Below are 144,179 nucleotides of genomic sequence, written 5' to 3' on the forward strand. Positions count from 1 at the left end.
TAGACCTAGTAGATCTTGACACGGTTGATTTTGATGCAATTCTAGGGATGGATTGGCTACAGTTTTTCTATGTTGCCTTAGATTATACATCTAGATAAGTCACTTTCCATTTTCCTAATGAGTCAGTCATAGAATGGGAAGGATATTTTTTAGCACCTAAGGGGTTCATATCTTACCTTAGATCCCGTAAGCGATATCCAATGATTGTTTGCATTATATAGTCAGGTTCAAATATTCTACCATCGAGAGTTCCTCTCTTTAGTCGGTACATATAATTAATGAGTTTCTCAAAGTCTTTTATTATGACCTCCCTAGGATTCCCCTAGATAGGGAGATAGACTTGGAAATTGACATGTTACCTGAAACTTAGCGCATTTCCATTTTCTTGTATAGGATGGCTCCACTAGAGCTAAAGGAACTGGAAAAGTAGTTGAAAGACCTCTTTGATAAGGTTTCATCCGTCCTAGTGTCTCTTCCTGGGGTTCTCTTGTACTCTTCGTGTGAAAGAAAGATGGTTTCCTTTGTATTTACATAGATTACTGTCAATTGAATAAGATCACAGTGTAGAATAAGTATTCTCTTTCTAAAATTGATGATCTCTTTGACCAACTTCAAGGTGCTAGGAGTTTCTCTAAAGTAGACCTTTGTTTACATTATTATCAATTGAAAGTTAGGGAGGCTAGCATTCCCAAAATTTCATTTTGAACCCGATATGGTCGTTATAAATTTTTGGTTATGTCCTTTGAATTGACTAAAGCACCTATAGATTTCATGGATCTTATGAATAGGGTGTTCAAACAATTCTTAGACCTATTCATCATAGTTTTCATTGATGATCAGGTATGCTCCAAAAGTGAGGAGGATCATGCCAATCACCTCCGAATCATACTTCAAACTCTCAAGGACCAAGAGTTGTGTGCCACATTTTCCAAGTGTGAATTTTGGCTTAATTCTGTAACTTTTCTGGGGCATATTATTTCTAGTAAGGGGATTAAGTTTGATCCACAACAGATTAAGCCAGTGAAGAAATGGCCTAGACAAATGATGCCAACTGACATCAAGAGCTTCTTGGGTCTAGTAGGTTACTATTAGAGATTTGTTGAAAAATTTTTGTCTATAGTTGCTCCACTTACCAGGTTGACTCCGAAGAATGTAAAATTCTTATGGTCCAAGACTTGTCAAAGTTGTTTTGAGAGGTTAAAAAGAAAAGTTTACTATAACTATTTTGACACTTATCAATGAAAGGGTTCATTGTCTATTATGATACGTCCATAGTGTTAGCTTATGCTTCTGGGAAACTGAAGGTTCATGAGAAAAACTACCCCACTCATGATCTAGAATTGGCAGTTATGGTATTTTCACTGATCATTTGGCATAACTACCTATATGGGGAGCATGTCAACATTTTCACTGATCATAAGAGGTTGCAGTATGCATTCACACAGAAAGAGCTTAATCTTAGGAAAAGACGGTGGCATGAGTTGTTAAAGGATTATGATATGAGCCTATACTATCATCCAGGTAAAGCTAATGTTGTTGTTAATGCTTTTAGTAGGTTGTCAATGTGCATTCTTTCTTAAGTTGAGAAGGAAAATAGGCACCTAGTAATGGATATTCGTCGACTTTCTAATTTTAAGGTCCAACTCTTAGAATCCAAGATAGAGAAGTGATAGTTTATGAGGTGGCTAAGTATCCTTGTTTGCCAAAGTTAAGGAGAAGCAAGCTAATGACCCCATATTGATGCAAATTAGGAATAATATTGGCCAACAAAAGGTTTTGGCTTTTGAAATCAAAGAAGATGGTATATTGCAGTATCAAGGAAAGCTATGTGTTTCAGATATTAATAGTCTACGAGAGATAATAATGGCGGAGGCCCATATCTCCAGGTATGTCATTTATCCCTATTCCACTAAAATGTATCATCACCTAAATGAGATGTATTGGTGAAATAACATGAAGAGAGATGTCGTTAATTTTTTATTGCTAAATATTTAAATTGCCAGCAAGTTAAAGTTGAGCACTTGAGACTGGATGGTACCTCCCAAGTTATATATCTACTCATGTGGATGTGGGAAATGATTAACATGGATTTTGTTACCGATTTTCCGTGATCTCAAAACTAGTATAATTCCATTTGGGTCATTGTTGATAGAAGGACCAAGGTCGACCACTTTTTGCCTGTGAGGACTAATTACTTGGGAAAGGATTATGACAAATTATACATTTAAGAGATAATTTAATTGCATGAAGGCCTGGTGTATATTATATCCAACTAAGGAACACGATTTTCTTCTCAGTTTGGCAATCTTTTCAAAAAGGGTTGGACACTTAGGTTAACCTTAGCACCACTTTCAACCCTTAAATAGATGGGCAAGCAAAGCATGCCATTCATACGATAGAAGATATGCTAAGGTCCTGGGGTTGACTTTAAAGGTAGTTGGATAGATCATTTTCCACTTGTCGAGTTTGACCATAACAACAATTATTATTCTAGCATCCAAATATCTCCTTTTGAAGCTCTTATTGGTAGAAGGTCTAGGTCACTTATTAGTTGGTATGAGGTGGTTGAAACTCGATTGTATGAACTTGATCTTGTACATCAAGCAATGGAAAAAGTGAAGATTATTAGAGAGAGGCTTAAGACCGCCTAAAGTTGCCCCAAGTACTATGCCAATATGGACAAAGAGAGTTAGAGTTTGAGGTTAATGATTGGGTATTTCTAAAAGTCTCACCTATGAAAGGATTTATGAGGTTTGGGTAGAAGGGAAAGCTCAGTCCTCATTACATAGGTCCTTATCAGATTAAAAAGAGGATTAGTAGTATTATGTGTGAGTTAGATTTGCTCGCAGACTTGGCTTCAGTCCATCCCATCTTTCATATGTATATGCTTAGTAATTATGTTAGGGATAAGTCTTTAGTCATTCCTATATAGGATTTTGGAGAGAAAGACTCATTATCATATCAAGAGATGCCCATAGCAATTTTCAATAGGCAGGTTTAAAAGTTGAGAAGGAAGAAGATAGCTTCGATCAAAGTATTATGGAGAAATCAAAAGGTGGAAGAAGCTACTTAGGAATCGATATGTGATATGTGTGTTAGATATCCGTCATTATTCAAATCTTCAAGCGAAGCCATGGAAGGTACTAATCTTAATCTTAATCTTACTCTAATTTCATAATGAATTTCCATAAGATTAACTTATCCTAATCATTCGGGGAAAAATGATTATAAAAGGAGAATAATGTAATGGCCTGAGTGTTTTGACATGTAAATAGAGATAAAAGAGAGCCCACATGACCTTATATTGAGTATAAACCACTTTGGGATGGTTTCGAAAGTGTTGGGGCAATTTTAGATGAGACAAAAGCCATACGTCAAAAAAGATACCCTGCACGCTAGCCCTGCATAGCATGGGCCATCTTGGGAGGCCATTGAATTACCCACATGGAGGGACCCTTGCTGCGATGGGGATAGCTCACGATAGGGTTCACGACACAAGCATGTTGTCCTCCAATAGGGGTCATATCGCGAGGCTGCATCCTCACATTAGGGGCCTATCATGACCTAAACCAGGGCTTGATCATGACGGATATCTATGTCCAAGGAGGACCTAAGACCACCCCTTTTTCCTAGTCAAATAGAACACAATATACATATAGCAATAGAATTCCAAATATAAAACAAGATAGATAAGTATAACTTGAAAGAAGTCTAAGAATCCGATAACCAACCGCAAGTCCACAGTAATCGAAAAAGCCTCTAAATCATAACTAAATCAATTTAAGTTGGGACATGGCCTCGGCAAATAGCCAAAACTAAACCAAAGAGAAGTATATGACATAAGGAGGTTGAATCATGAATTAACGCCTTGTAAAGTATAGAAGCTCACCACTTCAATTTGACTCACGAGCTATCTCACGATCACCTAGTCACTGCATAGGATAAGTAGAAGTATTTTTGGTTCCTGCATCACAAGGGGATACAACATCTGGTGATGGTTAGTGGGATAGCACTAGCTGTAACTCAAGGAATAGGAATAAAATAATGCCAAGAAAAACCACAATAAAATTCACATGCACACAATGTACATACATAATATATATCATGTCGGGATAGGGAACAACGCTTAGAATGAAAGTAAAACATTATATTGGACTTCGTAGCTTAATCGGCATAGTAGTACCCACGGGTTATGCGGGCATAGTTCTCACCCCCTAGTCGGGACCTAGTATGTGTAACCACAAAAACTGGAGAATAATCATAATATCTATGTACGGGGGCCTCGAACCTCCCAATCATATACTAAAGGTGACTTAAGCACCCCGATCATGAAACATGAGGGATTTGAACCTCCCTATCATATAATATGGGGAAGTCAAACCACCTAATCCTTTAGACCCCTACATCGGCAAATGCGGTTTCTAGTATTAATCCCTTCGGGACCTCCACCTTTATGGCCTTGCTACACAATCCCCTTTTTAAGCCCAATTAAAGCATTTAGGACATAAACCATTCAAGTAGTCATTCATTACAATGTCGTAAAGTGGTATCGTCATACCGACTATATCTTGAAAGCGCATGTCATTTAGCCAAATCCAACCATCACAAAAGGAAATCTAACCCAATCAGCCAATGGGACTCCAAAATTCCATGTAGGAACTAAACTATTAGCCAATATGACTCTAATCTAGTTAGCCAATAGGAATCCGATGTTCCAAGTAGGAACTAACTCATCTAGTCAAAGGGACTCTAACCCAGTCAACCAATAGGACTCCAAAGTTTTCAAGTTAAAACCAATTTTACATTTCAATAACCTTTTATGTAATGCAAGGTTTCAAAAATAGTCCAACATGCATATTCTCATGTTCAAAGAAAGTTTCAAAAGGTTAGGTTGATGTTATACCAATTGCCATATCAAAATCATTAGATTGGGGGAATCCACGGCCCTCTATTCTAATTAACCATCCCTATGCACCCCAATTAGTTCAAAACTACCAAATCCATAGGAAAAGCAATTTGATCAAATATGTTCAAGAGCTCTCAACGCACATTCATAATCTATAATTAAATCATATGAATCATAATATAAATAAATGCTTTTAACAAAATAAGCTTTTGGGGAAGAGGTACATACCTTAGATACACAAGAATCTGGAAGCAATTTGGAACTTGGAACCCAAAATATGAACATATGATTAATCCTTAAACTTTTCTTGGGTTTGTTTTCGAGTAGAATTAGGGATTATTAATTGCATAAAACTTAAAGAAATAGGCTATATAATGCCTAAGGATTTTACATAGGTGAAAAGGCCCCAATACCCCTCAGCCTAAGTAAATTAAACAAAATTATATAAATTTTACATAGGGGTATGGCACAGACCTTATCGCGAAGGCTAACCTCCGTACCACAGATCTTATCGCAGAGGCTAACCTCCATGCCACAGACCTTAAAATAGAGATTATCCTTCATATCATAAACCATATCATAGAGATTATCCTTTGTGACACGGGGATATCGTAGAGGCATACTACCTCAAAACTCAAAAATTATCCCAAACCCCTTTTGAAAATTCCAAAACTCTATCGGGAATCTCTTTTAACATATCTAAACACAATTTAGGTCAAAATTGATGTTTTAAACATGGGAAGTCCAAAAATAATATGCCTAAAGTTTTGAGAGTGTTACATTACCCCCTCCCCTATATGCAAACAAAAATAAGATGTCTGCAAATATTAGGCACCTACTGTGTGGAATCATATCTGCAGCTAAGTAGGCTTATCACAAAGACAGTGGCCTTTACCTCATATTCCCATATTCCTAGATGAATAGAGAGACCTAAATATGGGAGAAAATTATCTACCATTTCCTGATTCAGGGAAAGCATATGATGGATGTGATGCATGTAGGGTATGCCTTATTTATGCTTTGATGTGTGATGATATATATCAATATAGGTGTGGTGAACCTTTCTTCTATAAAGAAGATACGCTACCATCAGGGGCACAGATATGGCTTTAGTGTTTTGGTGACTAGATTTCTAAGGAATCATAGAGTAGAGAAGGAGGAACTTCATTATAGGGCAGTGGTGGATACTTGCTTTGTGGAAGTGTTGAAGACTAAGGGACTAGATAGTACCCATGGGCCAGTGCTGACTATGCCCAACCGTTATGATCAAAATGATGAGATTACAACCCACATGTATGGGCTCCAGATTCTCTAGTTATGGGTCGGGAGTCAACCATCCACACATAAGAAAATTCGTGATCTAGAGCTGGATTACCCTCTTGGTCACCATGTCAGGACCTTGTTATGGATTGGACCAGAGTTTGTAGAGCCTATGGATGATGATGTTCTTACTGATAAGGAGCTGAGGATGTGAGATTCTGGCATCAAGTCAGATGAGGAGTATGAAGATGACATAGAATTTAGAGTAAAGGCCCTTGGTCCAGAGATCGATGATGACATAGATGATGCTTGATCAGGGAGTGATACACCACCTCCTTACTTAGTTTTGTTTTCAAGCACTGGGATAGTGCTTCATTTTATGTATAGAGTGGTAGTTCTCATTCCTCGTACTCTTATTTTCTTCTTTTATATTTTTGGATATTTTTATTTAGATATTGTTGTAGTTGCGATATGGATTCTGATTGGCATTCTAACACTCAGTCTGTACTAGTTAGTAATTATGATATTTTCTATTGGTAGTTCTCAGTGATATTTTTGCATAGTTCAGTACTTTTTGTTAAAAATTAGGAGTAAAATTTTTAATTTTTTCCCTTAAGGAAATAATGTTTGCCCTTAAAGGCAATGTTAATAACTCATCATAGTTAGATTTATTTCCTTATGATTGATGGATGATCACCGTCTTAAAGGGAGTTAGTCTTAGAAAATAAGGAAGTGAAAAGAATCCAACCACAACTCTAGGTCGAGATACTTTTTTTGGGGCAATGTTGTTACATGACAGGGAAAATACTTATTTTAAAAGAAAAGCATGTCAAATTTAAAAGAAGGATTCTAGTTTTAGACACCTATTCTCAATACTGGGACTTTTGATTTGTCGGCTTAATATAATTTGTACAATTACTAGATCAAGATTCTATAGGGATCCTGCTTGAGTCTAGCATACACCAAGTGTGAGTGAGATTTCCTAGTGATTCTACATGTATAGTGATGCCTAGAACTTTCCTAGTGTGTTAACAAAGCAAAATAAAAGAGTGTTGGATTTAGGAGATAATGTAGGTATTTTGTTGACAACTTAAGTGCTTTATTTGAAATGTAATTGATGTAAGGACTAGAAATTCAAGAAGGAAGAGAGTGAAATCAAAGGCCTTAAGTAATAACTATTGGGTTTGGAAATTAATATGTGTGATGGTTGGGAGTGTGAAAGAAAAAGAATGAAGAGTGTTCAAAATTTAATAAGATATGAATAGAAGATACTCCACCCATAATACATGTGAAAAAGCTTAAGAAGATAGGGCCAACACAAAAGAAAAGGGGAAGATAGTTGAGGGGAGAAATTGGTTGTTAATTGAGTGTTCTTAATGTTTATGTGATGTACTAAGATGCTTAGGGATATTAGAAACTATTTTCCCAAATAGTTCCTATCCATCCTTTATCTTACATTACAACTATTAAAGGCCTATTTGATCCTTAATACTAATGTTCAACTATTAGTGGAGTAGTACACTAAGTGCAAGCCTATGGTTCAGCATATATTATGTATGAATTCTTTAAGAGAGTGAGTGAATTTATTTTTGATATACCTATTTTAATTATATAGTGCAAGATTATGAGTGAATATGGGTAATTTTCTTATTGTAAGGGTGCATATGGATGATAATCAGGTGACCTATAGTATTACTGGTCGAACAACTTGCATAAGTTTTCTGAAAAGTTAGAAGTTCACTTTTGAGACTAGGATGTTTGAAAAGAGTAATACTATGATTTTTGCAATGAATTGACATGTTTTATCTAAAGAGTCATATATGGATTATATGTGCCCAACAAAAGTGTCTAGTCTAGATTATGGTGTGAATCCTAGTGGTGTATAGTGATTGCCTGAGATTGTTCAAGGATAAATAAGGTTTTAAGTATAGGGTGGTGATCTTAGGTGTAATCACACATCCAAGTGCTATGAATTATTAATAATATAACTTTTTTTATGAGCTAAAGCGTGTTATTCTTATTGAGTTTGTGCTATAATTGTATTCTTTACCTAATGGACTTAATTAGTTGATGCAGGGCTAAAATGTGATAAAAATGGACATAATTGAATGCATTAACATGAAGCAAATGATGAATAGATGCATTGAGAGTGATTTGCTGAGCATGAGGATACTGGGATTGGTCTAAAAACACATGAAACTAAAGATAGAAGCAAGGAAATAGGTAAAGAGCTGGAATGGAAAGAAACAATGAGCTCCATATTATGGACCTTAGTACGTGCGATAGGGTTTGTATCACGTTAATGGATTATTAAGTGATTACAATTTCCAGTAAGCCTCCATAATAGCCCCCATCATGAAGGCTAAATTAATTTGCATGCCATATTCTAGTGAGGGTTTGCGATAGCCCTATGGTACAGACCCTAGTCCCCACAATAAGCTCTGCAGCATGGTGAAGGTGAAATGATATTCATATCGAAAGGCTAACCATAAAGAGCATTTGTGGATTGTGCTTCAAAGATTGAGGGATGAGAAGTTGTAGGTAAAGTTCTCTAAGTGTGAGTTTTGGTTGGAGTCTGTCTCTTTTTTGGGTCATGTGGTGACTAAGGATAGTATTATGGTTGATCCAACCAAGATTACAATAATTCATGATTAGGATAGGCCTACTTCACACATCAGAATTTGGAGCTTTATTAGCTTGCCGAGTTACTATCGGTGTTTTGTTAAGGGTTTCTCATCTATTATAGCCATGTTGAGCAAGTTCACTCAGAAAAAGATTTTCTTTCAGTGGTCAGCGGTCTGATGCTCAAGGATTTGTTGACCTCATCTTTTATCTTGATCTTGTCCAAAGAGGGAGTGGGTTTTACCATATTTTATGATGCTTCGAGTGTTGGTTTTGGTGTTGTGTTGATATAAGAGGGTAAGGTAATTACGTATGCTTCTCATTAGTTGAAGCCCTATTAGAAGAATTACCCTATCCATGGTTTGGACTTTTACATAGTTGTTTTTGCTTTGAAGTTGTTGAGGCACTACTTGTATGGAGCCTATTATGAGATTTTTGCAGATCATCATAGCCTTCAGTATTTCTTCATCCTACAAGATCTTAATATGAGGCAGCGTCATTGGCTTAAGTTGTGTAAGGATTATAACTTGACTATTCTCTATTATCCAACCAAGGCTAATGTGGTTGTGAATGCCATAAGCCAAATATCAACTAACATGGGTAGCTTGGTGCATTCTTTGACTCAGGAGAGTCTGTTGGCCTTAGAGATTCAGTCCTTAGCTGACCAAATGGTTAGGCTTAATATTTCAACACCTGAGCATATTTTGGCATTCGTGAAGTCTAGGTCTTCTTTTATGAAGTAGATTCAAGCTTATCTGTTTGATGATATAAGATTGATCATTTTAGGATAAGGTGTGGAGTGGTTAGGCTAAGGAAGCCTCACTTGATTTAGATGGCATTTTGAGGATTGGAGGATGAGTTTGTGTATTAAGAGTAGGTGATTAGATTAGAATGGTTTTGGAGGAGGCTCATTGTTCTAGGTATTCTATTTATCTAGGTGTGACTAATATGTATCATGATTTGAGGTAGCATTATGGTGGGGGTGGTATGAGGAGAGATATAGCAAATTTAGTAGCTCGTTGCCTATGTTTCTACTTGGTGAAGGCCTAGCATTTAAGCTCGAGTGGTTTTCTTTAGAGGTTACCTATTCCCGAGTGGAAATGGGAATAGATCACTATAAACTTCTTGATTGGGTTGACTCATACTTATCATGATTCTGATAGTGTATGGGTCATCGTGGACCGATTAACCAAATCTGGTCATTTTATTCCAGATCAGTTTACTTTCAGTGCTGAGAGGTTAGCCTATATCTATATTTGTGAGATTGTGCATCTTCATGTTGTGCTAGTGTCTATCATCTCAGATCGAGGTTTAGTGTTCACATCTCACTTTTGGAAGACTTTTCAAGAGAAGTTAGGTATTCAGGTTGATCTTAGTACATCTTTCCACCCCTAAACTGATGGTCAGTCAGAGCGGACTATTCAGGTTTTAGAGGATATACTCTGTATTTGTGTGATGGATTTTGGTGGTCAATGGGATTAATATTTAGCCTTTGAGAAGTTGGCATATAATAATAGCTATGATTCTAGTATTGATATGGCCCCTTTTTAGGTTTTGTATAGTAGGCGATGTCTCTCTCCTATTGGTTGGTTTGAGGTTTTTGAGATAAGACCTTGAGTTATAGACTTCAGATCATTCAAGATAGGCTTTGAGCAACTCAGAGTAAGCAAAAGTGCTATGTAGACCATAGAGTTCCTTGAGATTTGGAGTTGGTAATTGAGTTTTCCTTTGAGTTTCACCCATGGAGTGTGTGATGAGGATCGAGAAGAGGGGAAATCTTAACCCCAGGTATTTTGTCCCATTTGAGATTCTTTGGACTATTGGTGATATGGCTTATGAGTTGGACTTTCCCCCTAATTTATTGTTATTCATTAAATTTTTCATGCTTCGGTGCTTTGCCTTTACATTCTGAATGAGTCTTATGTCATTTGTTGGGAGTCAGTTCAGTTATATGAGTGATTGTATTTTTTTGGGAAACCTGCCTCTATGCTATAGAAACTGTACGTAGTCAAAATAGGTACCAGCAGTCTAAAATACTAAGAGATGAACTTGCAGGATTTTTTCACCCTCTACTTATGCCCTCTACCTATGCCCAGGGTCAGGACCGCAGGTACTACCTGCGTCCAGGGGTAGAGCGCAGGTACTGACCTTAAGTCCATCCCGATAGCTGACAATGCTTCAGTAATTTGACCATAACTTTTCACCCCGATATTGGTTTGAGTCAAAATTGGTATCATTGGAAAGATAATTCAATTATCTATACTATAGAGAGGACTTACCAAAACCACTTTTCTCCTATTTTTTTCGAATTTTGATTCTAGGGTTTCCATATATCCCAATTAGACTCCTATAAGAGTTTTAAGTCCTATTATGTATAGGTAATTAAGTTTTCCTATTTTAATTAGGATTTAAAATCTAGGGTTTCTTGTAACCTATAAATACCCTTAGTATTTGTTTATTTTATGCATACTCTCACTGAGAAAAACATATTCACATATGGATTGATTGAGAAGGTCGCCCCTTTGGGGCCAAGTTCTCAACCATCTTGGTTTGTTCTTGGTTTTCTATTTAATTTAAATCTGTGATTTCTTCTTTTGTTATTGTGATATTTATCTTGTAAATTTATCTGTCGATTTCATGATTGATAGCATAACTATGAGCGGTTAATTCCCTTAGCTAGGGTTGTGGGAACTCTGGCAAAGGGATGAAGTAGGGAAAGTGTGATTATTGACCGGAAACCAATACGCATGGAATGCATTGCTTTATATTCATTATAATAGTTGTCTTATCAGTTGCAAATGATAGGATCCAGCCTAGATATTACTACTTGCTCGAACAAAGGGATAGTAACTAGGAAAAGATAAAGACAATAATAATTTGGGGATTTAATAGTCGATCCATTGCAGCACAATAATATATGCGAATGAAAATATCTTATAACATGAGACTTAAAAGGTGATTGTTAACTGGAACCAGGGTAAAGGTTAGTGATGTGACACTTTGAGACTCCATAGGTAAATGGTGAAACCTTCCTACTTGTCCAAAAGACTATAGGAGGTACATAACTTATCGGTTTTGCATGAAAGGTATTAAGTTGGTTTAACAACACACATAGACCTACTGGGTTGAGAATCCAAGGGTAACACTAGCCTACTGTTCGTCTTAGATTGTTTTCAACCAAGAGCAACCAATTCTTCTTCTTTTTCTATCCAACAAATCCCCACTTTTACTTTCCTGCACTACTAAAGTGGCATGAAAACACGATACTTTTGATGCTTAAAACCATGAATTTATTCATGAACTTAGGGTGTTTTGTTAGATATGATGCACTTTGGTGTGAATGCAGGTAAAACAGGTTTATAACATTAGTTGGACAAAAAGAGCAGAAAAATACCTAAAAAAGACCAACCCCACTCAGTATACGAGTCTGGTCTTAAGTCATAACCATTCGTTATGACTCGTATGGTGAATCATATGAGGAACAGAGCCAAAAGACAAATCAAGAAACCAAGTATGAAAAAGATACGACTCAAGTATCCCAGTCGTAAGCTAGGGTACGATTCATATACTGAAATCGTGAGTATAAAAAAATCCAAGACACTATTTAGGAATTGAAGTATCATAAGGATATGAGTCAGAAGTTTGAGTATGACTCATATAGAGAAGTCATATACAAACCAGTGATCAAGACCTGAAAAAACTAAAGTCCTAGGTGGATACGGATCAAGGACACGAGTCGTATACGTAGTTACAACTCGTAAGCCAAAGTTGTAACCTGAACTGAGAATTAAATACATGGAAGGATTAGATACTAAAATGGTTATGATAAGGCAGGGTACAACTCGTAAGCTGAGGATATGAGTGATGACCGACTCGTACTGATTGCTGACTTAACTTTACCTTTCCTATTTTTAATAGGATTTTCCTATTATTTTAAGATACTATAAATACCCTAGAGTTTATCTTTTTTTAGTTTACATGTTGTGACATCAATTTGCATGCAATTACTTATTACTACATTATTTCTGGATATTTTAAGGTTTTATTCAATTAAAGACTTTGGAGTTTATTCATCTTCTTCTTGTGTAATTGGATTTTATGTATTCTTCATTGATAATCATGATTTCTTGCACAAACATGAGCGTCTAATCTCCTCAACTAGGGTTGTGGGAACTCTGACAGATTAGCTACGTAGAGAACGTGTGAGATTTAATTGTTCTAGGGATTTTGTATGTATCTTAATTTTCCTTGATAATAATTAGCCTCAAGTAACTACAGATACTTGAGAGCATATATTCACATCCATTTGATAACCAAGAAGCTTGCGATTGGATAGTGAGGATTAAGGTAGTTGTATGATAATCAAGTATAACTTGGCCGGTAACAAGGGACAACAAGGTGACACTCTGAAATGATAACCAAGTCAACAACTAAAATTTATCTTCTAGATAATACCTAAATTTTAGGCTTTGTATATAGAACAATAGAATAATTAGGTTGAACACTAGAAATTTACATAGTTGAGAATCTACGGGGAACACATTCTTAGCGTTCATATTATATTGATTTAACTAAACAATACTCAAGAATTGGTTACCGTTTTCTACTGATAATGAAATTCGCCCATTTACATTCCTATACTGCTCATGGATTACGTCAAGGATAGTAACTATTCACATCTTCCCTGTGGGATCGACCCTAACCTTGTTGGGTTACTATATTTGGAATCAACAATATTGTACTTCTACTGGAGTTGTAGTTTTGGGCGATATCAAATTTAGGTATTGTTTTTGGGGATGACGGTTTGAACTGTTAATTGAATTAATGAATTTCATGTTTTTTTTTTAATTTTTTAGTTTTTATTTGGCCATACGTTGGTGTATGCCAAGCACTAGTAGTAAAGGAAGTCCCTTACTCTTTTTTTATCCAGAACCTGAGAGAATCCTTTAAACACCAAGAAGGGTGGCAGAATAAGTTCATGACAGGGTTCAAGATCCCTTACTTGTGCATCCAAACATGGAACTCCCACATGGTGTAATTGATCCATAATATATTGCATACTTACAGACACAACAACTATTAGAGCAAGAATGCAGAGAAGCCGAATAAGCTAGAGCTGCTGCAAAGGTAGGGGTAGCTCAGGAACATGGGCTATTTAGGCCTAGTCCGATTATTAATCATTGAGGTCAATAAGGTAGAGCTTCATTTATGCAGTCTTAAAAGTTGTTAGACCCATATGGGGATGAAGATGATGAATATTTAGGTTATGTTGAGCCTACAGAATCGAGAGACATTGTTCCTCTGACATTAACCCCTAATGTGAAGTTTGATATTACTAGTGCTATGATCTAATTATTGAATCTGAAGGTTGTATTTTCTGGTGCAACTAAGGATGATGCAAACATGTATTTTAAAAATTTTGTTAGGATCTGCAAAACTATAATATTCTACGAGTTAATCAGGAGGCATTGATATTGAGGTTGTTCCCATTTTCTTTGATTAGAGAGGTATCTTTATGTCTAGGAGAACTTTCTCGAGGATCTATCACTACTTGGAATGAGTAAAAGACATAATTTCTAAAAAAAATTTTCCTTCCTATACGAATGTTACTATTGAAGGACAAAATTTACAATTTTAGACTACTACCTGCAAAGTTCATGTATGAGGATGGTTTTAGTTCAAGAATAAGTTGAGCATAGTAACAAATAACAGAATCAAAGGATCTCACTTGTCTGAGTCATTCTATAGATCGTTGAATAAAAGTTCAAGAGCTATGATAGATACAATTTCAGGAGAAGCATTCATGCATCTTTATTGGGAAGCTACACAGGAAATGCTTGATGATATTGCAGTTACCAACAGAGGATGGCATACTCAAGATTCAAAATGTAGTGGTGGTACATATGCTATTGGGTCATTAAATACGTACGAGGTAGCTAATGACATGGTAGCTCAGGAAGTTACATAGCTACGTACAAATATCGAGTTGCTGACAAAACATTTTTTTTCAATGAGTGCTAAGAAAGTGAAAGTAGTTTCTACACAGGGGATGACATCTAAACTATTTGAAATTGAATCTGAAGAAGAGGCAAATTTCCTTGATCGTAGGTTGGTGGATTTCTAAGCTCAAGGGTAGGTGAATCAAGGTTGAAACTATTATAATAACAGATTTAGAGATAGAGATGGTGATTGGCAATGTAAGGATGACTATAAGGAGAAACGTAAAAAGTATATTCCACTAGAAAGTTGAGATACAAAGTCCAGAATGAAGACACTACTGGTAAAGTTGGTCAAAGGGAAAGAAAGTCAAAAAAACTACTTAAAGGATATTAAAGTCGATCTGTCAAGATTGAACAAAAAAATTGAGTCATATGCTACAGCAATCAAGCAGTTGGAGCAGCAATTTGGTCAGATGTCAGCCATAGTAAATCAAAGACAACTTGGCACTCTTCCAAGCAATACTGTGGTAAATCCTAGAAATAATAGTCAATTTTATTCCATTACCACTCAGAATGGTAAGGTTACTACAGATCCACCTGTACTTAAAGTTGATAAGTAGGAAAGTGAGGAGGAGCTAGTTGATATGGGGAGAAGCAGCAAGCAAAATAGAAAAAAAGATTCCAGAACCTGTTCTAAAACCCATTCCAAGACCATGTCCTCCCTATCCACTAAGACTAAAAAAGCAACAAAAAAAAGGTAAGTATCAGAAATTTTTATCTATGCTAAAAGAATTAACTGTCAACATACCGCTTATAGAGGTATTGGAGTAGATGCCAGGTTATGCAAAATTCATGAAGGATTTGATCACCAAGAAGAGGTCAGTTATCTATGAGCCAGTAGATAATATTAATTATTGCAGTGCTGTGGTTACTAGATCTCTAGAACAGAAGAAGAAAGACCCTAGCGATTTCACAATACCGTGTACAATTGGTTCTTTTAACTTTACTGGAGCACTATGTGATTTGGGGGCTAGAGTCAATCTCATGCCCTTGGCCCTATTTAATTATTTAGGGTTGGGAGCTCCCAAACCAACCTCTATGAGACTAGTTATGGCTGATAGAATAGTAAAAAAGTCTATTAGTATCCTTTATGATATTTTGGTAAAAGGGTCTTTTTTTATATTTTCTACTGATTTTGTTATATTGGACTCTGAGGTGGACTTTCAAGTCCCTATTATCTTAGGAAGACCATTTTTAGCTATAGATAGGATGTTGATTGATCTGGAGAAAGGCATTTGATACTGAGACTCAATGATGAACAAGTGATATTTAATGTATGCAAATATATTAAGCAACCTGATGAATTGAGAGTGGTATCTGCGATTGATGTGGATGATGAAGAGGTAGATTCATTCCATGATGTTGATGTAGTGAATTTATGGGATGATGGTTCTGATGTAGTTTTTCCTGTTGAAGAAAGATTAGGTATTGAGGCACTTGCAGCTGTGATCATGAGTTTTGATTCTGAAGGTATTGAGGAGTATGAGGATCTTGTAGGTTCTCTTCAAGGGAGTGGTTATAACTATGCACCAAATAAGTATGATTTACATTTGAAAAATAAAACTACTCCACAAGATCATTCGTCTATTAAAGAACCACCGGTTTTAGAGTTGAAAGCCCTCCTATCTCACTTGAAATATGTATTTTTCGGGGCCAACAACACCTTACCAGTTATTATTGCAGTTGATCTGAGATAGTCTAAAGTTGAAGCATTGTTGTCAGTATTGCAGAATTTCAAGAGGGGAATTGGATAGTCCATTGCAGATATTGGTATTCCACCTGGTTTGTGCACTCACAAAATTCAGCTTGAACCGGATTTTGGTCCATCTATTAAACACCAGCATCGACTTAATCCTCCTATACAGAAGTTAGTTAAGAAGGAAATTATCAAGTGGTTAGATGGTGGTGTGGTATTTCCCATTGCAGATAGTAAGTGGGTTAGCCCGGATTAATGTACTCTAAAAAAAGGTAGAATAACTGTCCTGCCTAATGAGAAGAATGAGCTAGTGCCTTTGAGACTAGTCACTAGACGGAGAGTATGCATGGATTATAGAAAGTTGAATGCTTGGACTCAGAAGGACCATTTTCTGATGTCGTTTATAGATCAGATGTTGGAAAAGTTAGCAGGCAGAGGATCGTATTTTTTTCTTAATGGGTACTCCGGTCATAATAAAAAACTATTGCACTTGAAGACTAAGAGAAGACCACCTTTACATGTCCTTATGGGACCTTTTCATCCAAACAAATGCCAATTGGGCTATGCAACACGCCATCCACATTACATAGATGTATGATGTTCATTTTTCAGATATAGTGGAAGAGACCATTGAAGTTTTTATGGATGACTCTTTGGTTATAGGAACTCTTTTGATAAATGTCTAAAACACTTGACAAAATCTCTACAACGATGTGAAGAATGAAGCTTGGTACTTAATTGGGAAAAGTGTTATTTCATGGTTAAATAAGGAATTGTACTTGGGCACAAGATTTCAAAGAGAGGCATAGAGGTTGATTGTGTAAAAGTGAAGGTGATTGAAAGATTACCTTATCAAGTTTCTGTAAAGGGAATTTGGAGTTTTCAAGGACATGCGGGTTCTTATAGATGATTTATCAAGGATTTCTTCAAGATTTCTAGTCCACTTTGTAAGCTTCTCAAGAAAGAAGTAAAGTTTGATTTTGATGAGGCATGTCAGAAGGCTTTTGAAAACTTAAAAGAGAAGTTGGTATCTCCTCCAATCATTATCTCTCCAGATAAAATTAGGTGTGATTCCAGTAGATTGGCCCTAGGAGTTGTACTAAGCCAAAAGAAAGAGAAGATTCTCCATCCCATCTACTATGCTAGTAAGGCACTAAGCCCTGCTCAAAATAACTATATCATGATGGAGCAAGAGTTATTAGCAGTAGTTTTAACTTTTGAAAATTTTAGATCTTACTTCATTGGGACAAAGGTGATTGTGCACACCAATCATCCAACATTGAGGTACTTTATGGCTAAAAAGGACTCAAAGCCAAGGCTTATTCGATAGGTGTTATTATTGTGAATTTGATTTCAAGGTAAAGGAAAAAAAGGCACAGAGAATCAAGTTGCAGATCATTTGTCTAGGTCAGAAGAGGAAGCTATGCAGAAGATTGCTAAGGGTTTGGAGATTGATGACAACTTTCAAGACAAGTAGATATTGGCAGCTTCCTAAGATTTGATTCCATAGTTTATAGACTTTTCAAATTACTTAGCAAGTGATCTAGTCCCAGAATATCTTTTATATCAGCAAGGAAAGAAGTTCATGCACGAGGTAATAAAATTATTTTTGGGATGAACCTTAACTATTTAAGATTTGTACAGATGGAATCATTTGCAGATGGATACCTGAGGTTGAGATGATGAGCATACTTGAGGCATGTCATTCATCACCAGTTGGGGGTCATCATGGAGGGGCTCGCACCACTCATAAAATCCTACAATGCGGATACTATTGGCCACTATATACAAAGATGCTCATGACTATGCCACTGCTTGTGATTAATGCCAACGAAAAGGTACTATTACTAGAAGACATGAACTACCTATGACCCCTATCTTAGAATTAAAAGTGTTTGATGTATGGGGCATTGATTTCATGGGACCTTCTATGAGTTCATGTGGCATGAAGTACATACTTGTAGTTGTTGACTATGTGTCGAAGTGGGTGGAAGCAATTGCACTTTCTAACAATGAAGCAAGGAGTGTCATAATATTTTTGAGAAAGAATATCTTTTCTCAATTTGGTATGCCATGTCCTATTATTAGTGATGAAGGCTCATACTTTTGCAATCATCTATTCAAGAGTCTACTTGCAAAATATAGAGTAAATCATAAGATTTCAACACCTTATCATACGCATACCAGTGGACAAGTTGAAGTATCCAACAGAGAAATCAAGTCAATACTAGCGAAAACTATGAATACCAATCGGAATGATCGAGAAAGAAAGTTAGATGATACATTATGGGCTTCCCGTACAGCTTATTAAAACCCTATAAGTGCTTCACCCAATCTTCTTGTGTATGGAAAATATTTCCATTTACCAATTGAGCTTGAGCATAAGGCACTATGGGCATTGAAGAAGCTGAATTTCTAGTGGAAGGATGCAGCCAAATCTAGGTTGAATGGCAGAAATGAGTTGGTCAAATTTTTGATCCGGGCATACAAAAGTTAAACACTTTACAAGGAAAAGATGAAGTTGTATCATGATTGAAAGATTGAGAAAAGATTATTTGAAAAAGGTGATAAGTGCTACTGTACAATTCTAGACATCATTTGTTTCTTGGAAAGCTAAAGTCTAGGTGGCATGGTCCATTCAATGTGACATGTGTGTATCCCTATGGTGCATTAGAAATAATGAAGGATGGCACAAATCTATTCAAGGTAAATGGACATAGAGTAAAACACTATATGGGAAATACAGAAGAATTGAAAAAAATAGCTGATATTGACCTTGATAAAGTTTGAGTAATAAAGGCAATTGTATTGTGTCGTGACATTAAATCAAGCACTGCATGGGAAGTAACCCATGGTTTGGTACTTATTTAATTTACAGGGTAATATGTTTGTTCAATGTGTAGGACAAAAAGAATGTATCTAAGATCCAGATAAGATAAAAGGGTATTATACGGACTCTTCATGAGTTATATCTATACGATACGACTAGTGAGTAGGAGTCGTAATGACCTCGGAGATGAATAAAAATCAAAAATTAAGTTTTGGAATCCATAAGACTCTCGATATAAGCGTAGCCTCTAGTTATGGATCGTGATCTAGAGTCATATCATTCTAGAACCCAGGTAAGCTTTCAGGCAATACGAGTCAAAGAAATAACCCGTAAGCCTGGGTACGAGTCATATACACCACTAGTACCCCGACTTACTAGGTCATATTTCAGGTTTGACCCAAGCTAGACCTATTGTTTAAAAAGGGAAATTAGACCCGATAGGCCACCTGAGAACCCTAACTCATACCCAAAATTCTCCACCCAAAATTTTGAACTTCAATATGTAAAATCAAGTTATTTCCAACTAAATCTAAGTACCAACAACTTTGAATCGGTCACTTGGTGTGAATTTTAACTCAAATTTCATGCCACCATGATCAAAAGTTGAAATCCTTTATTCTACGCTGACCAAGTAAGTTTTCAACTTATTTTTAAGGTATTACAAAGTAAATTGAGTAATATATGCTATGGTATTCATGGTTTAAGTACAATTTATGCATATCTTTGGGTAGATTGATAGCATAATTGAGATATTTGTGTTGAAACTTGACAATGGGGATGAACTAGGGTTTAGAAATGGGTTTTAGGTGTTTATATGTTGAAAATGCCAGAAATAGCTGAATAAAGTAGTGGGTAGATTAGGAATTTCATCAGAGTCAAACTTAGAAAGTTAGAATTCTATGTTGCAGTAGATACGGGACTCCTTACGACTTATACCCACCGTACGAGGGTCTTAATGAGACTTGTACCCACTGAAAACATGAAAATTTGACAAATTCAAAGTTCTGGAATGGATACGACTCATCCTGATACGGTATATCTAAACCTTACGATTCGTACATATATATTGTACCTACCTGGGAAGAAAATAAATTGAACAAAAGTTTCTGACCAGATTAGGAATATTGGTCAAGAGTCATAACCAGCCATACGACTAGTAAGGAGGAGTCATAAGCTGGCCAGTAAACAATGATCATGCATTATCTAGGTTACGACTTAGGTATATGAGTCGTACCCAGTGGGTACAACCAGTACCCACCACTCGTACCTAACTGGAACAAGGCACATTGAATTGTCATTTTGAATTTTGCTTTTCTTTTCTTTTCTTAGTTACTAACTTTAGTATATTTGCAGAAAAAATGCCTGTAAAGACTGTGTCTTTATCCAAAACTATGGCAAGGAAAGAAAATAAACAAAAGCCAGTAGAAAGTGAAGAAACCAGCATATCCGTAAGCTGGACTGAAAGCAGTAGACAAAAACATATTGAAACCACATCCAAGAAAGTTGAAAAAAGAGAAAAGTAGCAACTAAATCTAAGGGGAAGAATGTAGTTCCCTAAGATTCTGATACTCTACCACCTAAGGGTCCAAGATTAAAGAATGTAACTGTCTCCCCAATATAAATACCATAACCTAATGATGGTAATGTTCTAGTGGATTGTAGTGCGAATAGCTGCACATGGAGAGCATTCCATTTGGGTTGCAGGTTGTATAGGAAAGTCGCAGTAGATAAATAAGAGTACCCTCAACTTTGAGGGTAAGCTTAGTAGACTATAGCCCATCACAGGCTAAGTCCAACTACAGGGGTTGATGTACTAAACCCATTCTAGGCTGCGATGATAGCAGCTTTTACACTCAGGTATGATTTTGATATTGGTGAGTTCTTAGCCTGAGAATTGAGAGATAGGGTTGTTGTAGAGAAGAAGGCGTCGCTAGCATACCCTTACATGATCACATAGATATGTTTAGATACAGGGGTATTGGAGATCCCAAGTATCGATAACATGATAAAGTCTTGTCAAATGTTTAATAGCAGGCTTATTTATGATGTAGCTAACCCATTGGCTAGACCTATGAGGTAGGCAGTAGATGCTATGGCAGTAGCCTTCCTGCAAGATGATCCAACAGATATGGTTACGACTGTTGAGGTCGCTGAAGTATGTGTAAGGACTGAGACTGCACCCTTAGATGCAGCGGGTACGTCTAGTGCCCCACCGCCAATCCAGTCTGTACAACCTAGGCCATGAAAGATGCCTTCCATTGTGATAATGATTTCTCAGGTTGCATGGATAGAGGTAGTGAACCAGTTGGCTACACTCATAATAAAATTCAACAATATGGAAGGTGGAGTACAAAGTTTGATAAAACAGCAACTGAAGGTACATGATATGCACGTACAAGAGTGCCACAATACATTTGAGTCGACATCACTCAATAGTTAGGTAGTGGGAAAACGCCCAATGTTACTGATATCCAAGCTGAGATTGCTAAAATAAAGTTAATAGTTATTGAGTTGTCCAAGAGGCCAAATATTTTAGCAGTTCTAGTGGATTAACAGGTTGAGTAAACCGAGAAAGATAGAAGAAAAAAGAAGAGAAAGAATAAAGAAGATAAAGCAAAAAGAAAAATAATTAAGAGGGTAATGAAGAAGGCCAAAATTGATAGCATCCAAGATGAGCAGGGCCGAGAGACACGGGTACAAGAGATGAATAAGGGAGCTAGGAGTTTGAGTGCACCAGTTGCTTATGCTGAGGGGGTCGATATTGTAACCCCACTTATTGATGATTCTATCTCGGTTAGGATAGTTGCTGAGGGGAGTGGGACCAGACCTAAGGGCTCGCATGTTGATGTTGATGCTCCAGCGCCTTGAACGCCTAGGTATGATTTTTATCCCTACTCTTTTTATGCTTTTTGCACTGAGGACAGTGCAATGTTCTTAAGTTGGTGGTGGGGTACCAAAATTTTAGGAGCAGTTTGAAAATTTTCAGATTAGCTAAAACTAAAAGTCTGTTATGACTTGCAGGTTTGATGTAGGAAGCTGAGATAGGGAGTAGATCAATATGCCTATGGCAGCAGATGTTTATGATTTTAACTATGATTATTATGAATTCAGAAAATTTGGGTTGTATTTAAAGATTTTGATTTTGATTTCTTTTTGTGATTGATGAAACACTACTGATTGTTGTAGATTTTTGAATTGATCTTATGAAAAGTATTGCCAACTATGCTAAAGAGTTGAAAATATTGATCCCCCTTAAAAAATTTGCTTTACAAATTGCGTGAGTTATATATATGGTTGAGACTGTTATGTATCTGGTAATGGAATTACGATTAGGGATAGTACAAGTAGGGACAAAATAAGTGCAGAGTTAGATAACTAGCACTTAGTAACGTAGCCCTATGCAAGTGTGTTTAAGGATTACAGAGTTTCTGGTTGTGTTGGAATCTAGAACTTGCCCGGTTGCATTTACTAAGGTTTAGGATGGTTAGGTAGGATGTGATCTTAGGCCCTTTTTGTATTAGCCCACTTGAGCCTAAAATTCCTATACCAAACAATAATATCACTTTGATCCAAATATTTGAGCTTTAATATATAAATTTTTCTTGTTACACCTATCACCTTCCCATTTATCTTACAGTGAACCTAGTTCTCTTGTGGACACTGTGCACCTTAATTCAGGTAAATAATCTAAGTTGAGGGTGGCTATTATAGGGGTGCATGAGAGAAAAACATGTATGAAGAAAGGGGATATAATAAAAATAGTTGAATCATGGGCAGGTTTGATAAAGAGCAGGCTAAGAAAAGTGCAAAGTAGAGAAAAAGAAAAAAAAATAAGAAAAATAAGTACTAGAAAACCCAAGCTTGACCCAAATCGCCATGTGCTTAAAAAAAAGAGATACAAAGGAGAAAATAAATGAAAATGTTAAAATTTGTGGACCCTAAGAAAATCATAGTGTCCAGGAGGCTTAGTCACTAAAAAAAATCACAAAAGATATCCTACCAGCTCCTAACCTATGTTACAAGACAAATAAAGTCCTAGAGTGATCTTACCATGACTAATTGGCAGCTTAGGAAATAGCATAAGGTCAAACCTATGGTATTCCATTCACACCGGTGATACTTTCTCGTGTGACAGAGAGTTGTTCGTCATATCCCACAAATAGATGAGTTTATTATAACACCCCGCACTTTCAGGCCAAAGTTTGAACCGTCTTTTCTATGTGTATAGACCCGAACCCAATGATTCTTTGTTAATATATGTGTGATGATCAATTTTGTAGTGTGTGAATACCTTTGAATATGAAATGAGGTCACAAAAATACCCAAACTCAAATACGACTTGAAAACTCTTCTATCGATTAAGTTTTGATGAATGCCTAAACTTGGGTCAACTTCCATCGACCATAAATTTTTGTACGTATCTGATTAGGGGACCTACTATATATCAAATAAAAGTTCTTCGATTCTTCTTTCCAACACAACTAGTTTCACCTTAATCCAATATCAAAGTAACAAGTTATGCTTATTTTACTTTGAAGTTTCTGTCTACCAAAATGTGACGACAAGGCCGACAACCTATCAACTAGGTGATGGACCGTTAGCCATGGTCGTCTTCCTAGGAAGAATATTGTAAAATCCATCCCAAAAGTGACGGCCTAAGTGATGGCCTATCACCTGATTGATAGCCCATCAACCTTGGTCGTCAACTGATGAAGTTCTGTAATTTTTTTGGTATCCTCAGGGATATTTTGGTCTTTTCCTCACTCCAAAAACCTTTTCCAAAAGTTTAATTACACCATAAACGTTATTTACTCAACCATTATCAGTTTTAAACAAATCTCAATCCTCTCCACTCTCAAATATAAGATCAAACTAGGGTTTACTCTAAGAATAAGAAATCAAGAAAAATCAATCTTTAAGTCCAAGATTTCCAAGGAACAAATCAAGATTCGAGTTCTAAGTAATCTAAGGTATGTAAGGTTTTCCTAAACTACATGGTCATGGTTAAAAACATTTTTAATAATGATTGAATGTTGAGAAATCTTGTGTTCATGAAGGGTTTTGAATTACATTAAAAATCATGCATTTTGAATTCTTTCAAGGATGTAATGTTTTGGTCTTAAGGCCTTTCCCCTAAAATTGATTTGTACTCATATATAAGTATGTAATTAATTGAATTTGAAGAATGAATTAAGAGAATGAACATATAAATTCCCTCTCTTGCTATGTATCCCCATTATTCCCATACATTATGGCTTATTTCAATTTCATATTGAGAAGCATGATATAAGTGTGTTTACTATTATTTGAGACTTGTTTTTTGTTATGAATGAAAGAGAGTGAGTTTTATTATTTAGATAAATGTGAAGTGATGATGCTAAAGAGTTGCATGGTTTATCACAAAATACTTGACCACCAAATATTTGTTGAAATATTGAAAAGAGAGAGTCTTTGCACAACTTGACATATGTTTTGAAGTATGAATTCTATTGATCTATTTGAATGATATGGTGTTCCAAAATTTATGATTTGAATGAAGAGACTGTAACATGATATTTTATATCTTAGAGATATGACTTACAAGTCTTGATATGATGATACCAAATAAATGAATGCCATAACACAGTAAGATTTTTAGATTTTGAATTCAGAAAGATGCATGTTTAGAAAATGTTAAAAATGGGCTTAAAGAGAGTTAGATGGTTACTCAAAGAAAGTACAAGTTGAAAGACTCAATGCTAAAAATCATGGTTTGCCGACATGGGGTTATGGTACCATGCTATGTGGTCTTGGGTACCTTGATTTATGTCATCCCAATTTGGGACAATGGTTAGGAGCCATTCTTTATGGTCTTGTGCACTACCATGACATATTGATTTTGTTGGGGATCATGGCCCCATGTTGTGTGGTCTTGCGTGTCTCCTCTTATTGTGTAGTCTGTATATGTCTTAATTCTCCTTTATAATAATTACCCTCAAGTAGCTGCAGACACTTGAATATCCTATATTTAAATCCATTCGATAGCCAAGAAGCTTAAAATTGTGTAACAAGGATTAAGACAGTTGTACGATAACCAAGTATGACAAGGGCCGTAACAAACAACAGTAAGGCTACATTCTAAGATGATAACAACGTCAACAGGTAAAATTTATCTTCTATATAATACCTAACTTATAGGCTTTACATGCAAAATAAAATAATAATTAGGTTAAAAACGAGAAATTTACATAGTTAAGAAGCTAGGGGGAACACATTCTAGTGTTCATCTTATATTGATTCCAACTAAACAATACTCAAGAGTTGGTTATAATTTGTTACTGATAACAAAATCTCCCATTTACTTTCCTGTACTGCTCATGGATATTAAGGCTAGTAACTATTTATGTCTTCCCTAAGGGATTGATCTCAACCTTGTTGGGTTACTATATTTGCAATCGACCGTATTATACTTCTAGTGGAGGTGTAGTTTTGGGCAACATCAACTTCCTGGTAATTATAACAAGTTTGAGAAGTATTTTTGATGTATTCCCTTAGGATTTGACCTTAACTTAGTTGGGTTACTATATTTGACAACAACAGTTTCATCCTGTAATTGGATGTGTATTTGGAGCGTTATCAATCTCTATCCTAGGTAGAGATATTAGGCGATTACATTCTAGAGATATTCCAGTGGTTTAGGTCCAATGGAAGCATCGATTTGTAGATGAGTCTACTTGGGAGGTCGGGTCTAATATGTATAGTTCCTAGCCCCATCTCTTCGTTGGTTCTAGTATTTCTCTTGCTTTTAGTTCAAGGACAAAATAGAATTTTTGTAGTGGATGATATAATAACCTGACTTTTTGGTGATTTTTTTGAAATATTTATTTTTCTGTGATTTGATAATTTTACCCCTCCCTGTGGTTGCTTTGTGGTATTTCTATGATGTGGGGATGATTGACATATTTTCTGATGCATTTTGGCATGATTTATGCGAAATCATGATTTTTGGTGGCTTTGAGAACCTTATAGTTGACTTCGGTCAACATTTATTAATTTGTGCCTCCGATGAAAAAACAGACTACTTCAATAGATTTGAAACATTGATTTCAGGTTGGTAATAAGGTTGGTGTGATTTTATGACTTTTAAATTTTGTTTTTATCCTCAGTTAAGAAAGTTGCGAAATTGGGTTTTACGGATCAACTTTGTGAAAACAACATTTTTCCAAAAATCTGATATCTCCATTGTGTCTAAAGCGTTGAATTTGATAGGGTAGCATATTTTATTTGTAATCACGGTATTCTGGATGAATTTCGAGGGGTCCGTGGAGACTTGGACCCTATATATACCCATGTTTTTCCTTTTCCTCATTTTTGGGACTTGGAGCTTAGGTTTCATACTTTTGAGAATTTTTTTCATTTCTAAGCTTGGGTAAGCTTCTAAACACCTATTTCCACAACTTTACTCTAATTTTATCATCTAATTTTTGTTTTAATACGGATTAAAGTATAAAATTGGGAATTTTGGCTCGGAAGGCCTAATATTTGTATTTCTTCAATTCAAACCCCATTTTCAATTCATTTTCACTTGGGTAAGTTTCTAATATTATAGTTATTAGTTTTGTCTCAATTTCATCTTCTAAACAACTTCAAATTCTTGATTTCAAAAAGGATTTTTAGGGATTTTATTGGTAAAGCATAAACATGGTTTTTGTTCAATTTGGACCTTGTTTTAACTCATTTTCACTTGGATTTTTAGTTGTAGACTCCTAATAATACAGGAAACATGTTTTAAAGATAAAATTACAATTCGGCCATTCTCTTTTGAAAACTCATTTTGGGATTCATTTTGACCCCATCTTGGAAATAGGCAATATGGATATTGTTGGCTTTTGTTTTGATTCATAGATCTATATTTCTATATTTTAGTTGATTTATAGTCTATTCGGTAGGAGTAAGTCTTTGAGGGAAGGCTTGCAGACTAATTTTTGGCATTCGAGGTAGGTTATGACTTAACTTTCTTCAGACTGGATTGGATAGTAAATATTGATTCAAAATCATATTAAGGGTGGGTAAACTAATCATAAAAAAGTATTTTTTATTGTGTTGTGCCCATGTGGGGACTTATATAATGATGTTATTATGGTCTTGATATACTATTTGCTATGTATGACCAGGTGGGGTCCTATATGATATTGTTGGACTTTTGTACATGAAATTAGTTGTGTCTTGATTGATGAAAAATTATAATGTGGTATCAATGACGTATTTTTATATGTTTTATTCAGTTGACATACGGTTTATGTTGAAATTCACGGATAGTTGGAAACATTGAGCGGATTGTTGGCTCACTTGGTTGGTATATTGGTTGGACCTGAAAAAAATTATTCTTGTTGGTTATGAGCATTACATCCTTATGTCATATACATTTATGAAATATTGGTATCACCATGGAAATACTAGAAACACTGACTTTTTCTAATAGAAAATGTGACATCTTTAAAATCCTCTACCAAAGGATGTGCCATAGAGGAGATATGGATATAGATTGTATACAGGTTGAGGATATAGATTATATATGAGTTGAACAATCACCCATGGGTCCTACATTGGGAAGCTTTGGCTCCATAGATGTATACAGAAGTTGTGCGATATGTCGTGCATCACATCATCACTATCATCATTACCATCATCATCATTGACATCTTCATTAAATTTTTGTTACATTGTACCTTTATTTGTGTTGCATTATCTCTCTTGATGTATACTTGTCTATGAGTAATCCATTCCCTAGTACTTGTATGTGTGATATTAGTTTACTTGTATTCCTTCTTCATATTTGCTATGATCTATGTGAATATTATAGAACTGTTAGTGGAAATAGTGAGGACTACCGTTGTAGGACATTTTCTAATTGTAGGTGATGTGCCCTTAGTATGTATTTTTTGTGCTTTATTTTCTACTTTACTCAGTCGTCCTATGATATATATTGAGTATAAGTGGACTGTACTCACCCCTACTGTGCCCTTTCGGTGCAGATCCTATTTTGAGTGCACCTCACGATGGTTGATTTAGGATACATTTGGAGCTATTTGAGGTAGCGGTTGGATTCTTGCTTCCGAAGTTGACTACCTACCTTTCTTTATTTAAACTATGTCTTTATTTGTATTCAAATATAGAGTATTCCTATTTTGGATATCTTATGTATTTGATCTCAGTTATACTACTGATGTTCTTACACTGTGACACCAGTTCTTGGGATTAAGGTATGGTTGGTTATGTTTTTTGCGTTAGTATATGATGTGATTCATCTTCATTCTAGAAGACTTACTTGGGTTATTGCTATTATTTTTCTTTTGTATCAATTAGTGTGGTAGGTTTACTTGTTAATGTTCGCCGCGACAAGTGACATCATGACCCTTGAATTTTTGGGTCGTGACACACCCAATACATTATTATGTCCCTAAGAATGACTCCCTTTACTCAAATCACATTGTAAACATCCCTAAGGCAATAGAGAAGAGAATTACCAGGGGTTCAAGGTTCTTTAGCTTTAAGGATCAAATAAGTTGATTCCTTTGAATAAGAGGTATGTAGAAAGACCTTACTACTCATGGGAGTGAAAATCATATTTTTCCTATACTCTAAATTGTATATATATGTCTGATATAGGTTTTGAAATTGTTTGAAGAGCATGAATTATGAACCCCTTTTTATGATGAAAATTATGTATTTAACTAGTGTGGCATATTTATTGAATGATGAAAAAGTTGAGTTTTAAATGTTTCTTTTAGAAAGTTAGATATTGTTTATTTATATGGATTCAAAGGGTGTTTCTTATATTTTAAATGCTCTTGTTTTCTCAAGAAAATTGTATGAATTTGTGAATGAAAAGACCTCTTTTAAGGGTTACAAAGATGTCTTGAAGAAAGATATTTTACTTAATATTGCATAACAATTTCAAAGGAGAACTCTTATTTGATATTTGAATCATTTTGGTGGTCAATGATATGTTTTTGAATAAAGGTCTAAAGATAAGAGATGATATGATTTATATGACTTGAAAGTCTTGGTATGACAATACCGAATAAGAGAATGCCCTTAATGAGAAAGAGAAGGATTTTCAAGAATGGTGTATGTCTTTAAGAAACTAAAAATGGGATTAAAGAGAGCTAGATGGTTAATCTACAAGGCACGAGTTGAAAGACTCTTTGCCTGAAACCGTGCTTTACCGACAAGGGATTGATCTTGTCCTAAGATATGGATGATCATAGTATACTTGCTTTGTACTTTTTGGTATACTAATATGTAGAGACCCCGATCCATGCAGAAAACATGGATTGAGGGATTGGACGGCGAGCTAATGTTGGACCCATATAGTCCATCAAATATTAAGAATGTCGGGATACCATGTAGCTCAAAATTAAAGAGAAGAGTTGTGTCTATGTTCTTAAGAGATTGGTTTGAAGCCTTTAACTATGCTCATGTGTTTGGATTTCTATATTGTAAACTATTTTCCTACGCTCTTATCAATTTTATATAAAGTATATGTTGTTTTGGATTGTTCTACATGTCAATGCATTCCACGTATTAACCATCCTTGATAGTTACATCATCCAATAAGTTCGGTTCAGAGGCACATTTTCACGGTCCGATACAACACTCGAATTTAGTTAGACATCATCCAAAGTTGATGAGCCCTCTACCTTTTGAAATGTAGACTAGTTTAGGTGTTTTATTATTTTTTTTTATTTTAGGGTGTTGTTGTGGCCTTGCCCTAACTAAGACATTTTAATCATGATTAAAGGCTTTGTAGACTGGGTTTGATTGGTATCTTTGGTAATGGTGTTTATTCAAAGTTTGGGATTTCTTTTTTTATTTAGTTTTATAGACTTATTTGAATTTCATTATATTTCCACTCTTCTATGTAAGTTATGATTATGATAATATTCTATGGGGTCCTCTTGGGCCTATATTATTCGAAATGCCCATCGTGGCTAGGGCTTTGGATCGGGTCATAAAAAGCTTGGTATCAAAGCATGGTTTAGGGTCCCGGGGTGATGTCAAGTAGATTCCTTTTTATGGGCGTATAGAGAGCTACATTTATAAGACGGAGGCTATGAGGTATTTCAGAATGTTGCCCTTTCTGTGTAGTTGCAATGAATTCTTCTAACTCCAAACTTTCCCACGTTTTAGATCATACCTCCATTAAGATATAATGGTCAAAGAAATCTTGCTGGAACCTCCATCCCTACTAGGAAAATGATTAGGAGGTCTACCCTATCCATGGGATAAATATCTAGTATAGAGCCTGTACACCAACTTAATTGCTCCTCTTGGGTCCTACCAACCCAACTAGTCCTCCATAGGCTCCAAGGGCTGATATCAACTATACTTAGTCTCTATAGAGAGAGGTATCAAATATTTAGTTCCTCAGTCCATTCACATGCTTGCTAGGCTTGTGGCATCGTAGTCCCATCAGTCTAGTGTGTTGGTTCTGGCACTTGATTATCGAAAGTCACTTGGGTTGGTCAGGTAAAATTCTCAAAGTTGAGATTAAAGAATAAGTAAAATGTCAAAGATTGAATTCATGATGCTAAGCCCGCCGAATTTTATAGAGTTCCATGGTTGAGAAGGATCTTTAAGAGTTCATAGATAAAATGGAAAAGGTAATTAGAGTTATGTATGCTAGTGATATGGAGGGGGTGGAATTTGCAGCCCATTAGTTGAAAGAGGTGGCCTACTAATGGTATGATCAGTGGAATGAGTTAAGAGGTGAAAATGTTGAACCTATTGTATGGGAAGAGTAGTTTGATGCTTTCCTTGAGTTTTTTTTCCTCAGGAGTTGCGGAAGCTAAGGTCAAAGAGTTTGTAATTTCAAGAAAGGTAAAATAAGTGTCCAATAATATGTATTGAAGTTCACCCAGTTGTCTTGTTATGCTTCAAAGTTGGTGTCTAATATAAGGTCTCATATGAGGAAGTTTGCATCAAATCTTTCTAATGATTTGGTGCTGGAATGTAAGGGGGAAATGTTAAATAGAGACATGGGCATATCCATATTAGTGGTGTATATGAAACAAGTAGAGGATGAGAAGAAGAAACATACATATGTGTAAATAAAGTAGACTAAGAGGGTTAGGCCACTGGATTAGGATGCTAGTCAGCAATAGGGTGGAAATGGGGGAAAAATGGTCTAGGAAGAAATTTGGGGTAATGTTCAGTCGTTGGCTAGTGCACCTTCCTCTGGGCCTTCAAGTGATTAGTTATTTCAGCCTAGAAATTGGCCAAGGATTCAGGGTACTCAGTCTCAGGATCATGTGGCTCAGCCCTTTAAGCCACACCCTCACTGTGGAACATGTGGAAGGAATACCCAGGAAAATGCTACTTCGGGAGAAGATTGTCTGTTAACTAGAGGAACTTTTACGGGCAACAAGACCTAGTTAGTACTTTCTTTGCCCAGCTACTAAGGGGATATTTCTAGTATGGGCGAGGGTCACAATCGTCTATATGCCTTATCTACTCACCTAGACTCAGATACCTCACCAGCTATTGTTATAGGTACGTTACAAATTTTCTCACATGATTTTTTTGTGCTATTTGATCCCGGATCTACTCTGTCTTATGTGACCCCTTATATGGTAGTGAGTTTTGGTTTTGATCCAAAAAATATTTTTGAACCCTTCTCGGTTTCTACCCCTGTTGGTTATTTTCTTTTGCTAGAAGAGTTTATAGAAATTATGTGATGTCCATTTTCAAACGATATTCTATGGTAGACCTAGTAGATCTTGACATGGTAGATTTTGATGCAGTTCTAGGAATGGATTGCCTACACTTTTTCGATGTTGCCTTAGATTATAGATCTAGATAAGTTACCTTCCATTTTCCTAATGAGTCAGTTATAGAATGGGAAGGAGATTTTTTAGCACCTAACGGGTTCATATCTTACCTTAGATCTCGTAACCGATATCCAAGGATTGTTTGTATTATATAGTTAGGTTCAAAGATTCTACCATCAAGAGTTCCTCTCTTTAGTCGGTACCTATAATTAATGAGTTTCTCAAAGTTTTTTATTATGACCTCCCTAGGATTCCCCTGGATAGGGAGATAGACTTGGAAATTGACATGTTACCTAAAACTCAGTGCATTTCCATTTTCCTGTATAGGATGGCTCCACTAAAGCTAAAGGAACTGAAAAAGTAGTTGAAAGACCTCTTTGATAAGGTTTCATCCGTCCTAGGGTCTCTTCCTGGGGTTCTCTTGTACTCTTCATGTGAAAGAAAGATGGTTTCCTTTGTATTTACATAGATTACTGTCAATTGAATAATATTACAGTGTAGAATTAGTATCCTCTTCCTAAAATTGATGATCTCTTTGACCAGCTTCAAGGTGCTAGGATTCCTAATGTTGTTGTTGATGCTTTTAGCTGGTTGTCAATGGGCATTCTTTTTTAAGTTGAGAAGGAAAATAGGCACCTGGTAAAGGATATTCATCGACTTTCTAATTTTGAGGACCAACTCTTAGACTCTAAGATAGACGAGTGATAGTTTATGAGGTGGCTAAGTTATCCTTTTGTGCCAAAGTTAAGGAGAAGCAAGCTAATGACCCCATATTGATGTAAATTAGGAATAAATTGGCCAACAAAAGGTTTTGGCTTTTGAAATCAGAGAAGATGGTATATTACAGTATTAAGGAAAGTTGTGTGTTTCAAAAATTAATAGTCTGCGAGAGATAATAATGACGGAGGCCCATGTCTCCAGGTATGTCATTTATCCCCATTCCACTAAAATGTATCATGACCTAAATGTGGTGTATTGGTGAAATAACATAAAGAGGGATATTGCTAATTTTTTGTTGCTAAATATTTAAATTTCAAGCAAGTTAAAGTTGAGCACTTGAGGCCGGGTGGTACCTCCCAAGTTATAGCTCTACTCATGTGGAAGTGGGAAATGATTAACATGGATTTTGTTACCGGTCTTCCATGATCTCGAAACTAGTATGATTCGATATGGGTCATTGTTGATAAAAGGACCAAGTTCGACCACTTTTTGCCTGTGAGGACTAATTACTTGGGAAAGGATTATGAGAAATTATATCTTTAAGAGATAATTTAATTGCATAGAGGCTTGGTGGATATTATATCCAACAGAGGTACACAATTTTGTTCTCAGTTTTGCGATCTTTTCAGAAAGGGTTGGGCACTTAGGTTAATCTTAGCACTGCTTTCAACCCTTAAATAGATGGGCAAGCGAAGCATGCTATTCAGACTATAGAAGATATGCTAAGGTAATGGGGTTGACTTTAAAGGTAGTTGGGTAGATCATTTTCCACTTGTCGAGTTCGACCATAACAACAATTATTATTCTAGCATCCAAATAGCTCCTTTTGAAGCTCTTTATGGTAGAAGGTGTAGGTCACTGATTAGTTGGTATGAGGTGGTTGAAACTCAATTGTTCAAACTTGATCTTGTACATCAAGCACTGGAAAAAGTGAAGATTATTAGAGAGAGGCTTAAGACCACCTAAAGTTGCCCTAAGTACTATGCCAATGTGGACAGAGAGAGTTAGAGTTTGAGGTTAATGATTGGGTATTTCTAAAAGTCTCCCCTATGAAAGGATTCATGAGGTTTGGGAAGAAGAGAAAGCTCAGTCCTCATTACATAGATCATTATCAGATTAAAAGGAGGATTGGTAGTATTATGTGTGAGTTAGATTTGCTCGCGGACTTGGCTTCAGTCCATCCTGTGTTTCATATGTCTATGCTTAATAATTGTGTTAGGGATAATTCTTTTGTTATTCCTATAGAGGATATTGGAGAGAAAGACTCATTATCGTATGAAGAGATTCCCATAGCAATTTTGAATAGACAGGTTTAAAAGTTGAGAAACAAGGAGATTGCTTCGATCAAAGTATTATGGAGAAATCAAAAGGTGAAAGTAGCTACTTAGGAATCAAAAGATGATATCTGTGTTAGATATCCCTCATTATTCAAATCTTCAAGCGAAGCCATGGAAGGTACTAATCTTAATCTTAATCTTACTCTAATTTCATAATGAATTTCCATAAGTTTAACTTATCCCAAGTAATCATTCGGGGGAAAATGATCCTAAGAGGGGAATAGTGTAATGGCCTGAGTGTTTTGACACATAAATAAATCTAAAAGCGAGCCCACGTGACCCCTAGATCGAGTATAAACCACTTTGGGATGGGTTCGAAAGTGTTGGGGCAATTTTAGACGAGAAAAAAAGCCATACATCAAAAGAAAAACCCTGCATGCTAGCCCCATTATAACAAGGGCCGCCTTGGGAGGCCATTGAAGCACACATATGGAGGGACCCTTGCTGCAATAGGGATAGCTCACAATGGGTTTCACGTCGCAAGGATGTTGTCCTGCAATGGGGGTCATGTCAAGAGCCCGCATCCTCACAGTAGGGGTCTATCACGACCTGAACCAGGGCCTGGTCATGACAGATATCTATGTCCCATAAGGACCGAAGACCACCCCCTTTTCCTAGTCAAACAGAACACAATATACATATAGCAGTAGAATTCCAAATATAAAACTAGATAGATAAGTATGATTCAAAAGAAGTCTAAGAATCCAAAAACCAAACCCAAGTCCATAGTAATCCACAAAGTCCCTAAATCATAACTAAATCAATTTAAGTCGGTACATGCCCCCGACGAATAGCCAAATCTAAACCAAAGAGAAGTATATGACATAAGGAGACCGAATCATGAATTAAGTTCTTCTAAAGTATGGAAGCTCACCACTTTAATTTGATTCATGAGCTATCTCACGATCACCTAGTCACTGCGCAGGATAAGTAGAAGTATTTTTGGTTCCTGCATCACAAGGGGATACAACATCTGGTGACAGTTAGTGGGATGAGCACTAGCATATAACTTAGGGAATAGGGATAAAATTCTTTCTCGTAACCCATCAATATCGAGAACACACAATCTACTTAGGTACCTCAAGATACCATTACCACAAATATAGAAAGTAATGAATCACTGTTGGCCCATATTATCCATGATTTGCATCAAGACAGGATCCAAAACTTGTTTATCTTTCATTCTAAAGCCAAGAGATGAATTTACCACTTCTCAAACTATCACCCCTTTATCCTCAAAGTCCAAAAGATGGACTCCAAGATTATCCAACTGGTGAATATCTCTCACTAAATCTTGCTTCTCCTTATCCACATGAGATAAGCTCCCTATAGATAACCTATTAAGAGCATCAACAACCACGTTAGTTTTACCTAGATGATAATGAAGACTCATATCATAGTCCTTGAGCAACTCAAGCCATATCCTTTTATTGAGATGCAAATCCTTTTGGGTGAAAACATATTGCAAACTCTTATTGTCGGAGAAGATATTGATATGAAACCCGTACAAATAGTGATGCCAGATATTCAAAGAAAACACCACAACCAACAACTCCAAATCATGCGTCGGATAATTTTTCTCATGAACTTTCATCTGCATAGAAGCATGGGCCATAACCTTGCTATGTTGCATCAATACACAACCTAGTCCTACTTGAGATACATCAAAGTAAATAACAAACCCATTAGTATCCTCAGGCAGGGTCAAGATCAGAGCAAAATTAAACTTATTTTCAACTTCTCAAAACTTCCTTCACAGGAATTTGACCATAAAAACTTCACCTTTTTCTGAGTTAGCTTCGTCAACGGAGAAGCAATAGAAGATAAGCTCTCCACAAACCTCCTATAATATCCGATCAACCCCAAGAAGCTTTGAGTATCAATGAGAGTTGTGGGTCAAGGCTACTTCTTCACTGCCTTAACTTTTTGTGGATCTACCATGATCCGTTCATTAGAAACAACATGACCAAGAAAAGCCATTGCATTTAACCAGAACTCACATTTAGAAAACTTTGCAGACAATCGTTGATCCATATGGGCTTGTAATACTAAACGAAGGTGATCGACATGATCAGCTTCACTCTTAGATACACCAGAATATCACATATAAACACAATGATGAACTAATACAAGAACTGACAAAATACGCAATTTATAAGATCCATAAATGTCATCGGGGAATTAGTCAACCTAAAAGACATGACTAATAACTTAAAATGTCCATACCGAATACAAAATGTAGTCTTAGGGATATCTACCTCCCTAATCTTAAACTAATGATAACCAACCAAAGATTAATCTTAGAAAAACATTTAGTAACCTGGAGCTAGTCGAATAAATCATCAATTCTTAAAAGAGGGCATTTGTTCTTCATAGTCACCTCATTTAGCTGGTGATAATCAATACACAACCTAAGGGAACCATCATTTTTAAGCACAAATAGAATAGGAGCACCTCATAGAGAAACATTAGGGCAGATAAAACCATTATCAAGGAGATCTTTCAATTGACCTTTCAACTCCTTCAACTTAGCTAGAACCATTCTATAAGGAGGGATAGAGATGGGACGAGTGTCCGAGATGATATCAATCTCAAAATAAATTTCCCTATTAGGAGGGACACTCAAAAGATCATCATGGAAGACCTCAGGAAATTCATTAAACACACGAATAGTTTGTAATAACGAACCCTTCGAGTTAGAATCTTTAACCCTGAACAAATGATAAAGACACCCTTGGAAATTAAGTTACAGGATTTAAGATAAGATATGAACCTTTCCTTAGGCTCTAGGTAACTTCCTTCCCACTCAATAACTGGCTCATTTGGGTATTTAAAAATGACCTTATGATTTTGATAATCTAAAGAAGCATAGCATGAATGGAGCCAATTATCCCCAAGATAACATCAAAATTAACCATATCTAACCCTATCAAGTACCATGGACAGATACCATACAACCCCTATAGACTCTTTTCTAGACAGAATAGAGTTACCCACTGGGTAGAAACAGAGAAAGGATCCAAAATATACTCAGGACCAAAACCAAAATAAAAGGCCACATATGGGGCTAGATAAGAAAAGGTAGACCCTGGATCAAGAAAACAGTATCATCACGGGAGAAAAGATATAACGTACCAGTAATGACATCTAAAGATGCCATAGAGTCCTGAAGAAAAGCAAGATCTTAGAGATGGTTTCGACCAGTGCCAGAGCTAGAAGTAGCACCCTTTGGTGTCGAAGCCAACGAGGTTGATATAGGAACCTTATTAGCCTCAGTAGTAACATCATTGAAAGGATGGTTCCTCTAAAAGTGGCCTGGCTGGCCACATCTGAAATACTTAGTCCTCCCCTCATCATAAATCCCATGGTTCAACTATCAATTAACTCTACAAGAAAGATGGGATGGAACTGACTGGACCCCAATGGCATGAGACTGGGCACCTTTTACCTTAAACTTACTTTGCTCTGAAAGCACGATCACCAGATAACTTTGGGCAAGGAGCACTAGACATCGAATGGTAACCCCAATTGCCCAACTTCTTCTGAGACCATTTTTTACCATCTCTACCACACTATTGCTGACCTCCACCCTAATCTGAATATAGAATCTTCTTACTCTGCCTCTCCGCCATCTCTTCTTGCTTCTTATTTTCCTCTTTAACTTGCTAGATATACACCACAAGTCTAGAGATATCTTTATCCTTGCTTAACAAGGCAGCCTTACTCTCCTAAATTAAATCAGGAGATAATGAATAAGTAAATTTTCTAATTCTAGACATCATGCTAGACAATAACTCTAGAGCATAACGGGACAGCTGATGAAATTTCAAGGCATACTCCTTTATAGTTATTTTTCCTTGCTTCAAATTCACAAACTCCTCATCTTTTATGTCCCTCAACTCTTAAGGATAGAAGTAATCCAAAAAGGAACTAGAAGAGTCATCCCATAATGCCACCTCCGCATCATCTTCCCTAGACTGATCGAACTCTTCATACCATTGATACACTACGTCCTTTAACTAATAAGCAACAAACTCCACACTCTCTACATTAGTAGCATGCATTACTCAAAAGATCTTATCTATCTCATCTATGAAACCTTGAGAATCTTCCTCAACCTTAGTGGACATGAAAACTTAAGGGTTTAACCTCATAAACTGTCTAACTCGAGTAACCTCCGAAGAACTCATAGCAGTACCAATGGGACTCGACTAGGGTGACTGAGATATTAGTAACTGGGTCAATAAATGAAGAGAATGATAGAACTTAATAATAGTAATATCTCCGAGAGCAGGGGTGTAATCAGCAAGAGAAGAATCTGTGGAGACCGGTGGAACTTCATGGGGGCAATCAGAAGCAGCAACCCTAGAACAGGTCTATACCTCATACGTAAGATGAGTTCCATCCACATTGTCCTCAGGCGAGATAGATGAGGTTCTATGAGTATTGTATCTAATGGGAAGCATGATCTGAAAGGTAAAGAAATAGAAATTAAAGGAGTTTTCAAGACCTTAGACTTTATACCTCGAAAGTAGAATAACAAGAAAAAGAAACATTTCTAAATGCCTCGTAGCCTCTCCATTATAAGTGTGGTATGCTACCCACCTACAAAAGAAACTCTACATGACATGGCTTGGTAGAAACCCCACTGACCATGAACCTAGGCTCTGATACCAACTTTTTCATGACCCAAACAAGGGCCTGGCATGATGGGTATCATAAGTCCAACAAGGACCGAACATCACCCCCTTTACGAAGTCAAACGGAACATAATATACCTATAGCAATGAAATTCCAAACAAAAATATGATAGATAAGTATGAGTCGAAAGAAGTCTAAGAATCCAACAACCAAACTCAAGTCCACAGTAATCCACAAAGCCTCTATATAATAACTAAACCAATCTAAGTCGGGACATACGCCCAATAAATTGCCAAAACTAAAACAAAGAAAAGTATATGACATAAGGAGAGCAAATAATAATATGAGGTCTTCCAAAGTACAGAAGCTCACCACTAAAATCTAACTCACGACCTATCCCATGATCACCTAGTCACTACGAAGAACAAGTAGAAGTATTTTAAGTTCCTACATCGCATGGGGATACAATGTCTAGAGGTGGTTAATGGGATATGCACTAGCATGTAACTTAGGTAATCGAGATAAAATAATGCCAAGTTAAACCACAGTAAAATTCACATGCACACAGTGTACTACATAATATATATCATGCTGGGATAAGAAACAAGGCTTAGCATAAAAGTAAAATATTATTCTTGACTGTGTCACTTAATCGTCATAGTAGTACCCACAAGCTATATGGGCCCTAGTTCTCACCACCAGGTCAGGCCCCACTGCGTGTAGCTGCATGAATCGAAGAATAATCATAATATATATGCACAGGGGACTTGAACCTCATAATAATATACTAAAGGTGACTTAAGAACCTTGATTATGTAATACGAGGGACTCAACCTCCCGATCATATAATACGGGGGACTCAAACCATCCGGTTATTTAGACCCTCATGTCGGAATATGTGGTTTCCATCATTGATCCCTTCGCAACCTTCACCTTCACAACTTTGCCAAACAATCGCCTTTTTAAGCCTAATTTAAATATCTAACACATAAACCATTTAGGGAGTCATTCATTAAGGCGTTATCAAGGGGTATCATCAAACCTAACATAGCTTGCAAGCGTATGTCATTTAGCCAAATCCAACCATCCTCTAAAGGGACTCTAACACATTTAGACAATATGAATCCAAAGTTCTAAGTAGGAACCAAATCATCAAGCCTAAAGGACTCTAACCCAATCAGCCAATAGGACTCTGAAGTTTTCAATTTAAAATAAATTTTATGTTCCATTAAACTTTTATGCAATGTAAGGTTTCAAAAATAGTCCAACATGCATGTTCTCATGTTCAAAGCAAGTTTCACAAGGTTGGGTTGAGTTTATACCAATTGCCATATCAAAATTATCAGTTTAGGGGATTCCATGACCCCCCCCCCCCCCATGCCAATTAAGCATCCCTATGTACCCTAATCAGTTCAAAACAACCAATTTAAATAATAAATAGTGCACAAAAGCCATGGGAAAAGAAATTTGATCAAATATGTTCAAGAATCCATTAGTAATTAAATCACATAAATCATAATTTAGATACATGATTTTAACAACATAAGAATTTTGGAAAGAGGTACATTCCTTAGACACACAGGAATCTAAAAGCAATTTGGAACTTGGAACCTAGAAGATGAACATACAATAAAACCCTTAAAATTTTCTTAGGTTTTATGTTTTAGAGAGGAATTAGAGATTGTTAATCTCTTAAAACTAAAAAAAAAATAGGCTATCTAATGCCTAAGGGTCACACATAGGAGAAAAGACACAAGACCCCTCATCCCAAGTAATTAAAATAATACCTCACAGAGTTTACATAGGGGCGTAGCACGAACCTCATCACAGAGGCTAAACTCCATATCACAGACCCTAATGCAGATATTATCCTCTATACCCCAAACCATATCCCAGAGATTATCCTCTATGACACAGGGATATCGTGGAGGCATACAACATCGAAACTCCAAAATAGCCTTGGACCCCATCTGAAAATTTAGAAACCCTCTGGGACTCCCTTTTAATAGATCTAAACATAATTTAGGTTAAAAATCGATGTTATAAACATGGGAAGGTGAAACACCCTGGGTTTTGGCCCTTAAAAATTTCCAGAGTCTTAAACTTTCTGATAATCTACGACCCACCATATGTGTCATATAGAGTGGGTATAGGTCAGGTAACCCAATTCATAAGTTGTACAATATACGGTGGTTGGGTTTCTATTATGGTTACGACTTGGTGGGTATGGGTCATATGGTTGGAAAAATTTCATTGGGTTGGTCCTTCACTTAATCTGAAACTTAGTAACTTGACTTGGCTCTAAGTACGAGTGGCTCACTAAGAGCTGTGAGACAGGGTACGAGTGGTAAGGTGTAATCATATGTTGTCCAGTGTCAATCCCTTTTGATTCTGCCTTTGGTATGACTGGACCATACAAGTCGTATGGTCTAGTCTTGAGTTGGGGCCTTGGATTCGTATGTTGAACAAAATATGGTGTCCAACTTTCTGATCAATCCATGAGTGAAAGGTACCACTCGTATGAGGTGGGTACGTCTGAAGGGTACAAACTGTACCCACCTGCGAGATTTTTATAATTTAAGTTAGTGGTATTTTGGTTATTTTCTCTAATAACTCTTTTTGACCCCACAAACTAAAACATCTTTTAGGGAGTCATTAACCTCATATTCTCAATCAAACACTCTTAATCTCTCTCAAGCTCTTCATTCAAGAAGAGGCAAGGGTTTTTTCAAAGCAATCAATTAAGGCTCGTAAGGGTTCTTTCTTGACACGACCCGACCCCGGGCCTTGTCGTAATGGGCATCCCAAGTCCAACTAGAATTGAGGATGGCCCCCTGTTACCCAACCCAACCACCTATATCTAGCCTTAGATGGACTAAATTACGAACATATAACAAGATAGCATTATTTTCTCATTATGACTCTGAAATAGGGTCACAATCGTGACCGACCCAACTGAGTCCAACCATACCAAACTAACCATCTAACCATCCAACCCAAACCATAGACCATAAACCAAAAGGAATACCAAAACATAATATGAAAATCAATCCCAAAATGTAATATAATAGAATATTAAGAAATTGTGTCAGATAATGCCAGCCTCCCAGCTTATTATAATGGCAAGGCTGACACCAATACCTATCCCGCCTATACCAACCCCTAGAAGTACTACCAAGCCTCTATCCAAAAGAGTAAATAAATTTAGTTGGGACATACCCCCAACCATGGCCAAAACCAATATCCAAAATAAAAAAAAAGTGGCTAAAGAAATCCATAACATGAAATGATGCCTTCTGAGAGGATGAAAGCTCACCATTTCAGTCCAAATGCTGATGTCAAATCCTCTTAATAAATAGGAGGAGTAGAATAACAGGTTCCTGCATAGTATGGGTATACAGCCGCAAGTAGACGAATTTAGTGAATGACCACTAGCATGAATATCAGGATAAGGATAAAATAATGTCAGTTATAAAACCAAATGAAACCATCCATAATGCACACAACCATATATATATATATAAGTGCGTAGAAACGAGACCGGGTTTAGCATGCACTTAAAACTTTTATCTAGGCTATGTAGCTTTTCCGTTCTAACGTCCATAGGCGATATGGGCTCAACTCCCTCTGCTGAAAGGGACCAGTACGTGTAGCCGCATGACCAGGTAATATCCCATGGAATGACTAGTTCATCCCTCTAATATAAAAAGTAACACTCATACTTGGTAATCAAGACCCCTTATATCAGCAAATATAAGTTTTCGGTTTTGGTCCTTCTGGGACTGCCACCTTCTACGGCTTAGCTACACATCTCGCCACTAATGCCCAATTAAAACCATGTCCAAACAATCCATTTACTATTAATTAACCAAGGCCAATATTAGTGGTATCGTCATACCACCCCTTATTTACAAGTAATATATATCCATAGCCAAACCATTTAGGTTAAGTGGACCTTGGTGCCCTTCCAATAACTATATTAAATCCACTTGGGAGACGTCTATGTTCTCCAAAAGCATAACCATTTAGACTTTAGCCTTTTCAAACCACTTAAGCCTTGCATAAATCCTTTTTCCAGTTTAAAACATGCAAGAGTTCCATTAAAAGAAGTCAATGCAATAAACATATCTTTATAAGAATTTTATCAAACACTTTAGGGGGATAATGTAACCAAATACAAATCTAAAGATCATTAAAATTATTACCATGCAATCCAATTGTCTAAATCCACCATTAATGCATATAAATGCATAACTAAAACCATAGGAAACCATAACCAAGCATTCAATATCAAAAACCCCAAAAAATAGTTGGAAACCATAATCATGAAATAGTAAGACCATGAAATCAATCATATAAGCCATGCCTTTGGTTAAAATTACAATGAGGGTAGAGAATCATGCCTTAAACCAAAGAATTGATGGAAAGAAATCACCAAACTAAGCCCCAAAGCAATCTGTAAGATGAAAACCCTTGCTTTCTTGCACCAAAATCTCTTGAGAGAATTATGAGATGTTTTGGAATAGTTTCTAAGTGTTAATGAATAGAATAATAGGGTAAATAACCTCCTAAGTATAGTAGAGGTCCTGGGTCCTAATTAGGGTAAGTAAGGAAATGTCCAAAATACCCTTACTTAAATTCTTTAAAAACCTATCACAGGGATACGAATGACCTATAAGAGCCATACCCTCTTATACAATAGGTATCCACCACTCATATCGAAGACTCAACCCTTGGATCAAACATTGTCCAGTATACGACTCATCAAATCAAGTCATAACCACAATATACAATTCGTGCCCATAACCCGTATCTTTGGCAGAATGAAATACCAAGAGTATCAAACACTGCCTACCATACGAGTCCATGAAATGACTCATACCAAACCTTTACAAATCACACCTCAAAGTTTTACCCATTCCAGTGATCAAAACCATTCCACCAACTAACACTGGTTAGAATACGATAGAACCATACCACTCATATGTCAACTATGCTCGTACCCATGAGTCATATTGGGTCCATAGAATGGATTTCCAGGAAATTTTCTAAGGGTCAAAACCCAGGATATTTCAGTCTCCCCCACTAGGAACATTCATTCCCAAATGACAGATAAGGTAGGGGTAACCACACACAGAGTCATTTGCATTATCAAACATCCCTTTAACAAAGTTTGAAAACAAAGAGGAAAAGATGTTTGAAAACAAAGAGGCAGAGATATTAATCTTTTCTTTAACAAACTCAGAAAATAAAAAAGTGTTCAAGACACATACCTTCCTAACAAATCCCAGGAGCAGAAAACAAATGTGTATATTTGGACTTCATGTCCTCTTTCGCTTCCCAAGTATCTTCTTCCACCTTATAGTTTCGCCATAGAACCTTAGCTGAAGCTATATCCTTGGTCTATAACCGATGAACTTGCCTATGTAACATCTCAACTGAGACCTCTTCATAAGACATATTATCCAAAATACCCAATCCTTCCAACAAAATAATCAAAGAAGGATCACTAAGAAACTTACTCAACATAGAAACATGAAAGATCAGATGAACCAAACATAAACTAGATGGAAACTTTAAATCATATGTAATATTGCCAACTCTTCACAAAATTACATAAGGACCAATAAACTGAGGACTGAGTTTCCCCTTTATACCAAACTACACCACTTCCTTCATGGGAGATACTTGAGGAACACTTTATCCCTGACCTCAAACTCTAAGTCTCTGTGCCTAACATCCACATAGGACTTTTCACAACATTGGGTAGCTTTAAGCCTATCCTAAATTACCTTGACCTTCTCCATCGTCTAATAGACCATTCACCTCTCCAAACTCAAACCACCCAATAGGAGATATACACCTCCTACTATACAATGCCTTAAAAGGAGCCATACCAATAATCGAATGATAGTTATTATCGTAAGCAAACTCTACCAAAGGCAGATGCTCAACCTAATTGCCACTATAGTCAATCACATAGGCCTGAAGTATATTTTCCGATGGCTAAATAGTTCTTTCTACTTTCCTATCTAACTGTAGATGAAAAGCAGAACTTAGAATAACCTTAGTCCCCAACGCTTTCTAGAAAGACCGCCAGAAATAAGATGTAAACTGCATACCACGATAAAAAATAATTGAGACAGGTACCCTATGCAGCTTCATAATTTCCTAAAGATATAATCGTGCATAATCCTTCATCAAAAATATAGTCTGCACTGGAAAGAAGTGCGCAGACTTGGTCATCCTATCCATGATGACCCAAATCGAATCAAATTAGTTCCAAAATCGAGGAAGATCAATAATAAAGTTCATATTAATCATGTACCACTTCTTTTTGGGAAACTCAACTACTTGATGCAACCCTCCTAGCATCATGTGCTCAACCTTAACCTATTGACACACCATGCACATGGCTACGAAATAAGCCACATCCCTTTTCATGCCATTTCTCCAATAGATCTCCATGAGATCATGATACATCTTATTCAAGCCGGGATGAATAGCATAGGGAAACTCATGAACCTCAGCCAAAACCCTTTACCACAGGCCATTGACATCGAGAACACACAACCTCCCTTGGTACCGTAAAGTACCATCACCACTGATCTCAAACACCACTACCTTTTGCCCACTAATATCACCCTTGATATTCATCAAGAGAGGATCTAGCACTTGTTTCTCTTATCTTCACACTAAAAGACGATTGAACCACTTCTTGCAGCATCACACCACTATTCTTAGAGTCCAAGAGACGGACTCCAAGATTAGCCAAGTAGTGAATATCCTTTACCGATTCCTGCTTGTCTTCCACCATATGAGCCACTCCCCATGGATAACCTGCTCAGAGTATCAGCAACCACATTAGCCTTACCTGGGTGGTAGTGAAGACTCATATCATAATCCTTAAGAAGTTAAAGCCACCTCATCTGCCAGAGATTAAGCTTTTTCTTAGTGATTACATACTGAAGACTCTTGTGATAAAAAAAGATATCCACGTGAACACCATACAAATAATGCCACCATATTTTCAAAGCAAACACAACCACCAACAACTCTAAATCATGAGTAAGATAATTCCTCTTATGTACCTACAACTGCCTCAAAGAATAGGAAATCACCTTCCCATTCTGCATCAACACACAACCAAGCCCTACCCAAGATGTATTATAGTAAACCACAAACCTATTATTACCTTTCGACAAGATCAGGATTGTAGCCACAGTCATGATATCCTTTAATTTCTCAAAAATCTCTTCTCAAGCTTCCAACCAAGAAAACTTAACTTTTTTCTGAGTCAACTTAGTCAAAGGAGTAGCTATCGAAGAAAAGGTTTCCATAAATCGCCTATAATACCTGGCCAAACCTAAGAAACTTTGAATATATGATGGAGTCGTAGGTCTAGGTCACCTTTTCACCACAGTAACCTTCTGCGAATCCACTATGATCCATTCACTAGAAATAACATAGCCCAATAAAGTTACAACGTTCAACCAAAACTCACACTTAGAGAACTTAGCATACAACTATTGTTCCTTTAGGGTCTGCAACACCATACAGAGGGGATTAGCAAGATCCACCTTACTCTTTAAATAAATCAGAATGTTATTAACAAACATAATAACAAAGAGATCTAAATACTACCTGAACACCCTATTCATCAAGTCCACAAATGATGTTGGAGCATTAGCCAACCCAAAAGATATCACCAAGAACAGAAAATGCCTATACTGAATATGAAAAGCCATCTTAGGGATATCCACCTCCCTAATCTTAAGCTGATGGTACCCAGACCATAGATCTATCTTAGAGAAGAATTTGGCACTTTGTAATTGGTCAAATAAGTCATCTATCCTTGGAAGAGGATACTTATTATTGATCGTCACCTTATTCAACTATCTGTAGTTAATGCTCATCCGAAGGGAATAATCCTTCTTACACACAAATAAAATCGATACATCCCACAGAGAAACCCTAGGATGTAAACCCCTTATCTAAAAGATTCTTAAGTTTCTCCTTGATTTCTCACAACTCAGCCAGAGCCATTCTATATGGAGGAATAGAAATTGGATGAGTGTCCAGAAACAAATCAATGCCAAAGACTATTTCTTTATCCGTAGGAACACCAGGAAGATCATCCGGAAATACCTATGGAAACTCATTAACCACAAGGACCAAAGTCAAAGAATGACATTCTGAGTTAAAATCTTTAACATGGACCAAGAGATAAAAACAACCCTTAGAGATTAACCTCTAAGCTCTAAGATAACAAATAAACCCCCCATGAGCTGAGGAACTACCTTTACATTCTATATTCGGTTCACCAAAGAACTTAAAGATAACCTTACGGGTCTGACCATCTATAGATGTATAAGAGGCATGCAACCAATCTATACCTAGAATTACATCAATATCTACCATATCCAACTCAAACAGATCTACTAAGGTCTATTTTCCACCAATAGCTACCACACACACCATATAGACTCTCTTAGCAATAACCTAGTCACCCATCAAGGTAGAAATAGAAAAAGATCTAAGATAAATTTTGAATCAAAACCAAAAAACATACCCACATATGGAGTCACAAAAAAAGAGTGGACCTCAGATTAAGCAAATAATAGATGTTACAAGAGAAAACTTATAACATACTAGTAATGACATCAAGTGATGCCTCAAATTAATATCGAGAGGCCATATCATACAACCTATTTCGAACAACACTAGAACTAGGAGCATTAATAGAAGTAGATACCACACCACCAGGTGTAGGAATAGAAGATAAAGCCTTAAGAATTTTATTTACCCCTGTAGCAACCTTATTGACCAAACAATCCCTAAGCCGATAGCCTACCTGTACATATTTGAAGCATTTATCCCTTTCATTCTTGAAATAACCCCAATAAGGATGACCACAAAATCGATAAGGAGGACACAAAGAAGCTGACTGACCTCTACTCACTTGAGATTGGGCAACCTGTGATAGAGAATTATCACCACCTTAATGACGCCTATCTCCTGACTATTGTAGGTAAGGAGCACTAGAAGAAAAAGAGCCCAAACTCCCCTACTTCTTTTCCTATCACTTTTTACCATCTCTACCTCTCTGAGATTGTATACCTCTCTGATCAGAAAACCAACTCCATTTTCCCTACCTATCCCCAAACTCTGCATATTTTCTCTTCTCATCCTTAACCTGTTGCATATGAATAGTCAACCTCGAGATATGCATATCTTTAATCAGCAAGGCAGTTTTGCTCTCCAAAATCAAATATTTATTCATCCCAGAAGCGAAATTCCTTATTCTCGACCATTATCATCCGCCAAATCAGGAGCATACCTTGATAGCTGATGGAACTTCAAAGTATATTCCTTTACAGATATCCTCTCTTCCCTGAGGTTTACGAACTTCTCCATCTTTGATTTGCTGAACTCTTGATGAAAGAAATAACCTAAGAAGGCATTACAAAAGGCCTCCCATAACCTTTTCTTTTGCATATCACATCTATCCTTATCCCACTCCTCATACCACTAATAAATAATATCCTTGAGCTGATAAGTTGTAAATTTAAGCCCCTTTATATTGGTAGTCTGCATCACCTAAAAAACTTTTCCATCTCATCCAAGAAGCCTTATGGATCCTCCTCTACCTTAACCCCAGTAAAAGTTAGAGGACCTATCTTCATAAATTGACCAACCCTTGTGGCCTCAGTATACAAAGCACCAATTGCACCCTACTCAGCATGAGAATAACTAATGAGGCAATGACATGGATCAACTAATGAAATTCAGCATTCGTTACAATACCCAGAGGGAACTGAGGAGAACTAGCCAAAATAAGAGGAACTCCAGCACCATCAATAATAGGACCATAAGATCGAAGATATACTATAGACGTAGGACATACACCTTCAGCAAAAGACATTAGAAAAAGTACGAATTAAGCAAAAGGCATTAGAAAAAACTCCAGATACGATGGATAAATTTCCTAGTGTTCCAAATCTAGGAGGCATGATCTTAAAGATGAACAAACAAAGATTAGAGGAGATTCTAGGATTGAGAACTCAAACTTGAAAATAGAATACCAAGAAAGAAAAGCATTTCTAAATGTCTTGTAACCTCCCTCATATGAGTGCGGTGCACTTCATACTCCTAAAAGACTCTACTCGACACAAATTTATGGACTTCCCAGTGGACCTTGAACCTAAAGATTTGATACCAACTTAACACGACCCAAACTCGGGCCTTGTCATAATGGGCATACTAAGTCCAACCAGGACCGAGGATAGGCCCTTGTTACCTAACCTAACTACCAACATCCAGCCTTAGATGGGCTAAATTTTAAACATATAACAAGATAGCATTATTATTATCATTAAGACTCTAGGATAGGGTCACAATCGTGACTGAGCCAACCCAGTCCAACCGTACTAAACCAACCATCCAACCCAAAACCATAGACCATAAACCAAAGGGAATAACAAAAGATAATGTGAAAATCAATCTCAAAATGTAATATGATGGAACAATGAGAAATTGTGTCCGATAATGCCAGCCTCCGAGTTTATTCTAATGGAAAGGCCAACAAAAATACTGATCCCGCCCATACCAACCCCCAAAAGTACCCTAAAGCCTGTATCCAAATGAGTAAACAAATCCAGTTGGTACATACCCCCAACTATGGATAAAACAAATATCCAAAAAAAAAAATATATCTAAAGAAATCCATAACATAAAATAATTCCTTTCAAAAGGATGAAAGCTTACCACTTCAGTCCAAATACTGATACCGCATCTGCGTACTAATCAAGAGAAGTAGAATGGTCGGTTTTTGCTTCATATGGGTATACAGCCACCATTTTACAAGGTTACCTAATGACCGCTAGCATGAATCTTAGGATAAGGATAAAATAATACCAATTATAAAACCAAGTAAAACCATCCATAATGCATACAACCATACATATATAAGTGCCGAGAAAAGGGACCGAGTTTAGCATACACTTAAAATTTTTACCTAGGCTGTGTAGCTTTGCATCATAACCACCCACGGGTGATATGGGTTCAACTCCCCCTGCTGATAGTGCCCCAGTGTGTGTATCCACACGATAAGGAAATATCCCATGCTATGACTAGTATATCCCTCTAATATAAAATATGACACTCACACATAGTTATCAAGACCTTTATATCAGTAAATATGAGTTTTTGATTTTGGTCCCCCCGAGACTGCCACCTTTCACATCTTAGCTACACACCCTGCCATTAATGCCTAGTTAAAACTATGTCCAAAAAATCCATTTACCATTTGTTAACAAAGACTAATATTAGTGGTATCGTCAAACCACACCTTACTTGCAAGTAATATCCATAGTCAAACTATTTAGGTTAAATGGACCTTAGTGCCCTTCCAATAACCATATTAAATCCACTTAGAAGATTTACATATTCTCTACAAGTATAACTATTTAGCCTTTAGCATTTTCAAACTATTTAAGCCATGCATAAATTCTTTGTCCAGTTTAAAACATGCAAGAGTTCCATTAAAAGAAGTCAATACAATGAACATATCTTTATAAGCATTTTATCAAACACCTTGGGGTATAATATAACCAAAACCATTTCCAAAGACCATTAAACCATTACCATGCAATGCAATTGTCCAAATCCACCATTAATGCATATAAAAGCATAATTAAAACCATAGGAAACCATAACCAAGCATTCAATATCAAAACCCCCAAATAATAGTTGGAAACTATAATTATGAAATAGTAAAACTATGACATCAATCATATAAATTATGCCTTTAGTTAAAATTATAATAAGGGAAGAGAATCATTCCTTAAACCAAATAATTAATGAAAAGAAATCACCAAAGCAAACCCCAAAGCCATCCGTAAAATAAAACCCTAGCTTCCTTTCCCTAAAAGCTCTTAAGAGAATTATGAGATTTTTTGGAATAGTTTCTAAGTGTTAATGAATAGAATAATAGGGTAAATAACCTCCTAAGATAGTAGAAGTCGTGGGTCCAAATTAAGGTAAGTAGGGAAATATCCAAAATACCCTCACTTAAATCCCTTAAAAACCCATCACAAGGATAAAAATGACCTATATGAGCCATACCCTCTTACACAATTGATATCCACCATGCGTATCAAATCCTTAACCCTTGGATCAAACACTATCCAATATACGACTCATTCAACCAATTTATAACCATAGTATATGATTCATACCCATAACCTATATCTCTGGTAGAATGAAATATCAGGAGGATCAAACACTGCCCACCATACGAGTCCCTAATACAACTCATACCAAGCCCCTAGGAATCACAACTCTAACTCATACCCATTCCAGTGATCAAAACCATCCCACCAACTAACAATGGTCAGTATACAATAGAATCATAACACTCATACCCCAACCTACAGATCACACCCATGAGTCATATTGGGTCTAAAGAATGGATTTCCAAGAAATTTTTAAGGTTTAAAACCCAAGATGTTTCATTTATCTCTGTCATCCTTGTTGTATAAGGCATGTTACTACTCCCTCATTGTTCATTCAAACTAAAAGCATTTTTTACTTAATGGTTTTCATGGCATTATTGTAGGTTTGTATTTGTTTTAAAATATGTGTTGGAGGCTTTGGTTACTAATGGTAGGATGATGCTTTACCATGTTCTATTTATGGTTTTTCTTGTTATAATATTGGTTTGAATATGTGGTTGCATGGAAATAGTTAATTAGTTCTTGGTTTTGGTTTTGGAAACTATATTCCCTCAATATGTTTGTTAAAATGCCAATAAGAATGTTTTTGTCCATATAGTTTTACTTTTATTGAAAATTTTGCATCTCGTAAGATGGTAATGGAACCTGAATTAGTTCAAATAGTTTTACATAGATTGGGAAGGCCTTGGTGGCCATGAATTTGGTTTAATTATAAATTTGTGGGGTGTATGATAATCCCCTAATACTTGGCTAGTAATATTGCTTGCAAGCTATAGTCAGTATGACGTTACCACTTCATAATGCATTAGTAGTTAAATTGTAGATTTGGTGGTCTGGTTATGTGCTAAAGTTTTAATTGGGCAATAATGGCAGGTTGTGATAGCTAATCATTAAGGTATGAGACCAATGGACGGACCTTGGAAACTCATGTTTGTTGATATAAGGGTTGGTTATGCTGACCATATATTTGTGGGGTACAAGGGAATCCCCTAAGTTTATACTTGTATTATGTATCATGGAGGGTAGAAGGTATGCAAGAATCCCCGACCTCCATAATATCTCCAGTTCATGTGGCTACATATACTAGGGCCCATTCAGGGGTAACACTAGACCCATATAGCTCATGGGTGGTTTTAGGATGGTCAAGCTACACAACCCAGGTTAAAGAATTTAATGTATGATAAACTTGGTTCTCTTCCTGGCATAATATATATATATATATATATATATATATGAATGTAAATGTATTTGGATATTTAATTTGGTTTTGAATAATGGAATTACTTCATTCTTATTCCTGAGTACATACTAGAGTTCACCCGTTAACTCATCTTCGGGCACTTATTCCCACTAATATAGAAATTGGCCATACTACTTCTCTCGCTTAGTGACTGGGATTTGGGGACAATATTTATATCAGGCTAAAGTGGTGAGCTTTCATACTCTATAAGACTCCATTTTATGTTATAGATATCTTTTTATACTTTTGGTTATTTCTTACCGATGCGTGATTGATGTTATCCTAAAATATGGATTATCATGGTATGATTGCTTTGTTCTTTTGGTATACTAGTATGTAGAGACCAAAATCCTTGCGACAAACTTGGATTGGGGGCTTGGCCAATTAGTTAATGCTAGACCTATACAGCCCGTAGGGTATAGAGAATGTCGGGATACCATCTAGATCAAAACTAAAGAGAAAAGTTGAGTCTATGTTTTTAAGAGATTATTCTGAAACCTTTAACTAAGACCATGTGTTTTGATTTCTAATTTGTAAATTGTGTTCCTATGCTCTTGTATACTTTATATAAATATATGTTGTTTTTGGTTGTTCTACATGTCAATACATTCAATCTATTGATCATCCTCGGGAGGCATCATCGTCTCATGATGTACGTTTAAAGGCACATTCTCACAATTCGGTGCATCATTAGGATTTGGTCAAACACCATCCAGAGTTGGTGAGCCCTCCATCTTTCTTAAGGTGAACTAGTGTAGATGTTTTAGTATTTCTTTTCATTTCAGGGTATTGCCAGGGCCTTATCTTGTTTAGACAATTTAGTCATGATTAGAGGCTTTGTAGACTGGGTTTGACATATCTCTTTAGTTATAATGTTTATTTAAAGTTTGGGTTTCCATTTTTATTTAGTTTTATAGACTTCTTTGAATTTCATTATATTTCTGCACCTCTTTATAAGTTATTCTTATAATGGAATGCTAAGGGGTCTTCTGGGCCTATAGGGTCTGGAATGCCCATCGCGACCAAGGGCTTGGTTCGAGTCATGACAGTACAGTCTCGAGAATATGAAAGATCACTATTGTTTTCCTATCCAAGTTGGTGTTTTCATATGCCAAAAACATACAATTAATCATGAATGTATTATCCTCCATTCAAGTCGAACTACAAGCACTTCATTTGCCAGCATACAATCTATGTGGCATGGTTGGACATACAATATGCATCATTACTTATCTCATTTCTTATGATAAAATGAAAATTTCTTATAAAATCATTAAGAAATGGACTAGAACCAAGCAACTCCAAAAAATAACTCATGGGGTAAGAATCGCATAAGACCATATTATAGAGGCAAATCGACCATTCAACAAAAGTAGTGTTACATTTCTAAGAGGTGTGAATGAAAAATGAATAGGTATTTTTTCAAAAAAACACCAAGAGAAAGGATGTAATTTGAATACACACCTTTTCACTTTGGATATGTATGAACTTTCTAATGGGTTGTGACTTTTTTGAAGAGTTGCATCTTTTATGAAAAGTAGCACCTTTACGAAGACATGCACTTTCTGAGCTATTACTTCTTTTCTGAGACACCACCTTTTGATTATAAATTTTTTATTTCTACTCAAAATATGAATATGATTTTTGTGAAGTAAAAAATGTCATCTTTTTCTTGATAAAGAAAAACTCAAGTGTGATTGGATACCGTTGAGTACGTTTGTCGTTCAACAGAATTTGAGGTTTCTATTCTGTTGAAGTGATTCATTCTATCCTGGGAGGATATATTCAATTACCTCGGGCACTTGAGGGGAATAATATTCTTAAGAGCACACTGAGAATTCGGTGGACTTGAATCTTCTAATCTTCATATTTTTCTAAATATTTGATTTTGCTATTTTTCATAAAGTAGTTTGAACTTCTTCATTGTTTTTAAAGTTGTTATTGAAATTTATTTTGTAAATACAAATTTTATTTAACGAAAATAACAATCTTATGGAAATTATAAAATTATTTATTTTTTGTGCTTGTTTAGTGGGAAAAAATATCACCATTTATATATCAATTACTTGGTTAATCTGTATTGAGTCTGATTTTGTGGAGATTAAATTTTTTTGACTTCTACTCCCACAGTTAGAAAATATAAAAACATCACCAAGAAATTATATTAAAAATTCGGATCAAAGAATATAAAAACTTCACAGATTCTGTAAACTCTCTGGATTGATTTATGGAGATTAAATCTTATGGTATTCTACTCTATTTGAATTTGATTCCGGGTTGAAGAACATACGAATTTTGTTAGGTTTGAAAATTTGTTTGATTGATGATTTGAAGACATAAGAATTTCATCATTGACAAGAAATAAGTTGTTTAAAGATTAAGTCTTTAGTCTTAGTATTTTAAAAAACTACAGTTTTGTCAAAGATTGACAGAAAAATAATGAATGAAACTAAACAACAAATTGATTTGGTTGTGAATAGTGTTTTCTCAACAACAATCAATATTTCGTCATCAAGATGTTCAGATGTTGTTCTACCAATAGCAACGACAAAGAAATATAAAAAAATTCCAGTGTCAACTTCAAAGAATGGTAGCAAATAATGCTCTTTTAGGCAAAGGTTCACAAGTAAAAATTCTTCTATTCCTGAAAAAGTAATGTTTCAAAACCAATTGTATGGTTTGAAAAATCTTGTGAGTCGTCTCAAGATAGAAGAGGATAATAAGTTTCTTAAAAAATCAAAAATGATGGGTGCAAAAATTATTAAAAATAATGCTACACATAATAAGATGATGAATAAGTCTTCTGAACAAGAGAAAAGAAGAACAAGAAAAGGTTCAAAGGCAAGTGCAACAATTGTAATAAAATTGACCACAAAACTCTAAATTTTCAAGTTATAAAGAAGAACAAGAAACAAAATCAGATAAACATGATCGAAGCAACTAAAAAAATTGAAAATACATGTGTTATGATCACTAAATGCAATCCAGTTTGAAAATCAAATGAATGGTAGTTTGATTCAGGAGCCATTCGACATGTTTGTGTGCATAAAGAAGATTTCGCTACTTATATCGATGATCTCAAATAAATTATCTTAATGCGAATACTGAAACAACCAAAGTTGAAGAAAGTGGGAGGATATTCCTAAAAATGACTTTTGACTAGTTATTGCCTCTCAATAATTTCTTCATGTTCCTACTATTATAAATAACTTAGTGTTTACAACGTTTCTTGTTAAAAATGGGTTTACGTGTGTGTTTGTTTTAGAAAAAGTTATAATAAGCAAGAATGAAATGTGCGTAGAAAAGATCTATCTCATTGGGGCCTTTTCAAACTTAATGTAATGGCTGTTGAAATAAAGAAAGTTAAGGCTTCTTCTTATTTGTTTGAGTCAAATGAATTATGACATGAACTTTTAGGACATGTCATTTATAAAACCTTGCAAAAACTGTTAATTTAAAAGTTTTGCCAAACTTTGAATGCAATAAATGAAAGTGTCAAACAAATGTTGACTTGAAGTATGTTAAGCATCCGTATAAGTCTGTTGAGGAATTTCAATCCCGTAGACTTAATTCACACAGACATTTGTGATATGAAACCAACACCATCTCGTGGTGGAAAAAATATTTTATAACTTTTATTGAAGATTGTACTAAATAGTATTGTGTTTATTTGTTAAATAGTAAGGATGAGATAACACAAACATTTAGGCAATATAAAGCTAAAGTTGAAAATCAGTTGGATAAAAACATTAAAATGATATGTAGTGATAAGAGTGGAAAATATGAATCTCTTTTGGCAGACATATGTTTGGAAAATGAAATTGTCCAACGAACTACAAATCTGTATTCACCCTAATAAAATAAAATTGTGAAAAGAAAAAATTGAATGTTCAAGGAAATAATGAAGAGTTACTTATAATTTTGATTTACCGTAAAACTTGTGGAGGAAAGCTATCCTTACAGCAAATCGAATACTCAATAGAGTGCCCCATAGAAAGACACAATCTATTTCATATGAGAAATGGAATGGAAGGAAATCCAACATAAAATATTTCAAAGTGTAGAGGTATCTAGTGAAGTCTAAGTTTCTATATCCAAAAAAGTGAAAATAGGACCAAAGATTGTGGACTGTGTTTTTATCAAATATGCTACGAACAGTAAAGCATGTTAATTTTTGATTCATAAATTCGAACATCCGGATATCCATGATAATACGATAATTAAATTAGATAATGTTGAGTTCTCATTTATCCATGTAAGACTAGACATGAGTTTTCTAGTGAAGAATTTAATTAACCTAGAATGAATCAAAGCAGAATGTACTTAATAAAGAGAATTCAAGGTGTAGTAAGTGACAAAGAAAGTCAACTTCCTTCAGATCAGATTTTGTAACATTTCTACTTGAAAATAAGCCTCAAACATTTAAATAAGAAATGTCATCTGCAGACTCATTCTTTTAGAAGAGGCAGTCAATAATGTTGATTCAATCTTGAGCAACCATACTTGCGAGCTGGTTGATCTTCCTCCAGAAAATATACCTTTATATTCTAAATGGATCTTCAAAAGGAAAATAAAAGTTGATGGTACTATTCACAAATACAAGGCAAGACTTGTTGTGTAATACTTAAGTAGAAAAAAAGGCCTTGATTATTTTGACACATACTTGCCAGTAACAAGGATAACATCCATTCAGGTGTTGGTTGCATTAGCTGCGGTATATGATCTTGAAATCTATCAAATAAATGTGAAATAGCTTTCTTAAATGGAGAATTGATGGAGAGATTTACATAGAACAACTCGAAGATTTTGTGGTTCCTGATAAAAAAAATGCAAACTTGTTAAGTCACTATATGGACTAAAGCAAGCACTCAAATAGTAACATGCAAAATTTGATCAAATCATGTTGATAAATGAATTTAAGATAAATGAGTGTGATAAATGTATTTACATTAAAGACACTCTAAATCACAAAGTAATTGTTTGTTTGTATGTGGATGACAAGTTGATCATCAGTAGAGATATTTCTGACATAAATGCTACAAAATGAAAGCTTAAGAGCAAGTTTAACATGAAAGACGTTAGAGTTGTTGATGTAATCATGGGGATAAGTATACATAGAACTCGATAAGGGTTGGCACTATCATAGTCTCATTACATTGAAAAAATACTTTATAAGTTCAGGTATTTGGATATCAATATTGCCAAGACACCAATAAATGTGAGCTTTGGACTTCAAAAAAATGAAGGTAAATGTTACTCACAATTTAAGTATGCAAGAGTGTAGGAAAGTTTGATGTATATCATAAATCATACGCAATTAGACAATTAAACCCATTTAATGGCAATGAAAAGAGATTTAAAGTATCTAAAACATACTTAAGACTATGCTTTGCATTATAACAAATATCCAATGATAATTGAAAGGTATAATGATGCAAATTGAATTACCAAGTCAAATAAAACAAAATCCATGAATGGATACGTATTTAATCTTAATGGGGGAGTAGTCTCTTGGAAATCATCTAAACAGACATGTATTGACTGCTCTACATTGGAGTCTGAGTTTATCACATTAGATAAAGTCGGTAAAGAAGCTGAATGGCTCCAAAATTTTTAAAAAAATATTCCTTATTGGCTTAGAACTTTGGCACTAGTATTCATACACTATGATAGTCAAGCTGCAATGGGTAGGGTAGGGAGCATAATGTATAACGGTAAAACTCATCATATAAGATAGAGATAAAATACTATTAGAGAACTATTCTCTAGTGAAATTATCACGACTGACTTTGTGAAGTCAAAGGATAATATGTCGAATCCACTTACAAAAGACCTAACTAGAGAGGAAGTTGAGAGATCATTAAAGGGAATGGATTTAAAGCCTAGGACAAGTCATCACAACAGTAATTCTACCTAACATGCGGAAGATCTCAAGAGTTAGATTCAAAGAGATCAAACAAAGTTGTAACTGATGATTCAACATTGTCAGTTAAGTCAATCCATTTTTATGATAAAGACAATGTTCAGTAAAAAAGGATAAGGCTTATGGTTTGAAGCTTTTTAATGATTCTAAGTTTGATATGTATGGCCAAATAATTTGATCTACAGGATTAAACGTTTAGGAATCACCAATGTAAGGGTAAAGTGGAAGCCGCTTCAAGAAGTATGATAGTAAAGGTCGATTCTCTAAGATCTTATGAAACTAGAAAGTGTTCATGGCTGAAATGATCAAAATCACGAGAACCATAAATAGTAAAAGGCTTGTTGTATGACTTGTATTATCTAAGTATACAACAAAGCTCAATGGTTCAAAAAATATCACATCTACCAATTAACCGAGTGTATCTGATATAAGTTTACTGTAGAAAGTTCAAAGGAAAATGATCCACAAGGGGAAACTGTTTCTAGGAGAATGATAGTAAAGGCCAATTCTCCATGCTCTCATGAAACCCGAAAGTGTTCATGGATGAAACGAACAAAAAGGCTAGTTGTGTGACTTGTATTGTCTAGGTATACAACAAAGTTTAACGATTCAAAGATATCACATCTACCGATTGACTGAGTGAATTCGATATAAGTTTACTATGAAAAGTTCAAAGGAAAGCCCACTTATTCAGATGCAATTAGCCTTTGCTTGTAAATTACACTTGCTCGTGTATTTTTTTTTTTTGATCTAATAGCATTTCCTATTCATGTGGGGGATTGTTAGGTTTTTAAGATGTATGAATGAAAAATGAATAAGTATTTTTCCGAAGAGACACCAAGAAAAAGAATGCAATTTAAATAGACACTGTTTTATTTTGGATGGTTATAACCTTTCTAATGGGTTGGGACTTTTCCGAAGAGTTGCACTTTTATGAAGAGGTGCATCTTTCTGAACCATTACTTCTTTTCTGAAGCACCATCTTTTGGCTATAAATATCTGATTTCACCTTAGATATGAATATGATTTTTGTGAAGTAGAAGAAAAAATTCCTTCTTGAAAAAGAAAAATTCAAGTTTGATTTGCTACAGTTGAGTGCATTCGTAGTTTGACAGTATTTGAGATACTGTTATTCTATTAAAGTGATTCATTTTATCCAGGAAGGATATATTCCATAAATTGGGGTACTTGATGGGAGTAACTTCCTTAAGGACATACCGTGAATTCAGTGGACTTGAATATTCTAATCTTCATCTTTTTATAAATGTTTGATTTTGCTATTTTTCAGAAAATAGTTTAAACTTCTTTATTGTTCTTGAATTTGTTGAAGTTCATGTTATAAATACAGATTTCATTTAACGAAAAACAACAAATAGAACACTTAACAACGGTCTTTTCATTGGATATTGTCAAAAACTATTTATATCAAGTGTAGGTGTCTCACCTACTAAATATGTACATAAACCCCTACTCCCAAAAATCTAGCTAACTATATGAATAATGTACACCATCTTACCTAAAAGTATAAAAGAAGCAAAAGCCAATGCTTGACACTAAGCAGCTGACTCTCTACTCCAATAAAAGTTCCATTTCTTTCCCTCCACAAACCCCAAAAAATACAAGTGGTCCCATCCTTCATAACATAATTTCCTTATTTTCAACCGCACTGAAGCTTTATTATATTATGGTGGAACGACATATTGGGATGTCTGAGTCAATTAACTGGCCTGTTTCTGAAGTTAAATTCTCTAACTTCCAGGGGATTAGAGAAAAAAACCACATCTCGTCCCAAGGAAAAGCTATATGACACCTCAGGTCAGTTAATTTAGGTCTCCACTGGAAATATGAAGTGCAAAATGGTCATCATAAAAAAATGGCATATCATTTTCAATGAAACTATCATTGTAACAAAACAATTTGCCACACAAACACTGATGTATATTTATACTCGGTACCAAAATTATAACTGATAAATGGAACAAGAAAACAATAACAACCACTAATAAGGACAAAAACTGAGAATAACAAATGAAGAAGGAAACCTGAAGGAGATGAGAAACTAAAACATAGAACTGAAGGGATAAAATACTGAGCCTAAAGTTGCAACATAACATATGTAGATAAAACTTCTCTCTAACACAATCCTTTTTAACCGATTCTTAATCAAGTTTGGATCCCAAATAAAACTCTCCAACATGTTACTCGACCCAATAATCCCAATTGAGCATCTCCTTCCCCAAAATTACAGACATAGGCCCTTACGGATCCTGCTTGGTTCACAATAATACTCCCGCCCTCAATGAGGACCTTATCCTCAAGGTTTGGCTCAAGAAATAAAAAGAGTTACGAATATCAAGCCACAGAATATAACCAGTCCAGCAGGCACTACCACGTATCCATAAGTTACCCATTTCCTTATGTTGCAATAATTCTTGACATCTTAAGTCATGGAAAAACTATAGTAAGTGTTATGCTTTAAAGATCTATTTCATGGCGTATGGATCTTCTGCAATCTGAAAGTAAAAAGCTTGGGAGCATCATTTTGCTTCTAGACATTAAGCCCTAAATGAAGCCACCAACTGTACAACACTTAGTAGTTATGTGCAACTCTTAGGAAATGCTTTCTCAAAATGGATTAATGAAGCAATGGTTGAAATACAGGATCAAGAAGTAAGGATTCTTTGAATTGTTTAATCTTCTCAATAGCATCAACCAAATTGATTTCAAGTAATTAACAAGAATCATGGTCCCTGGAATTTGTAAATTTACCACTATGGGTAGACTAGAACTATTTCTTCTTGGCGAGTCATAGCAAATTGCTTTAACATGAGTAGCCTCAAGATTGGTGTACATATCAACAAATGATGCCATGAAAAACCTAATTTGAGCCAATGTTGGAACCTTAAGTATAGCAGCATCACAATGTTCCAATTTCCCCCATAAGAGATTATCTTTTTGCCAATCAATTCGCCACTATCGTCTTCTTCACAGATCACAGCAGGTGTCAAGTGTGACAAAGACTTTAAAGTACCTGTCCCTGACCTCATTATCCGATCCAACAAAGTAACATGTCCAAGGAAAAAAAGCTAGAATGTTGTGGTTCTTATAAGCATATATATCAGATGTACCACTGGTGCATTGAATTTCTCCGCAAAATGAGTAGTAATATCATCAAAACTTGTAAGTTACACAAGTTAAAAGCTCCATAACTTTCAACATCTATTTCAACTCTACCAACACCATACAATTATACAACTTTGCTGTGAAACGGACCTGTATGTCTTTTAGAAACTGCTTCAAACAATTCACGTGCATTTGGTGCAATAAATAGAGGTTCCGTTTTATCCAATCAGTTTTGTTTCTTATTTTATTGATAACTTTTTTTGCTCTTGCTTTTTGTTTATATGATATTGTACACACCAATCTGTTTTAGTTATTATATGTGGGTATAATTTATCTAAAAATGACATTCCTAAAAGCATATCTTTTAATGTTAGTTCATAATTATAGATTTCTAATTTTTCATTAAATTGATCTATCTCGTTTAGTAATTTTTGTTCTTTATTATTTTTTTCTTTTTATTTCTGTCTTTTTTTCATACAGGTCTTTTAGCATTTGCAGTTCTTTTTCTAGTTCAGCAATCTTATATTTTTAGTTTCTTCTACTTTTCATATCTTTTCTATAGTTTATTGTTTTATCTTATGTATTTCTTTTTTTTTGTCTATTTGTTCGTTTTCTCTTTCGATTCTTATCATAGCTGTCAAATTATCTTCTAATTTTAATTCTTCTTTTCCTAACATTAAATATAAATGTTCACCTATTTTCTTATATTTTCTTCCTAAATTAGAGAATACTATTTTTATTTTTAATCTTTTGTGATTTTCATATGTTTTTTCGTCTATTATAAATTCTTCTTTTTTCATTTTATTTATTTGATAGTGTATAGATAATGTTGATATATGTATTCTAGACTATCTATTAAAGATTCTAAATGTGATATTTCTTCCTTTTGTGTATTTATTGATTTTTGACATACTCCTACAATCATATTATATTGTAGTCTTTCCCTTCTTATTTTTAATTCTTTTCGTTTTTCATATATTACTTATTTTAATTCTAAATTATTCATCTGTAAATAAATACTTGGTAAATAAATTCCAAGTCAAACTTAAATAACTCATAAATTACTATACATACCATCTTTACATGAGTGGTAGCTCAACTGGTAAAGGCCTGAAGACAAAGTCCTTCAGGTCACCAGTTCGAGTCCCACCAGGGCCACTGACGCTTTGAAAATCGATCGCGCATCCAGGGTCCCGTGGAACTAGCCGAAGCTCCACCTTGAAACAGCGGGGGCCAGTGGGTACAGCTAGTCGGGTTCGTAAAGCGATACCCGGAAATCACGGATAAAAAAAAGTGTCTTAAAAAATATAACATTAAACATAAGTATTATCTTTCTAAAAATATGGTTCGTTGGTTTTGCAAAATGCACTGAGATGCTCTATATGAAATGAGTAGTTTAGTAAGGCCTGAAATATCTTTTTTAAGCTGATTAAATTTGCCTCTTCTCTTCCAATCCAAAACCATATATTCATTTCTTTCCTTAAACTTCATATAATTCAATAGAATCAAATTTGATGGGAAATGTGGCAAATTTGGTGTTCCCGGAGAAAATTAGTAGCTTGTTGGAAATGTGGCAATTACAGGAGGTTAAAAAGAGCTTAAAGCCGATATGGAAAACTATTCACAATTGCATAATGTGGACCTTATGACTAGAATAGAACAAGGCATGCTTTGATAGGAGGAAGTTGCAGATTTCTAGAGTGAAAAATAAATGGATTAAAAATCTTTACTTTTGGTGTCATAGCAGTATTTTCAGATATGCTGGATAAGTATTTGGACTTTTTGTACTTGCTGGGAGATAATGTGTAGTATTGGATTATAGAGTTTGCTGCTAAGTCATGTGCCTTTTGTTATACCATCTTGGTACTCTTTAATTAAAATCCTTATTTATAAAGAAAAATAGAATCAAAATTAAACCAGAAGCCCAATATATCTCCTTTTCAACAATAATGTACTCGATGTAATCCCACAAGTGGGGTATGGGGAGGGTGGTGTCTATGCAGCCTTACCTGTACCTATTGAAGGTCCTTACCCATACCTATTGAAGGTTGAGAGGCAAATCTCTCCAATTTATATTTCAATTCCTTGAATAAATTTTAGTATTTAATTGAAGAAGGTTCACAAGAAACCGAAGATGTCTATTAAGATGTGCCTGAGTGGCTCCAAAGAAGGCTTACTTCGCCGTATATCGTCTTTGATCTTGTCCTTGTCTTGATTATGGAAGCAACCTATGCAATAGACTCTATTTTTGGAGATGGAAAATCTGCGGAGGAGGGCACTATAACAGTACTATTTGAACTCCAGGTGTGAAGCTTCCTATTGGGGAAGTGCTCTCAGTGCAAATTGGTATTGCTTCGGACGATTACAATTGACTTGACACTTTTGTTTGCTGTTATACGGGGACATGCACCTATTCCATTTTGGAGTCTGATGTCATTCTACTATGGATTTTTCCTTTTTGTTGTTCTCTGGACAGTTGGATCGAACTAATGAAATGGAAATTTGAAGGACCTGCTCTGATTCAACTAACACAGAAAACAACCAAGAAAGAAATTTGAACATATTTTTTCTCTGATTTTTGAATAGTTAATCCATCAGGTAGCTGTTTTTCGGACTAATATTAGTTGCACTATAAGTATGTTATCAGGATTCATTGGCAACTGAAATAAAAAGAATAATTAAAAAAGAACATGCTAATGTATGAATAAGCAAGTCCTTCCAGTTTGAGTTTTATCTGGAAAAAAGACGAACATCAATAACATAAGACCAAAGGATAAATTTTTAAGCTATTGTGAATTACTTATGTAACTACTTCCTCCATTCCCTTATAAGTGCTCTTTTCGGGTTGTGATTTTGTTTCAAGTTATGTTTAAGTCTTCAAGAATATTTTAATCATAATGTTCCTAATATGTCCTTGAGTTTAAATATAGTAATCAACATCAACTTGAAAAGAGAGAAAAATTAATGAGGGACAAGTTGGTAAAGTGATCTTTAATTTTTGGATGTGTTCAATCCAAAAAGAGCACCTATTTAGGGATAGAAGGAGAGTAGCTTAAACTAATCCATTTGGAAGAAAAAGCTAAAAGACCAACAACGACTAAGCTTGTACTGTATGAAGGATATGTTTAAAATAGCACGTACCTTCTCAATGTTTGTAGGTAAAACAACTCGATTTATGGCTTTTGGGCTCCAGATCTTTATGTCAGATTCCACTCCACTGCTAGCAAGCACTGCAGTATGAGGATGAGAATCAACACATAGAATGCCTTTATCTGCTTCCATAACACAAACAAGCTCCCCATTCTTTTTATTCCATATATAAATTTGACCATAATCAGACCCACTCGCGATATAAGCATACCTGGGCCCAAAAAAGGCAACACCTCGTATTTCTTCACCAAATCTGTGTCCTATCACCTATGTAGACTTGTGGAACAAAGTCTGTGCCATTATCAGTGTTCGTTTTCTCTCCAAAACTGTCATACAATACTGGTGAAACAGGGGTTGGATCCAGTCCCTGCCCCATATCTTTGTGAAAAGAAATATAATATCCTCATAGTATGAAACACGTAGCTCGCCGTGGTCGGAGAAAGCCAAACCAGTTATTCCCACATCCTTGATACCAACTAAATGTTGGGGGGAGAAATAGTCTAGAGGCTGTCCAAAATCAGAAGATCCATCCCACCTACATCTGCGGATATCAAAGATTCTTGCAAATTCATTTACTCCAACCGCAACAAAGAAGTAGGGATTTGCCTTGTAATTTCTTGGCCAAAAAGGTTGGCAAGTAAAACTTTGTAGCTGTTTCTGTTCTCAGATCTATCTGTAAGAACACACTGAATCAGAGCATCAGCCATATAAAAGATAAGATAAAAGGGAGAAGCCATTGGAAATCTCAAAATGTAAAAAGGATGAGCGAGATTGGGGGGATGGTTAAGGCAGCTAATTACTCACTAACGATACAACATCCCATACATCATTGTGTAAATTCAACCTAGATTAATTGGGAAAAGAAGCGATGAATAACTTCAAAGGTTGATAAAATAGGCAAAAGAGATCATTTTTCCTTTTGCCTGTGATATTTTTTTTTGGGTCTGCGATTTTTCATCACTTCATAAATACTATCAAATGGTTTCTTAAAAATTTGCCATTTCAAAGAGGTGTGATCTACTAGGATCATCAAAACTGTCGTTTACCATGCATAGCATAACATGAAACTGGAACCAAGTTTACGAGTTAAGCTTAACTCACATGCTGAACTAATCCATCATCCCCACATGTATATAAGATATTGGGGTTTCCCGGTTCAATTGCCAATTTGAGAGCTAGTCCCTGATGATTTGCTAGTATTACCATTTGCAACTTCTAAGAATGGAAATGCATTCTTTCTTAGTGGGTGTTGTGACAGACTGAACTTAATTTGCTATTTAATTTATTCACAACTATGTAAAAGAATCTAAGTCTAAAGAGGAAAAATATATCCCTTCTTTTAGGAAGATGAAGGAGAGACAATGATATAGAAGAGGAAGAATCAGACAGTTTGTAGGAAGGAGATTATCGACATGGAACATAGTCAAGAAGGAAAAGCACAACTCTCAAGTAGTTACCTGTCCATCAGCAGAACAAGTAACAATACTTCGACTGTCAGTTGAAAAACATAGTCATCGTAACCTGAATGAAATGGAAGTAGAGTTCTCCCAGTTTCCTAGTCCCGGAGAATGACCTACATCTCATTAGAGTTTGATATGAGAATGTCACCATCAACACTAAAACTAACTGCATTCACCCAGCCTCTGTGTTTCTTCAGTTTCCTGAAGACATCAAGACGTAGCACCAAGTCCTGATAGAAGAACACTGTAATTATATGGAGACTCCAGGATTAAAATTTTTAACTTCGAAGTATAAGCTTGATCAACAAATTAACATGTATAACTTGGACAACACAATGAACTGTTTCGATCTGTTCAGTATCTTGAAAGAATATAAAGAAGTGTAATCAACTGGCAACACCATGGTATTTTTTTTGCACTAAGATTATGCATGTTATTCATACTTTCCTTTAAAATTCCATATCTAATATTGAAATCACATATCAAAAAGAACAATGTAAATTGTGAGAAATATATAAGAAAATTATTATTGAATTGTGTGTCTATTTAATTACATTGACACCCTATTTATAGACACTACTTTACAATCTTTTTTCAAGTAGAATTCTATATAGTATTCTTATTCCTACTCATATTCTAACTCTCCCTCTAACTAGTGCATACAAGTCATATGTACCTAGATTGTTTCAAATGTAATTAAGACGAGGATTGGTGAGGGACTTATTGAAGATATCAGCAAGTTGATCACTTAACTTCACAAATTTTATAACAATATCTGTAGGAGTATATGATTGTCACATTCAATCTCTATGTGCTTAATCCTCTCATGAAACACTTGATTTGATGTGATATGAAGGGTTCCTTGATTATCACACAAGTTTCATCTTACCGGTTTTGCTGGTTTTTAGCTTTGAAATTGGAGAAATAATAGAGAAAGAGTTGGAGAAAAATAAAATACGGCAATAGTATTGTCAAAGGGAATTATTTTATTATTAACTTAAAACATATATTTATAGCTAAATTTCTAACTACACTCCAATTTAAATTGGGATAACTAATTTCTATTCAAATAATAAAGGGATAACTAATTTCTAAGTCACATAGGAATCTAATAATTAAAAACAACTAAAAATATCTATTCCTACTTTATTTCTAAGACATATTTTTAACACTCCTCCTTGGATCAGAAATTATCTCGGCTTCAGCTGAATTTGACCTCTTGAATAAATCTGCCAATTCGCCTTTGTTCTTGCATGACTTACGTGCATCTTTTGTTGGATTAAATAAGAAACTTTTGCCTCTCATATCAATTTGTAAAATCTCAAGATTAGTGGAATCAAAGATTCGACAATAGTTATCTCCAAACAATAGTTTAAATCCTTCTTCCATTAGTTGACCAATGCTTAACAAACTTTTATCAATATCGGACACGTAAAGAACATTTGAAATTATTTTTGTACCTGAAATTATTTTGATTGCAACATTCTTTTTTCCTTCTGTAGGAATATAGTCAGCATTCCCAATTTTGATTTTCTTATTTTCCAAAGGTAAAAACTCTTTAAAAAGAGTTTTGTCATACGACATGTGGTTTGTACAACCACTATCATCATTCAAAAATCAGATTTCTTGGTTAAAGAATATGTTGCCACAAATAAGTGATCTTCTTATTCTTCTTTGGCGACTTGGGCATCTGCTTCATATTTTTGAGATTTGATTTTACAAATCACGGCTTCATGGTGAAGTTGATTACAAATCTTGCATTGTGCATCTGGTGTCTTCCAATATTTAAATGGAGGATGATCTATTTTGCCACAGTAATGGCAAGGTGGGTAATTTTTTCTTAAATTATTACCCTTGCTTTGAGTTTTGTGGTTGGCTGCCAAAGCTATTTCAACCATACCATCCTGCCTCAAAAGCCTCCTTTGCTCTTGCGCCTGCAACGTATTTAACAATTCTGCCAAGGTAATCTTGGACAGGTCTTTTGTGTTTTCCAAGGTAGTTATTGATACTTTGTATCTTTCAGGCACTATAATAAGAATTTTTTCAACAATTCTCGAATCTTTAAATTTTGTGCCAAGCAATCTTACCTTGTTAACAATGCCAAGAAGACGATCTAAGTACTCTTTGACGATCTCAAATTCCTTCATCTTTTGCAATTCGAATTCCCTAATTAGATTCAACACTTCCATGCCTCGTATTTTTTTATCTCCTATATATTCTTCCTTTAGATAATCTCAAATTTCTTTTGCTGATTTAAAGGCCATAATTCTCATGAAAATTGTTAGAGAAACACTAGCAAACAAAGTCACTTTTGCTTTTCCTTTTATGATTTTCTTTTGGCTTTTGATCTGGGCCATCGTCAGATTATCGGGCAGCGGAACAACATCATAATCCTCCTCCACAGCATCCCAAAGATCTAAAGCCTCAAGATAAGTCTCCATTCTTACTGCCCAAAGTTGGTAATTCTTAATATCAAAAATAGGAGGATCTATTTGGGAAAAGTTGTTTTCAGAATTCATCTCTCATAGATCCCTCAAGAAACTGGCACTTGATACCAATTGTTGGTTTTTAGCTTTGAAATTGGAGAAATAACATAGAAAGAGTTAGAGAAAAATAAAATACGGCAATAGTATTGTCAAAGAAAATTATTTTATTAATAACTAAAAACATATATCTATAGCTAAATTTTTAACTATACTCCGATTTAAATTGGGATAACCAATTATTATTCAAATAATAAAGGGACAACTAATTCCTAAGTCACATAGGATTCTAATAATTAAAAACTACTAAAAATATTTATTCCTACTTTATTTCTGAGACATATTTTCAACAGATTCTCCAAATTTTAGTTCTCTCAGCAACTGTTTGGTTAAAAGTAGACCACAAGTTGCTACAACCATTTCTCAATATTCTGCTTCCGTACTAAATCGAGCAACCACACTTTGTTTCTTACTCTTTTAGGACACCAAATTACCTTTGACTAAAAAACAATATTCTGATGTAGAACGTCTATCAAACGGTGATACTTCCCAATCTACATTTATATATCCAATGATATACTCATGGCCTCGATCCTTAAAGAGTAGTCCTTTACCTAAAGATGACTTTTTATATCGCAGAATACGAACAACTACATCCCAATGACTATTATAGGGGGATGTCATAAACTGAATTACAACAATCACAGGAAAGGATATGTCAGGTTTAGTCACTTTGAGATAATTCAACTTTCCAACCTACCGCCTACCCCTTCCAGTATCTCTGATTGACTTCCCTATCCTTGCAGAAGTTTATCATTCAAATCCATAGAAGTGTTAATTGGTCTACATCCCACTATTGCTGTCTTTACAAGAATGTCTAAGGCATACTTGCATTGATAAATCACAATACCTGAACTGGACTGAGAAACCCCAAAATCTAGAATATGTTTCAGTCTGTCAAGATCTGTAGTTTGGAAATGCTGAAAGAGATATTTCTTCAAATTAGTGATACAACTTTGATCATTACCAGTGATAACTATATCGTCAACATAAACCACTAAATAAATACATATATTTGGTTTAGAATGAACACTGAGTGATCAGCTCTACAAGAGATCAAGCCAAACTCATGAATTATTGTGCTATACTTCCCAAACCAAACTCAAGGGGGCTCTTTCAGACTATAGAGTGACTTTCGGAATCGACATATAAGGCTACTAGACTTACCCTGAGCAATAAAATAGATAGTTACTCCATATAGAATTCTTCCTAAAGATCACGCATTCTTAATGTCCAACTAATAAAGAGCCAATGACGAAGATAATCATAGATAGAAAAAGATTGACATAAGCTATTTTAGCTGGGGGTCTATTGAAAACATCCTTTCTACTTCTCCCAGACCCCACTATGTGGGAATACACTAGTTTGTTTGTTGTTGTTATTGATCGAAAGTGTCACTATAATCAAGCCCAAATATCTATGTAAACCCTTTGGCAACAATGTGAACCTTAAGCTAATCAACTTGCACATCTAGAAAAACTTTGACTGCATAAACCCATCAACAACCAACAGTAGATTTACCTGCAGGAAGGGAAACAGGATCCTAAGTACCACTTGTACGTAAAGAAGACATCTCATCAATCATATCTTGCTTCTTTCTTGAATGAGAAAGTACTTTACCTACAGTCTTAGGAATGAAAATAAAGGAAAAAGATGATACAAAAGCATAATGGGGTGATGATAGACGATGATAACTCAAGAAAGTATTAATATGCGTTAGCATTACGAGTGGGTCTTATACCTTTTCAAAATTAAAATAATTGGCTAGGAAGAGGTAAGTCCGCAGTAGGGGAAGCTTCAGGTGCATGACATAAATCATCTGAGACTAATGTTGGACATGGATTTCGATGATAAGTTAGAAGTCATGGCACTACAGTTTGAGATGTAGAAGTAATTGTAGGGTCCACAAAGGATGGTGTGACTAATATTGGAGCTATAGGTAAGACCTCAGAGATATCAAAATGATAAAATGATTTATAGTAACGTTAAGATTCTAAGAATATGACATCAGTGAACATAAAGTAGTGATCAAGATCAGGTGAATAGTATGATACACTTTTTGAAATCGAGAGTAATAACAAAAGACAAATTTGAGAGCACGAGGGGCTTATTTAGCTTTTCTTGGGGCTAAGTTATAAACAAAACATGTGCTCCCAAGAACACGAGAGAGATAGAGTAGAGATGTGACTGAGAAAATACTATGGGATGAAGAAGCTGATTATGAATCAAAGATGATGACATTATATTAATGAGATAGCAATATGCGAGGACTACATCACCTAAAAACACAATAGAACATAGGATATAATGAGAAAAGTGTGAGCAGTTTCAATGAGATATCTACATTTTCTTTTTACTAAACCGTTCTACTGAGGGGTGTATGGACATGATGTCTTGTGAATAATTCCTTAGTGAGTCATAAACTCCTAAAACTGGGAAGATAAATATTATAAGGAATTATCACTATAAAAAGTATGAATAGAAATACCAAATTGATGTTGTATTTCAACACAAAAACTTTTGAATATAGATAATAACTTAAAACAATCTTTCATTATGAAACCCAAGTACATCATGAAAAATCATCAATGAAACTAAGTGAGTAATGAAATCCTAAGGGTGAACTGACTCTACAAGGACCACAAATATCAGAATGAACTAATAATAAATAGACTCTGACTGACTCTCAATACTACATAAAAATACAGCACGAGTGTGTTTCCTAAGTTGGCACGACTCACAATTTAATGTGGATAAATAGACAAATTAGGAACCCTCTTCTGTAGCTTGGATAGACTTGTATGTCCCAAACATTTATGAATAAGATTTAAAGGGTCTGTAATAGATTATGTTGTAAAGGAATTTTAACTGGTAAGATGGTAAAGGCCTTGTGATTCATATCCTATGCCAATCGTATGTCTTGTACTGCGGTCCTGATTATAAAAGAATCATAAAAAAAGTTATACTATAATAAAGGGCACGTGTCAAACAAATAACAGATGCAAGATTAAAGGGAAACCAGGGACACAAAGAATAGAGTCTAGAGTTATAGAAGATAAAGGTTTGGCTTGTCTAACTCATTGTTTTGATCGGATCCCATTGGCTAAAGTAATAGCAGAAAGAGATTGTGAATTCAGCAGACCGGAGTGATTTGTTACCAAAAATATGATTAGAAATACATAACTCCACAACCCATGATTCAAAGGTTGGAGGTTGTGCAGTTGAGGCTATTTGTAGAGATATATGCTTACTTGCTCGATACTGAAGATACCAATTATATTCCTTGTTAGAAAAATCTACCCATTCATTATATGTAATGTTAGACTGAGCAACGTGAGCATCTTTAGGTTTTTGACCATGCAAAAAATAGCATATTCCATGAATACGTCCAAGTCTATTATAATAACTATACTTAGGTTAAGAATAGCATACATCAGGAGTATGTCCAAGCCTTTTACATTAACAACACCTAGGTTGAGTCTTTCAAATGGACCTCCCCCTCATTGATTCTTTATGGACTATGACGTTTGATTTTCTTATTTCCTAAAGGTTCATATTTAATCATAGGACTAAACTTATCAAAAATGGTCAATCATAAAAAAATTGGCCAGTCGCTAGAAAATTGGATTTGATTACCAAAAAATGTTCAGAATTAAGAAATATCTAAAATGGAAAGCCTTGAATGGAGAGGCAACCTCACTGGAAAAAGAAATATTATTAGAAACTACCTAGAAAAATCTACATGCACTAACGCATGATGTGCGTACAAATTTGAGACTGTCGGTAATGTCTAATGGTTGGATTACCAGAACTAAGAGTGGATCATTGTGGTTTTTTTGCCTCAGTGTTTCTCACCTCATGGTACTTTTGGTGTTTGTACAAAACTTATAAAATAGACGAGGACGCAAATTAGCTTTGAAATTCACCGAAAATTAATGAACAGTGGCTTTCTGATGAGTTTTCTTCCCTGTAAGTTTCTTATGAAACCTGTTCTGATACCATGTAAACATATTAGAAAAATCTTAATGAATTATGTGCCTACATAATTTCATTTAGACCCTATTTATAGATATTACTTTACAATCACTTTTTAAGGAAATAAAAAATACATACCCTACTCATATTCTAACATAAATAATAGTACAAAATGAAATACAAAATACATTAACATCCTTTTAATAGGGAAAAATACACAAAAATAAAATATATCATGAGTATAAAAAAATTAACTACTAGTAGAAACCAACGTATTTAGTACAATTCAACAAATTCAATGATGAAAGAGCGGTAAATTTTCCATCTAAATATGTCAACTTTTAGCAAAGAACAGTTGTATGTCCACCTATTTAAACCTAAAACCTCATGGTTCTCAATCCACTTCATCTTTTTTTTTTCTAATATGTAAGAAGTAGGCACAATATAGAGGAATAACGAACCTTAACCCATTTCTTTGACCACTTGACCTGTAGTTTTGACACTAGATCAATATGGATAGGGTACTCTATAAGCCGAAGAATCATCAGAAATTAGAAGAGAAAGGTTTGAATATTAAGTAATTCAAAATTTTCTCTATAAATGGTAAACATTCTAGAATTTCTATACAAGTTTCAAGCATTTGAAAAATAAAGAACAAAGGAAAAAACAAGAATCAAGGCATTCTAAACCAATATTACTTATTCGTGGTGACTATTAACGTGCATATGATGGATTAATCAACTTTATTTCAGGCTCATAAATCAATATATATAAGTCCATGCCCTTGAATTAGGATTGTAATTCTTCAAGCTCCAGAACAAGCAATCAAGTCATTGTGTCAACATTTAAAGAGGAGAATCATATGTGTTTTTTTAGCTTAAGAAATTCTACAGCTGGTAACACTCGAATTGAAAACTAAATACTACTCCCTCTAGGACAATATAAATGAATGTTTCCACCTTTCTAAATCCAAAAGGAATGAAATTTTCAAAGTTCAAGAATGTTAAGAATTTTCTTCCAAAATTACCCTTTAGTTAATATCTTTAAATATCTTTCTCAAGGGTTGTGCTACACCCAAACAATCTAGTCATATTGGACTAGAGGGAGTACAATTATGCACTATTTTCCTTTCAAATAATTTTGGGAACCAATTTTGTTTCACACATATCATTCCATCCGAAAACACTATTTATAGGAGATCAACTAAGAGGCCTAAAAAGTGTTCCATCAAACCCAGTTTATTACATTGTTGACCAAAAGTAGTACTATACTCGCATGAAAAAAAGAAGCACTATGAAAACTTTTTAAAATATTTAAACTATTTAAAGTATTTGAATTTCGAACAATGTTATTCTCTTCGTCCATCTTTGACTTGAAATACCTCTTGAGAAATAATAAATAAAAGGATAATTTTATTATATCTCACATATTAATTATAAGCTATATGAATATTGATAAGTAAATAGGATTGATTTCCCAAATTGGCCTAGTAAACTTGGATTACTATTATTGATATAGTAGACAAATAGAGATGATTGGAGAGAGTACATATCTCTTGAACAATATTTTCAACTAATACATAATTATTTTCCACCATAGGAAGGATATAGATTTTTAAACACAGAAAGAGGGATAAAAAAGTCAGGATGTAAGTGAGGAACATGAGAGCCAGTGATAGAGTAAGCAAAGTTTTTGATAGGTATATCCCTGATTTCCCATTTTCATATATTAACAACAGCCGAATCCAGGCCCGTTCAGGACCTTTTACTTATACTCAGCTTAAAGCCATATAGAATGAACTGCTTTGATTTTTCTTTATCTACTCTGCTGCATATTTAAGAGTCAAAATAGGTAGAGGAGTATTTGAGGCATATGATTTGATGAGTGAACTTAAGTTACTCGTTTCTTCTCTGAATCCTTGATAAGTTTTCATTAATTTCATGATTAATTTCTCAATTATTTTCCAAAATTTCATGACTATTAGTGGGTTGATATTAGCTCAATTTAAGCTCAAAATTTACCCATTCTTAAGGAAAAATGTTCCTTAAGCGTAGAGGGACGCGGGGTCCACTTAAGATTTTTATATAATTTTGAACCCAAAGCATAAAAATTCAATATTGATATCATTGTTCTCGTATTGATGAGTAAATAATGTTTTTGATTGTGTGGCATCATGTGGAAACTTCTCAGAAAAGAAAATTACCAATTTAGTTAATTTCACGAGGCTTTCTTCGGCATCTACGTAGGCTAGGTTTACCTTCTTGTTAGATTGATCTTAATCATAGTCTATTTATGATAATATTCTAGATATGGGTTGAAAATTAGATCTTATAGGCATGATTAGCATAATTTAGATTATTTAGCTTACTAAGGAACCTTAAACTAGGCGTTATTAACTTAGTTACTCATGCTTAGGATAGAATTGCTATATTAGGAATAAATGAGGTTTAATTAATATATGTTAATGCAATTAGATACTTTAGCCAAGTTTGGATAGAATTTACCTTAGAATGGATTTTTGGGGATTAGAAGTGGGTCCTCCGATCCACCTTAGGCCAAGATCATTAAAGTTCCTTATAGACTTTATAGGCATATTTTATCCCTTAAATCATATATTTAGGAGCTTGAAGTGGTCGGTTGCATGATTCTTGTGTGAGATTGGTACTTGCAAGTTGATGTTAGTTCCGGTTCAAGTTCGATGATATATGATTTTGAGTTTCAATTTGAGTCTGCAATGGATGATATGAGTTTTTGTTTAAGTTCAGCAAATTATCATGATGTTGATATTGAGTTTCAACTCGAGTATGGCTTTGATTCTACACCAAAAAGGTACAGAAGTGTAGTATGAGAACTAAAGCAACATGTACTCATAGGTATTTGTAACACTCCACATTTTTGGGCTAAAATTTAAACCATCGTTCCTACATGTATAAATTATAATCTTATTATTTTTATATTAATATAAGTATCATGATCATTAAAATAGAGTGAAGAGTGATTTTGAGGTGAATAATGTTCATAGGAAACTCTTTGAACAAAGTTGAGTTAAGAGCTTTTGATTCGACCAAATTTTGATATTCGATCCTACAAGGGTCAACTTTGAATGTGTATAAATTATGGAATATGTAGAATTTTGGAGATTAACATCCACAAAATTATAGATAAATATGTCCTCTTTCCAACACATATGATTTTGCCTTAATCCAATACCCGAGCAAAAAGATATGAGCATTTTTGTAAAGAACCAGCCAGGGTTTGCAATTTCAGCATGGCACGGACCTTATGCTCTGTGATAAGTAGCGTGGAACGAACCTTATGCTTAGTGATAAGTAGTGTGGCATAGAACTTATGCTCCAAAATAAGAAGCATGGCACGGACCTTGTTCAGAAATGCTAAACCCGTGTTTCTCTTTAGTTTTTCAAGGGTATATAATTCATTTAAGTCCTAAACTATCCTATGAATAATATAAACACAATTTTATCATTCCATAACCCTAAATACATCAAATACATGATCCCTTTTTCTCTTAAGTCCTCAATAACACCAAGCAAGGGTTTCTTCCAAGAATTTACCTCCCAAGTCTCCTAATCCAAGTTTTCCTTTAAGAAGTCATGAAAATCAAGTATGTGGGTATTTAATAAGGATCTCATTTCATCCTCGTGCCTAAAATTATGCTTTTTATTCATGAATTTCATAAATTTCACAAAATTTAGTTCTATGAAAAAGCATAAATTCCATGATTCCTTCATGTAATTCTTGAATTCAACCATGAATAAGTGTTCCTCATAATTTCAAGTATTCTTCCATACCCTAATCATGATAAATTTTTTTATTGATAAAATTTTTGGGTTTTTAAGTTTAATTCATGAAATTTCCTATTATGTCATTACTTTAAAATCATCATATTTAATTGTATTTTTAAATTTGGTGGGTTATGAACACCTGATACCTAGATGATCATGCATGCTATAGCTTTCATGATTTCAAGTTATACATACCATGTTTGTACAATGAAATTTACAAAATTTTCATAATGAGCACTCACCAATATTATCTCATGCTAAATACATCAGTTAACATGTTCATGATTACTTCAGATTATGCATGAACTATTATTTTTAGAACTCCATATTTAAGCATATCAGTTATCAATGAATGCACTAGTTTATGCTTTTATGTCAGTTCAGTTGGGAGTAGAACTTAGCACCGAGTAAACCTTGGGATCAAGGATCACCCGCCAGTACAGGACTGAGACCTTTAGTAAAAGTTCCTAAGTTCTAGAAATACGTATCAATGATATGCCTTGGAAACATGGCACATTCGATACCTAAAGCAAAGAAAATATGCTTGGACTTAGATCATTTTAATAGGTATAATGTGTTTGTTGCATGATTGCATGAAAATTAGGTAGAAAATTGTTGAGCTGACAATTTGAAGAAAAATCTCAGTAACAAGTTAAAGTACTATTCAGGCTATGAGCCATTAAGACACTATACGACTTGTAGCCCAAACTCATAAGGATGGAAGTGGCTAAAGCTTTATTGGAGAAGCTAAGTATCAGAATACTACGAGTCGTAAGGAATGACTATGACTCATAATGAGCAATCGTAATGAGACCAGTTTGCAAGGTCCTAAATTTTGATGCACAAGTGATAACGAGTGAAGACCATGAGTCATAAGGATTGACTATGAATCGTGATAAGGAATCATATTGACAATTGAAACTTATATCCCTGAATATGAAAGGTCACTGGAATGCCTACGAGTAGTAGCATACGAATCGTAAAGAGTTTTTTTGAGTTATAATGATTGCCGACTTAATTTTTATATTCCATTTTTATTAGGATTTTTTATTATTTTGAGATACTATAAATACCTTAGGGTTGTTCCTTTATTAGGTTACACATTTTTACATTACTTTTGATTCTTTTACATACTTTTCTTATTGAGATTTTATTCTTAGGATTTTGGGTTCATATTTAATTGAAGACTCCGGATTTTATTCTTTCATTATTGTGCAATTAATTACATGCTTTCATTATTGACTATCATGGATTGTTGTATAACCATGAATGGATAAATTGCTTGACTAGGGTTATGGGAACCCTGATAGATTAGCTACGTAGGGGAACTGGAAAATTTACCTATTCTACAGGGATTGTGTGTATTACAATCTTCTTTGTAATAATTGTACCCAAGATATTGTAGAAGCTTGGGAACTACCTGTATTCGAGAACTCCTCACAAGGGAGTTTGAGATTTGGTAAAAGAGGTTAATCAACTCGAAACTCAAAAGGTGAGGGTTGTACTGAGGTTATAGACAAGGGATAACAAGGTGATACCATGAAACTCACAAGGTAAAGGGCGAGATCTATCAACACATTCACAAGACGGTTAATAGTACATAACTTGTAAACTTTGCATGCAGAGCAGTATTTTAGGTGGATTGAACACATAATCTTACGTATTTGTGAAGCTAGGGGGAACTTAGTCCTAGTGTTTGTCTTCCATTGCTTGCAAACTCAAGTATTCAAGTGTTCTACTTGTTACTGTTAGCTTTCAAATTCCCCCATTTACTTTTCCATACTACTCATGAACAGTGTCAAGTTTGAGATGCTATTCAGCGTATTCCCTATAGGTTCAACCCCAACTTGAGTTGGGTTACTATATTTGGCATTGACCACAACATATTTCTTTGGAGGTTAGTTTTGGGAGACATAAATTTTGGCACCATTGCCGGAGATTGTGGTGTGAATTCATGATTGGATTTGATAGAGTTTACAAGTTTTTATTTTCTATATTTAGTTAGGTATACAATGGTGTATGCCTATCACTAGGAGTCAAGGGAATCCCTTACTCGATATTGATCTTGAACCGGAGAGAATTTTATAAACACCATAAATATTATAGAGCAAATTCATGATGGTGTTCTAGTTGGATTACGAGATCCTCAAAATATACCTCCTCCTCCACTAACTGATCCATAAATATTTCCAATAAACATATAGAGTAATTTTTAGTAGAGGTAGCTAAAGAGACAAGAGTATCCAAGGAGCCCCGATTGGCTCAATAGGAACATCTGGCTTCGCTAAGATCGATAGATGATCATCAACCATCACTCATTGCAAATCATGATAGAGGGAATAGTGGCAGATCTAGAGTAGTCCTAGCCTATCACTATCTACCATCGTATGATAAAGATAAAGACATGGGTTATGTAGAGCCTGCTGAGACTGGATCCATTGTTCCACCTGCTTTACCCCCTAATGTGAAGTTTTATATTACCAGTACAATGATCTAGTGCTGAACTAAAATGGTGTATTCTCGGGGGAAACAACAGATGATGAAAACATGAATCTAGAAAATTTTACTAGGACATGTACTTTAATACTATCCCTGGGGTGGATCAGGAAGCATTGAGGTTATGGTTGTTCCCTTTTTCACTGACAGGTGTAGGATCATTATGGCTGGGAGATCTTCCAAAAGGCTCAATCACGACGTGGAATGAGCTACACAAATAGTTTTTGAATTAATTTTTCCCTCTTGCCAGGATGTTGTAATTAAAATACGAGATCTATAATTTTTGGCAGTTACCTGTAGAGTCTATGTATGAAGCATGGTTCAGTTCAAAAAGAAGTTAAGCATGGTAGCCCATTACAAGATTTTAGGATTCAACCTATTGGAAATATTCTATAGATCCTTGAATGTTATATCCAGGGCAATGTCAGACATAATATCTGGAGATGTGCTTATGCATTTGCATTGGGAAATGGCCTAAGAGATGCTAGATGAGATCTCTATCACTAACCGAAGATGGCACACTCAGGAGGCTGATAGAGGAGCTAACACATATGCTATTAGATCTGCTAGTGACTACAGAGGTAGGAATGATATGGTAGAACAAGAAGTTACATACCTCAGAACTTATGTTAGGCTATTTTTAAAATAATTTACAATAATGATGCTGAAAAGGTGAACACAGTGGGGGCATAGGGATCTACTTCTAGAGCTTATGAGTCTGATATGGATAAGGAAGAAAAGTATTTAGATCATAAAATGGCAGGTTTTTTAAGCCAAAGGGCAAGGAAACCAAGGCTGAAACTATTATGGTGATAGGTACCGAGATAGGAGCAAAGAATGAGATGGTTATTGGAGGTGCAAAGATGACTATAAAATGAAAAACGATAAATATGTTCCACTGGGTAACCAAAATACCGAGTCTAGAATGAATGCAATGTTGTCAAAATTTATAAAAGAACAAGAAAGTCAAGAGAGCTTTCTTAAGGAATTTAAGGCAGATCTATCAGGGCTAAATCAGAAATCTGAGTTGCATGCTACCACAATCAAACAACTAGACCAATAGTTTGGCCAAATGCCAGCCACTTTGAATCAAAGGCAACCTGGCACTCTTCTCAATAATACAAGCAAAACCCAAAGAATGATAGTCATTACCATGCCATTAACACTCTAAGTAGTAAGAATACCATGGATCCGCTCGTGCCCACTGTGAATTAGTCAAGGAATGATATTTATCCTATGATATTAAGGAAACACCTAATATAGAACTAGAGAAATCTTTAGATATTAAGGATAGTAGTATAAAAGACAAAGGTGATGGTAAGGTTCAGGAGCCTATTCTAAAAACCATTCCAAGACCTCGATAACCTTATCCTCAGATATTGAAAAATAAGTAGGAAAAGAGTAAATATCAAAAATTCCTGTCTATATTGAAGGAGCTATTTGTAAACATTCCACTAGTAGAGTCATTGGAACGAATTCCTGGTTATATGAAATTCATGAAATACCTAGTCACCAGAAAAGGGATAATGAGTTATGAGCTGGCTAACAATGTTCATCATTATAGTGTTGGTTCCTCCACATCGTTAGTAGAGAAGAAGGACCCTGAAGCCTTCACCATTCCTTGCATTATTGGGTCCTTCAACTTTGCCCAGGCCTTATCTGATCTAGGAACAAGTATTAATCTCATGCTGCTAGTTGTGTTTAAGCAGTTGGGATTAGGAGCACCTAAACCAACATCAATGAGATTGTTAATGGCTAATCAAACCGTGAAAAAGATGATTGGTATTCTTTGTGATATGTTGGTGAAGGTGGCATCCTTCATCTTTCCAGCTGATTTTGTGATACTTGATTGTGAGGTGGACTTCCAAGTCCCTATAATCTTGGAAAGACCTTTCATAGATATGGGTAGGCATTGGTTGATATAGATTGGTACATATGAGGTTTAGAATCAACGATGAACAGGTAATCTTTAATGTTTACTAATTAATACGACAACCAAATGATATGAGAGTTGTGTCTATGACAGACACTATTGATAGCGAAGTTGATGTAGTGACGATTCAAATTAAAGAAAGGCTTGGTGTTGAAGCATTAGCAACACTAATTATGTATATCAAAAGTGATGGAATTAAGGAGTACGATGAGATGGTTGGTTCTCTATATGGGAGAGGTTCATATACTTATGCTCCAAAGAAGATTGATCTGGATTTAAATAATAGAACCACTTCTCCTACTCATCTATCAATTAAATAGCCACTAGTATTGAAGTTAAAGACCTTCCCATCCCATTTGAACTATGATTTCTTAGGGGCCAACAACACATTACCAGTGATTATTGCTATGGATTTAATAAAGACTGAGGTTGAGACATTATTGTCTGTGTTGCAAAATTTCAAATGAACTCTAGGATGGACTATTGCGGATATAATGGGTATTCCACCAAGAATATGTACTTAAAAAATCCAACTTCAACTAGATAACATCTCGAGTATTAATCCCCAACGATAATTGAATCCTCCTATGTAGGAGGAGGTGAAGAAAGAGATTATTAAATAGCTAGACGATGGTGTTATGTATCCCATTACTGATAGTAAATGGGTCAGTCTTGTTCAATGCATCCCAAAGAAATATGGCATTACAGTAGTGCCAAATGAGAAGAGTGAGCTAGTGTCAATGAGACCAGTCATAGGCTGGAGAGTGTGCATGGACTACAAAAAGTTGAACACATGGATCGAAAAAGACCACTTCCTAATTCCCTTCATGGAGAAGATATTTGATAGGCTTGTGAGAAGGGGCTGGTATTGTTTTTTGGATGTCTATTCAGGGTACAATCAAATCACGATTACTCTCAAAGATCAAGAGAAGAAAACCTTTACTTGCCCATATAGGACCTTTACATTCAAGAGATTGCCATTTGTATTGTGCAATGCTCCAGTAACATTTAAGAGATGCATGATGTCTATCTTCTCTGACATGGTAGAAGATACCATTAGGGTATTTATGGATGATTTTTCTATAGTTAGTGATTATTTTGATGACTATTTGATTCACTTATCAATGCTCTATGACAATGTAAGGAATGCAATTTGGTACTTAACTGGGAAAAGTACCAATTTATAGTGAAAGAAGGAATTGTGCTTAGGTATAAGATCTCGAAAAGAGGCATAGAGGTTGACAAGGAAAAAATTGAACTGATTAAGAAACTACCACCACCAATTTTAGTTAAGGGAATTCAAGATTTTTGAGACATGCAAGTTTTTACAGTAGATCCATCAAGGATTTCTTAAAGATTGCTAATCCTTTGTGCAAGCTTCTTTATAAAGAGGTGAAGTTTTATTTTGATGAGGAATTTCTGAAAGCTTTTGTGTTCTTGAATGAGTGATTGGTGTTAGCTCCTATCATTGTGTCTCCAAACTGGTCTATGCCCTTTGAGATAATATATGATGCAAGTAGTGTAGCTCTATGGGTTGTGCTAGGTCAATGGAGTGAAAAGGTTTTACACCCTATCTATTATACTAGTAAGGAATTAAATACTATTTAGAAGAATTATACTGTGATTGAATAAGAACTACTAGTAGTGGTTTATGCCTTTGAAAAATTTTGGTCTTATTTGATTGGCGCTGAGGTTGTTCTTCATACAGCTAATGCAACCTTGAGATACTTGATGGAGAAAAAAGATGCAAAACATAGAATGATCCGCTGGGTTCTCGTGCTTCAAGAGTTCAATTTTGAGGTCAAAGACCAAAAGGGTATCGGAAATCAAGTTGCAAATCATTTATCCAGACTTGAGGATGAAGCAATGCAAAAAGAAGAAAATGGTTGTAACGCCCCGAGTCTGTACGCTGAATGCTACATAGTGCTCATAATCCCAAGGGACGACAAGCTAACCCATGACTGGTACCTGCTACAATAACTAAATAATAGTAATGTATTGTGCAAAAATTAGGTAGAAACTTGCCATAAGATTCAAAATTACATAAATACTGAGTACTAAAAGCTGAATACTGATACATCTGTCTGAAATACTTTAGTCTGATAAGCCTCTATTATTTGAATAAGGGATTGATGGGACAAACTCCCAACTAACCCCAGCTACTGAAAACTGATAAACTGAGATACTGAAGTAATAATCATATCCTCAAACTATAAAGACTCACCACTAGTCTGCTGCTGATGGATCGGGCTGCTAAGTATGATCGGGAGCCCGTGCGTCTGATTTGTGATATAAGACATCATAGCGCAAAAGAAAGGTATGCATCAGTACTTTGAATATACTGGTATGCTATGTGAGGTAGGCTGAGATGCATGGGTTCATATGAATGAATAATACTGACTGAATGAGTATAACTAAATGAAAGTACGTCCAAGAATACATAAACTGTAACTGAGGTCATGATAACACTGGATACTGAGTTTTGAATTTATGATTTACTGATATCTAATTTTACTGACACTCTATTACTATTAACTAGGTGACTGTATCTAAAATTCTTGATTTTGTGAAACTATTCTAAGTTTCATACTGAACTGAGTGAGTGTATCTGAGAGTCCTTATTTCTGTAGAACTGAACTAAGTTCAATTTTAAAGACTGAAACTAAAACTGTGGGAGGTAATCATCTAATCGACATGCCTTTTTTTGAATAGATTAGGGTATAACCTATAACCCCAGTTGGAAGGGTTTCAGTATTGTTCCACGGGTAAAGATAACTATGAGTTAACCCTCTCTGACAGAAAGCTTTTTTGTTTACCCTCACTGGCAAGAAAACTTGTATGAGATATATCAAACCTATTCTGGTAGGAAGATATCTCAACCTACGCTAGATACATAGTTCTGTAATGTAGGGATTGCTACTAAGGGTCAAACCCTCTGCTGGAAGGAATGCCCCATCTCTGGGTTCGCTCGGTGCTGAATCCTACTCTCAATTGAATAGACACTAAATTGATTCGTAGTTCATATTAGGCTTGACTGAACTATTTCTGATTATACTGTCAAACTAAACTAAACTAAATTCACTGAGTTCCATTGACTGATGGAATACTATTGAATTCTGTTAACTGACAGAGTTTACTGAGGTCTAAACTGAATACTGAACTGGACTAGATTGAGATTGAGTTTTTTTACTAAGTTTTGTAACTGACTAAGAGTGCTACTGATCATGACATAACTGAGATTATTTTGAAACTGACATTGGCTCTAGGTAAATAATTAAATTGTCGAGTATTAAATACTCGCAGGACTCGATAGCCTAAAAAATAAATCATAGCATAAACTTAAAAGGCATAACCATATGCACCTAATAATAACTTATTCATAGAGACATTTCATCAAACACTTGCATGAGTTAAGCTTTAGGATTTTGTAGGGTCTTACAATATCTCCTCCTTGGGAACATTCATCCTCGAATGAGGCTGACTAAGCTGGGAATACTGATAGATTGAACTTCGATACTGGATATGCACAACTGCAACATAATTTGATAACTAACACTACTGATATGCTAAAATTTCGTATTGAATATGCATATCTGATGCACGAATACATAGCTGAACATGATTCATGAATGCATGACTGGGGATTGCTAATAAGCTTAGTTTTTGATGCTGAATATGCATAACTGATGCATGAAGTCACAACTAAATATGCAATGGTAACTGGTACCAAGCCTATAAAGGAAAATTTGAGCATAGAGCTGAGTAAGTTCAAGGAAAAACCATTACCTTGGGCTGAGTCTAAGTTTGTAGAGAAGAGGTGAGGATACTTGGTTCACATATCTATTTCGGCGTCAAAAGTAGCTCCCTTAACGGACTAATTCTACCAAAGAACTTTGACTAGAGGGACTTTTTTGTTCCTCAGTATGCGAATCTGATAGTCAAGGATTTTGACTGGGACCTCTTCATAAGAGAGAGACTGTTCTGAATGTCTATGCCCTCTATATAGACTATAATTGCAGGGTCACCTATGCACTTCTTTAGCAAGGGGACGTGAAACACTTGATGTGTTGAAGCTAAGTATGAAGGTAACTTGAGCTCGTAAGCTACCTTCTAAAATGGCTGAGAATTCGATTAGGAGTGACATATTGGTGACTGAGCTTCCCCTTCTTACCAACCTCTTTACTTCTTTCATAGGAGAGATTTTCAAGAATACAAAATCACTGATCTCTAACTCAAGATCATTTACTAAATACACATGAATGGGAACATGAGAACATAACTGATCCTGAAATGTGATACAGGAACTGATTATCATGAATGAAACTGAGCCTCTGAATACATATCTTATGGCTGAGATTGGAAATTTAGGGTCCATCTATGAGTACCCACTATTCCAAACTGGATTCTTTATGTGAAGAGAAGATGGAAGGTTTAGGTCATGAAAGCTCGGGGATTATAGTGCATTTTCCCTTTGGGACATTATGTCCCCTGAAGAATGCTGACTTAGCTAAGATACTGAGGAAAAACTTAAATGATGCATAGGGCACCTACGAATCAAATTGTGACTGCATATCAGGGTTTTTAAATCGAGGCATGGCACCGTAACTGAGCTGAACTCACAACCGCATAGTTGCTTGATCTTGGAATAGTTATATTCATGAGACTTTGGATACTGTGATTAAATGGAAGGATGGGAAACCCAACCATACGAACATTGTCCTCCTAATTTCTAAACTGAATTGATTTTTTGTGGACTAACTTATGCTGAAAACTTATATTTGACTTGAGACTTTCTTTGACACTCTTTTTATAGAGTACTAGTCTCTTTAAGGAGCAAGGAGTCTTGGCATAGCTGAATAAAATATCTGAACAAGAAAACCACATCCTGACTAAAATTCTATAATATGAGTCGGGGCCTATAAAATATCATCTAAGATGAAGTGACTAAACCTTATGCACTGCGACTAAAAATTTTCAAGCTTAGACTTATCCCTTGAATACTCTCTCAACTATACTCTCCATCTTAGTACAGTACATCACTTGAGACTACTAAAAATATTCATATGGATATTGAGCACGAGTGCATAAACTTACTAACTTATCTAATTATCTGAATGGGATAGCTGAATACTTGGTCATGTAATATTGAACTGTACTTAGTCTGTATAACTGGACTAGAACTGTAGAGTATTATGCATATGAGGTAAGGAATGACTAGTAACATGAGGTAACTGAGCATGAATTCATGAAAATTGTATTATTTGAGAAGGCCAGACCAAGCGTATAACATGACTCTAAAATATTCTGTAAACTGAGGTAATGAAATACTGATAACTGATAACAGTTGTTATGGTCAAGTAGATCTGAAACTAAACTGAGTTACTGATTTGATAACTGGACTGGGACTGTGAATGAGAATGTAACTAAGACTGCAAATGAGACTGTACTGGAACTGAATACTGGGTTTTGATAACTTTACCTACTGAGGTCTGATCTAGACTGAATTCTCCCACTATGTTCAAGCCTATTCAAATATCCTAAATGCATTTAGCCACTTACACATCAACATGACATTCAAGCCTATCTTCATAACTACAGCCTCGTGTAAAACTAGCATGCAATAATCTTTTCCTAACATGAAGCATTTACTCTCTCCCTTATAAGCAACTACTCATAACTACATTATTTTGTAACGAGAGTCCACTAAATGGTTAAAATATGAGGACCTGATGTATGCATGAATACTATATCAAACTCGATACTTAACTGAGGTCTAAGGAATAGAATATCAACACCATGGATTTATCAAAAGATCTAAATTGAGGAAATGCATGAAAAAAATATGAATTTAGTTGATCGCTAGGAGTATAGCATGGGTCATAGGAACTGAGCATACTATATAGCATGACATGGGTACATGAGTCATGAGTTGTATGACCTGTTTCTGGAGTTTCTATATTCATGGAACATGATTCGTAACACTGAGTGAACTGGAACTCCTTATACTAGGAATTGTAAGCGTGCATGATTGCTAATGTGTACGAGTATGGGCTATGATCATAGAGCTGACATATAAGACATGAATAGATATCATGATAACTGATGGGTTTCTAGAGTTTGGAATACGATTTAAAGATTATCTACTTGATCATTCTTGCTATAAGAATAGACAAGAATGTCATCTATGAATACTAGGATGAACATGTCTAAGTACTGCTTGAACACATGGTTCATCAAGTCCATGAAAGCTACTGGGGCATTAGTAAGACCAAATGACATGACTAAGAATTATAAATGACCATACCGAGTTCTAAAAGCTATTTTTGGAATGTCCCATTCCTTGACTCTGAGCTGATGATAGCCTAATTTAAGGTCTATCTTCGAGAAGTAACTAGAACCCTGAAGCTGGTCAAAAAAGTCATCGATTCTGGGAAGTGGATACTTTTTTCTTGACCATGACTTTATTTAGTTGACTGTAGTCCATACATATTCTGTAAGAACCTTCTTTCTTACGCACGAATAAAACTAGTGCACCCTATAGGGACACACTGGGTCTGATGAATCCCTTATTTAGGATATCTTTCAAATATTCTATTAATTCTTTGAGTTCTGATGGAGCCATTCTATAGCTCAAAATAGATATAGGTTGAGCATCTGGAAGAAGGTGTATTCCAAAGTCGATTCCCCTTTCAGGAGAAATTCTGGAAAGATCTTTGGGAAACACATCTAAGAATTCACATGTTGCTGTTACTGACTCAAGAGTAGGAATTTCTGATCTAGAGTCCTGGACTCAAACAACATAGTAGACATATCCCTTAGATATCATTTTCCTTACCTAAGGTAGGAAATAAGCTGACCTCTAAGAGCTGAAGTACTACCCCTCTACTCTAGGATGGGCTCATTTGGGTACTGAATTCGAAAAATTCTATTTCTACAGTTGACTGAGGCATATCAGGAATGAATCCAATCCATGATGATAATGACATCAACATCAGTCATCTCTAATTCGACTAAGTCTACTGAAGTGACTTTATAAGGTACCATAATCGGACGGTTCCTGTATACCCATCAGGCAATGATAGATTTACCAGCTAGGATAGATACTCAGAAAGGCTCTACTAGAATTTTGAGACTGACTCTGAAGTCAACAACTATATTAGGAGTTACAAAAGACAAAGAAGTTCCTGGATCTAGAAAGCATAAATATGCAAATGATAAACTTATAATGTACCAGTGACCACATCAAAACTTTCCTGATCCTCTCGAGACTAAAGTGCATAAATCCTGTTTGGGCATTACCCACTGGTGGAACTAGAAGCGGCACCCTACTGATTCGGATGACCGAACTAAGCTGGGGAACAATTTTGCTTACCCTGGGAACCTAACTGGGGATAATCTCTCACTTTGTGACCTAGCTAGCCACACACAAAACATATATCACTACTAGGTCTACAGATACCCTGGTGGTTTCTATCAATTTCATATAAAGGGGATTGGTTCGGCCACTCTTTGGCCTAGACATTCTGGCCCTCTTATTCTTTCTTCCTTTTTTCCTACGCCTCTCCTTCTTACACTGCGGAGCATAACCCATAAGCCTAGATAGGAAAATAGATAACTAATTGTTCTAAAAAACTATTGAATGAGCTAAGGCAGTGAAAGAAGCTCTAAACTAAGCATGAGAAACATGCTCATTCAGGGGGCCTGCCTAAACGTGCGGAAGGGCTGGCTGGATTTCATTACTTCTTTTGTTAGCTTCTCTAGAAGACATGTTCTAGAAGCATAAGGAAGAGATGAATTATATTGAGAGTTTAACTTAATCTCATGCTTATTCCCACTACATAAATACTAAAAGAAGGGAAACTTTTCCTAAAACATCTCGTAGCCTTTGGTCCATAAGTGTGGCGTGCTACACATTCATGCACAAGACTCTACTAGATGCGACTTTTAGACTTCCTAGGACTCTGTTAAAGCTTAGGCTCTAATACTAAGTTTGTAACACTCTAAGTCTATACCTTGGATGCAATACAGTGCCCATAAGCTCGAGGGACCACAAGCTAACCCATGATTGGTACCTGCTGCAATAACTAAATAATAATATTATATTATGTGAAAATTAGGTAGAAAATTTCCATAAGGTTCAAAACATAAATAAACACTAAGTACTAAAAACTGAATAGTGATATATATGTCTGAATTACTTTAGTCTGATAAGCCTCTACTTTCTAAATAAGGGACAGATAGGACAAACCTCCAACTAACCCCAACTACTAAAAATTGATAAAATGAGATACTGGAGTAATAATAATGTCCTCAAACTATGAGGACCTACCACTAGTCTAATGCTGATGGATCAGGCTGGTAAGTATGATCGAGAGCCTGTGCATCTAAACCTATGATATAAGACATCATAGCGCAAAAGAAAGGTATGCGTTAGTACTTTGAATGTACTGCTATGCTAAGTGAGGTAGGCTGAGATGCATAGGTTCATATGCATGAACAATACTGACTGAGTAACATGAGTATAACTGAATAAAAGTACATGCATGAATATGTAAACTACAACTAAGGTCGTGATAACACTGGATACTGAGTTCTGAATTTCTGATTTACTACTGATGCTATATTAATGTTAACTGGGTGACTATATCTGATAGTCTTGATTCTGTGGAACTATTTTAAGTTCTATAATAAACTGAGTAACTATGTCTGACATTCCTAATTTTTGTAGAACTGAACTGAGTTCTATTTTGAAGATTGAAACTAAAAATATGTGTGGTAATCATCTAACCAACATGCCTCTTTCTGAATAGATTGGGGTTCAACCTGTAACCCCTGTTGGAAGGGTATCAGTACTGTTCCATGGGTAAAGATAACTGTGAGTTAATCCTCTTTGACAGGAAGTATTTTTGTTAACCCTCAATAGCAGGAAAACTCATATGAGATATATCAACCCTAGTCTGGTAGGAAGATATCTCAACCTATACTGGCTACGTAGTTATGTAATATAAGGATTGCTACTAAGGGTCAAACCCTCTACTGGCAAAAATGCCCCCATCCCTGGGTTTGCTCAATGCTGAATTCTACTCCCAACTGAATAGACACTGAATTGATTCTTACTTCATACTTGGCTTGATTGAACTATAACTAATTATACTGTTTGACTGAACTGAACTGAGTTCATTGAGTTCCATTGACTGATAGAATACTATTTAATTCTATCAACTGACTGAGTTTACTGAGGTCTGAACTAAATACTGAACTTGACTGGACTGATACTGAGTCTACTGAGTTTTCCTGAGTTTTGTAACTGACTGAGAGTACTACTGATCATGACATGACTGAGATTATTCTATGAATGACACTGGCTCTAGGTAAATAGCTAAATTATCGGGTATTAAATACCTCCAGGACTCGATAGCATGGAAAATAAATCATAGCATAAACTTGAAAGGCATAACCATATGCACCTGATCATAACTCATTCATAGAGACATTCCATCAAACACTTGCATGATATAACTTGCACATAAGTTAACATGACGTGATTGTTTTCCCTTTTTCTTTGTTCTCATGAGAAATTTATCAAACACTTGGAGAACATAATCCATGCACATGAAACTGAATAACACATTAGCATCATAATTCAAATCCCCAATTACACTTTCAAGGGTTTCGCATGGATTCACATAATTCTATACATTTATCAAATAACTCCACATAAAACTTCTAACAAACATGGATTAGAAACGCATTTAATCATTTTAATCATGAATATAATCAAACCTAACATAAAATTCATGAAATCAATATACTTGAAGTTTTAAAAGTAGTTTTTTAAACTCCAAGGGTGGAAGGAACCCTTGGATGAACACTTGACATACCTTGGTTGCTAAATTCTTGAAGAAAGATGGTGAAATCTTAAGCTTTGAGTTTAAAATTTGATCTCCTAGGGTTTTTGTTATTAAGTAATTTTTGAATAGAGAATGAATTTTGCCTCTAGAGGGGCTTAATTTCATGTTTTGGGGCTGATCATCTTGGATAAAAGACCCAAATACCCCTGAGGAATACAACTTTTAATTACTGAAAACTAAATTAGCGACGCGCAGACCGACGTACCGTTTCATTGGCATCAATATTATACCCAACGCGCCACGTCAAGTCTACGTCAGTTCTTTAGAATTTGTAGGGAGCTAGGGAAAAATACTCATCGACGCGATGGGCGACGTGGCACGTCGAGATCGTATTGATCCACTAGTTTGAGCTTTGAAATATGTTTCAAATGAAGTCCAAGAAATCCAAAACTCCGAGACCATCTACTGACATTCCCGATCATGATTCAACCTAAAAATTATTACTTTAAGGTCATGAGGGTCGTGAAATAGAGTCACCAACCTACAAAGTCTAAAATAACACTAAGTCTAAATACTTAGCTAAAGTTTTCCAAGTCTGGGGGACCCCTTAACAAGATTTAAAAGATTGAGTTAAGATTTAGGATTTTACGGGGTCTTACAATGGTCTTAAAATTGATGATACTTTTCCAAAAAGAAGATTTTGGTAGCATCGCAAGACCTAATTCTCTGGTTCGCTGACTTTGCACATTACCTAGCAAGTCATCTCATTCTAGAAGATCTATCCTTCTAGCTGAGAAAGAGATTTACGCATAAGGTAAGGAAGCTTTTTTGGGATGAACCATATATCTTTAAAATTTATGTGGATGGGGTTATTCGTAGATGCATCTCTAAAGTTGAGATGATGAGCATTCTTGAAGCTTGTCATGCTTCACCAGTTGGGGGTTACCATGGAAGAACCTATACAACCTATAAGATTTTGTATTGTGGGTACTACTAGCTGATAATTTACAAGGATGCTCCTGACTTTCCTACAACTTGTGATCAATGCCAAAGTTAAGGTAATATCTCAAGGTGGTATGAACTTCCTATGACCCTTTCCTAGAACTGAAGTTATTTGATGTATGGGGTGTGGATTTCATGGGGCCGTTTGTGAGCTCTTTTAGTATGAATTATATTCTTGTAGTTGTATACTATGTGTCTAAATGGGTGGAAGCAATTTTACTCCCCAATAATGAAGGTAGAAGTGTCACTGCCTTCCTGGAGAAATAAATCTTTTCTCAATTTGGCATGCCATGTGCAATCATTAGTGACATTGGGTCACATTTCTGCACTTCCCTGTTTAGAAATCTGATTGATAATTATGGGGTAAAGTATAAGGTGGCAATACCTTTTCATCCTCAGACTAGAAGACAAGCTGAAGTATCCAACAAGAGATAAAGTTCATTTTGGCAAAGACCGTTAAGGCCAATAGGACTAATTGGTCAAGAAAGTTAGATGATGCATTATGGGCCTATCGAATATTTTTAAAGACTCCCATAGGTGCTTCGTCATATCAGTTGATGTATGGTAAGACATGTTACTTGCCTATTGAAGTTTAGCGCAAAGCACTGTGGGCATTGAAGAAGTTGAACTTTGAGTGGCATGATGCAGCAAAGGAGAGAATGAGTAAGGTTAATGAGTTGGATGAATTCCAACTCCGAGCTTATGAAAGCTATGCATATTACTATGAAAATATAAACCTGCATCATGATCGAAAGATTGATAAAAGAATATTTGAGTCGGGTGACCAGGTACTGTTATATAATTCGAGACTTTGCTTGTTTCTAAGCAAGTTAAAGTCTAGATGGTATGGGCCACTTATATTGATAAAGTGCTTCCTTATAGTGCTTTAGAATTGAAGTGTGATGGTAAAGCCCTATTCAAAGAAAATGGGCAAAGGTTCAAGCTCTATATGGGTAACACGGAGGAAGTTAAGGTAATAGATTATTTCAGCCTTGGTGAGTCTGAGTAACCAAGGCAATTGAGTTGTGCTATGACAATAAATTAGGTACTATATGGGAGAAATCTATCATGACCCAAACTAGGGCCTGGCCGTGATGGATATCTCAAGTCTGACATGGATCGGAGATCACCCCCTATACCTAGCCAAACCAAACACAACATCCCCCGATGTCGCATGAATTTCAAACATATAACAAGATAGCATGCAACAAGTTTTAGAAAATTTAAAGCAAGCTTATAATCGACGATCGGTGACCGGCCAAAAAAATAATCAACATCACCCAATATCCACAAAAATCAAACAAAGCCTTTTAAACAAAGAACCAAAACCAGTCTTGGTTAAGATAATTCCCTGACTCTGACAGATGACAATGAGAATGAAAATGATAATGTCAATGATAATGAAAGTAACTATCAACTCAATCTAAGAATGAAAGCTGGTGAAATGCCTAAGACTTTCGAGGAATGAAAGCTCACCACTGCACCACAAGACAACTAACCAACAAACCGAGCCGATAGAAAGTAGAAGTAGATCTGGTGTCTGCATTACGTAGGGATACATCATTTGAAGATGGTTAGTGGGGTGAAAACTAGCATGTAAATCATTAATAAGGATAGCATAATGCCATAATAAACAGTTCAAAATCATTCAAAAACCAATGAAAAAATCAAATACATATCCATACATATATATCATAGGTCGGGATAGGGAACATGGCTAATCATGCTTTTTAAAACATTAGCCTAGATTGTGTAGCTCAACGATCATAACATATGAAGGAACCCACGGGCTATATGCGCCCATCTCTCCCCCAACTGATTAGGACCCAATGCATATGGCTGAAATAATAAGAGGGTATATACATATGCACTATAAGAGACTCGAACCTCCCAGCATATCAAGATAACACAAGTACCAAATCATGTGATAAGATGTGGGGGAATCAAACCTCTTAATCAAATGATATTAATAAAGGGGACTCGAACTTCCTGATCATATAGACCCTCGCATTGGCAATTAAGGTTTCCAGTGTGGGTCTCTTGGGATCACCACTTTCACGACCCAGCTACAAAACCCTTATTAAAGCCTAATTAAAAACATTTATCATGCAATCCTATTTATTTAACCACAATACATATTTTGGCATACATTGTTGGTATCGTCATACCAACTACACTTGTAAGGTAATAACAGCATGCCAAAAAAATACATCACTTGGGTAATTCACAAGCGTCTTGGTTAAATTATGTAATAACTCATGAAAACACGAACCCACAAGGATCAATTTAAAATTGTAAAGAAATAGTTCAAGAATAGTTAAATTCCCACATTTTTCATAATAAAAACCAATTTCTCAATATAGGTTTGGGTCATAACCGCTTCAACAGTCACAAGTTTGGAAAAATCACAATTCCCTAGTTCATTTACCATACCCATGCACCCTTCAAGTTCTAAACCATAATTAAAGCATGAATAATCATATGTAAACCATGCAAAAACATTGTTCAACAACAAGCATTCAAAACCCTCAACCCTTGATTTAAAACCTACATAAATATCTCATTTACAACACTTTAAAACATATGCTTTTTAAAAATTAACAATGAGGGAAGAGTAACATGACTGAAGTACGAATTATCACGAAAGAAATTCAACCCTGGAGCCCTTGGATGGCCTATTTCTTTGAAACCCTATGGTTGCTTGAGAGAATTTGAGTGAGCCTTAGCAGTGTTTTGAGTACGTTATGGATAAAAAATAACTCCCTTAAGTTCTTTATGGACGTTGGGTTTTAATTGGGTAAGGAGAGAATTGTCCAAAGTGCCCTTAATTTAAAACTAAAATTTAGTCGTTAGTGACTACGAGTTATTATACAACTCGTAAGGATACATTACGAGTCATCACAAGGAGACATAGTCAAGACAGTACTACCACCAAGGCCCCATACTAGTCTGGCTATTTTTTATACCACGAACTCATAACCACACTTCAAGACTCATAACTACTTCTCGTACTCAAAATAACAACAATTTGGGATGACACATTGGAAACCCTATGATTGGGACATAACAACTCATCATGAGTCTTTAAGACTCATGGCCTTGAGTTGTAATGAGGATAGTTCCTTGGGCCAAAATTACTGGACGCCTTACAACTTGGTCCTTACGACCTGTAAGAAGTCTTGATGTCTAGTTAAGAGCCACTTATACTTAGAGCAGAATACTAAACCACTTATTCTAATTAAGTTGCAATCGAGTCCCTATGACCCGTCATGACTCCCTACAACTCTCTAGAGAAGTCGTAGTCAGGATAGTGAGGATAAAATTTCAAAAAAAAATTTAAAGACCACAAATCCGAGGTGTTCCATCTCCCCCCTTAGGGTCCTTAGTCCTCGAATTATAGGAAAAGGTATTTATTAGCCCGATTTGACTCCACATACCACAAATCTTACCTTTAATAAATATAGAAAACAAAGATGCCAAGAAAATCACCATTTCCTTTAACAAAGGCAGAAAACAAAGATGTTAATGAATACACATATCTTAAGCACAATTATCTAAAACAAGAAACAAGAATGGATAGTTGGAATTCATGTCCTCCTCAACTTCCCAAGTAGCTTTATAAACCTTTTGGTTCCTCCAAAGAACCTTTATCAAAGCCATGTCCTTTTTTTGTAACCGATAGACCTGCCAATCTAAGTTATCAATCGGGACCTCCTCATAAGACAAGGAATCAAAAATACCCACCTCCTCTATAGAACTAACCATCAAAGGATCACCCATACACTTTCTCAACATCAAAATATGAAACACTAGGTGAATGGAGCTCAAGGTGGAAGACAACTCTAATTTATATACAACATTACAAACCCTCTTCAAGACTAAGTCTGGACCAACATAATAGTGAATGAGCTTCCCTTCTTGAAAAATTACATCACTCTCTTCATGGGAGATACCTTTAGGAATACCCAATAACCAACATTGAACTCCAACTCTCTTCGCATTACATCCGCATAGGACTTTTGGTGACTTTGGGTGGCCTTAAATCTATCTCAAATCATCTTCACCTTCTCCATGGCTTGGTGAACCAAATCAGGGCCAAACAACTTATTCTTACCAACCTCAAAAAACCCAATAGGAGATCTATACTTCCTACCATATAAGGCCTTAAATGGAGCCATAACAATGCTAGAATAATAACTGTTGTTGTAGGAAAATTCTATGAGAGGCAAGTGGTTAACCCAACTACCACTAAAATAAAAAACATAAACCCGAAACATATCTTCCAAGGCCTGTATTATCCTTTTTGCTTGACCATTCATCTTTGGGTGTGAAGCGGTACTAAGGGTCACCTCAGTCCCCAAGCCTCGCTAGAATGACCTCCAAAAGTGATGAGAACTGTGTACCCTAATCAAATATTAATGAGACTTGAGTACTATGTAACTTCACGATATCCTTAATGAATAACTTGGCATAGTCCTCAGAACAAAAATTAGTACTCACTGGCAAGAAGTGAGCAAACTTAGTCATCCTATCTCTAATGACCAAAATCAAATCAAACTCTTGGCGAGACCGAGAAGACTAGTAAAAAATCCATATTAACTATCTCTCATTTCCATATCGGTAATTCAATCGCATGAGTCAACCCATTAGGCCTCAAGTGTTCCACCTTCACTTGTTGACACACCACACACTTAGCCACAAATTTAGCCGCATCCAGCTTCATGTTATTCCACTAATAAATTTTCTTAAGATCATGATACATTTTTGTCGAACCAGGATGGATAGTATAATGCGACTCATGAGCTTTGACCCAAATTCTTTCTCATAATCCGTCAACAACAGGAATACATAATATACCTTGGTACCTCAAGCTACCATCACCTCTAATCTTGAAAACCATCACTTTTTGCCTGCCTACATCATTCTTTATTTGCATGAAAATAGGATCTAACATTAGCTTCTCCTTCACCTCAATACTTGATGATATATAAGCTACACCTCTACTCAAAACATGATACGATCACTATCAAATATAGTAACTCAATGAAAGTTGGGGCCGAATCTCAAGGAAATACCTGGACTGGTAAATAGAGGGATTTAAATGACATTATCAAACAAGGAGCAAATATCAACTTCGGTTGTGATTAGTATTGGTGAACACTAGGATTATGTTCACCCTGGCTTCTCAACATCGTAGTCTTATTATGCTTTATTGAACCAACCTGATACCCTATATGTAGAACCAAAAATTTATGTACCATCTATAGTCTTTTGGACGAGTAGAAAAATTTTACCCTTTACCTTTTGAGTTTCTAGATATTGCATTGCTGACCCTTATCTTGATGACAATTAACTATTACCTTTTTGGTCTCTAGTTATTAGATGAAATCTAACCATCTAACATAGATAATACCTAGTAGCTTGGATTAACAACTAAACTCTAAATTACTACTATTTTCATTATCTTTTCGTAGTCACTAATCCTATTTTGGAGTAAGTATTAATAATCTAGGAAGGATCTTAATGTTGGCCACCACTAATAAATCTATTATAGTGAAGATAATTCAATGCATTCCATGGGTGTCGGTTTAATTTAATAATCATACTTCCCCCACTTCATCAATCTGCTAGGGTTTCCACAACCCTAGCTATGGTTTTTTTAGTCGCTCATGCTTGTGAAGAAATCAATAACATTCATAATTGAAAGCATAGATGAAATCACAATGATAAGAAGATTAAAAATCTACAACTGTAACTAAATAAATCAAATAAAGTAAATACAAAAGAATCCCAAGATCAAGATCAAATCTTGTAATCAAAATATGTTAATGAGTATCAAAAGTACATAACTCCTACTAAAAAACACACAACGCATATTTACAGTACGTGAGGAAACTTTAAAACCAAAACCTAAACAAAAAAAGGAGAAAATAGAGTCGGTGGCCACATGTGGTCTGTACTTGTGCCCTGACGCTGGGTGAAGGAAGTACCTGTGATTAGAAGCATAAGCGCAGGTATAGGGTTCAAGTACCAAATGAAAAAAATCCGACAAGTTAGCTCCCAAAATTTTAGACTTCTGGCACTTGTTTTGCCTACCTACAGTCTGTAAGTCCTACTTGTTATCCATAGGTTGACTTGGTAAGTGTCAGGAATTATCTTCTCAATCCTTCTTCAATTCGAACATGCTTTGATTATGAACAATACACAAAGTGTCCCAAACATCTATAATTTCTCAAAAAGTAGCCAAAATACCTTTTTTTTCCTTTTTCACGAACTTAGCATCCAAAATATGATTTGCTGCAAAATATACCCAAAGCGTATCATATCTAACAAAACACCCTCAACTTAGAATATTTGCATTTCCTCAAGAAACAAAACACATCAAAATAAAAATAATGCTTAACTAGGAGAATTTAAGCTATTCAAGGTGGTTAATCAACTTGGTATTATAAATGACCTTGTGAAGGTATTATAAAATCAGTATTGTTAAATTGGTAACCTTTTTGGTTGATAGCTGATGTGAGTGTAAAGTCCCTAGATATGGGGATGAACTTGAATTATGCATAGAACCCAAGTGTGGTAATAATATGGTAATAGATTACTAATGAAATATGAATAGCTTGTGTGGGTCTTGACGACCATGAATAGAATTGTATAATAAAACTAAGTGAAGGCATTGGCCTATTAAGATTATTGATCAATGAAGGCTACCATAATAACCATAAGGTCTGGTATAGTGTTGAAATTGGCTAAATGGCTAAAGTCCCTAAATGTTGTATTGAATGTGTGTTAATTCATGGATAAGAGGGTAAAGTCCCAAATGTCAACAAATGATGGTAGTGATGGCTTGAGGTTAAATTCTCTTTCCATATGTGATGGCTTGAGGGTAAATTTCCTTGCCCAATGAAAATGCAAGGTAAAGTCTGTTGCTTACAAAGAGCTCTTGAGGTCAAATCACCTTGTTTCATGAAGAGGCTTATGGTAAAGTCCACCTAAGTCTCATGGTAAAGTCCATTTATGGCTTTTGGTAAAGCCACCTATGGCTTGTGGTAAAGTCCATCTATGTGTATGGGTAAGTCCCTTGTTTGAATGGCCTAAGTGTTTGGGTAAGGTCCCTGTTGATTAATGATGTGTGTGGATAAATTCCTTAGTATATTAAACATGTGTACACAGGTGAAATCCCCGATCTAATGATAACATGAATATGGCTAAATCCTTGGTGTATTAAGCATGATGAACCTATAAGCATGGGAGCTGGTAGACCTCTACGTTATGTCTAATGAATGAATGTTTGAGAATGTTGATGAGCATTGATATCTTAATTTATATATGGTATATGTATATGTATGAATAAATGTATGAATGTGATAAAATGTGATATATTGATTTGTTGTTGATTGATGATGTTATCTTATCACTTATACTTGAGTTACATGCTTGCGTTCCAATCGCTAATCATCTTCGTATGGTACATCCCTATGTGACATAGGTGCAGGAGCATCTTCTTCTTTTCCTGCGCTATGATTAGACAATCAAGTGGTTCATGCATTAACTTAAAGGGGTGAGCTTCCTTACATCTAGAAGACCTTCATATCTTAGTCCTTATCTTTAGGCTTGGCCTCTTTAGGAATTGGTTTGTCTATAGTCGAGGTCTTGTCCCAACACATACAATTATTGACTTTAATTTTGTATAGAGGTATTGCGAATAACTTGAACTTAGGCGTACTTATTATTATTTTGATGAATCTTATGTTGACATATGATATTAATTTTTCTATGTGAGGTGGAGTTCCTATAATTTCTATAGTATGATGAGATGTTTAGAATAGATTATTGGGGTGACCTCTGATTCATGTGAGCGTGTGGTACCCATACGACATGGCCTTAGGTTTGGGTTATTTCAGGTTGGTCTCAGAGCCTAGGTTCATTATCAGTTGGGTGTTCATAATACCATGTCCAGTAGAGTCTCTTTTATGGGTGTGAAGCGTTTCATACTTATAAAATAGAAGCTATGAGACATTTTAGGAAATGTTTCCCTATCTTGTGATTCAATCTCAAGCTATTAAGTCTAGGGTCTTGGACTTTGGCAGACACTACTGGGGGTCCTATGGACGAAGCACGTCCAACTTTTAGAGTTTATACCTGGGCTAGGGCTGCGGTATCTAGCCATCCTCGTGGGGTTCCACCTACCAACTCTGCTTATGAGAGTGATATTGCTCCTCGGACTCCTTAAAGAGATGTCGCTATATTAACCTCTTGACTAAATTGGTAGCCTCTCAAGCGGAGCGTGGTGCCCCAACTTCTATTTCTTCTGAGGCCACAAACATTATCCAATTTATGAGGTTGAGTCCTCCTATATTCTGCAATACCAAGGTTGTGGTAGATCCTTAAGGCTTTATTGATGAAATAGAGAAAATCTTCCGAATGATGCATACTTCAGAAATTGAGGGTGTTGATCTGGATTTCAACCAATTGAAAGATGTAGCATACCAGTGGTATGGAAGTGTGGGAGTTTTCTAGGGGTATTGATTCTAGTCCAGCTTCTTGGGTGGATTTCTTCGAGGCTTTGACCGCTACTTTCCTCAAGAGTTAAGGAAGACAAAGGTAGAAGAGGTCATAAATTTGAAGCAAGGAAGGATGCCCATTCAATATTATGCCTTGAAATTCCATAAATTGTCAAGGTATGCTCCCAATATTATTTCTAGCATGAGGGCTAGAATGCACAAGTTTATCTTGGGGTTGTCCCGTGATTTAGCTATTGAAAGCAAGATGATCTTATTGATTGAGAACATGGACATTTCTAGATTGGTTGTGTATATGAAACAAGTAGAGGACAGTAAGAAAAATCAAGTTGAGCTTAGTGAGAAGCAAGGGAAGAAGTTTAGGCCTTCCTAGAGTAGTGATGGAAGAGTGGAAAGTGGCCATAAAAGATGTGGGGGATTCGGGTTTGTTCTCCTCGACTAGTGTTCACTCTCCTTACCTGAAGTTCTCGGGTAGTCATTCATCTTAGTTAGGTGGTAGGTCCCTGGTATAAGTTGCCTAACTTTAAAAAAGTGTGCCTTTTCGGATCCACCCCACCCTCCTTATCGATTCTGTGGTCAGAGTCATCATGGTGAGTGTGAGAAAGAGAGAGGCAGATGCTTTTATTGTGGTTAGCTTGGGCACTGCAGCGTGAGTCACTTATTCCAGCAGCTTCTTGGCCAGCAGGGCCTCTCTTGTAACTCCACTCACTCCCACACCAAATGGAGCTATGTCTGCTTCTGCTTCTGCTTTTGGCATCGGTGTTGGCCAGAACTGCTTTTATGTACTTGCTACTCACTAGGATTTTGAGGCATCTCCTAATGTTGATATAGTTATGTTGAGACTTTTCTCTCGTGATATGTATTGCTTGCTTGACCTGGGGTTTACTCTTTTTTGTATGACCCGTATGTGGCTGTGAATCTTTATTGTGGTCCCAAGAGTCTGTCGGTTCCTTTTTGATACCAAATAGTATCTACAGCACCAAAAATAGTCCGTAACAACCCACAATCACAAGCCTTTACCTGTAATAACAAGTCAATAACACAATACGGGAAGCAAACATAAACTTAAAAAGAGCAAAAGATAGCTAACTTGTCACGAAGAAAACCCATTAGGTAGAAACTAAATAGTGTATCAAACTCTAAAACCTCTACAAAATAACTTAAGAAGCACCAAGTTCTTATGGGAACAAAAGTGGAACAAGGTTCACTCAAGCACTCTTATTTCTAGCCGTTTCACAACACAAATGGAATATTTCACTTGTGAAACTCAAATGTTTTGTGGTCTACTATCTTCTTGAGAGGAAATATGATGTTCAAATGTTACAAGTGTTTTCAAGAAAAAGACTAACTAAGGAACAAGTCTAAAGAAACACCTTAAATAGTCTATTACAAAATGATGGAAAAAGGACCCCTCTGCCCTTAATGAAGGGGTGGAGGGTTCAGAGTGTTTGGGAAACCGGTCTTTCCATAGGTGTACCCACACCCAATCTCTCGGCTCAAGCACAAGACGCGTTCTCCCTTTGTTGACTGGTTTGGCCACCTCTTGCTTCTTCTTCTTGAGCCATAACCTCATCTTCTCATACAAGCTTTTCATAGATTTAGACCTCTTATTTCTATTTAATCTAACAACAACATCACTTGGCAAAAGAGTTAGACCAAGGGGGTTAGGGGATTGAAGCCGTAGATACGTTCAAAGGGCGTGATGCCCATACTTGAATGGATCACCTAATTGTAAGAAAATTCAATGAGGGGTAGGTGATCTTCCTAAGACGTCAACTTACCTTTAACCATGGAACGTAGCATGGAACCCAAGGTTCGATTCACCACTTCCATTTGGCCATCAGTTTGTGGGTGGCAAGACGTAGAAAATAACAATTTGGTTCCGAGCCTACCCCACATTGACTTCTAAAAGTGACTAACGAACTTGGAGTCCCTATCACTTACAATGATCCTTGGGATGCCGAGTAACTAAACAACATTTTCAATAAACAAAAAAGATACACTAGCCACATCTTCACTATTTTTGCAAGGAATAAAGTGTACCATTTTAGAGAAACGATCAACGACAACAAAGATACTATCCCTACCCCTTTGAGTTCGTGGTAGCCCCAACATGAAATCCATAAAAATATCAAACCACGAGCGTGATAAAGTAGGAAGCGGATGTATAACCGTGAGGAAGGATCCTAGACTTATAACTCATACAATCCATGCATTGGCCACAAATTTTGACAACATCTTTGCGCATCCTTGGCCTATAGAATTACTCCTCCAATATTTCGAGGGTTTTATAAATTCAAAAGTGACCTATGAGACCACTTTCATATGCCTCCCTCATCAAAAACTCTCTCCAAGAGATAGAAGGTACACCCAACAATCTTCCCTGAAATAAGAACCCATCGAACATGGCATAAGGACTAGAATCTGAGGGCTTTCTTTCCCAACCCGCGACTTCACTTTCCCTAAAGATAGGAGCAAAGTAAGGGTCCTTGGGATAAAAAGACTTGAGGATCTCAAACCTCATTAGCTTGATGACAAAGTGCACACAAGAACATTCTTTCTAGATAATGCATCGGCTATGATATTATCTTTTCCCTTTTTGTATTGAATCACATAGGCAAAGGTTTCAAGAAATTCAATCCATTTGGCATGCTATTTATTAAGTTTATCTTGTCCTTAATAGATGGGCTCGATCTAATTGATTCACTCATTCCTGTCTTTAGTTTAAACAAAAAAAGCTTTAAAGAAAGCAGGAGGGATAGGAGTTTACGATAAGAGAACGAGAAGGATAGTGTAATAATTAGCTAAGAGAAGAATCTTAAGTTGAAAGTTTCCACCATTTGTCTTTCAGGAATGTTTCCAATATTGCCTCCTTGATCAACTGTCTCTAAGACTTCCCATAAGCAAGAGGTACCAAGTAATACAACAAAAGAAACAGCAACCTAAACTTATACTAACCTTTTACCCTAATCCGCCTCCTCCACAACTTCCTTTCTAGGGATATGTCCTTGGTAAGCTAGAGTTGCTATCATGTCTAATCACCTCCCTTCAATATTTCTTCTGCCTACCTCTACCTCGCTTAAAATCATTTCTATTCAATCTTTTACACCTCCTCACAGGGGCATCTGTGTCCCTCATCACATGACCAAACCATCTCAATCTTGTTTCCCTTATCTTGGCATTATTTGAAGTCACTTCTACCTTATTTCATATAAGAGAAATAAGAGAAAACCAAAAAAGATTACAATTGATTTGTAAAAAAGATTACAATTGATTTGTACATCATTAAAAAAAGGTAATAGAAAATTTAATAAATATATGAGTTACAAAAATATTTCCAACAGATGATCCATCTATTACAATAGATGAATCATATATTAGAAGCAAGCAAATCAGTCTATCTATTGGTTTGATTTCTTCCAATAAATGACCTATCTGCTGCAACAAGTTTTATATCCACCTAAATAATATGACATATTTGAAATCATAAATTTCAAAAGTATTAATTTTTTTTCATAAACTTCATATCAATTCACACTATACCACTCATATGTTACTACATAAATTGAAACGGATGGAGTTTGGCCAAAAGTAACACATCGATGTACTAGGAAGAGTGGATTTATATTCAGGATTATAATACTTAACCTTATTTTGAACCAAACAATAATTGAATGATAAGAGGTAGATTCATTCCATGATGTTGATGCAGTGAATTTGTGGGATAATGATTTTGATGTAGTTTCTCCTGTTGAAGAAAGATTAGGTGTTGAGGCACTTGCAGCTATGATCATGAGTTTTGATTCCGAAGGTATTGAGGAGTATGAGGAGCTTGTAGGTGCTCTGCAAGGGAGTGGTTATAAATATGCACCAAAGAAGTATGATTTAGATTTGAAAAGTAGAACTACTTCACAAGCTCATTCGTCTATTGAAGAACCACTAGTTTTAGAGTTAAAAGCCCTCCTATATCACTTGAAATATGTATTTTGGGGGGCCAACAACACCTTACCAGTTATTATTGTAGCTGATCTGAGATAGTCAAAAGTTGAAGCATTGTTGTCAGTATTACAGAATTTCAAGAGGGGAATTGGATACTCCATTGCAGATATTGTTCGGTTTCCACCTAGTTTATGCACTCACAAAATTTAGCTTGAACCGGATTTTGGTCCATCTATTAAACACCAGTGTTGACTTAATCCTCCTATGCAGGAGTTGGTTAAGAACAAAATTATCAAGTGGTTAGATGCTGGTGTGGTATTTCTCATTACAGATAGCAAGTGGGTTAGCCCAGTTCAATGCATTCCAAAAAAAGGTAGAATAGTTGTCAGATGTTGGACAAGTTAGCAGGCAGGGATGGTATTATTTTTTTAATGGGTACTCCAGTTATAATAAAAAACTATTGCACTGGAAGACCAAGAAAAGACCACCTTTACATGTCCTTATGGGACCTTTGCATTCTAACAAATGCCAATTGGGCTTTGCAACACCCCAACCACATTACATAGATGTATAATGTCCATTTTTTCTAATAAAGTGGAAGACATCATTGAAGTTTTTATGGATGACTTTTTGGTTATAGGGAACTCTTTTGATAAATGTCTAAAACACTTGACAAAAGCTCTACAATGATGTGAAGAATGAAACTTGGTACTTAATTGGGAAAAGTGTTATTTCATGGTTAAAGAAGGAATTGTGGTTGGGCACAAGATTTCAAAGAGAGGCATAGAGGTTAATTGTGCAAAAGTAAAGGTGATTGAAAGAATACCTTATCCAATTTTTGTAAAGGCAATTTGGAGTTTTCTAGGACATGCATATTTTTGTAGATAATTTATCAAGGATTTCTTCAAGATTGCCACTTTGCAAGCTTCTCAAGAAAGAAGTAAAATTCAATTTTGATGAGGCATGTAAGGAGGATTTTGAAAACTTAAAAGAGAAGTTGATATCTCCTCCAATCATTGTGTCTCCAGATTGGTCTTTACCTTTTAAAATTATGTGTGATGCCAGCGGATTGGTCCTAGGAGTTGTACTAGGCCAAAGAAAAGAGAAGATCCTTCATCCCATCTACTATGCTAGTAAGGCACTAAGCCCTGCTCAAAATAACTATACCGTGATGGAGCAAGAGTTATTGGCAGTGGTTTTAGCTTTTGAAAAGTTTAGATCTTACTTGATTAGGATAAAGGTGATTGTGCACACCTATCATCCAACAGTGAGGTACTTTATGGCTAAAAAGGATTCAAAGCCAAGGCTTATTCGATAGGTGTTATTGTTGCAAGAATTTGATTTCAAGGTAAACGACAGAAAAGGCATAGAGAATTAAGTTTTAGATCATTTATCTAGGTTAGAGGACGAAGCTATGCAGAAGATTGCTAAGGGTTTAGATATTGATGACAGCTTTCCAGACGAGTAGATATTGGTAGCTTCCCAAGATTTGATTCCATGGTTTGCAGACTTTGCAAATTACTTAGCAAGTGATCTACTCCCAGAATATCTTTCATATCAGCAAAGAAAGAAGCTCATACACGAGGTAATAAATTTTTTCTAGGATGAACCTTAACTATTACAGATTTGTAAGATGGAATCACTTGCAGATGCATACCTGAGGTTGAGATGATGAGCATACTTAAGGTATGTCATTCATCACCAGTTGGGGTCATCATGGAGGGGCTCGCACCACTCATAAAATCCTACGATGCGGATACTATTGGCCTACTATATACAAAGATGCTCATGACTATGCCACTTCTTGTGATCAAATTCCAACAACAAGGTACTATTACTAGAAGACATGAACTACCTATGACCCCTATCTTAGAATTGAAAGTGTTTGATGTATGGGGCATAGATTTCATGGGACCTTCTGTGATTTCATATGGCATGAAGTACATACTTGTAGTTGTTAACTATGCGTCTAAGTGGGTGGAAGCCATTGTACTTTCTATCAATGAAGCAAGGAGTGTCATAATATTTTTGAGAAAGAATATCTTTTCTCATTTTGGTATGCCACATCCTATTATTAGTGGTGGAGGGTCATATTTTTGAAATCATCTATTCAAGAGTCTACTTGCAAAATATGGAGCAAATCATAAGATGTCAACACCTTATCATCCAAAGACTAGTGGATAAGTTGAAGAATCCAACAAAGAAATTAAGTCAATACTAGCGAAAAATATGAATACCAATCGGACTGATTGCGCAAGAAAGTTAGTGATGCATTATGGGCTTACCGTACAGCTTACTAAAACCCTATAAGTGCTTCACCCTATCAGCTTGTGTATGAAAAATATTTCCATTTTCCAATTGAGCTTGAGCATAAGGCACTATGGGCATTGAAGAAGCTGAATTTTGAGTGGAAAGATGCAACCAAATCTAGGTTGAATGGCAGAAATGAGTTGGTCAAATTCTGGCTCTGGGCATACAAAAGTTCAGCACTTTACTGGGAAAAGATGAAGTTGTATCATGATCGAAAGATTAAGAAAAGGGTATTTGAAAAAGGTGATAAGTGCTACTGTACAATTCTAGACATCATTTGTTTCTTGGAAAGATAAAGTCTAGGTGGCATGGTCCATTCAATGTGACAAGAGTGTATCCCTATGGAGCATTAGAAATAATAAAGGATGGCACAAATCTATTCAAGGTAAACGGACACAGAGTAAAGCACTATGTGGGAAATACAGAAAAATTAAAGAAGATAACTGATATTGACCTTGATGAATCTGAGTAATCACGACAACTGTATTATGCCACGACATTAAATCAAGCACTGCATAGGAGGTAACCTATGGTTTGGTACATATTTAATTTATAGGGTAATATGTTTGTTCAATGTGTAGGACTAAAAGAATGCAACTAAAATCCAGATAAGATAAATGGGTATTATACGAACTCTTCACGAGTTATATATCTACATAATATGACTCATGAGTAGGAGTCGTAATGACCTGGGAGATGAATTAGAATCAGAAATTGAGTTTTGGAATACATAAAACTCTCGATACGAGTCATAGCCTCTGGTTATGGATCGTGACCTAGAGTCGTATCCATTGTAGAACCCAGGTAAGCTTTCAAGAAATACAAGTCAAAGAAATAACTCATAAGCCTGGGTACGAATCATATATACCACTCATACCCTAACTTACTAGGTCATATTTAAGGTTTGACCCAAGCTAGACCTATGATTTAAAAAGGGAACCCTAACTCATACCCAAAATTTTCCACCCAAAATTTTGTACTTCAATATGTAAAATCAAGTTGTTTCCAACTAAATTTAAGTACCAACAACTTTGAATCGGTCACTTGGTGTGAATTTTAACTCGAATTTCATGCCACCATGATCAAAAGTTGAAATCCTTCATTCTATACTAACCAAGTAAGTTTTCAACTTATTTTTGAGTCATTACAAAGTAAATTGAGTAATATATGCTATGGTATTGTTTAAGTACAATTTATGTATTTATTTAGGTAGATTGATAGCATAATTGACATATTTGTGTTGAAACTTAAAAATGGGATGAACTAGGGTTTAGAAATGGGTTTTTAGGTGTTTATTTCTTGAAAATGCTGGAAATAGCTGAATAAAGTAGTGGGTAGATTAGGAATTTCATCGGAGTCAAACTTTGAAAGTTGGAATTCTATGTTGCAGTAGATACGAACTCCTTACGACTCATACCCACCATTACAAGAGTCCTAATGAGACTCGTACCTACTGAAAACATGGAAATTTGATAAATTCAAAGTTCGAGAATGGATACGACTCAACCTGATGTGGCGTATCTAAACCTTACGACTCGTACATATATATCGTACCTACCTGGGAAGAAAATAAATTGAACAAAAGTTTCTAACCAGATTAGGAATGTTGATCAGTAGTCGTAACCAGCCAGTACGACTGGTGAGGAGGATTCATAAGCTGGACAGTAAATAATGATCATACATTGTCTAGGTTACGACTTAGGTATATGAGATATACCCAATGGGTACGACCAGTACCCACCACTTGTACCTAATTGGAACAAGGCACATTGAATTGTGATTTTGAATTTTGCTTTTCTTTTCTTTTCTTAGTTACTAACTTTAGTATATTTGCAGGAAAAATGCTTCTAAAGACTGTGTCTTCATCCAAAACTATGGCAAAGAAAGAAAATAAACAAAAGCCAGTGGAAAGTGAAGAAACCAGTATATTTGTAAGCTGGACTGAAAGCAGCGAACAAAAATATATCAGAACCACAACCAAGAAAGTTGTAAAAAAAGGAAAAGTAGCAGCTAAATCTAAGGGGAAGAATGCAGTTCCCGAAGATTCTGATATTCCACCACCTAAGGGTCCAAGATTAAAGAAGCAACTGTCTCCTAAACATAAATACCATAACCTGACGATAGTAATGTTCTGGTGGATTGTAGTGCGAATAGCTGTACATGGAGAGAATTCCACTTAGGTTGTAGGTGGTATAGGAGGGTCTCAATAGATAAATAAGAGTACCCTCAACTTTGACGGTAAGCTTAGTAGACCATAGCCCATCACAGGCTAAGTCCAACTACAGGGGATGATATGCTAAGCCCATTCTGGGCTCAATGATAGCAGCTTTTACACTCAGGTATGATATAGATATTGGTGAGTTCTTAGCCTAAGAATTGAGAGATAGGTTTTTTGCAGAGAAAAAGGCATTGCTAGCATACCCCTACATTATCACACAGATATGTTTAGCTACAGGGGTATTGGAGATCCCCAAGTGTCGATAACATAATAGAGTCTTGTCGGATGTTTGTATCGGGCTTATTCATGATGTAGCCAACCCACTGGACAGACCTATAAGGTAGGTAATAGATGCTATGGCGGTAGCCTTCCTGCAAGATGATCTAACAGATATGGTTGCGACTACTGAGGCCGCTGAAGTAGGTGCAAGTACTGAGACTGCACCCTTAGATATAGCGGGTACATCTAGTGCCCCACCGCCAGTCCAGTCTGTGCAGCCTAGGCCACGAAGAATGCCTTCCATTGTGATAATTATTTCTTAGGTTACATGGATAGAGGTAGTGAATTAGTTGGCTACACTCATAACAAAAGCTAACAACATCGAAGGTGGAGTACAAAGTTTGATAAAACAGTAACTGAAGGTACAGGATAGGCACGTCCAAGAGTGCTATAATGAATTTGAGTCGAGAATCAATTGATAGTTAGGTAGTAGGCAGACACTTGATGTTACTGATATCCAAGCTGAGATTGCAAAAATAAAGGTAATAGTTGTCGAGTTATCCGAGAGGCCAAATATTTTAGTAGTCCCGATAGATTAGCAGTTTGAGTAAACTGAGAAGGATGGAAGAGAAAAGAAAAGAAAGAATAAAGAAGAGAAAGCAAAAAAAAAGTTAAGAGGGAAATGAAGAAGGCCAGAATTGATAGCATCCAAGATGAGCAGGACTGAGAGACATGGGTATAAGAGATGAATAAAGGAGCTAGGAGTTTGAGTGCACCAGTTGTATATGCTAAGGGGGTCGATATTGTACCCCCACTTGTTGATGATCCTATCTCAGTTCGAATAGTTGCTGAGGGGAGTAGGACTTGACCTAAGGGCTCGTATGCTGATATTGATGCTCTGACGCCTTGAATGCCTAGGTATGACTTTTATCCCTACTCTTTTTATGCTTTTTGCATTGAGGACGGTGCAATGTTCTTAAGTTGGTGGTGGGGTACCAAAAGTTTAGGAGAAGTTTAAAATTTTTTATATTAGTTAAAACTAAAAGTCTATTATGACTTGCAGGTTTGATGCAGGAAGCTGAGATAGGGAGTAGATCAGCATGCCTATGGTAGCAGATATTTATGATTTTAACTATGATTATTATGAATTGAGAAAATTTGGGTTGTATTTAAAGAGTTTGATTTTGATTTCTTTTTGTGATTGATGAAACACTATTGATTGTTGTGGATTTTTGAACTGATCTTGTGAAAAGTAGTTTTAACTATGCTAAAGAGTTAAAAATATTGATCTCCCTTATAAAAATTTCTTTAGAAATTGCGTGAGTTAGATATATGGTTGAGACTGTTATGTATCTGATAATCGAATTACGATTAGGGATAGTACAGGTAGGGACAAAACAAGTGCAGAGTTAGATAACTTGCACTTAGTAATGTAGCCCTGTGCAAGTGTGTGTAAGGATTACAGAGTTTCTGGTTATGTTGGAATCTAGAACTTGCCCGGTTGCTTTTACTGAGGTTTAGGATGGTTAGGTAGGATGTGATCTTAGGCCATTTTTGTATGAGCCCACTTGAGCCTAAAATGCCTATACCAAATGAGAATATCCCTTTGATCCAAATATTTGAGCTATAATATACAAAATTTTCTTGTTACACCTATCTTCTTCCAGTTTAGCTTACAGTGAACCTAGTCCTCTTGTGGACATTGTGCACCTTAACTCAAGTAAATAGTCTAAGTTAAGGATGGCTATTATAGGGGTGCATGACAGAAAAACATGTATGAATAAAGGGGATATAATAAAAATAGTTGAATCACGGGCATGTTTGATAAAGAGCAGGCTAAGAAAAGTGCAAAGTAGAGAAAAAGAAAAAAAATAAGAAAAATAAGAACTAGAAAACCCAAGCCTGACCCAAATTGCCATGTGCTTAAAAAAGGAGATACAAAGGAGAAAATAAATAAAAATATCAAAATTTACGGACCCTAAGAAAATCATAGTGTCCAGGAGGCTTAGTCACTAAAAAAATCACAAAAGGTATCCTACCAGCTCCTAACCTATGTTACAAGACAAATAAAGTCCTAGAGTAATCTTACCACGACTGTTTGACAACTTAGGAAAATCGCATAAGGTCAAAACTATGGTATTCCATGCACACCGGTGATACTTCCTCGTGTGAGAGAGAGTTGTTCGTCATATCCCACAAATAGATGAGTTTATTATAACACCTCGCACTTTCAGGCTAAAGTTTAAACCTTCTTTTCTATGTGTATACACCCGAACCCAATGATTCTTTGTTGATATATGTGTTATGATCAATTCTATAGTGTGTGAATACCTTTGAATATGAAACAAGGTCACAAAAATTACCAAACTCAAATACGAGTTGAAAACTATTCTATTGATTAAGTTTTGATGAATGTCTAAAATTGGGTCAACTTTCATCAAGCATAACTTTTTATATGTATTTGATTAGGGGACTTACTAAATATCAAATAAAAGGTTTCCGAGTCTTCTTTCCAATGCAACTAGTTTCACCTTAATTCGATATTGGAGTAGAAATTTATGCTTATTTTACTTTGAAGTGTCTATTTGCCAAAATATGACAACAAGGCTGACGACCTATCAACTAGGTGATGGCCCATCAGCCCTGATCGTTATCCTAGGAAGAAAATTGCAAAATCCATCCTAAAAGTGATGACCTAGGTAATGGCCTATCACCTGATTGATGGCCCATTAACCTTGGTCGTCAACTGATAAAGTTCTGCGATTTTTTTGATTTCCTCAGGGGTATTTTGGTCTTTTCCTCACTCCCAAAGCCTTTTCCACGAGTTTAATTACGCCCTAAATGTTATTTACTTAAACATTATCAGTTTTAAACACAGGTCAATCCTCTCCACTCTCAAATACAAGATCAAACTAGGGTTTCCTCCAAGAATAAGAAATCAAGAAAAATCAATCCTTAAGTCCAAGATTTCCAAGGAACAAATCAAGATTCGAGTTCTACTCTTAAAACTAAGTAATCTAAGGCACGTGAAGTTTTCATAAACTACATGTTCATGGTGAAAAACATTTTTAATAATGATTGAATGTTGAGAAATCATATGTTCATGAAGGGTTTTGAGTTACATTAAAAATCATGCATTTTGAATTCTTTCAAGGATGTAATGTTTTGGTCTTAAGTCCTTTCCACTAAATTTGATTTGTACTCATATATAAGTATGTTATTTATTGAATTTGAAGATTGAATTAAGAGAATGAACATATAAATTCCCTCTCTTGCTATGAAGCCCCATTATTCCTATACGTTATGGCTTATTTCAATTACATATTCAGAAGTATGATATAAGTGTGTTTACTATTATTTGAGACTTGTCTTTTGTCATGAATGAAAGAGAGTGAGTTTTATTTTTTAGATAAATTAGAAGTGATAATGTTAAAGAGTTGCATGGTTTGTCACAAAATACTTGACCACCACATGTTTGTTGAAATATTGAAAAGACAGAGTCTTTACACAATTTGACCTATGTTTAGAAGTTTGAATTTTAGTGATCTATTTAAATGATAAGGTGGTCCAAAATTTATGTTTTGAATGAAGAGACTGTAACATGATATTTTATAGCTTAGGGATATGAATTACGAGTCTTGATATGATGATACCAAACAGATGAATGCCATAACACAGTAAGATTTTTTGATTTTGAATTCAGAAAGATGCATGTTTAGAAAAGGTTAAAATTGGGCTTAAAGAGAGTTAGATCGTTACCCAAAGAAAGTACGAGTTGAAAGACTCAATGCTAAAAACCGTGGTTTGTCGACATGGGGTTATGGTACCATGCTATGTGGTCTTGGTTACCTTGATTTATGTCATCCCAATTTGGGATAATGGTTAGGATCCATGCTTTGTGGTCTTGTGCACTACCATGACATATTGATTTGGCTGGGGATCATGGCCCCATGTTGTGTGGTCTTGCATGTCTCCCCTTATTGTGTAGTCTTTATATATCTTAATTCTCCTTTGTAATAATTAGCCTTAAGTAGCTGCAGACACTTAAATATCCTATATTTGAAACTATTCAATATCCAAGAAGCTTATGATTGTGTAGCAAGGATTAAGATAGTTGTACGATAACCAAGTATGACCGGGGCTGTAACAAGCGACAGTAAGGCTACATTCTAAGATGATAACAAAGTCAACGGGTGAAATTTATCTTCCAGATAATACCTAACTTATAAGCTTTACATGCAAAATAATAGAATAATTAGGTTGAACACGAGAAATTTACGTAGTTGAGAAGCCAGGGAGAACACATTCCTAGCGTTCATCCTATATTGATTGCAACTAAACAATACTCAAAAGTTGGTTATAATTTTTTACTGATAACAAAATCCCCCATTTACTTTCCTGTACTGCTCTTGGATTACGTCAAGGCTAGTAACTATTCATGTCTTCCCTAGGGGATCGACCTCAATCTTGTTGGGTTACTATATTTGCACTCGACTATATTATACTTTTAGTAGAGGTATAGTTTTAGGAAACATCAACTGCCTGGTAATTGTAACAAGTTCGAGAAGGATTTTTGGCGTATTCACTTAGGATTTGACCTCAACCTAGTTGGGTTACTATATTTGACAACAACTACTTCATCCTTTAATTTGATGTGTATTTGGAGTGTTATCAGTCTCTATCCTAGCTAGAGATATTAGGCGATTGCATTCTAGAGTTATTCCAGTGGTTTAGGTCTAATGGAAGCATCAATTTGTAGATAAGGCTACTTGGGAGGTCAATTCTAATATGCATGGTTCCTAGCCCCATCTCTTTGTTGGTTCTAGTATTTCTCTTGCTTTTAGTTCAAGGACAAACTAGACTTTTAGTAGTGGATGATATAATAACCTGACTTTTTGGTGATTTTTTTGAAATATTTTTTGTGTGATTTGATAATTTTACCCCTCCCCGTGGTTGCTTTGTGGTATTTCTACGACGTGGGGATGATTGGCAGAGTTTCTGATGCATTTTGGCATGATTTATGTGAAATTATAATTTTTTGGTGGCTTTGAGAGCCTTATAGTTGACTTCGGTCAACATTTATTAATTTGTGCCTCAGATAAAAAAATAGACTACTTCAGTAGATTTGAAACGTTGATTTCAGGTTAGTAATAGGGTTGGTGTGATTTTATGACTTTTAAATCTTATTTTGATCCTTAGTTAAGAAAGTTTCAAAATTGGGTTTTGGGGATCAACTTTGTGAAAACAACATTTTTTTCTAAAATCTGATATCTCCATTGAGTCTAGAGCATTGAATTTGATAAGGTAGTATATTTAATTTGCAATCACAGTAATCTGGATGAATTTTGAGGGGTCCACAGAGACTTGGACCCTATACATACCCATGTTTTACCTTTTCCTCATTTTTGGGACTTAGAGCTTAGGTTTCACACTTTTGAGAATTTTTTTCATTTCTAAGCTTGGGTAAGCTTCTAAACACATATTTCCACAAATTTACTCTAATTTTATCATCTAATTTTTGTATTAATGAAGATTAAAGTAAAAAATTAGGGATTTTGGCTCGGAAGTCCCAATATTTGTATTTCTTCAATTCAAACCCCATTTTCAATTTATTTTCACTTGGGTAAGTTTCTAATATTATAAGTACTAGTTATTTCTCAATTTCATCTTCTAAATAACTTCAAATTCTTGATTTCAAAAAGGATTTTTGGAGATTTTATTGGTAAAGCATAAACATGGTTTTTGTTCAATTTGGACCTCGTTTTAACTCATTTTCACTTGGATTTTTAGTTGTAAACTCCTAATAATACAGGGAACATGTTTCAAAGATAAAATTACAATTTGGCCCTTCTCCTTTGAAAACTCATTTCGGGATTCGTTTTGACCCCAACTTTGAAATAGGCAATATGGATATTGTTGGCTTTTATTTTGATTCATAGATCTGTATTTCTATGGTTTAGTTGATTTATAGTCTATTCAGGAGGAGTAAGTCTTTGAGGGAAGGCTTGCAGACTAATTTTCTGCATTCAAGGTAGGTCATGGCTTAAATTTCTTTGGACTGGGTTGGATAGTTAATATTGATACAAAATCATGTTAAGGGTGGGTAAACTAATCATAAAAATGTATTTATTATTGTGTTGTGCCCGTGTGGGGACTTATATAATGATGTTATTTTGGTCTTGATATACTATTTTCTATGTATGACCGGGTGGGGTCCTATATGATATTGTTGGACTTTTGTACATGAAATTAGTTGTGTCTTGATTGATGAAAATTTCTAATGTGGTAGCAATGATGTATTTTTATATGTTTCATTCAGTTAACATATGGTTTATGTTAAAATTCATGGATAGTTGGAAACATTGAGTGGATTGTTGGCTCACTTGGTTGGACCTGGAAAAACTTATTCTGTTTGGTTATGAGCATTACATCCTCATGTCATATACATTTATGAAATATTGGTATCACCGTGGAAATACTAGAAATACTAGAAACACTAACTTTTTCTAATAGAAAATGTGACATCCTTAAAACCCTCTACCAAAGGATGTGCCAGAGAGGATATATGGATATAGATTTTATACTGGTTGAGGATATGGATTATATACGAGTTGAACAACCATCCATGGGTCCTACATCGGAAAGCTTTGGCTCCATAGCTGTATGCGATAGTTGTGCGACATCTCCTGCATCACATCATAACTATCATCATTAACCATCATCATTATCGACATCCTTATTACATTTGTGTTACATTGTGCCTTTATTTATGTTGCATTATCTCTCTTGATGTATACTTGTCTATGAGTAATCCATTCCCTAGTACTTGTATGTGTGATATTGGTTTACTTGTATATCTTCTTCATATTTGCTATGATCTATATGAATATTATAGAACTGTTAGTGAAAATAGTGAGGAATACCGTTGTAGGACATTTTCTAATTGCAGGTGATGTACCCTTAGTATGTATTTTATATGCTTTATTTTCTACTTTGCTCAGTCGGCCAATGATATATATTGAGTGTAGGTGGATTGTACTCACCCTTACTATACCCTTTCGGTGTAGATCCTAGTTCGAGTACACCTCACGATGCTTGATTTGGGATACATTTAGAGCTATTTGCGGTAGCGGTTGGATTCTTTCTTCTAGAGTTTACCTACCTTTCTTTATTTAAACTATGTCTTTATTTGTATTCAAATATAGAGTATTCCTGTTTTGGATAGCTTATGTATTTGATCTCAGTTATACTAGTGATGTTCTTACACTGTGACACTAGGTTTTGGGATTAAGGTATTGTTGGTTATGTTTTTTACTTTAGTAGATGATATGGTTCGTCTTTATTCTAGAAGACTTACTTGGGTTATTGCTATTATTTTCCTTTTGTATCAATTTGTGTGATAGGTTTACTTATCAATGTTTGCCATGACAAGTGACATCATGACCCTTGAATTTTTGGGTCGTGACACACCCAATACATTATTATGTCCCTAAGAATGACTCCCTTTACTCAAATCACATTGTAAACATCCCTAAGGCAATAGAGAAGAGAATTACCAAGGGTTCAAGGTTCTTTAGCTCTAAGGATCAAATAAGTTGATTCCTTTGCATAAGAGGTATATACAATGACCTTACTACTCATGGGTGTGAAAATCATATTTTTCCTATACTCTAAATTGTATATATATGTCTGATATAGGTTTTGAAATTATTTGAAGAGCATGAATTATGAACCCCTTTTTATGATGAAAATTATGTATTTAACTAGTGTGGCATATTTATTGAATGATGAAAACGTTGATTTTTAAATATTTCTTTTAGAAAGTTAGATATTGCTTATTTATATAGATTCAAAGGGTGTTTCTTATATTTTAAATGCTCTTGTTTTCTCATGAGAATTGTATGAATTTGTGAAAGAAAAGACCTCTTTTAAGGGTTACAAAGATGTCTTGAAGAAAGATATTTTACTTAATATTGTATAACAATTTTGAAGGAGAACTCTTATGTGATATTTGAATCATTTTGGTGGTCAATGATATGTTTTTGAATAAAGATCTAAAGATAAGAGATGATATGATTTATATGACTTGCAAGTCTTGGTATGACGATACCAAATAAGAGAATTCCCTTAATGAGAAAGAGATGAATTTTCAAGAATGGTGTATGTCTTTAAGAAACTAAAATTGAGATTAAAGAGAGCTAGAAGGTTAATCTAGAAGGCACGACTTGAAAGGCTCTTTGCCTGAAATCGTGCTTTATCAACAAGGGATTGATCTTGTCCTAAGATATAGATGATTATAGTATACTTGCTTTGTGCTTTTTGGTATACTAATATGTAGAGATCCCAATCCTTTCAGAAAACATGGATTAAGGGATTGGACGACGAGTTAATATTAGAGCCATATAGTCCATCAAATATAGAGAACGTCGGGATACCATGTAGCTCAAAATTAAAGAGAAGAGTTGTGTCTATGTTTTTAAGAGATTGCTTTGAAGCCTTTAACTATGCTCATGTGTTTGGATTTCTATATTGTAAACTAGTTTCCTATGCTCTTATCGATTTTATATAAAGTATATGTTGTTTTGGGTTGTTCTACATGTCAATTCATTCCATGTATTAACCATCCATGATGGTTGAATCATCCAATAAGTTCGGTTTAGAGGCACATTTTCACGGTCCGATACAACACTTAAATTTAGTTAGACATCATCCAAAGTTGGTGAGCCGTCTACCTTTTGGAATGTAGACTAGTTTAGGTGTTTTATTATTTCTTTTTATTTTAGGTATTATCGTGTCCTTGCCCTATCATAGACAGTTTAATCATGATTAAAGGCTTTGTAGACTGGGTTTGATAGGTATCTTTGGTAATGGTGTTTATTCAAAGTTTGGGATTTTTTTATATTTAGTTTAATAGACTTATTTGAATTTCATTATATTTCCACTCTTCTATATAAGTTATTCTTATGATAGTATTCTATGGGGTCCTCCTGGGCCTATATTGTTTGAAATGCCCATTGCGGCTAGGGCTTTAGATCGGGTAATAAAAAGCTTGGTATCAAAGCATGGTTTAGGGTCCTGGGGTCATGTCAAGTAGATTCCTTTTTATGGGTGTATAGAGAGCTACATTTATAAGATGGAGGCTATGAGGTATTTTAGAATGTTGCCCTTTCTGTCTAGTTGCAATGAATTCTTCTAACTCCTAACTTGCCCACGTTTTAGATCATGCCTCCATTAAGATCTAATGGTCAAAGAAATCTAGCTGGAACCTCCATTCCTACTGGGAAGATGATTAGGAGGTGTACCTTATCCATGGGATGAAGATCTGGTATAGAGCCAGTACACAGACTTAATTTCTCCCTCTGGGACCCACCAACTCAACTAGTCCTCCACGGGCTCCTAAGGTTGATATCAACCATACTTAGTATCTATAGAGGGTGGTATCAAATATTTATTTCTTCAGTCCATTCACATGCTTGCTCGGCTTGTGGCATCACAGTCCCATCAGTCTAGTAATGTTGGTTCTGGCACTTGATCATCCAAAGTCACTTGGGTTGGTCAGCTAAAATTCTTAAAGTTGAGATTAAAGAATAAGTAAAATGTCAAAGATTGCATTCACGAGGCTAAGCCTGCCAAATGTTATGGGGTTCCATGGTTGAGGAGGATCTTTAAGAGTTCGTAGATAAGATGGAAAAGATAATTAGAATTATGCATGCTAGTGATATGGAGGGGGTGGAATTTGCAGCCTATCAGTTAAAAGAGGTGGCCTACTAATGGTATGATCAGCGGAATGAGTTAAGAGGTTAAAATGTTGAATCTGTTGTATAGGAAGAGTAGTTTGATGCTTTTCTTGAGTTTTTTTTCCTCAGGAGTTAAGGAAGCTAAGGTCGAAGAGTTTGTACTTTCAAGAAAGTAAAATAAATGTCCAATAATATGTATTGAAGTTCACCCAGTTGTCTTGTTATGCTTTAAAGTTGGTTTCTAATATGAGGTCTCATATGAAGAAGTTTGCATCAAATCTTTCTAATGATTTGGTGCTAGAATGTAAGGGGGAAATGTTAAATAGATACATGGGCATATCCATATTAGTAGTGTATATGAAACAAGTAGAGGAAGAGAAGAAGAAACATACATAGGTGTAAATAAAGTAGACTAAGAGGGTTAGGCCACTGGATTAGGATACTAGTCAGCAATAGGGTGGAAATGGGGGGAAAATGGTCTAGGAAGAAATTTTGGGGTAATGTTCAGTCGTTAGCTAGTGCACCTTCCTCTAGGCTTTCAATTGATCAGTGATTTCGGCCTAGAAATCGGCCAAGGATTCAGGGTACTCAGTCTCAGGATCATGTGGCTCATCCCTTTAAGCCACACCCTTACTATAGCACATGTGGAAAGAATACTCAGGAAAATGCTACTTCGGGAGTCAATTGTGCTACCGTTGTGTTTATCCAGACCATATTCATAGAGATTATCCCTCGACTAGAGGAAATTTCAGGGGCAACAAGACCTAGTTACTACTTTCTTCGTCCAGCTACTAAGGGGATACTTCTGGTATGGGTGAAGGTCAGAATCGTCTGTATGCCTTATTTACTCACTTGGAATCAGGTACCTTACCAGCTATTGATATAGGTACGTTACAAATTTTCTCACATAATGTTTATGTGCTATTTGATCCTAGATCTACTCTGTCTTATGTGACCCCTTATATGGTAGTGAGTTTTCGCTTTGATCCAAAAAATATTTATGAACCCTTCTCAGTTTCTACCCCTGTTGGTGATTTTCTTTTGCTAGAAGAGTTTATATAAATTGTGTGATGTCCATTTTCGAACGATATTCTATGGTAGACCTCGTAGATCTTGACATGGTAGATTTTGATGCAATTCTAGGGATAGATTGGCTACACTTTTTCTATGTTGCCTTAGATTATAGATCTAGATAAGTCACCTTTCATTTTCCCAATGAGTGAGTCATAGAATGGGAAGGAGATTTTTTAGCACCTAAGGGGTTCATAGCTTACCTTAGATCCCGTAAACGATATCTAAGGATTGTTTGTATCATATAGTTAGGTTCAAAGATTCTACCATCGAGAGTTCCTCCCTTTAGTCGGTACCTATAATTAATGAGTTTCTCAAAGTCTTTTATTATGACCTCCCTGGGATTCCCCTGGATAGGGAGATAGACTTTGAAATTGACATATTACCTAAAACTCAGCGCATTTCCATTTTCCTGTATAAGATGGCTCCACTAGAGCTAAAGGAACTGGAAAAGTAGTTGAAAGACCTCATTGATAAGGTTTCATCCATCCTAGTATCACTCCCTGGGGTTCTCTTGTATTCTTCGTGTTAAAGAAAGATGATTTCCTTTGTATTTACATTGATTACTGTCAATTGAATAAGATCACAGTGTAGAATAAGTATCCTATTCCTAAAATTGATGATCTCTTTGACCAGCTTTAAGGTGGTATGAGTTTCTCTAAAATAGACCTTTGTTTAGGTTATCATTAGTTGAAAGTTAGGGAGGCTAACATTCCCAAAACTGCATTCTAAACTCGATATGGCCATTATAAATGTTTGGTTATGTCCTTTGAATTGACTAATGCACCTATAGATTTCATGGATCTTATGAATAGGGTGTTCAAACAATTCTTGGACCTATTAATCATAGTTTTCATTGATGATCAGGTATACTCCAAAAGTGAGGAGGATCATGCCAATCACCTCCGGATCGTACTTCAAACTCTCAAAGACCAAGAGTTGTATGCCAAATTTTCCAAGTGTGGATTTTGGCTTAATTCTGTAACTTTTCTAGGGTATATTGTTTCTTGTAAGGGGATTAAGTTTGTTCTACAAAAGATTGAGGCAGTGAACAAATGGCCTAGACCCATGATGCCAATCGAAATCAGGAGCTTCTTGGGTCTAGTAGGTTACTATTGGAGATTTGTGGAACGTTTTTTATCTATAGCTGCTCCACTTACCAGGTTGACTCTGAAGAATGTAAAATTCTTATAGTCCAAGGTTTGTAAAAGTAGTTTTGAGAGGTTAAAATAAAAGTTTACTATAACACCTATTTTGACACTTATCAATGAAAGGGTTCATTGTCTATTGGGATACATCCCTGGTGTTAACTTATGCTTCCAAGCAACTGAAAGTTCATGAGAAAAACTACCCCACTCATGATCTAGAATTGGAATTTATGGTGTTTTGACTTATGATTTGGCATCACTACCTATATAGGGAACATGTCCATATTTTCACTGATCATAAAAGGTTGCAGCATGTATTCACACTGAAAGAGCATAATCTCAGGATAAGGCGGTGGCATGAGTTGTTAAAGGATTATGACATGAGCCTATACTATCATCCAGGTAAAGATAATGTTCTTGCTAATGCTTTTAGTAGGTTGTCAATGGGCATTCTTTCTTAAGTTGAGAAGGAAAATAGGCACCTGGTAAAGGATATTCATCGACTTTCTAATTTTGAGGTCCAACTGTTAGACTCCAAGATGGAGGACTGATAGTTTATGAGGTGTCTAAGTTATCCTTGTGTGCCAAAGTTAAGGAGAAGCAAGCTAATGACCCCATATTGATGCAAATTAGGAATAATATTGGCCAACAAAAGGTTTTGGCTTTTGAAATCAGAGAAGATGGTATATTGCAGTATCAAGGGAAGTTGTGTGTTTCAGAAATTAATAGTCTGCAAGAGATAATAATGACGGAGGCCCATGTCTCCAGGTATGCCATTTATCTCCATTCCACTAAAATGTATCATGACCTAAATGAGGTGTATTGGTGAATAACATAAAGAGAGATGTTGCTAATTTTTTGTTGCTAAATATTTAAATTGCAAGCAAGTTAAAGTTGAGCACTTGAGACCGGGTGGTACCTCCCAAGTTATAGCCCTACTCATGTGGAAGTGGGAAATGATTAACATGGATTTTGTTACCGGTCTTCCATGATCTCAAAACTAGTATGATTCCATATGGGTCATTATTGATAGAAGGACCAAGTTCGACCACTTTTTTCCTGTGAGGACTAATTACTTGGGAAAGGATTATGAGAAATTATATATTTAAGAGATAATCCGATTGCATAGAGGCTTGGTGTATATTATATTCAACTGAGGTACACAATTTTCTTCTCAGTTTGGTGATCTTTTCAGAAAGGTTTGGGCACTTAGGTTAACCTTAGCACCGCTTTCAACCCTTAAATACATGGGCAAGCGAAGCATGCCATTCAGACTATAGAAGATATGCTAAGGTCATGGGGTTGACTTTAAAGGTAGTTGGGAAGATCATTTTCCACTTGTCGAGTTTGACCATAACAATAATTATTATTCTAGCATCCAAATAGCTCCTTTTGAAGCTCTTTATGGTAGAAGGTGTAGGTCACTGATTAGTTGGTATGAGGTGGTTGAAACTCTATTGTTCGAACCTATCTTGTACATCAAGCACTGGAAAAAGTGAAAATTATTAGAGAGAGGCTTAAGACCGCCTAAAGTTGCCCTAAGTACTGTGCCAATGTGGACAGAGAGAGTTAGAGTTTGAGGGTAATGATTGGGTATTTATAAAAGTCTCCCCTATGAAAGGATTTATGAGGTTTGGGAAGAAGGGAAAGCTTAGTCCTCATTACATAGGTCATTATCAGATTAAAATGAGGATTGGTAGTATTATGTGTGATTTAGATTTGCTCGCGGACTTGGCTTCAGTCCATCCCGTGTTTCATATGTCTATGCTTAATAATTGTGTTAGGGATAATTCTTTTGTCATTCCGATAGAGGATATTGGAGAGAAAGACTCATTATCGTATGAGGAGATTCCCATAGCAATTTTGAATAGACAGGTTTAAAAGTTGAGAAGCAAGGAGATAGCTTCGATCAAAGTATTGTGGAGAAAACAAAAGGATGAAGTAGATACTTAGGAATCGTAAGTTGATATGTGTGTTAGATATCCCTCATTTTTCAAATCTTCAAGCGAAACCATGGAAGGTACTAATCTTAATCTTAATCTTACTCTAATTTCATAATGAATTTCCATAAGCTTAACTTATCCCAAGTCTTATCCCAAGTAATCATTCGGGGAAAATGATCCTAAGAGGGGAATAATGTAATGTCCTGAGTGTTTTGACACATAAATAGAGCTAAAAGCGAGCCCACGTGACCCCTAGATCGAGTATAAACCACTTTAGGATGGGTTCAAAAGTGTTGGGGCAATTTTAGATGAGAAAAAAAGCCATACGTCAAAAGAGATACCCTGCACGCTAGCCCCATAATAACACCGGCCACCTTGGGAGGCCATTGAATCATCCAAATTGAGGGACCCTTGCTGCAATAGGGATAGCTCATGATGGGTTTCACACAGCAAGGATGCTGTCCCGCAATGGGTGTCATGCCGCGAGCCTGCATCCTCACATTAGGGGTTTATCACGACCTGAACCAGGGCCTGGTCATGACGGATATCTATGTCCCACAAGGACCAAAGACCACCCCCTTTTCCTAGTCAAACAGAACATAATATACTTATTGCAGCAGAATTCCAAATATAAAACCAGACAAATAAGTATGAATCGAAAGAAGTCTAAGAATCCAACAACTAAACCCAAGTCCACAGTAATCCACAAAGCCTCTAAATCATAACTAAATCAATTTAAGTTGGGACGTTCCCCCGACGAATAGCCAAATCTAGACCAAAGAGAAGTATATGACATAAGGAGACCGAATTATGAATTAAGGTCTTCTGAAGTATGGAAGCTTGCAACTTCAATTTGACTCACGAGTTATCTCATGATCACCTAGTCACTGTGCAGGATAAGTAGAAGTATTTTTGGTTCCTACATCGCAAGGGGATATAGCATCTGGTGATGGTTAGTGGGATGAGCACTAGCATGTAACTCAGGGAATAGGGATAAAATAATGCAAAGAAAAACCACAATAAAATTCACATGCACACAGTGTACATACATAATATATATCATGTCGGGATAGGGAACAAGGCTTAGAATAAAAGTAAAACATTATATTAGAATCTGTAGCTTAACCGTCATAGTAGTACCCATGGGTTATGCGGGCGTAGTTCTTATCCCTTGGTCAGGACTTAATATGTATAACCACACAAATCGGAGAATAATCATAATATATATGTACGGGGGGCTCGAACCTCCCAATCATATACTAAAGGTGAGTTAAGCACCCTGGTCATGAAATACGAGGGATTTAAACCTCCCGATCATATAATATGGGGGACTCAAACCACCTAATCATTTAGACCCCTGTATCGGCAAATGAGGTTTCCAGTATTGATCCCTTCAGGACCTCCACCTTCATGGCCTTGCTACACAATCCTCTTTTTAAGACCAATTAAAACATTTAGTACATAAACCATTACGGTATTATCAAGTGGTATCTTCATACCGACTGTATTTTACAAGCGCATGTCATTTAGCCAAATCCAACCATCCACCAAAGGGACTCTAACCCAATCAGCCAATGGGACTCCAAAGTTCCATGTAGGAACTAAACTATTAGCCAATTGGACTCTAATCCTGTCAGCCAATAGGAATCCAAAGTTCCAAGTAGGAACCAACTCATCTAGTCAAAGGGACTCTAACCCAGTCAACCAATAGGACTCCAAAGTTTTTAAGTTAAAACCAATTTTATATTTCATTAACCTTTTATGTAATGCAAGGTTTCAAAAATTGTCCAATATGCATATTCTCATGTTCAAAGCAAGTTTCATAAGGTTAGGTTGAGGTTATACCAATTGCCATATCAAAATCATCAGTTTTGGGGAATCCATGACCCTTTATGCCAATTAACCATCCCTATGCACCCCAATTAGTTCAAAACTACTAATTCAAATCATGAATAATCAATAAAAGTCATGGGAAAAGCAATTCGATCAAATATGTTCAAGAGCCCTCAACCCACATTTATAATCTACAATTAAATCACATGAATCGCAATATAAATACATGCTTTTAACAAAATAAGCTTTTGGGGTAGACGTACATGCCTTAGACATACAAGAATCTGGAAGCAATTTGGAACTTGGAACCTAAAAGATGAACATACGATTAAATCCTTAAGCTTTTCTTGGGTTTGTTTTAGAGTAGAATTAGGGATTATTAATCTGGTGAAACTTAAAGAAATAGGATATATAATGCCTAAGGATCATACATAGGTGAAAAGGCCCCAATACCCCTCAGCCTAAATAATTAAAACAAAATTTCATTAATTTTACATAGTGGTGTGGTACAAACCTTATCGCGAAGGTTAACCTCTATGCCACAGACCTTATTGCAGAGGTTCACCTCCTTGCCATGGACCCTAATGTGGAGATTATCCTTCGTGATACGGGGTTATTGTAGAGGCATAGTACCTTGGAACAAAAAATTTACCCCAAACCCCTTTCGAAAATTCCAAAACTCTATCGAGAATCTATTTTAACAAATCGAATCACAATTTATATCAAAATCAATATTTTAAACATGGGAAGGCCAAAAATAAGATGCTTGAAGTTTTGAGGGTGTTACATTACCCCACCCCCCCTTAGGATTATTCGTCCCTAAATGAAGAGCTAGGATACTTATGGCATGAGGATTAGGAACAATACACCCAAATCAAAACACAAAATTAAAAATTAACAAGAGAAAAATGAAACTCATACCTTAAGCACTATTATCTAGGAAGGAGAACAAGAATGGATAGTTGGACTTCATGTCTTCTTCCGTTTCCCAAGTAGTTTCCTACAACTTTTGGTTCCTCCATAGAACATTCATTGAAGCCACCTACTTAGTCTTCAAAAGATGGACTTTCCTATCCAAGATCTCATCCAGGACTTTCTCATAAGATAAGGAGTCCGAAACACCTATAGTTTCCAAAGGAACAATCAAATAAGGATAGCCTACACACTTCTTCAACATCAAAGTATGGAAGACAAGATTAATGGAACCCAAATTAGAAGGAAAATCCAATTTAAAGGCTATATTACCCACTCTATTCAAGACCAAATATGGACCCACATAATGGGTGATGAGCTTTTCTTTCTTCCCAAACTGCATTACTCCCTTAATGGGAGACACCTTCAAGAACACCCAATAACCAACGTCAAATTCTAACTCTCTTTGCCTCACATCCACATAGGACTTTTGGCAACTTTGGGTGGCCTTAAGCCTATTTCGAATCACCTTTACCTTCTTCATATCTTGATGAACCAAGTCAAAACCAAACAATTAAACCTCATTAACCAATAGGAGATCTACACCTCATACTATACAAAGACTTAAATGGAGCCATACCAATACTAGAGTGATAGCTATTGTTAAAAGAAAATTTGATGAGAGGAAAATGATCAACCTAACTATCCCCAAAGTCAATAATACAAGCCCAATGTATATCTTCTAATTTCTAAATGGTCCTTTCTACTTGTCCATCCATCTGCGGGTGGAAAGCGGTACTAAGGTTTACCTTAGTGTCCAAACCTCTCTGAAATAAATGCCAAAAATGCAATGAGAAATGAGTACCACCATCAGAAATGATAGAAAATGGAGCACCATGCAATTTCACGATCTTCTGATTGAAAAGCTTAGCATAATCATCAGACAAATAATTAGTCTTTATAGCAAGAAATGAGCGGACTTAGTCATCCTATCCACAATGGCCTAAATCAAATTACCTGATTATGAGACCGTGGAAGACCAGTAATGAAGTCCATTTTTAATACTTCCCACTTCCACAAACTCGATATCTTGGGACTAACCATTAAGCCTCAAGTGCTCCACCTTTACTTGTTGACACACCATGCACTTAGTCACAAAATTAGCCACATCTTTCTTCATATTATTCCACTAATAAATTCCCTTCAAATTATGGTACATCTTCATTGAACTAGAATGAATCATATATTGAGACTCATGACCTTAGGACAAAATTCTTTCTCATAACCCATCAATATCGAGAACACACAATCTACCTTGGTACCTCAAGATACCATTACCACTAATATCGAAAGCAATGAATCACTATTGGCCTACATTATCCTTGATTTGCATCAAGACAAGATCCAAAACATGTTTATATTTCACCCCAAAGCTAAGAGATGAATTTACCACTTCTCAAACTATCACCCCTCCATCCTCAAAGTCCAAAAGATGGACTCCAAGATTATCCAATTGATGAATATCTCTCACTAAATCTTACTTCTTCTTATTCATATGAGATAAGCTCCTTATATATAACCTATTAAGAGCATCAATAACCACGTTAGTTTTACCTGGATAATAATGAAGACTCATATCATAGTCCTTGAGCAACTCAAGCCATATCCTTTTCCTGAGATGCAACTCCTTCTGGGTGAAAACATATTGTAAACTCTTATTGCCGGAGAAGATATTGATATAAACCCCGTACAAATAGTGATGCCAGATATTCAAAGAAAACACCACAACCAACAACTCCAAATCATGCGTCGGATAATTCTTCTCATGAACTTTCATCTGCATAGAAGCATAGGCCATAACCTTGCTATGTTGCATTAATACACAACCTAGTCCTACATGAGATACATCATAGTACACAACAAACCCATCAGTATCCTCAGGTAGGGTCAAGATCAAAGAAGAATTAAACTTATCTTCAACTTCTCAAAACTTCCCTCACAGGCATTTGACTATAGAAACTTTACCTTTTTCTGAGTTAGCTTCATCAACGGAGAAGCAATAGAAGATAAGCTCTCCACAAACCTCCTATAATACCCAATCAACCCTAAGAAGCTTTGAGTATTAATGAGAGTTATGGATCAAGGCTACTTCTTCACTGCCTCAACCTTTTGTAGATCCACCATGATCCCTTCATTTGAAATAACATGACCAAGAAAAGCCACTGCATTTAACCAGAACTCACACATAGAAAACTTTACATACAATCGTTGATCCATAAGGGCTTGCAGTACTAAATGAAGGTTATATACATGATCAGCTTCACTCTTAGATATACCAAAATATCACATATAAACACAATGATGAACTAATCTAAGAACTGATAAAATACGCAATTTATAAGATCCATAAATGTCATCGGGGCATTAGTCAACCCAAAAAACATAACTAATAACTTAAAATGTCCATACCGAATACAAAAAGTAGTCTTAGGGATATCTATGTCCCTAATATTAAACTAATGAGACCGACCAAAGGTTAATCTTAAAAAAATACTTAGAAACCTGGAGCTGGTCGAATAAATCATCAATTCTTAAAAGAGGGAATTTGTTCTTCATAGTCACGTTATTTAGCTGGCGATAATCAATACACATCCTAAGGGAACCATCATTTTTATGCACAAATAGAATAGGAGCCCCTCACAGAGAAACTTTAGGGCAGATAAAACCATTATCAAGGAGATCTTTCAATTGACCTTTCAACTCCTTCAACTTAGCTGGAACCATTCTATAAGAAGGGATAGAGATGGGATAAGTGTCCGAGAAAAGATCAATGTTTCCAAGAAAAGATCAATCTCAAAATAAATTTCCCTATTGGGTGGGACACTCAAAGGATCATCATGGAAGACCTCAGGAAATTCATTAAAAACATGAATAGTTTGTAATGATGAACCTTTTGAGTTAGAATTTTTAACCTTGAACAAATGATAAAGACACCCCTTGGAAATCAAGTTCCAGGCTTTAAGATAAGATATTAACATTCCCTTAGGCTCTAGGTAACTTCCTTTCCACTCAATAACTGGCTCATTTGGGAATTTAAAAATGACCTTATGATTTTGATAATCTAAAGAAGTATAGCACGAATGAGGCCAATCCATCCCAAAGATAACATCGAAATCAACCATATCTAACCCTATCAATTCTATCAAAGGTTCTCTACTATGGAAAGATACCACACAACCCCTATAGACTCTTTTCTAGACATAATAGAGTTACCCATCAAGGTAGACACAGAGAAAAAATCCAAAATATACTCAGGACCAAAACAAAAATAAAAGGCCACATATGGGGCCAGATAAGAAAAGGTAGACCCTGGATCAAGCAAACAGTACCATCATGGGAGAAAAGATATAATGTACTAGTAATGACATCTAAAGATGCCATAGAGTCCTGAAGGAAAGCAAGATCTTAGAAATGGTTCCGACCAATGTTGGAGCTAGAAGTAGCACCCTTTGGTGTCGAAGATAAGAGGTTGATATAAGAACCTTATTATACCCAGTGGTAACATCGCTGAAAGGATGGTTCCTCTAAAAGTGGCCTAGCTGGCCATATCTAAAACACATAGTCCTCCCCTCATCATAAATCCCATGGTGCAACTATCAATTAACTCTACAAGAAAGATGGGATGGAATTGACTGGACCCCAATGGCATGAGACTGGGCACCTTTTACCTTAAAATCACTTTGCTCTAAAAGAACGATCACCAGACAACTTAGGATAAGGAGAACTAGACATTGAATAGTAATCCAAATTGCCCAACTTCTTCTTAGACCATTTTTCACCATCTCTAGCACACTGTTGCTGACCTCTACCCTAATCTAAATATAGAAGCTTCTTACTCTGTCTCTCCACTATCTCTTCTTGCTTGTTCTTTTCCTCTTTAACTTACTAGATATACACCACAAGTCTAGAGATATCTTTATCCTTGCTTAAAAAGGCGACCTTACTCTCCCAAATCAAATTAGGAGATAATGCATAAGTAAATTTTCTTATTCTAGACCTCATGCTAGATAATAACTCCAGAGCATAACGGGACAACTGATGAAATTTCAAGGCATACTCCTTTATAGTTATTTTTCCTCGCTTCAAATTTACAAACTCCTCATCTTTCACGTCTCTCAACTCCTGAGGATAGAAGCAATCCAAAAAGGCACTAGAAGAGTCATCCTATAATGCCACCTCCGCATCATCTTCCCTAGACTAATCTAACTCTTCATACCATTGATATGCTATGTCCTTTAACTAAAAAGTAACAAACTCTATACTCTCTACATTAGTAGAATGCATTGCTCAAAAAATCTTTTTTATCTCATTTATGAAACCTTGAGGATCTTCCTCAACCTTACTAGACATGAAAACTTAAGGGTTTAACCTCATAAATTGCCTAACTCGAATAACCTCCAAAGAACTCATAGTAGTACCAGCAGGACTCGACTATGGTGACTGAGATGTTAGCAACTAGGTCAATAAATGAATAGAATGATAGAACTTAACAATAGTAATATCTCCAAGAGGTGACTAAGAAGAGGTGCAATTAGCAGGAGAAGGATCTGTGGAGACCGGTGGAACTTCATATGGGAAATTAGAAGCAGCGACCCTAGACCAGGTCTATACCTCATACGTAAGATGAGTTCCATCCACATTGTCCTCAGGCGAGATAGATGAGGTTCCACAAGTATTATATCTCCTGAGAAGCATGATCTTAAAGGTCAACAAATATGAACTTTTTAAAAGAGTTTTTAAGACCTTAGACCTTATAGCTCGAAAGTAGAATAACAAGAAAGAGAAACATTTCTAAATTCCTCATAGCCTCTCCATTATAAGTGTGGCGTGCTACCCACCCATAAAAGAGACTCTACATGAAATGGCTTGGTAGAAATCCCACTGACCATGAACCTAGGATCTGATACCAACTTTGTCATAACCCAAACCAGAGCCTAGCATAATGGGTATCATAAGTCCAACAAGGACACCCTTTGCTGAGTCAAACGGAACATAATATACCTATAGCAATGAAATTCCAAATAGAAAATATGACAGCTAAGTAAGAGTCAAAATAAGTCTAAGAATCCAACAACCAAACTGATATAAGTCAAATGGCCATCTTAGCTTATGAATACATCCTGCGAGGCCAACACAAGAAGAATCCAATTGTGGTCACATTGAGGGCACGGGAGCATGCATAGGGGACCCATTTTAAGCCTATAATAGAATAATCCCGTGTATGGAAGGTTGCTTGAAAGCTTGCCTTGATTAGATGCCCAAGAGGTCTAAGTGTTGAAGAATAATTATGAAGACCAAAAGGACTCAAGGAAAGTCATATGTTGAAGTGTGAAGAACACCACATCAAAATACTACATGATCACCCATTCATTAAGGGTGTAATGGTCTTTTTATGCTTTTTATTTACACTCCATAGGATCCCTTTTCATTAAGGGTATTTTGGTCTTTAATGTAATAAGTATAAATAGACTCCTTAGGCTTATTTTTCATTAGACTTTGATGAATTGAAATTGAGTATTACTCTTAGTTTAGTTTCTTCCTTAGTGTAGGGCTTGGATAATCCATATTAGTGTAGGTATTGGATAAGACATCAAAACTTGAGAGATTAATACATTTGATGGATTTCACTTGTGTTGATCAATTGGCAAGAAAGGTGTGATTGAGTGAGTGTGAGTTCCTTTGGTACACCTAAGAGGAAAGTTTGAGCTTACATTGGTGATGTGTGTTTAAAGGTTTGATACACCTTCTAGTTCTATTCATTAGTGGAAGTGAAGGTCTTTCTATCTATCTTTACTTTTATGCAAATCTTCTTCTTCATCCCCTTTCTTTGTGTTGTTTTTCCTTTTGTGTTTACTAATTTTTGCATCCTAGTATCCATTTCGTGAATTCCTGGTCTTTTCTTGTATCATTTGGTATCAAAGCCTTGTTTAGGGTTGTTCCAACATCCCTAAATCTTGGTTTTAGTGTTCTTATATAGAAAATCTCATAAAAAAGAGTCAAAAATCAGAAAATACAAAAAAAAAATGGTGTCTTATGTTGTCTTATGTTAGATCCGAATTTAGTGTATTAGATCTACAAATTTTTACTTTGTTTTGAAGGTTTCATGTGTTAGATTCTTGTTCCCTAGCACTAGGGAGTCTAGATCTACATTTGGAATAAGATTTGGTTGAGTTTGAGCTAAGAATCTCCATGGATATGGTGTTTAGAAGCTTTTTGAGCATAGATCCATGTGGGTTTTGAAGTTTGACGTTGGTTTTTTGCTTATTTTTGTTATTTTAGTTCACCTTGGCCTAAGGAACCTAGATCTACAAGAAAATCTGAATTTAGGGTTCATTTGGTTAGGGGTTAAACTTTGGTCAACTCTTAAATATTCATCTTGTTCTTCCATGTTCATCAAGTTTTGCTAAGGAAGAATATTCAAAGAGTGTGTTTGATCCAAAAAAGGAGAAGAAAGAGAGTGTACTTGGTGTTTGTGAAAGAATATTCCTTGGCATATTCATTCTCATCCAAAAGAAAGAAGAGACAAAGGGAATAATCAAGTACAATTGCATTTATTAGGGGGGGACCAATCCATTTTGAATCCATTTAAAGCTCCAAAAGGGCTCCAAACCTTCAATTTTTCCCTCCCAAATGAAATTTCTTCTTCTCCTAAGTGCATTTGTCCAAAACAAGGTTTTGGGGAAAATTGAAAATCCGAAAAGTGACGTCCAACCACAAGCTATCATGTCATCACTTTTATGAACAACCAAATTGAGTTCTAAATTAGATTTTCTAGTTTCTATTTTTTGATTCTAGTTTCTTATAAGTCAATTCTATCCCTAATTAGTAAGCTAGTAATTACCTACTAGTTTGATAATTAGATTAGAGTTTGTTTATTTTGCGTCTTCGATTTTTGTGTGCTTTTCTCATTTTTAAATTTGTAGTAGTTTGATGGTTCAAGTACGTACCTCATTTTATTTGAGTCTTATCAAACAAGAATCGATTCCGGACCAAAGCATATTCACCACTCATTCACTTGCCAATTATTTCCAAGTATTCAACACTTCTGAGACCAAGTGTGAGGTAAGAATCTGAGAGTGAGAAAGTTGGTGAGAATATTTGAACTAACTTGTTTGTTTGTTTTGTAGGTTTGTTTGTTTCATTTAGGTACCATGGCTGCCTATAGTTTTGATACCACGTTTGATCGTATCAATGACAATATTCATAGCTTCATTGAAGATATACGTCAAATGTTTTGTGCACTAAATCCCAATTTGGGAAAAAGAGATGAAGAGGTGAAACAAGGGAGAAGACTTGACAAACTCCCTTGTGATGTGAGATTCTCAAAGGAGAAAGTGGGCTGCCATGATTCTAACCAAGGCAAAGAAGAATGTACTCAAGAACATAAAGGTAAAATAGCAAACTCTTACACTTTTGTACATGTGGACGATGATTGTGTGGCTAGTAGCCCATTGAGCATGAGTGGTAGCTTATCTATTTGTGAGTCTATTGATTCTTTGCCTCTTGTTGATAATGTACTTGTTATGAGTGTGGATACACTAGTTGATCCTATTGATGACCGAATTGACTCTTCTTGTAAGATCAATTTAAGTTCACCTAGTATGAAGTCATTGTGTTGAATGATAATACATCATCTATTGATTCTTTACCCCTTGATAATGATGTACATATTTTGAACGAGGATACACTAGTTGATCCTATTTATGACCAAATTGACTCTTCTTGTAAGATCAATTTATGTATACCTAGTGTTGAAACTAATGTGTTTAATGATAGTACATCATCTTGTGGGAATTGTGTTGATCAACTCATGTGGGAAATTTGTCCACCACTTGAGGATGTATGTGATATGTTTAATGGATCTCAAGTGAGTGATGATGCTGAAAATATGATCAAATAAATAGAAGTAACCCCTTTAGCATAACCTCTAGTGAATGTTCTACTCTCGGTTTTGCTCATAAGGATATTCATGTACTTGAAATATCTTTGATGCTTGATAACGATCTTTTAGAGAATGGATTTGCATATTTTATATCCTCTTCATGGATAGATCCTTCTCTCTTTAAGGATAATATCTTGTTTTAAGATGATGAGTTCACTCCTAATGAACCTAGTGGTGAGAATAAAGTTGAAGGTATAGCTTGTCTTGAAAGCTATAGCCTATATGCCAACCCACTATGGTGTGACAACATTCCTCCTAAAGATGGAAATCTCTTCTTGGAAGATGAGAGTACTCTTAAGGGAAGGGAATGTGAGGTCTTGGAAAGGAGTGATCAATTGGGTGATGATAATTTTGACTTGCTTGAATTCTTAAGAAACCCCTAAGTGGTTGTTCCTTGAAAATTGATTGTGGTTGTGATCCTTTGTATGACACCCCACCCATGTTTGATGATTATGAGGATGAATTACTTGCTCATTGTGAAGGCTTAAGTAATAATTTCTTTGACTTTGGTAGTGGTATGTGTATACTTGAGGGTACTTCAATAGAAAGGGAAGGTGTCTATTGCTTTGAAATTACTTCTCCTACTACGTGTGATCTTATTGTTGACAGTACTTATGGCGATGATGTTAAAACTAGTGGTGAGTACACACATGAAGACATCTTAGTAGAAGCTGACTTGAGTGATACCTTTCTTTACTCTCTACTTGCTTTTGATGACATGTATGCCATTGTAGAGAGTATGTTGGGTAGTTTAAGTAAAGCCTATGGGTAATGAGAGTGTTGTCTAGACCCGTGTCTATGGCCACTCTTCCCATTTGCTCCCCGTGCCAAATATAGAATTGATGATGTTGATGAGCCTAACTTGTTGCTTGGTCTACATGACAAGCAAAGTATCAGTTTTGGCGAATTCCATAACCAAATCCTTTGTGCATCTTTCATTGAACTTTTAATATTTAATTTAAAGGATTTTTGGTTATATTGCAAATATGTGCAACCTTGGCATGTTGAGATGATTTTTTTTCCAACCCTAACCCTCATGCCATGAGGAGTTTGTATTTGTTTGTCCTCTCTTTGGTTTTGCTAGGTTTGGATTCGAGGTCGAATCCTTTTCAAGAAGGGGAGGATGATACAAGTCAAATAGCCACCTTAGCTTTTGAAGACATCCCGCGAGGCCAACACAAGAAGAACCCAATTGTGGTCACATTGAGGGCACGGGAGCACGCATGGGGGACCCATTTTAAGCGCACAATAAAACAATCCCGTGTATAGGAGGTTTCTTGGAAGCTTGCCTTGATGAGATTCCCGAGAGGTCCTAGTGTTGAAGAATAATTGTGAAGACCAAAAAGACTCAAGGAAAGTCATATGTTGAAGTGTGAAGAAGACCACATCAAAACACTACATGATCACCCATTCATTAAGGGTGTAATTGTCTTTTTATGCTTTTTCTTTACACTTCATAGGAGCCCTTTTTCATTAAGTGTATTTTGGTCTTAAATGTAATAAGTATAAATAGACTCCTTAGGCTTATTTTTCATTAGACTTTGATGAATTGAAATTTAGTATTACTCTTAGTTTAGTTTCTTTCTTATTATAGGGCTTGGATAAGCCATATTAGTGTAGATATTGGATAAGAAATCAAAACTTGAGAGATTAATACATTTGATGGATTTCACTTGTGTTGATCAATTGGCAAGAAAGGTGTGATTGAGGGAGTGTGAGTTCCTTTGGTCCACCTAAGAGGAAGGTTTGAGCTTACATTGGTGATGTGTGTTTGAAGGTTTTATAAACCTTCTAGTGCTATTCATTGGTGGAAGCGAAGGTCTTTCTATCTATCTTTACTTTTATGCGAATCTTTTTCTTCATCCCCTTTCTTTGTATTGTTTTTCCTTCTGTGTGTTTGCTGATTTTTGCATCCTAGTATCCATTTCGTGAATTCCTAGTCTTTTCTTGTATCAAAAACTCAAGTCCACAGTAATCCACAAAGCCTCTATATAATAAATAAATCAATCTAAGTCGGGACATGCGCCCAACAAATAGTCAAAACTACAACAAAGAAAAGTATATGACATAAGTAGAGCAAATCATGATATGAGGTCTTCCAAAGTACGGAAGCTCACCACTACAAACTGACTCACGAGCTATCCCATGATCACCTAGTCACTATGAAGGAAAAGTAGAAGTATTTTAAGTTCCTACATCGCATGGGGATACAATGTCTAGAGATGGTTAATGGGATATGCACTAGCATGTAACTTAGGGAATCAAGATAAAATAATGCCAAGTAAAACCACCGTAAAATTCACATGCACACAGTGTACTACATAATATATATCATTCTAGGAAAGGAAACAAGGCTTAGCATAAAAGTAAAATATTATCCTTGACTTTGTCACTTAATCGTCATAGTAGTATCCATAAGCTATATGGGCCCTAGTTCTCACCACCAGGTCAAGCCCCAATGCGTGTAGCTGTACGAATCGAAGAATAATCATAATATATATGGACAGGGGACTTGAACCTCATAATAATATACTAAAGGTGACTTAATCACCCTGATCGGACTCAAACCACCCAATCATATAATACGGGGGACTCGAACCACCTGGTCATTTAGACCCTCACGTCAGCAAATGCGGTTTACATCATTTATCCCTTTGCGACCTTCACCTTTACAAATTTGCCAAAAAATCCCCTTTTTAAGCATAATTTAAACATTTAACACATAAACCATTTAGGGAGTCATTCATTAAGGCGTTATCAAGGGGTATCGTCAAACCTAATATAGCTTGCAAGCGTATGTCATTAAGCCAAATCTAACCAATCCCTAAAGGGACTCTAACATATTTAGCCAATGGGAACCCAAAGTTCCAAGTAGGAACCAAATCATCTAGCCTAAAGGAATCTAACCCAATTAGCCAATAGGACTCCAAAGTTTTCAATTTAAAATAAATTTTATGTTCCATTAACCTTTTATGCAATGCAAGGTTTCAAAAATAGTCCAACATACATGTTCTCATGTTCAAAGCAAGTTTCACAAGGTTGGGGTGAGTTTACACCAATGGCTATATCAAAATCATTATTTTAGGGGATTCCATGACCCCCATGAAAATTAAGCATCCCCATGTACCCCAATCAGTTCAAAACTACAAATTTAAATAATAAATAGTGCACAAAAGCCATGGGAAAAGAAATTTGATCAAATATGTTCAAGAATCCTCAACCCACATTCATAATCAGTAATTAAATCACATATCATAATTTAAATACATGATTTTAACAAAATAAGAATTTGGGAAAAGAGGTACATTCCTTAGACACACAAGAATCTAGAAGCAATTTGGAACTTGGAACCCAGAAGATGAACATACAATAAAACCGTTAAACTTTTCTTAGGTTTTATGTTTTAGAGAGGAATTGGGGATTGTTAATCTCTTAAATCTTAAATAAATAGGCTATATAATGCTTAAGGGTCACACATAGGAGAAAATACACAAGTCCCCTCATCCCAAGTAATTAAAATAAAACCTCACAGAGTTTACATAGGGGCGTAGCACGAACATTATCAAAGAGGCTAACCTCCATATCACAGACCGTAATGCAGATATTATCCTCTATATCATGAACCTTATCCCATAGATTATCCTCGGTGACACAGGGATATCGCGGAGGCATACTGCATCAGAACTCCAAAATAGCCTTGGACCCCATCTGAAAATTCAGAAACTCTACCGGGACTCCCTTTTAATAGATCTAAACATAAATTATGTTAAAAATCGATGTTATAAACATGGGAAGGTGAAACACCCTGGGTTTTTGCCCTTAAAAATTTATAGAGTCTTGAACTTTCTAATCATCTACGACCCACCATATGTGTCATATGTAGTGGGTACAGGTCAGGTGACCCAATTTGTAAGTTGTACAGTGTGTGGTGGTTGGGTTTTTATTATGGTTATGACTTGGTGGGTATGGGTCATATGGTTGGAAAAATTTCATTGGGTTGGTCCTTCACTTAATCTGAAAATTAATAACTTGACTTGGCTCTGAGTACGAGTGGCTCACTAATAGCTGTGAGATAGGGTACGAGTGGTAAGGTGTAATCGTATGTTGTCCAGTGTCAATCCCTTTCGATTCTGCCTTTGGTACGACTGGACCATACTAGTCGTGTGGTCTGGTCTTGAGTTGGGGCCTTGGATTCGTATGTTGAACAAAATATGGTGTCCAACTTTCTAATCAATCTATGAGTGAAAGGTACCACTCGTATGATGTGGGTACGTCTGAAGGGTAAAAGTCGTACCCACTTGCGAGATTTTTATAATTTAAGTGGGGAGTATTTTGGATATTTTCTCTAATAACTCTTTTTGACCCCAGAAACTAAAACATCTTTTAGGAAGTCATTAACCTCATATTCTCAATCAAACACTCTTAATCTCTCTCATGCTCTTCGTTCAAGAAGAGGCAAGAGTTTCTTCAAAGCAATCAATTAAGGCTCTTAAGGGTGGCTCCTTGACACGATCCGACCCCAGGCCATGTCGTAATGGGTATCCCAAGTCCAACTAGGATTGAGGATCGCCCCCTGTTACACAACCCAACTGCCTATATCCAGCCTTAGATGGACTAAATTACAAACATATAGCAAGATAGCATTATTTTTCTCATTATGACTCCGAAATAGGGTCACAACCGTGACCGACCCAACTGAGTCCAACCATACCAAACCAACCATCCAACCCAAACCATAGACCATAAAACAAAGGGAATACCAAAACATAATATGAAAATCAATCCCAAAATGTAATATAATGGAACAGTAAGAAATTGTGTCCGATAATGCCATCCTCCTAGCTTATTATAATGGCAAGCCTGACACCAATACCGATCCCACCTATAGCAACCCCAAGAAGTACCACCAAGCCTCTATCCAAAAGAGTAAACAAATTCAGTTGGGACATACCCCCAACCATGGCCAAAACCAATATCCAAAATAAAAAAAGTGTCTAAAGAAATCCATAACATGAAATTATGCCTTCTGAGAGGATGGAAGCTCACCATTTCAGTCCAAATGCTGATACCAAATCTGCATAATAAATAGGAGGAGTAGAATAATAGGTTCCTGCATAGTGTGGGTATACAGTCGCAAGTAGAAAAATTTAGCGAATGACCACTAGCATGAATATCAGGATAAGGATAAAATAATGCCAGTTATAAAACCAAGTGAAACCATCCATAATGCATACAACCATATATATATAAGTGCTGAGAAAAGGGACCGGGTTTAGCATGCACTTAAAACTTTTACCCAGGCCTTGTAGCTTTGTCGTTCTAATCATCCATAGGCGATATTTGCTCAGCTCCCTCTGCTGAAAGGGCCCAGTACGTGTAGCCGCACGACCAGATGATATCCCATGGGATGACTAGTTTATCCCTCTAATATAAAAAGTAACACTCGCACTTGGTCATCAAGACCCCTTATATCAGCAAATATGAGTTTTCAGTTTTGGTCCTCCCGGGACTGCCACCTTCTACGACTTAGCTACATATCTCGCTACTAATGACTAATTAAAACTTGTCCAAACAATCCATTTACTATTAGTTAACCAAGGCCAATATTAGTGGTATCGTCATACCACCCCTTACTTGCAAGTAATATATATCCATAGCTAAACCATTTAGGTTAGGTTCCCTTCCAATAACCATATTAAATCCACTTGGGAGACTTCCATGTTCTCCAAAAGCAGAACCATTTAGACTTTAGCATTTTCAAACCATTTAAGCCATGCATAATCCTTTGTCCAGTTTAAAACATGCAAGAGTTCCATTAAAAGAAGTCAATGCATAAAACATATCTTTATAAGAATTTTATCAAACACATTAGGGGGATGATGTAACCAAATCCAAATCTAAAGACAATTAATCTATTACCATGTAATCCAATTGTCCAAATCCACCATTAATGCATATAAAAGCATAATTAAAACCATAGGAAACCATAACCAAGCATTCAATATCAAAAACCCCAAATAATAGTTGGAAACCATAATCATGAAATAGTAAGACCATGAAATCAATCATATAAGCCATGCCTTTAGTTAAAATTACAATAAGGGTAGAGAATCATGCCTTAAGCCAAAGAATTGATGGAAAATAAGTCCCCAAAGCAATCCGTAAGATGAAACCCTAGCTTTCTTTCCCTAAAAGCTCTTGAGAGAATTATGAGATGTTTTGGAATAGTTTCTAAGTATTAATGAATAGAATAATAGGGTAAATAACCTCCTAAGTATAGTCGAAGTCATGGGTCCTAATTAGGGTAAGTAGGAAAATGTCCAAAATACCCTCACTTAAATCCCTTAAAAACCCATCATAAGAATACGAATGACCCATACAAGCCATACCCTCTTATACAATAGGTATCCACCATTCATATCGAAGACTCAACCCTTGGATCAAACATTGTCCAGTATACGACTCATCCAATCAAGTCATAACCACAGTATACAATTCGTACCCATAACCTGTATCTTCGGCAGAATGAAATACCAGGAGTATCAAACACTGCTACCATACGAGTCCATGATATGACTCATACCAAACCCTTACAAATCACACCTCGAAGTTGTACCCATTCCAGTGATCAAAACCATTCCATCAACTAACACTGGTCAGCATACGATAAGACCATACCACTCATATGTCAGCTACGCTCATTCCCATGAGTCGTATTGGGTCCATAGAATGGATTTCCAGGAAATTTTCTAAGGGTCAAAACCCAAGATATTTCAGTCTCCCCTACTAGGAACATTCATCCCTGAATGACAGATAAGGTAGGGGTAACCACACATAGAGTCATTTGCATTATCAAACATCCCTTTAAAAAAGTTTGAAAACAAAGAGGAAAAGATGTTTGAAAACAAAGAGGCAGAGATTTTAATCTTTCCTTTAACAAACTCAAAAAATAAAAATGTGTTCAAGACACATACCTTCCGCACAAATCCCAGGAGCAGAAAGCAAATGCGGATATTTGGACTTTATGTCCTCCTCCACTTCCCAAGTAGCTTCTTCCACCTTATGGTTTCGCCATAGAACCTTAGCTGAAGCTATATCCTTAGTATGCAACCGACGAACTTGCCTATGTAATATCTCAATCGGGACCTCTTCATAAGACATAGAATCCAAAATACCCAATCTTTCCAATGGAATAATCGATGAAGGATCACCAAGAAACTTACTTAACATAGAAACATGAAAGATCGGATGAACCAAACTTAAGCTAGATAGCAACTTTAAATCATATGCAATGTTGCTAACTCTTCGCAACATTGCATAAGGACCAATGAACTGAGGACTGAGTTTCTCTCTTTTGCTAAACTGCACCACTTCCTTCATGGGAGACACTTGAGGAACATCTTATCCCTGACCTCAAACTCTAAGTCTCTATACCTAATATCCACTAGGACTTTTTGCAACTCTGGGCATCTTTAAGCCTATCCCGAATTACCTTAAACTTCTTCATCGCCTAATATACCATCCACCTTTCCAAGCTCAAACCACCCAATAGGAGATATACACCTCCTACCATACAATACCTCAAAAGGAGCCATACCAATAATCAAATGATAGCTATTATTATAAGAAAACTCTACCAAAGGCAGATGCTCAACCCAATTGCCACCATAGTCAATCACATAGTCCTGAAGCATCTCTTCCAATGTCTAAATAGTTCTCTCTACTTTCCTATCTAGTTGTAGATGAAAAGAAGTACTTAGAATAACCTTAGTCCCCAACCCTTTCTGGAAAGACCACCAGAAATAAGATGTAAACTGCGTACCACGATAAAAAATAATTGAGATAGGCACCCTATGCATCTTTACAATTTCCTGAAGATATAATCACACATAATACTTTGTCAAAAATATAGTCTGCACTGGCAAGAAATGCGCAAACTTAGTCATCCTATCCACGATGACCCAAATCGAATCAAATTAGTTCTAAAACCAAGGAATATCGATCACTTACCACTACTTTTTAGGCAAATCAATTTCTTGATACAACCCTCCTGGCCTCATGTGCTTAACCTTAACCTATTGACACACCATGCATATGGCTACAAAATCAGCCACATCCTTTTTTATGCCATTCCTTCAATAGATCTCCATGAGATCATGATACATTTTTTGAGCTGGGATGAATAGCATGGGGAAACTCATGCACCTCAGCCAAAACCCTTTACCACAGGCCATTAACATCGAGAACACACAACCTCCCTTGGTATCGTAAAGTACCATCACCACTGATCTTAAACACCACTACCTTTTGCCCACCAATATCACCCTTGATTTTTATCAATATAGGATCTAGCACTATCTTCTGTTATCTTTACACTAAGAGACGATTAAACCACTTCTTGCACCATCACACCACCATCCTTAGAGTCCAAGAGACGGACTCCAAGATTAGCCAAGTAGTGAATATCCTTCACCGATTCCTGTTTGTCTTCCTTCATATGAGCCACTCCCCATGGATATCCTGCTAAGAGCATCAGCACCACATTAGCCTTACCTAGGTGGTATTGAAGACTCATATCATAATCCTTAAGAAGCTAAAGCCACCTTCTCTACCTGAGATTAAGCTCTTTCTTCGTGAATACGTACTGAAGACTCTTGTGATCATAAAAGATATCCACGTGAATACCATACAAATAATTCCACCATATTTTTAAAGAAAACACAACCACCAACAACTCTAAATCATGGGTAGGATAATTCCTCTCATGTACCTATAACTGCCTGGAAGCATAGGCAATCACTTTCCTATTTTGTATCAACACACAACTAAGCCCTACCCGAGATATATCATAATAAACCACAAACCTATTATTACCTTTCGGGAAGATCAAGATTAGAGCCTTAGTCAACTTATCTTTTAGTTTTTCAAAACTCCATTCTCAAGCTTCCAACCAAGAAAACTTAACCTTCTTCTAAGTCAACTTAGTCAAAGGAGCTGCCATCAAAGAAAAGGTTTTCACAAATCGCCTATAATACCTAGCCAAACCTAAGAAACTCTGAATATATGATGGAGTCATGGGCCTAGGCCACCTTTTCACCACAGCAACCTTCTGTGAATCCACTATGATCCATTCACTAGAAATAATATAGCTCAATAAAGTCACAACGTTCAACCAAAACTCACACTTAGAGAACTTGGCATACAACTGTTGTTTCTTTAGGGTCTGCAACACCACCCAGAGGGGATTAGCAAGATCCACCTTACACTTTGAATAAATCAAAATGTTATCAATAAACATAATAACAAAGAGATCCAAATACTGCCTGAACACCCTATTCATCAAGTCCATAAATAATGTCGGAGCATTAGCCAACCTAAATGATATCACCAAGAACTGAAAATGCCCATACCAAGTATGAAAAGCCATCTTAGGGATATCCACTTCCCTAATATTAAGCTGATGGTACCAAGACCAAAGATCTATCTTAGAGAAGAATTTGACACTTTGTAATTGGTCAAATAAGTCATCTATCCTTGGAAAAGGATACTTATTATTGACCATCACCTTATTCAACTATCTGTAGTTAATGCACATCCGAAGGGAACAATCCTTCTTACACACAAATAATACCGGTACACCCCATAAAAAAACACTAGGATGAATGTTCCCCTTATCTAGAAGATTCTTAAGTTTCTCCTTGAGTTCTCACAGCTCAGCCAGAGCCATTCTATATGGAGGAATATAAATTGGACGAGTGTCCAAAAACAAATCAATACCAAAGACTATTTGTTTATCTGGAGGAACACTAAGAAGATCATTCGGAAATACCTCTAGAAATTCATTAACCATAAGGACCGAAGATAGAAGGATATTCTGAGTTAAATCTTTAACGTGGACCAAGAGATAAAAATAACCCTTAGAGATTAACCTCCAAGCTCTAAGATAACAAATAAACCCCCCATGAGCTAAGGAACTACATTTCCATTCTATATTTGGTTCACCAAGGAACTTAAAGATAACCTTATGGGTTCGACCATCCACAAACGCATAATAGGAATGCAACTAATCCATACCTAGAATTACATCAATATCTATCATATCCAACTCAAACAGATCTACTAAGGTCTACTTGCCACCAATACCTACCACACACACCCTATAGACTCTCTTAGTAATAACTTAGTCACCCATCAGGGTAGAAAGAGAAAAAAGATCCAAGATAACTTCCGAATTAAAACCAAAAAACATAGCCACGTATAGAGTCACAAAAGAAAGAGTGAACCCCAGATTAAGCAAATAATATATGTTACAAAAGAAAAGTTATAACATACTACTAATGACTTCAGGTGATGCCTCAAATTCCTATCGAGATGCCACAGCATACAACCTATTTCAAACAACACTAGAACCAGGAGCAGTAATAGAAGCAGATACCACATCAGCAGGTGTAGGAATAGAAGATGAAGCCTCAAGAATCTTATTTACCCCCGTAGCAACCATATTGACCAAACAATCACTGAGCCGATGGCCTAACTAGACACATTTGAAGCACCTATCCCTTTCATTCTTGAAATAACCCCAATAAGGATGACCACAGAATCGACAAGGAGACACAAAGAAGTTGACTGACCTCTACTCACTTGAGATTGGGCAACCTATAATAGAGAATTATCACCACCTTAATGATGCCTATCTCTCGACTATTGTGGGTAAGGAGCACTGGAAGAAAAAGAGCCCAAACTCCCCTACTTCTTTTTCTATCACTT

General features: G+C 35.9%; 1 pseudogene; it reads right to left on the reverse strand.

Moving 5' to 3' along the window:
- Positions 1-64,327: 64,327 nt before the first annotated feature.
- On the reverse strand, positions 64,328-67,539 carry LOC107844420 (annotated as a pseudogene).
- Positions 67,540-144,179: the final 76,640 nt, after the last annotated feature.

This window comes from Capsicum annuum, chromosome 10 (genome assembly GCF_002878395.1).
Source record: "Capsicum annuum cultivar UCD-10X-F1 chromosome 10, UCD10Xv1.1, whole genome shotgun sequence".
NCBI lineage: Eukaryota > Viridiplantae > Streptophyta > Magnoliopsida > Solanales > Solanaceae > Capsicum > Capsicum annuum.